The sequence below is a fragment of the Microtus pennsylvanicus genome, chromosome 1 (assembly GCF_037038515.1).
Source record: "Microtus pennsylvanicus isolate mMicPen1 chromosome 1, mMicPen1.hap1, whole genome shotgun sequence".
Taxonomy (NCBI): Eukaryota; Metazoa; Chordata; class Mammalia; order Rodentia; family Cricetidae; genus Microtus; species Microtus pennsylvanicus.
The window spans coordinates 125,310,969-125,455,147 of NC_134579.1; the positions used below are offsets into that span (position 1 = coordinate 125,310,969).

General features: G+C 51.4%; 1 protein-coding gene across 5 annotated transcripts; it reads right to left on the minus strand.

Annotated features, from left to right (window-relative positions):
- Positions 1-18,447: 18,447 nt before the first annotated feature.
- Wscd2 (WSC domain containing 2) lies at positions 18,448-114,258 on the minus strand. Of its 5 annotated transcripts, none has more exons than XM_075983316.1 (10): positions 113,882-114,258; positions 66,515-66,741; positions 64,573-65,487; positions 55,631-55,745; positions 52,065-52,249; positions 40,802-40,923; positions 38,802-38,976; positions 35,088-35,252; positions 30,599-30,799; positions 18,448-20,301 (listed from the first exon to the last, which is right to left on the minus strand). In XM_075983316.1, exons 3-10 carry the CDS (start codon positions 64,970-64,972, stop codon positions 19,949-19,951), a joined length of 1,716 nt encoding a protein of 571 aa, XP_075839431.1. In that variant the 5' UTR covers positions 64,973-65,487; positions 66,515-66,741; positions 113,882-114,258; the 3' UTR covers positions 18,448-19,948. The 5 variants fall into 5 exon arrangements, with proteins under 5 accessions (XP_075839431.1, XP_075839423.1, XP_075839395.1 ...); XM_075983308.1 differs by lacking the exon at positions 66,515-66,741 and adding an exon at positions 95,249-95,431; XM_075983280.1 differs by lacking the exon at positions 66,515-66,741.
- Positions 114,259-144,179: the final 29,921 nt, after the last annotated feature.

Consider the following 144,179-nt stretch of genomic DNA (forward strand, 5'->3'; position numbering starts at 1 on the left):
AAAGGGGAGAGAGGTCTCCTCCCTAGACGTTTTCAGTCACACTCGGGTTTTCTGCTATTCACAGGGAACTCCACAGATTTCTAGAAACCTGGGGATGGGCGGTGGCTGGCAAAGATGGACGGAAAAGGTGGAGTGGTGTGGCGGGTTCTTAATGCAGGTGGAATGGGATTAACGCTGCCTGGAATCTGGGCTCCTGCTGCCGCTCCTGGGCTTCTTGCCTGAGGGTGTCTGAGAGGTAAGAGTGCTTGCTGGCATGCTCAGCCCCAGGTTCCATGCCTAGCACACACAAACAGGGGTGGTCATGCATGCCTTCAATCCTAGAGCTTGGGATGTGATCAGGGTCGTTCTTGGTTACATAGAGAGTCTTGGGCTTGCCCAGCCTGGGTTATGAGAGACCCTATCACAAAAACAAAAACAAAACAAAACAAAAAAATAACCAGAAAAAAAACAGAACAAAAATCGCACTACACTAAGGCCCCTTGGTCAGCCCTTTCGGGGTCCCCAGCATGTTCCTCCAGTCCTCACCTCCCTTCCCTTGATCTGTTCCATTCCACCAGAGTCTGCTTCTAGCAGTTGTCTGTAATTAGATTGAGTAGAATGGAATCACAGATGCCTTTTGGTTCAGGGGCTGTAGAGACTTCTGGGTAATTTGTTTGTTTTTTAACAAACCAAAATAAAGAACTGATATGCACAAACAAGCCCATTTTAATGGGATTAAGGAAAGGGTTTGGACTTTAAAGCACAAAGGGTCCGAAGAAGGAAGGGCTGCTGGAGACTCCGGCCTTTCCGCATGCAGCTCGCTCCCATCCTCCTGCACCCAGCCCCAGCTTCCTGCTGAGCACATTATAGGCTGTGTTCCCTCGGAGTCTTGGAAGGATGTGAGCTAGCAGTTTCCCTCAAACATCTCCTTCCCCAGTTGCTTCGTTCTCTCCCACTTGATAAATGGCTCAACCATTGGCTTTGAACTCAGACTGAAGGTCTGTGTCCCGGCCCCACCTCCTTCCAGCTCTCAAAAAATCTACTCCAGCCGCTGTACTTCAGGGCCCTTTGTGGTGGAAGGAGGTGACAGTGGCTTCCATCCAGTAGGGTCTGTGTGGGAATGCCTGTTGCCCACCGCTGTGGCAAATCAACCCCTTCACAGGTTCGCCACAGCGGTGGCTTTAGGACAATGGAGGGAGGGCAGAAGCCAAATGCTAGCTGGAGGGAGACCCAGTGAACTGAAGAGGCTGTGTGTGACCTACACTCTCTTTCATGGCAGGAGAGGTGTCAGTTCAGCCTCCAGCCTGAGGGACTAGGGATGGAATTTTGGAGTTGATGGTGTTAATCCCAAAGATGGGAGGAAAAAAAAAACAGATCATCGTGGCCAATTTTTTTCCCAAGACAGGGTTTCGTTGTAGTTTTAGAGCCTGTCCTGGAACTAGCTCTTGTAGACCAGGCTGGCCTCGAACCCACAGAGATCCGCCTGCCTCTGCCTCCCAAGTGCTGGGGTTAAAGGCATGCGCCACCACCGCCCGGCTTCAGTGCAAGCTTTTTTATTCGTGTATATGGGCTGCCTCCCCCTAAAATGGGGTTGGAGAGGTCGACATTGGGTGTGAGGAAGACAAGGTTTTTATAGCTCAGGGGTAGGGGGTTTCCGAATGGGGGAATGGGCGGGGTTACAGGAGCAGAACATAACAGGTAGTCAAAACAAGGTCATCACAGAAGGTAGTCATAGGGGCTCATGTAACCTTTTCAAAGGTAGGTTTGCAAAATGGGTATAAGCAACTTGATGAATAAAAGACACGGTGGCCGTTCCTGTAACAGGCAGCACAGAACCATTTGTAGTTAAGGTTCTAAGTGGGGATAGCCCAATCCTCAGGAAATAGATATAATCATAAACAGGACTGAACCTAGTTTGTCTTTACTACAAGATGGCTTTAAACCTGAGATGGAAGCCGGGCGGTGGTGGCGCACGCCTTTAATCCCAGCACTTGGGAGGCAGAGGCAGGCGGATCTCTGTGAGTTCGAGACCAGCCTGGTCTACAAGAGCTAGTTCCAGGACAGGCTCCAAAACCACAGAGAAACCCTGTCTCGAAAAATCAAAAAACAAAAACAAAAACAAATAAACCTGAGATGGAGGCAGGCTGGTTCTTCAATGGGATGGGCCTTGGAGTTTGAATAGGAGGGGCACAGCTGCTCCTCCTTAAGTATAATCCAAAGAGGTCCTCCTTCTTCCTTTCCCTATCCCTCCCTTCCTTCCCCCCTCCCTCTCCCCCCTCCCTCCCTCCCTCCTTCCCTCTCCCCCCTCCCTCCTTTCCTCTTTCTTTCCTTTCCAGTGCCAGGATCAAACTCAGAGCTACACCAGCACTTCACCACTGAGTCCCAACCCCCTCACATTTCTTTTCTTTTAAGATTTATTTATTTATTTTGTATATAGTATTCTGTCTGCATGTATGCCTACAGACCAGAAGAGGGCACCAGATTTCATTACAGATGGTTGTGAGCCACCATGTGGTTGCTAGGAATTGAACTCAGGACCTCTGGAAGAACAATCTTAACCTCTGAGCCATCTCTCCAGCCACCCTCATGTTTTTTCAACACAGGAGGACAGTGGTGATTGTTTTAGAGCCCAGGAAGGCCTTGAGTTCACTATGTAGCAAAGGCTCCTTCCCCCACTTTTCAGACACCGGGATTACAGGGTGTGCTACCATAGCTGGCAGTGACCCCTCTTGTCCCTGAACCTCCCTGCCTAGAACTACAGATAGTGGCGAACCCTATACACATCATGCTTCCCCTTCCGTATGCAGACACACCTAGGACAGCATTTGTAGATTGACAGGAAGAGATCAACAGCAGAACAAACAGGACAGCAACGACAATGCACTGTGACTCTGCTCATCATCTCTGTCTCTCTCAAGTCAAGGCACTCTTGTTTTCAGAGTGAACCCTTGGGTGAGGTGTGATGGTGACATGGACCCCAGACTCTGGTCAGGGTCTGGAGCAGGGTCTGAGACGGAGTCCACTGTCACCTCCTAGGAGACACTGACAGGGCTGATGCAAGGCCACACCTTGAGGAGGTAGAAGCTGGTGAGCCGGTGGGTGGGGATGAGCTCATGGCGGGTGTGGGTTTCGTCACAGCGTGTGAATGAGAGGACGGTCTGCAGGAGTCGGCTCTCTCCTCCTGCCTGTGGCTGAGAACTGAACTCGGGTTGTCAGGCTTGGCAGCAAGCACCTTTACCTACCAAGCCATGTTGTTGACCTGGGCTGACTTGAGCCCAGGCATCCTCCCTCTTTTCTGTGCCCTGTTCACAAACCCCCAGCAGGATCTGCAGCAGGTGGTTGTCACATGGCCAGTGTGATAGAAACAGCATGGGGGGGGCATTGTTCTGTTTTTCAGTTTCCAAGGGTTCAGCTTTTGTTGTTTGACCACATGTGTCTGGGCAGAGCAACAGGGAGATGGGAGCATGTGGAAGAGGAGGCTGTACTATTCACGGTGAGCAGAAAACGGGGTCGGGGGGGAGAAGAAAGGAGAGAGAGGAGAGAAAGAGGAGAAAGAAAGGAGAGAGAAAAGAGTGTAGAGAGAGAAGAGTGGAAGGGAGGAAGGAGAGATAGTAGAGAAGAAGGGAGGGAGGCAGAGAGAGAGACAGAGAGAGGATCAGGGACAAGATGCCCCAAAGTCCCCAGGGACCTTCAACAGGTCCCACCTCCAGAGGGTTTCCAGAGCCTCCAAAAGTGTCATTCCTGGGGTGGGTGGCGGGGCTAAGCATCCAACAAGGAAACCTCAGGTTGATTTCTTTTCTTTTCTTTTTTTTTGTTGTTTAAGAGAATGGCTTCTTTCTTTCTTTCTTTTAATATTTAATTATTTATTATGAATACAATATTCTGTTTGCATATATGCCTGCTAGAAGAGGACACCAGATCTCATTACAGATGGTTGTGAGCCACCATGTGGTTGATGGGAATCGAACTCGGGTCCTTTGGAAGAGCACGCGATGCTCTTAACCACTGAGCCATCTCTCCAGACCCCTCAGGTTGATTTCACACTGGACAATAGCACAGGGCACTCTCGGGATGGAGTTGGGGTGGTGAGTTTGTTCTCCTGTAAAATGTATGCTATGCATCTCTCTCTCTCTCTCTCTCTCTGAGGCAGTCTCACTATGTGGCCAGGGCTGGCCCACAGAGATCCACCTGCTCAGCCTCCTGAATGCTGGGATTAGAGACCCACACAGCCTCGTGCAGCTCCTGAGGTTTTATTCTAACGCAGGTGGTGACAGGGTCTTTTCCCCATTTCCTGGAATCCCACCTCACAGTGTTTTGTGATTGGCTAGGTTTTTTAAAAAAAGATTTATTTTATGTTGCTCTGTGCTTTGCCTGCATGTGTGTGCACCACGTGCCTGCAGTGATGAGGCCAGAAGAGGGGAGCAGATCCTCTGAATCCAGAATTACAGATGGCTGTGAGCCACCACATGGGGGCTGGGAACTGAGCCTGGGTTCTCTGCAAGAACAGCAAATGCTCTGAACCACTCAGTCATCTCTCCATCCCCATTATTGGCTAGTTTTAAAAGAATAGGCACAAAGGAAGTGGAAAAAGTGGGTGTGGCCAGCTGCTCTGGGCCATGAAGTTCTGGGGGGTTCAGGGAGGAGGGACTTTGCTTGAAGAAGAGTTTGGCCCAGGAGGAAGTATGAAAAGATATACATTAAAGTTTTACAGGTGGGGAGACATGTGAAATATTAGCCACGACTGCCGGCTACCTCCCGCAGAAACAGAAATAAAACATCCCTTACACGTGGGCAGGAGCATCACTTGTCACCTGAGATAAGGGAGTGGAAAGTTAACGCTCATGGTGGAGGAGCCAGGCTCTGTGAATGGTTCTGTTGATGGGAAAGTCTAGAAAAGACAAGAACATGTAAGCGGGTTTCTCCAGCCAACTCTCCTGCTTGGCCAGAAGTCCAAAGCCCAGGGGCTGCCCTATCCTGGCTGGAACTTCTAGGACCCAGAGCTAAAGAAACCCTTTAACTGTATAAATTAACCAGCCCAGGTGCTTACTGTAGCAACATGAAGCCAACTAAGGCATGCTGTGTGTAAAATACCTTTCAAAACAGCTGGCAGAAAAGGTAACCCAGGGTGGAGGCAGCAGTCCCACAGAGGCTGCGGCCACCAGTGCTGCAGAGGGTCAGGTCCCACAGAGGCTGCGGCCACCAGTGCTCCGGAGGGTCAGGTCCCACAGAGGCTGCGGCCACCAGTGCTCCGGAGGGTCAGGTCCCACAGCAGCCACAGCCACCAGTGCTCCGGAGGGTCAGGTCCCACAGAGGCTGCGGCCACCAGTGCTCCGGAGGGTCAGGTCCCACAGAGGCTGCGGCCACCAGTGCTCCGGAGGGTCAGGTCCCACAGAGGCTGCGGCCACCAGTGCTGCAGAGGGTCAGGTCCCACAGTGGACATGGCCACCAGTGCTCCGGAGGGTCAGGTCCCACAGTGGCAGTGGCCACCAGTGCTCCGGAGGGTCAGGTCCCACAGAGGCTGCGGCCACCAGTGCTCCGGAGGGTCAGGTCCCACAGAGGCTGCGGCCACCAGTGCTCCGGAGGGTCAGGTCCCACAGAGGCTGCGGCCACCAGTGCTGCAGAGGGTCAGGTCCCACAGAGGCCGTGGCCACCAGTGCTCCGGAGGGTCAGGTCCCACAGAGGCCGTGGCCACCAGTGCTCCGGAGGGTCAGGTCCCACAGTGGCCGTGGCCACCAGTGCTCCGGAGGGTCAGGTCCCACAGAGGCAGTGGCCACCAGTGCTCCGGAGGGTCAGGTCCCACAGTGGCCGTGGCCACCAGTGCTCCGGAGGGTCAGGTCCCACAGAGGCTGCGGCCACCAGTGCTCCGGAGGGTCAGGTCCCACAGCAGCCACAGCCACCAGTGCTCCGGAGGGTCAGGTCCCACAGCAGCCACAGCCACCAGTGCTCCGGAGGGTCAGGTCCCTTAGTGCCTCTCACTTTCCAGGCATGGGGTGGGGGTCACATTCCTAAGGCTGAGCCAAAGGAACTGACGACAAAGTGACTTTGGAGTCCATTTTCTTCCCCAAGGACCCTACTTCACCCCCTTTCAAGCCCCAAGACCATCAGACTTACCTTCTAAGGACTTGAGAATCGGGTTAATGACTGAAAGTTCTAACACCTGAGGGCCTGGCTTCTCTTTGGGAATTAGCTAATAATTACAGAATCCCGTGCATTTAATTAGGCAGAAAACAGCCCCTGATAACAATAATTAGCATTTAAATGTCGCTCTTTAACATCAACTTGCATTAAAGGCGTGTTTATTAATTAGACACTTTCCATAGCCCACAGAGACAAGGGGTGGGCTGGTTATTGCTCTAGGCTGGCCTAGGAAGGCCAGGCAGTGGGTGTGGGTTTCCCTGAGTCAGGCTTCTCCAGCCTCTGGGTCACTTAGAGACTTGCAGAGAAGGGAGTGAGGAGAAGGGGTGAGGTGGGGCTGATGGTGTAGGGGAAGCAGGTGTGACCAGCCTCTTCCCTCTCTTCAGTGCCTCAGCCATTGTCTGGTTTTGTGACTCCAGGTCTACGCATAAGCCCTTCTTTGTCCATGAATCCACAGGATCCTTAGGGGCTCACCTAGTTCAGCATGATGGATTTGCAGAGAGAGTACTGAGCTCAGGAGATGTCAGGGCCTTGTGACATTTCTGAACCACAGCAACCCTGATGAGAGTGGGAGAAATGAATTGAGGGTGAAGGAAGACAGATGGAAAAATATGGGTTCATCTCCCACAGGACTTGAGCAGGGAGTGGTTTGAATGAGAAATGTCCCTCATAATCTCAGGCATTTGAAGCCTCGCTTCCCAGGAGGTGGTACCATTTGGGGAGTTTTAGGTGATGCAGTCCTGCCAAAGGAAGTAGTCATGAGGTGGGGGTGGGGTCACTAGATGGAGGGGGCAGGTATGGTGGGTTTTTTCTTCTTTTTGTCAACTAGACAAAAATATAATAGAAAAACCAGGGAAAGAATCTTAATAAGGAAATGCTTACCATCAGTTCTGCCTGTAGGCAAGTCTTTAGGGTATTTTCTTAATTAGTGATTGATGGGGAGGGCTCAGCCTATGGGGGGTGGAGCCAACCCTGGGTTGGTGGTCCTGGGTTCTATAAGAAAGCAGGCTGAGTAAGCCATGAGGAGCAAGCCAGTGAATAGCACTGTAATGGTCTGTCCTGTCCCTTTAAGAGAAAAGCCCCGCCACTCTCCCATTCCACAAGTGGATCTTCTGTTTCCAGCCTGTGAGTGCTTTCTTCTTTTCCTCCTCTCTCACAAAGAGGTAGCTTCTCCTCTCCCCTCCTCCCTGTTTGTCTTTTTTTTCTCTCTCTCTCTGCCTCTCTCTCCTCATCCCCCTTCTCCCCTTCCTCTCTTTCCCCTCCATAACCCACTAAATAAATATCCACTTTCTCTGCACGGCATGCCTATCAGTCTCTGTCTCCCACCTGCAGTGGTTCCTCATGGGACGAGGGCTCTCACCGGCCACACAGCTCCCTGCCTGGGACCCGCCACTCCTTGTGGCACATTGCCTGCTGTGGCCCCTGCCCCTTGAGAACCTGCAGTGTTTTATTTTTACCATTTCAAGCACCCCTCCTTGGCTTGTGCATCAGTTCCTGCTTCCAGGTTCCTGCCCTGTTTGAGCTCCTGTCCTGACTTCCTTCAATGAGGGACTATAATGTAAAAGAGCAAGCCAAATAAACCCTCCCTCCCCAACTTGATTTGATCATGGCCTTGTGTCACAGCAATAGAATGTCAGAGACCAACTTCAACAAGGATACTACTTGGATACAAGGGTTGGTGCATGGGGACTAGAAAATAAGTAAAGAGAACAAAGATGCAAGTAAAAATAATAAAAGAGAAAGAGGATAGTACTGGGAGGAAGTTCCAGTGAACACTGAAATCACCCATGTGTAATTTCCATTTGCTTAAATACCCCAATCCCCCAAAAGTAGGAGTAAGATAAAAAAAAACTGCATTAACACGATACAAGGAAATGAAAAGATCACTTGAAGATTGTGGGCTACATTCTTAGTTAAACATTCTGTTGCTAGAACAAGATAAGTCATGCTCACATCCTAGACCAAAACATTCTGTAGGCAAACCACTCCCTGGGTGGAATCCAGTGCTATCTCCTTAAAGGAGTAAAAACTTAGTTGGGTCCTGAGACTTTTGTTTGAGGTAGAAACATATCTACGTCTCTATTCCTGAAATACTAGGTCTGCATATTAGCCACGCTTGTTGACAATGACCTTGAAAAGAACTCTGATCTAAATCAAGGTGGACCTTTGAGGTAGCAACCCACAGAAACCTTGAAGGAACGGAAGTAAGTTCCAACTCTCTGACCTTTGGTCAGGGTGGAGTGGATCTACCTCCATGGGTCATCTTAATGTCCAAAACCACTAAGTAACCACACCCTAGATCAGGGTATGTAGCCACAGTTGTTAGCAACAACTTTGAGCAAGCTGAAACTCTCTGACCTTCAGACAAGGTGGAAGTAGACTACGTTTTCGGGCCTCCGCGATAGAAACCCTAACTAAGACACACTCTTCCCCTACTCAGACCTGATTATTCATCTTTGAGATGAATCCTGATTTAAGAATCTGAGTAGGGAGCTGGAGTCTGATGAGGTTATAATGACCCCTCAACCCTTGAATCGCTAATGAGTAGTTATAGCTGCTCTGGTTAAGATGGTGATGCCCAGTGGACAGTGTCTGCCACACTGACTAGGGGCAGGGACTTCAGTGTGACCATGACAAAGAACAGGATACTTGTAACGATGGTTTGAAAAAATCATTCAACAGCTGCAACCCTCAGAAGCCAACAATGGAAAATCCAGCAAATGTGGGAAATCCAGGCTTGCATGCCACCATGTGCAAAACACCTGGCTCCATAGCATGTGGAAAGGGGCAGAAGATAGCCCATTCAGAGGGGAAGAAGCCGTCCAGTCCTTCATCCATCCAGTCATCCTCCCACCCATTCATCCATCCATCCATGACTCATTCACACTCTCGTCCATCCATCTCAGGCATTCTTCATTTGCTTGTTCACTCTCTTCTCGGCCATTTTCTGGTCCATCTGTGCATTCATTGCCACCATTCTGCCCACTCCTCACCAGGGAGCTTCATTTGCCCAGTGCACCCTACAAATGTGTCCAGCCCCGTATTAGTCACTTTTCTGCCACTGGCATAAACACTGTGACCAAGGAAACTTACAGATGAGCGTTATTTGGGCTTATGGTTCCGGAGGGATAAGAGGCCATTGTTGCATGGAAGCATGGCAGCAGGGGGCAGACACGGCAGCCAGAGCAGGAAGCCAAGAGATCACATCCTCAACCACAAAGCATAAAGCAGACCAACCAAGCTGGACGTGACTCAGGTTTTTAATCTCAAAGCCTATCATCTCAGGTTTCTATTGCTGTGATAAACACCACGACCAAAAGCAACTAGGGAAGGAAAGGGTTAATCCAGCATACGGTTCCACATCACAGTTTATCATCAAAGGAAATCAGGATAGGAATGCAAGCAGGGCAGGAACTGGAGGCAGAAGCAGAAGTCATGAAAGGGTACTGCTTACTGGCTTCTTCCCCGTGACTTGCTCAGTCTGCTTTCTAATAGAATCAAGGACCACCATCCACAAAGGGCTGGGCTCTCCCCATAAATCACTAATTAAGAAAATGCTTTGGATCTTTTGGAGGTATTTTCTTAACAGAGGCTTCCTCCTTTCAGATAATTCTAGATTGTGTCAAGTTGACATAAAAACTAGCTAGGACAGATAGGAAATAAATTTTAAATTTGTAAGATAGAGTTTTATACAAGCCCACTAGATGCCAGGCCCTTCATCTGAGATTTGAGATTCTCAAATATCTCCTGGGTGGAGAGCTCTATAATAGAGGCAATGGTCAACACTGAAAACAGGGTCCTACTGCTTTAACTTGGAGAATCTAATTTCCTAATTCAGGCCCCAAGGGATGGATTTATTCATTTTTGATTTACTGAGACAGAGTGTCATGTAGCTCAGGCTAACCTTGAGACCACAACAGATCAGGATGACCTTTAACTCCTGATCCTCCTACCTCCATCTCCTGGATCCTGGGATTACAGATGTGCACCACCACACCTGGATTATGTGGTGTTGAGGATGGACTGACACTCCACCACCTGAGCTACATCTTCAGTCCCTTAGTGGATTGAAGGACCACAAATTTTTCTTGAAAAGACAACTCATGGCTTTGACTCAACGCCTCCTTCTCAGTCTCTTCCACATATGCTAGTTGGGTGTTTGTGGTTTTACACTCTTCCTTTTTTACACTCCACCCTAAATTAGTCCTGTACCCTCATTTATCATCAGGAAAAGGACCACACCTTCCTTTTTCTCTGGCACATTCTTTTCTATGGACTATGGGGTGGGGTGTGGGTAGTTCCAACAGGAGAAAATGTTGCAGAAAACCTATGAATCCAAAAATTCTTTCTTGCCTGGCAGTTGTCATGGGAACCTGTAAGTGATCTGTGCAGCTAAGAACTGGGGGGCATCTGCATGGCCACCCCTGAGCCACTGCACCCAGAGTGTCTTGTGTCCATTTCACTTCACCCGTATGTTCTGTACACTGTGGTGAGGAGTGACGGTCCTTGCCTCTACCCACTAACATGCCAGCAAAACTGCAGCTGTGGAAGAACCCAACAGCGCCTCCAGCATTGCTAAACACCTGTGTAGGAAGTTGGGGTTTCATTGTGTGAATCCGGGAACCGCAGCTTTGAGAGGCTTCTTATTTCTCAATCTGAGTCCTAGGGTAACCTCGGAAAGCCCAGCTGTGTGCCCCACTTCTCCTTCTCTCCTCCTTGGTAGAAAGTCACCCTCAGTTGGCAGAAAGTCACCCTCAGCACCCCTCCTCCCCAGTGTCTTGCTGGACCCATGGCTTCCTTCTTCCTCCTGACCTCATGTCTACCCCATGCCTACCATCCAACACATGATTACATAAGTAAGTTCTCAGGTCAGATGTCTTAGTATCCTGTTGCCTTGAAGAGACACCACAACCAAGGCAACTTGTATGAGAGAAAGCATTTAGCCGGGAGTGATGTGGGATGCCCCTCTGTATGCTGTGAATATATTTTTATTACCATTGGTTAATAAAGAAGCTGCTTTGGTCTATGGCAGGGCAGAATATAGCTAGGTGAGAAAGTCAAATTGAATACAGGGAGGAAGAAGCCACTGGAAAGCAAGATATATCGTAACAAGCCATGAGCCTCATGGTAAAATATAGACTAATAGAAATGGGGTGATTTAAGTTGTAAGAGCTAGTTAATAATAAGCCTTAGCTAATAGGCCAAACAGTTTGTAATTAATATTAAGCCTCAGAGTGGTTATTTGGGAACTGATGGGTGGTAGAGAAACATCCAGTTAAACAGGAGCTTGCTTACAGTTTCAGAGGGTCAGTTCATGACCATCATGGCAGGCATGGTAGCAGGCAAAGAGCTACATCCACAACATAAAGGGACACTGGGACTGGCTTGGGATTTTGAAACCTCAAAGCCCACCCCAAGTAACACACTTCTTCCAACAAAGCCACACCTCCTCATCCTTCTAATCTTTTAAAATGGTGTCATGCTCCCATGACTAAGCATTCAAATAGATGAGCCTATGGGGGCTGTTCTCATTCTAACCACCACACCAGACTTCCTGGGTTCAAAGTCCTCTCCCACCTTCTTTAAGCTGTGCAACCTTGGCCAAACTACCTTCCCTCTCTTAGCCTTCATATCCTGAAATAAAATGGGGAGGATAAGAGTTCCTTCCTTACAGGGACCTGGGAGTGATTTTGAGATGCTAGCATCTGTCAGCGCACAATTGGTGCTTAGTAACCAGCAGTTACCATCACCATGGGAACCATTATTTCCCATTGTTCCCCTTCTCTGGCCAGCACCCAGAAGATGGATCTTTCCATCCCTGAACCTCAAATGCTTGAGCCCTGTGGGTGCCGGATGTGACAGGATGGGCACATTGTTCTCCATCAGGTGAGTGCTTGTCGCTGCCTGAATCAGGAGATATCTGTAAACGAAGGGGGAAGACTGGAGAGTTCACAGCTTGAGGAGGTATGTGACACATGCATGTACATGCACATACACATATACAGTCATATGTAATGTATGAGCACACATGAGCATACGTCGGTGTGAACACACATAGGCAAACACACATATACACATTATCAACACAAAAACACAGCTCTCACCTGAAAAAAAGAGAGAGTTTATTCTGGAGATAGAGTGACTGTGGCTGGGAACACAGGTTTAGGTCTTCCCAAATTCCATGTCCCAACTAGTAAGCCATTTCATGAAGTTTTTATAGGAACAGAAAAACTCAGCCACAGATGAAGACCTGGTGGATGAAACTTGGCTGAAGGCCTTGGTTATGTTTTGATGATACTCAGCTTCCAGGTTGGTGGGAGCTGGGGGGAGGAGGTCTGCTGAGTTAAAACATCTCAGGCTTTACCTGTTAGTCATAGCATGTTAGGGCCAACACAGGCAGTTAAGGAACGGCTATTCAGTGAGCTGGAGGTAGCCCAAAGTGAACTGATCAGGCTCTGGACCTGCAACATTCCCAGCTCCCCACAGAGATGCCATTCTGGTGAGTCAACTGGCCTTTGACAACACAGCTTTAGTCTCGTGCACAACACACACAAACACATGCTTTGGGTTCTAACATGACTACATACTGTCATATCCAAAGGCAAGATCAGGGTGGCTGAGGAGAAGCTGATTGTGGTCTGTGTGGTCAGGTTGTCTGGGAGAAGAAGCCTAAATAGAGTCCTATAGACAGTTAGCCATCAGCCACTTCCTGGGAGGAGTGGGAGGTGCCCCCTACGTACATCTGTTCTGTAGTACTGACCAGTTCCCATGTGACATCACTACTTGTGCACAGCTGGCTCTTGGGGACCAGGATAAGGGCTACACTACACAGTTAGCTTTCGGAGTTCAGGTGTGGGGGGTGGTGAGAGCAAAAGAGATCTCAGTGTTTATGGGAGACAGATCCCAGGCAGCAAGGGCTATCTTAGGCCTGCAGTGGGATGGATCCCAGGCAGTAAGGGCTATCTATCTCAGGCCTGTCCTGGTTGCCTACTGTGGCTTCTCTCAGGAGTTTTACTGGAACACCACTCCTTCAGGAATCCCTGGGCACCTACTCTGTGCTGGGCGCCAAGTGGGGTGACGGCCATAGTCATCAGTGCCACGCCCTTGGGATGATGTGTGAGTGTTCTTTCATATGTGACATAGGCAATCTTGGAGGACTTCCATACTGCCCCCACCATCAGCTCTCACTACTGTGGTCCTTATAGCAGGAAGCTCCCAACCTTGGGCCCAATCTGTGGGAAAATAAGGTTCAGAAGATCTGAGATCAGTGGTCATGTCGTGTTCAGGAAGCCTGGGTGGCCATAATGACGGGATGAGTGCCCACCTCAGGCCTCACCAGAGACTTATCCCTCCAGCCCTTCACTTGGGGACTCATGAAGGTCACCAGCCAGGCTCTGCTCTGCCACTCTGCCATTCTTCATTCCCTGCAGTCTAGAAGCCCATGCCTCCTAATGCTCCAAGTCATTTGCATCAATGAGCCGCCTCCCTCAGGGTCTGCCCATTTCAATCAGACACAGTGCTGCTGGTCTGCTGGAGTATTGTGACCACTTCTGAGATGAAAGCCAAGGTGGGGGTGGGGAAATGCCTCACCATTCCCTCCTCCTCAGGCATCTCCCCTGAATGCTGGCAGATAACAGGCTCACATCTGAAGGAAGCGCTAAACTGGCAAAGAGGAATAGATAGATGCGCTGCTGTGTGCACCTCACCCTGCGTGCCGTGCTTTTTGGAAAGAGGTGGACATGTTTGTTTCCACTAACAGATCTGTGCCCTTCATCCCCATGCCTCCTATATCCCTGACTCTTGAACACCAGCCTAGAAGGGGGATCCAGTCTGTCTTTCTAGAATGGAATACCTCTGGACAGATGTGTTCTTTGGAGACCGTCCTTTACAGCTAAGCAGTCTGTAATGCATTCGGGCATGTAAAACAACTTGGGAGCAATGATTTAAGGCTCCTCAGCCCTCCGTCCCTCCTTTCCCCTCTCTGCTCTCTCTCTGCCCTTTCCCTCTGCAGCTTCCAAACAGGACTCTGATGGTTTCTGGTTCCAACCCAAGCATTGTCACCAACTTCTGTGCCCCAAAGTGAACAACTTCTTTGAGCATCTCATGCCTTGGCCACACTCTGGGTGGTTCCCACCTCTGTGTTTCTCCTTGGAGGAGGATGGAATGGGAGATCTCTGCATCCTTCTTTATGCTCTCCTACCCCTATCCCTGCTAAGAGAAACAGGAAACCATAGGAAACTTTCCCACCCTCACCCGATCCCCCTATGCTCCCTTCAGTCACAGGATCCCCCTGATGTGAGGGGCTGCTGAGCCTGGGAGCTCCAGACCCCGTCTGCCCTTTTTGTCTTTTCTACCTATTTGCCCTTCAGGCGCTTACCCCAACCCTCTCCACTTTGTCTCTCTTATCCCTCACCCTTTCCAAAGCATCCAACAATGATCTGGTGCTGGAGCACTGTCCCCTCCTGGAGGGACCACAGCAGAGATCACACCGAGGCACTCAGCCTGACATTTGTTCTCTCTTTCCTTCTCTCACGCATTTCCTCCCTTCTTCTTTCTTCCTTTATTCTATTATTGTAATAGCAGAGTTAAGGACAGGGCAGTGCAGCCCCAGCCTGCAGACTCTGTTGCTAAGGAAACCACTTCCTTGGTTACCAGCCTTGGTACATTTGTCTCATGATGCCTGAATCCCACAAAGCCACCCCCACTCTGCAGGATGAGGAGATGGGGTGGGAAAGAGGGAGGAAGGAAGGAGAGAGAAGTTGAGAGCTCCAAGGTCAAGGGGTAGAGATGGAGAGACACTTGTAACAACAATGCAGAGACCAAGTGGATGGTGAGGACAGAGAAAGGCAGAGGGACAGTCGGGGGCAGGCAGAGAAGGAAGAGGCACCCTAGGCAGCTGGCGGAAATCAGACCGCAAGGAGGGAAACCATGGCTGTAAGAAAAACAGTAAGGAGGAGGAGGGATGAGAGGAAAGAAAACAAAAGAGAGACATAAGGGAAGAAGGGCTGAGCCTGAGCCAGGGCAGCTTTGGAGGACCTGCCCGTTCCCTGGCTCTCTTCTTCCCTCCCACGCTGGATGTGGCCACCTTCATGGCGCCTGGGAAAACCTGGAATTGATTCCAAGAATCAGCCTTATTCTACTTGAGTCTGGGAGCCACTGTGAGAAGACAGCAGGATCCAGCTTGGATGCCCCCTGCCCTCCCTGTACTGGGGACCACTGGGATCCGTAGCTATTTTTCATGTTGCTTTCCATAGTGAGAGCCTTGGCTCTGAAATTAATCTCTGTGTTGGGGCTCAGCAGTGTCTGCGGCTCACAGGGGTCACCAGAGACCTTACCATCCTCTTCCCCAAATGCTTTCTGATACTTGAAATGACTGCTGGGTACCTGGTAAGAAGTGAACTCTATAGGGATGGAGGCTTTTAAATCCTCTTTCAGACTCTAAAACAGGGAGCAGGGTGTGCCACACCGACAGTGCATGCTTAGGAAGTATGTGCAGGGTGTCTCACACCGACAGTGCATGCTTAGGAAGTATGTGCAGGGTGTGTCACACAGACAGTGCATGCTTAGGAAGTATGTTCAGGGTGTCTCACACCGACAGTGCATGCTTAGGAAGTATGTACAGGGTGTGTCACACCGACAGTGCATGCTTAGGAAGGATGTGCAGGGTGTGTCACACAGACAGTGCATGCTTAGGAAGTATGTTCAGGGTGTCTCACACCGACAGTGCATGCTTAGGAAGTATGTACAGGGTGTGTCACACCGACAGTGCATGCTTAGGAAGGATGTGCAGGGTGTGTCACACAGACAGTGCATGCTTAGGAAGTATGTGCAGGGTGTCTCACACCGACAGTGCATGCTTAGGAAGTATGTGCAGGGTGTGTCACACAGACAGTGCATGCTTAGGAAGTATGTGCAGGGTGTCTCACACCGACAGTGCATGCTTAGGAAGTATGTGCAGAGTGTCTCACACTGACAGTGCATGCTTAAGAAGTATGTGCAGGGTGTCTCACACCGACAGTGCATGCTTAGGAAGTATGTGCAGGGTGTGTCACACAGACAGTGCATGCTTAGGAAGTATGTGCAGAGTGTCTCACACTGACAGTGCATGCTTAGGAAGTATGTGCAAGGTGTCTCACACCGACAGTGCATGCTTAGGAAGTATGTGCAGGGTGTGTCACACAGACAGTGCATGCTTAGGAAGTATGTGCAGAGTGTCTCACACTGACAGTGCATGCTTAGGAAGTATGTGCAAGGTGTCTCACACCGACAGTGTGTGCTTAGGAAGTATGTGCAGGGTGTCTCACACCGACAGTACATGCTTAGGAAGTATGTGCAGGGTGTGCCACACAGACAGTGTGTGCTTAGGAAGTATGTGCAGGGCGTCTCACACTGACAGTACATGCTTAGGAAGTATGTGCAGGGTGTCTCACACTGACAGTGCATGCTTAGGAAGTATGTGCAGGGTGTCTCACACCGACAGTGCATGCTTAGGAAGTGTGTGCAGGGTGTCTCACACTGACAGTACATGCTTAGGAAGTATGTTCAGAGTGTCTCACACCGACAGTGCATGCTTAGGAAGTATGTGCAGGGTGTCTCACACTGACAGTGCATGCTTAGGAAGGATGTGCAGGGTGTCTCACACAGACAGTGCATGCTTAGGAAGTATGTGCAGGGTGTGCCACACCGACAGTGCATGCTTAGGAAGGATGTGCAGGGTGTCTCACACTGACAGTGCATGCTTAGGAAGTATGTGCAGGGTGTCTCACACCGACAGTGCATGCTTAGGAAGGATGTGCAGGGTGTGCCACACCGACAGTGTGTGCTTAGGAAGTATGTGCAGGGTGTCTCACACCGACAGTGCATGCTTAGGAAGGATGTACAGGGTGTGCCACACCGACAGTGCATGCTTAGGAAGTATGTGTAGGGTGTTTCACACTGACAGTACATACTTAGGAAGTATGTGTGGGTGATGATCACAGAAGCTACTTTAGTTCCTCCTAAGTCTGAAATAGAAAGATTTGAATGCAAATGGCCACAGGCTGGGCAGATGTTGGCAAGTGCTTTAGCCTAGCTTCACCCCTGGTCGTGGCTGGACCATCAGGGAAGAGTGGAAGATGGATGCAGCATGTTCCGTGTGATCCTGAGACAAGAATCCAGGCCAGCTAGATGCTACATGGCTTCCCTCACTGGGAGTGGGTGGGCACAAGCGGCCTCAGGGACATAGAGAGACTTAGGTTCAAAACAGTTCATTGGTTCTGGCCACTAGGACTAGTCAAGCCTTGATGTAATATCACATCAGGGCACACACGGCCAAGGCTAAGACTCCTCCCAAGCCAAGACTCTGACTTAGTCAGCACCAGAGTCAGTCAGGACACAGATTAAGGACCAGTCAAGAGACATCAATTGCATCTGTTTGGGGCAGGTCAGGGATCAGCCTGGGAACATGGTCAGAATGGTCAAAGAACCAGAAGTAGGGTTCAGTATGCATAAACCCAGTCTTGGGACTCAGTCAATGTGGAGTTAGGATGAGTATGGTTAGTCTAAGACTGATCATGGACCAGCATGTGTCTAGAATCATATAAACTGTATCAGGATTTAGCTGCAATCCAGGTACAAGGGTCTAGGTTTGGGTGACCCAGGTTCAAGGGTCTATGTAGATGGAAATTTCTGTCCTGTCCCATCCCAGATAACACATGTTCAAGGGTCTAGGTTTGAGTGAGCTGGGCTCAAGGGTCTAGGAACGGATACATCTGTGACAGGTAAGAGTTGGCTTACAATTGAGATCTGAGTCAGCCCAGGCCCACATGAACTTATTCACCCAGCATGGCTCTCAGGAGCAGCATTCCCTTCCCCATGACTCTACCACTCAAGTCCTTCTTCTTGCTCCTGTGTCTTTGAGTGGGGGCTGGGACTTTGAGTGGGGTGAAGCCCCCCACTGCCAACAAGGCAACATTAAAAGCCCTTTCTCCCTCTGGCTGGGAAAGTCTCTGGTCACAGCCCTCCCCAGAGAAGCTGCAGTCTGCTGTGAGAAGCCAGGGTAGAGGTCTGGGGACTGAATGGGCCAACCACAGTATTCTCGGCATCAGAGAAGCTTCCCTGTGTCTCTTTGTTGTCACTGGCTCCCCTAGTGAAGAGACATGTACAGCAGCCACACGGGGCCTCTGTCACTCACATATACAGAAGAGACCTCTTAAGAACACGTCTTCCACATCTGTGCACAAGCACAGAGAATTTCACACCTCAGCCCTTTCTTGGACATTCTCCTCTCTCTCTCACACACACCCAAGAAAACGTCTCATCTGTGAGCGCAGCGTCTACAACAGGGCCACATGGTAGAATTAGCAACAAAACTCTTTAATGATTGCGTTGACCTGAGGAATCTTTGAACAGAAAGTTCATGACCAGAGGTGGCCACTAGCAAGGAACTGGTCCAGGTTCTGGAGCCAGAGAGAATGACCTCCAAACTGGAGGGGAGAGGTGGTCATCTGCTACCCAGTAAAAGAAAACTAGAAATGAGCCTGGAGGGAAGAAACACCATACAAAATACATTCAGAGCCCTCTGGCCGAGCCCTGGGGTGGTCCAAAGCCTCCAGATGAGGGCACTGGAGAAGGGAATCAGGTAGAGTCTCTGGCCCTTCCTTTTTGCGTGGCCAGTATCCAAGGGGCAGAATGTCTTGGTCATATTCCTCTTAAAAAAATATATCTCTTTTCATGAACCTTCTCCTGGGTTCCTTGGCTAGCTGGGAATGAGTGTTTGCCCCCAAAGCTGCAGGGGGGGGGGCTGCTCCAGACAGAAGAGCAAGGGGGCTGTGACTATGGCTTTTGTGTCTGTGCAGTGGAAATGATGAAGGTGTGGGCTGGAGGGGAAGCCGCAGGGATTCAAGGTGGGGAGACAGGATCCTGGATGCATGCGCTTGAAAACATGACCAGTGACCTAAGTCAGAAATCCTTTGGTTTGGTGTCTCAGCGTCGAGAGCGGTGGTGCTGTGGAAATGGAGGGCCATCCATTACCCCATTTCTAAGGAGTCCCCAGTAGGGACTGGCCCTGTTGGGCTATATGCAAGGGAAGGGAGACTGATGTCTTGGCAGGTAGGGGGCTATTTTGAGTGTGGCGCCTTCTGAGTTGGAGCACTTTTGTGCTCCCCTGGGTAGTAAAGGACTCCCCAGTTAAGGGACTCAGGGGGGCAGTGTAAGATAGACATGTTGGATCCCACCCTGAAAATATGGGTCACTGGGGCTCTGTATTGGGCACATGGCCAACTGCTGGGTTGGTTTTTGGTACCTAAGGGACTTTGGAAGAAGGATCAAGAATCCCAAAGTCACTCCCAATCCCAAGACATAGTGTGGGCAGAAAGGACAGTTTCAGTCCTGGTGGAACGGTACCCAGCTTGGATCTCACATGTGGGGGCAGCTCCCATGGTGGTGCCAAAGCACTGGTCTTCCTACCTCAGAAGTCAGACTTCTAAGGCCATGGAGACACATACCAGACACCTGTCTGTCACACAGAGGATCAGAAAGCCGGTGCTTGCTTAGGGAAAAAGACAGGGGCCCTCACAGTCAGCTGCAGGGTCACTGCATATAACCGTCCATCAGCTGTCACATTCAGAACCTCCCAACCACTGCCGTCTCCATGATAAACATTTCCCTTTTCTCCCCAACATCAGGGATATGGACTCCCCAAACCAGGCAGTCAGGGGAAGGTGCCTGGTTGTCTCCTCCCCAGGCATTGGAGGGGCCTCTCTGATGGCAGGCAGAAGCCCGGGGTTGTCTTCATGCCAGAGGGAAGTCAGCTCTTGGAGCCACGGGGGTTGCTCGGTCCCTCCCTGGCTATCCATCATCTTGGGCCGTAGGCATCGGGCACCCCTGTGAGGTTGCGACTGCGCAGTGCTGTGTCTACCATCCTGATGTAGGCGGCGATGGTCCTGCGCATCTCGGCCGTGTACGGGTCATACTCCAGCTTGCGGAGCCCGGAGCGCTTGAAGTTGCCGTCCTTCTGGCTCTCCACGCACAGCAACCGGTCTTCCCTGACCACCACACCCAGCAGGCTGACCATTCGGCCCAGCTGGGCAAAGAGGTCCTGCTTGAGATCCTCGAAGTGCACCACTAGTACTGTCTTGCCAAATTTGAGCCAGTCCAGCGTGTGTGTGGCCCACCATGGGGCATAGTTCCTCACGAACTCAGGCCACTCTGCAGAGACAGCAAGGGGTCAGCAGATGACATACCTCCCAGACATCTGAACCCACCTGGAGCGGCATTCCAATTGTATTTTAATAAATAAAACTTGCCTGAAGATCAGAAAAGTAAAATAGCCACTCTGGCCAGCCTTACAGACCAGGCAGTGGTGACACACCTTTAATCCCAGTAGCCACACTAGTTTGCCATAGAAACCAGGTGGTAGTGGTGCACTCCCTTAATCCCACAACTAGAGAGATTATAAAACAGGAGGAGACAGCTCTTAGTCTCAGTCTCATTCTGAGGTTTCCTGGAGGCAGGATCGCCATTTTCGGACTGAAGTCAAGATAAGCGCCAGTGGCTGGCTGCTTTGCTTTTCTGGTCTTCAAGTTAAACCCCAATATTGTCTCTCAGTTCTTATTGATCATGCTACACCTACCTGTGATCTCTGGGGTCACACACACTTGACTGGAGCCTGGTTCACTGACCAGACACAGTCAGCCAACATGTAAGTGATGCTACCACTATGTGGCGGTGCAGAGATAAGACATGCAGAATTATACAGGAAGGTCTGGGGAGTAGGCCCTTGCCTGCCTAGAATGCTGCAGGCCCCAGGTTTGATCTCAGGAACCAGAGCTCTTAGAAAGAGCTGCGTCTCCAGACCCTGATTGATTAGAACAGCAGCACCATGGAGAGGTGGGATGTGTAGGAGCAAATTACCTTCCCTTGGACTAGTTCTAGCTCCTTGGAACCGTTCCTTGCCCACTCCTGCATCAGAACTAACTCCCCTGACCAGTAGACAGAAACCCTTTGGAATCCATTAACTTAGCAGATCACTAGTTTCCTGCAATTCAGAAACTAAGACCGCCATCAGATAGCTTCTTGGTCTACAGCAAGGTCTTGCTGTACCCACCTCTCTGACAGACCCACCAATGCATTTAAACTTGCCTTGATTCAGGCTGTATCTGTCCTATAAAACTATAAAAACTTTATGAAATTGCTTCCATGTTGGAACATGGAATTTGGGGTAACCTAAATCTGTGTTTCTGAGCAATGGTCACTCAAAATGACTCCAGAATAAACGAGCTCATATTTCCTTTAAGATGAGAGCTGTAGTTTTTTGTGTCAACAGATATGGTGACATGCGGCGTTCTAAAAATGGTTCACTTTTCACAGAGGAACTGCCTGAATGGAAGCCAGGTACCTGCATGCATCCCATGAGCCCTGGCCATCTGGTGTGATTTCCTCAGGTGGGTCGTTGGTGAGCTCTTTCCTTGGTCGGCCCTGAGCTGGTTAAAGGACCATATCTCAATAGCATCTCTTTAGTCTGCTTTCAGAATATTTGCTTTGCGGTTATCTGTCTGTTTGTTTGAAAGCATTTTGTTCTAATATTTGGTTTGGTTTGCTTGCTTGCATTCAGAATTCTAAAGGCAATTTAGATTCTGCTATTTGGCTCCTTTTCAGTATTTTATCTGCTTCTGGGACTTTGAAGGCATTTTAGTTTCTGTTTTGTTGTGGTTTTTCTTGTCCTTGAAATGTTTTCATTTATATCACTTGACCTTTGCTTCCTGACATGTGACCTTTGCTTTCTGATGCTCCTCAAATGCTTAATTCTGCTTTTTTTCTGTTACTTCTCCTGTGACCTTGTCAAACCTTTAGCTTAGGAGTTTTATGATAGGGACACTGAAGGGAAGAGGCACTTGTTCGCCCCACCCCAAACCACGCCACAGAGTTGAGGCATCAGGGGGAATGCCTCTCTGTGTGCAACGGCCTCAAGGGAACTCAGCAAACGTGCCTATTCTGGGTCAGAAGACATTTCACTGGCTCGTCCGTCTGCCCGGAAAGACACCGGTTTGTTCACCTAGAGTCTTGAGTGCCCTCACGCTTATGTAACATGTAAGGAAGACCCAGTAGGAGAAGTTGGTTTCAGGGTAAAAGCTGAGAAAGCCTTTGCCAAAAGCAGCACACAAAACTGACCAAAACCACATAGTCTCTAGCTAGTACAGATGGGTAACTTCTCAGAATAGAAAAAAGAAAGAGAATATATATATATATATATATATAAAAAGGCGGCAATGAGGTTTCCACAGAGGGGAAACTGCCTGGAGGTAAATGGCCATCTGCCTCTCCAGCAGCTCTAGGAGTGATAATTGCTGACTAACTTGCAAGTGTTTGGAAAAAACACACTAAAGATAACCCAAACAGTTACCTCCAGAGTAGGAGGCAATAAAAGCAAAGTCCTAGGCAAAAATCACAAATAGGCAGCCGGCTTTAACTGAGATGTAAAATGATCTCCCAAAACTGATCAAATAGGCAATTCACAACAAACAGCTCTTAAGCCAGAGGAGTTAAAGTAGATGCTAAAATAAAAAATTAATAAAACCTTTTGGGAGGTTTATGTCAAAGGTCAATTCTGAGATAGCTCTCCCCTCCTCCCTCTTCCCCCACCCCTCCCCTCTTTTCCCTCTTCCTCCCTTTTCCCCTTTTTCTCTGGTCTGCTCATCGTGGCCTCCTACCTTACCTTCTCTTTTAGCAGCTTCTTTCCCTTTAACTCCCACGCTTATATCAACGTATCTTAACCAGCTCTAAAAGTCCTTTTGGCCTTAAAACCCCAAATCTCAGCTTGGACTGAGCTTAGGGGACCACGTCAGACTATTAAAGATAACCAAATGCATCTGTCTGTGTCCCCTCTCCAGCATTCCTGGGGACTTATCCTGAGCCCCATCTTCAAGCATCTTGGGGAGTTTCCCTGTTTGCTATCTTGACCTGTCAATCCTCCTAAACATGGGGTTCTGCGTCCCTCTTATCTAACAAGAAACTCTCTAAATGTTTAAGTGCCACCGACACCAACGGTAGACATTTCCCAGAGCCACCAGCTCTGCTACTGGGTCACATGTGGCTTTTTCAGGAGAATTTCATCATCAAAACTGATCCCCGGAGTAACCAGTCTGTTAGAAATCGCTCTCAAGAGACACGTGTCTCAGTTGACTGTCACTATTGAAACCATGGAACCTCAGGACATAGGAGTTCCCCAGGAATCTCATGTTGGGAGTGGGAAGGGCACCAGCTGGAGGGGGACCTTGTCTCCCTGATTTCAAACAGTTCTAGCAACTTTTCAAATCCCTCAGAGAGACTGAAGCCTGATGACGTCACCACCTCCACCAGGTCTGATTAGTCTTGCATAGCCTCAGCCCTCTATACACTGACCTCACTCCAGGTCCCGAGACAAACTTGCAGGTTTGATGGATCTTATTGTCTCCCTTCCCAGTGTTGATCACATGACTAAATCTCCTTTTTGTCCATTCCACTTTTCATTTGGCTCTTTTAATGGTCCCAAATCTGTTTTTTTTTTTTGGGAGGGGGCAACTAACATGAGTTTTTAGATTAAAAAAAATTAAATCTGCTTTTAAGAACAAGATGTGATCTCCTGATCCTTAACCCAGTCTGGTTTACAACATGGACCCTAACCCTTGAGGGTGGAAAGTAACTATATGATGCTCCTTCTCTAGGATGTTTTTCCCAGTTAACAACTGCAACCCTCGACACACTAAACTCTAGCCCATAGACTAACAGGCTAACTCACACCTGTGCTTTCGTAGGTCTCCTTCACATGTGTTTGTATGTGCACCAACATTTCAAGGGTGTTTTTGAGCAGCGCTGCCTCTTTGAATTGTCCTTTTAAAAACTTACTTTGAGGTTTGCATAGACATCTTAGAGTTTATAGATCATCTTAATGAGTTATACCATAGTTCAGAATGTAACAGAATTATTCAACTCTGTTTCTAATTAAAAAGAAAAATAAAATCATGAATGCTGAGCTCTGTCCCAGTCTTTACGCCTTATACTTTTGGTGACTAAAAAAAAGGAAAGGCTTTTGCCAGCAATGACAACAGAAACCTCACACACATAAAAGCAAAACACTTTAAAGTACCTGATATAGAAACTTTATTCTTTAACAGACACTTAATTTAAGTTTGCTTTGAAAGACCCCCACCTAGCAGCATTAAGATAGCAGCAGCAATAACGCTATTTTACAAGGCTTGAATTTTTGAGCAACATAACTGAAAGCTAGGACAGGGGAGTTCAATTTAGAGGTAAGGGCATTGGTCAACTTAGGGGCAAGGGCGGTTGAGCCAGACAAGATATCTATGGTCGACCATCTGGACTGCCAGCAGAGGACTTGGGGTCCAGAAGAACAGTTTGTACCCTAGATGGGCCGAGTCAGCATGCATATCTGATTTCTTGGAAACCACAGAACTATACTCAGTTTGAACCCGAGCCTTATTCAAATTGCCCAATCAGAACCCTGTAACTATGCTTCTCGCTTCTGTAACCCGCGCTTCTGCTTCCCTACGCTATAAAAAACCCACTGCTCCAACCTGAAGGCGCACTAGTCCTCCGAGTGACTAAGACGCCCCAGGTACCTGTGTATCTGAATAAACCTTTTGCTGTTTGCATCCGCACGAGTGGTCTCGCTGTTCCTTGGGAGGGTCTCCCCAGACTGAAAGGCAGCCCACCTTGGGGGTCTTTCAGCTTAAGTAAACCAAAGCTAATCTACTTTACCTGTATCAATGACTATTGAATATTTAATATACCATATTTTGTTTTATATTACAGCCTCCTGAACTTACTTTAAAAATTACCTCATTAAAGTTTTTCTAAGATAGGCGTGGTGGCGCACACCTTTAATCCCAGCACCAGAGAAAGGCAGATCTCTGAGTTCGAGGTCAGCCTGGTCTACAGAGTGAGTTCCAGGACAGCCAAGACCTCATAGAGAAACTCTGTCTCAAAAAAACCAAAGAAAAAATTCTTTTCTAAATTTTGTAATAACAATAATAATAAGATCAAAATATGTTGCAAAAGGATTATTTGAAATGGATATGGTTATAATGAGGCTAAAATAACACTGAAGTTATAAAACTTAGAGGTCAATCAGTGCCCTGAGATAAAACTGATGCTTAATTCTCTACAATGCTTTCATTATTGATTTTGTTTACCCCTCTCTCCAAAAAAAAAAAAACTACTTAAAACAACACAATCCTTTGTTTATTTAGCCTTCGACTTAAATGGACATTTAAAACCTGTGATTAAATGTTTTCCCACTGAAGAAAGCTTTTGTGTTTTGAATAGTTAGTCATTGCTTTAATCATTAAAAAGAAATCTGTTTATAGTCTTATACCTATCTAGAATATACTTACCAAATTCAGTAATGGTTGTAAAACTTTGAAAAGGACAAATATTTAAATCTGTTTACACAGTTTGGTCTACTAACTAATGAGCAACATGGAGTATTATAAGTTTTTTAAGTAGGGTAACTAAATTCAAAGTTAGTCACAGACTCTTCCTCAAAGGGTAAAGACAACCAGACAGTTTCATCAACTGAAAGGAAAGAGACAACATAGCAAAGACTCCATTCTGTGTCCAGGTCCTTGTGACTCACCCCTGGAGACTATACTCTGCAAATTATATAACAGTTATATAAAATAGATTTTGTTTTGTTTTGTTTTTTTGAGACAGGGTTTCTCTGTATGGAACTCACTCTGTAGATTAGGCTGGCCTTGAACTCAGAGATCCACCTGCCTCTGCCTCCTGAGCATTTGGGTTAAAGGTGTGCGCCACCATACCTGGCTTTATAAAATAGATTTATATTATATAAGATTTATGTAAATATAGTCATACCATAGGGATATAATTTCCACCAATATAGTAATATAAAGGTGCATTGCTAGATGGTAATTGTGTTTTCACCATGTTGACATAGGCAGGAGTTAGCTCTACTCAGTTCTCACAGGTCCGTGTCATGGTGGTCATCATTTAACAGAAGAGGAAACCGAGGCAGAGAGTGGGTGAGCCAAGGTCACTCAATGAGCCGCAGAGCAGGACTTGGGAGACGTGGCTGCAGAATGTGGGTCTTTTGCTACCATTAAACAATGACAGCCTGCTCACAGGGAGTGGTGGCTGTATACAGGGAGTGGGGGCTGTGCACAGGGAGTGGCGGGCTGTGCACAGGGAGTGGCGGGCTGTGTACAGGGAGTGGGGGCAGTGCACAGGGAGTGGGGGCTGTGCACAGGGAGTGGTGGGCTGTGTACAGAGTGTGACCAGAGCCCAGGGCAGTGGGGGATGGCTGAGGAGGTGGGGTGGGGTGGGGACAGACTGTCAGCACCCTGACCTAGCCCTGCAGCTGTGCAATAAGCATGTCTACTCTCCTCCTTGCTGTGGCTCAAGAAGTCATCCTGCGGGGCTGGAGAGATGGCTCAGTGGTTAAGAGCATTGCCTGCTCTTCCAAAGGTCCTGAGTTCAATTCCCGGCAACCACATGGTGGCTCACAACCATCTGTAAAGAGGCCTGGTGCCCTCTTCCGGCCTGCAGGCATACACACAGACAGAATATTGTATACATAATAAATAAATAAAATAAATATTAAAAAAAAAGAAGTCATCCTGCTGGCTCCCAGGGCTCAGGCCTCCTTTGGGCTCTGCAGGCCCAATTTTTCCTCCTGACCACACAGTGAGTCATTACTGTGTGGTCACCCTGCTTACGCATCTGTCTCCACCACCCACTGAGCCCGTGGGGATGGTTTGAACAGGATTGTTAATCTTGATTGTGTGGTCTCTCTACTCTTTATTTAAGCTGTCACGAACTGTCTCTTTAGGGGGCTCATCAGCTATCTTGCCATGGCATAGAAAGTCATGGGAGGGCGCCTATGAGGTTGCCTGTCTTGAGAGGCAGGTTACACAGAGCACTGCAGGCAGGTTACACGGAGCACTCCAGGCAGGCTACATGGAGCACTCCTTGGGTAGTTGTAGAGCAAGCAAATGAGAAGAGCTGCTGAGGCTCGGGTGGGAGGGAAGTCAGGAGACTGCCCAAGAAGAGCACTGGGATGCTGGGATCAGCATCAGCCCCAACTCAGCTGGAAAACACCAAGGAGGCACTGAAGGCTCAATGGTTGATAGCACAGCACCCCCTCCAGTATGGGCAGCACATGACAGACCAGTGCGTCTCTCAAGCTAGGTGGGGGACCTTAAAATCCTCCTAGATGCTCTGAAAGGAAAAGACTATAGTGCATCTGTCACCAGGAAGGAGGCTAAGACTCAGACAAGTGAAGTGACTTGGTCAAGGTCACGCAGCAGGGAAATACCATCCAATCCAGCCCGCCTCACTCTGGCCCAGATCCTCTCCAGACATCAGCAGCCTAATCCTGGCTTCCTCCCACAGCCTGGTACCCAGCAGGAGCTGGGGGTAACCGCTGCTGAACTAAATTGAAATTCCAACTGCTAAATTGCTCTGTGATAAAAGGCTGCTTTTCTTGACGGAAGCTGTCCTGAGATGCCTCTCTTCCGGTCCCCTCCTGGAACCCCATGGCTACTTGGGAAATATTTATGCTGGTGACAGGTTATTTTTTATTCCTAAAATAGATTATTCACAAGGCAGCTGACTAATTGGGCCCGTACTGTTATAATGGGCTAGGACCAGATGTATCTGGATGATTGGGAAACTTTAAGTATGCATGGGGGCTCCTTCCCTTAGCCTCTTTCCCACTCTGGAGTCACCTCCCAGCATCCTTAGTGACTCAGGAGAGCTACTGCAGGAGAAACCCAGGTGAGGCTGGCCTTTGTCATCTAGCGCCCACAGGTCTAGACTTCAGGTGTGGCTCCATGTGACCATCTTGAAGCCATTTGCCTATGTGTCTTCCGATCACACCACCTGCACTATGCCGAGGAAGCTGCCTCTCTGTCGGCTGTGTCCATCTTTCACCTCGGCTGCTGGCTAAGACACAGCTGTCCACGGATGACTTTCCAGCCAGGTGGCTGGGCTGGGAACCCTGCTCTTCTCCATCCACACTGGGTGACCTTGGAAATGCTGCTTGCTCTCTCCTTGAGCGGCATCCCTAACCTCTCAGGCTAATAAGCTTTGCAAAGGTCCCGACAAGGTACTAGGTGCAGAAGAGTAAATGCTACCTATGACCATCCTTGCTGATGTCAGCACTTAGCTTTTCTTGAGACAACCCCCAAGTGCCCCATCCTGCTGGTCCGACTTTCCCTCCCAAGGCTTAGCAGCACCCTAAGCTGTTCTGAGCTCTTCCATATCAGATGTTTGCCCACACTCTCCAACCCTTCACCTCTCAAAGCCCCCAAATGACTCCTCTGCAAAGAAGAATAGAAATGGAAACAAAAGCCCTCCCTAGCTCAGGGCTCCTGGTAACTGATTAGCACCCACAAATCCGGAAACAAAGGCACCCCGGGGAGCCAAGACCACACAGATGTGCCTGGCTGCACACTGCGCAGAGGTCTCCTGCTTCATCTTCTGCTGTCAGGAGAGAGCAAGCCCTGATGAGTGGCTGCTCGGTGCCAGTTCCCCACGGAATCGTTAAACACAGGATCTGTTTCATTACACAGATCCAGGACAATTCACCTTGTGTAATCATATCACAGAAAATTTTGCCTTGGTCCTTCTCCAGAGGGGCTGTAAAATTAACGTTATGGAACCAAAGTTTGGGGGTGGGGAGGCTTATCTCCATCTAATTAGGAGGGGGCAGTGCTATGGTGATTGGATGCACACAGCGGCTGAGGGGCCTCCTCTCCCAGATAACCCTCCCACCTTACATCAAGGGTGTCCCAAAGCAGTTCTTAAAGCTTGTGAGAACACTGGAGCCCCTGAGAAATCTGCTTGGACACAGACTCTGAAGTATCCAAGGTGCATTGGTGCCATTGGTCCCGGCCACCCCTGAACAGGAAGGGTTTAAGGCAGTGGCACTTAAGTTGGCGTGTGTATCAGGAAGGTCCCCAGAGGCTGGTAAAAATGCAGCGTTTCTGGGTGGGCAGCTCTGGGGTGGAGTCTGGTAACTGGCCTTGCTAATGAGTCCCCCAGTTGTCCTGGAACATAGGGTGTCAAAAAAGAGGGCTGGGTAGGTGGAGCTTGGGGGCTCTTGACCTGAGGAGTTGATGGGGCTAGTCTGTCCCCAGCAGGAGGTGAGTCTGGACCAATCCCCCACGTACCCTCTGTTGGTTCAGCCCTGACTCAGCACTGACCTAAAGGGCCCAGATGTCCAAAGAAGAAAACAGAGCAGATGAGGCGGCTGCTGGGGGAGTAAATGTCTCTGGACGTGGAGGCTGGCATGTGCGTGTGTGTGTGTGTGTGTGTGTGTGTGTGTGTGTGTGTGTGTAAATCAATGCCTGGGTTGGAATCCCAGCTCAGCAGCACCCAGCGTGCTAACCAATCTCCGTTTACCCTGCTACGGGAACCATAGGGGTGGCTCAGTGATGAGTTGGGGGTTACACTCCCCAACTCCCCTCTTCTCTCAGATCCCAGGAAGTCCAGGAAGAGGAGAGCTGGGCAGCTTGGTCACTGGGCATCCCAGTGACCTTAGTGGTCTCTACCTCTCTGGGCCTCACTTAGTGGTCACCACTCTGGGCCTCACTTTTCTCAGGGTCCTCAGGGCAGATGCTGGGTCCATGTTCCAGCCTCGGTCTGTTTGCTGGCACAAGCCTCTCACACAGCTGGGGAAGAACTGTCAAACCTGCTTTACCTTGGGCCCTGCTCTCCACCCAGTGGGGTGACACTAACAAGCCTCCAAGCCCTCTGAACCTTGTGGGTTGGAGCTGCTGGGTGGCTTCACACAGCTGTAGGGTCTAACCGCCATGGAGGGAGGGGCTGGACACAGGCCATGTGGTACCCAGGGAAGGACCCACAAACTTGTGGCCATCAGTGCCATCTAGATTTCACCAGCAGTGTCTCTACCACCATGATGAGAACCATAGCTGGTGAGTAGAGAAAGGATACCTTCTAGATCCTTGCACCCCACTATTTTCTCATCTCCCTAAGTCCAGAAAATTAGAGCTATTCAAGAAAGTGTAAGGGCTGGGAGTCCCCTTACAAAGGAGTTCCTCTGCAAAGTCTGAATCCTTAGCTCCTGGGCTACATAGCTGGTATTTTGGGTGTGGCCCCATGGAGCCTTAGCAACCAGTGCTGCTCTGCACAAGCTAAACTCTGCACAAGCTAAACTCTGCACAAGCTAAACTCTGCACAAGCTAAACTCTGCACAAGCTAAACTCTGAAGAGTTTCCTGCAGAGCACCCTGCACCCCACACCGCCCCAGGCCTGGCTTGTCACCCCATGCTGGCCACCCTGCACCCCACACTGCCCCAGGCCTGGATTGTCACCCCATGCTGGCCACCCTGTACCCCACACTGCCCCAGGCCTGGATTGTCACCCCATGCTGGCCACCCTGTACCCCACACCACCCCAGGCCTGGATTGTCACCCCATGTTGGCCACCCTGTACCCCACACCGCCCCAGGCCCTCCCTCCGGTACCTTTGCCTTTCCAGTGGGCATGGGCAGCAAATCCTATGTGGCCTCCATACTTGCGGTTGAACTCAGCCATGAGGGCCTTGTAGGGGTTTCGGATGAGCAGAATAGCTGCATCAAAGGCTTCAATCTCCTTCTGGCCACTCTCATGGGTCTTGATGCAGATGGTCCGCCCACTGCGCCAGTGGTCTCGCTCCCCTTTGAACCCTGTCCCCAACCCCAGGCAAGAAGTCAGAAGCTGGTGAGAGGGGAGGCAGGAAGCACATACCACTCCTTCCACACCCCCTCTCAGCATTCCTCACTCTCTTGACTCAGGGATTCCTTCCTGTGTATTCTGAGCACCCACGGTACTGAACATCATGATAGAAGCTGAGCACAGCCTTACGGCTTCTGAGAGCGGCGTCTGTTAACCCAGGCTGCAAGAACTGAAAGTCACAGCCACTGTCAGTCAATGCAGCAGGACAGGAGCAGGCCTGGGAGGGATCAAACTGGGTGGTTCTGTTTTGGACCTGGGCTACACCTTCACCTTCTGAGGTACAGACATGGCCCCAGCCTTCTGGGTAGAGATGCTTAATTAGAGAACTGAAGGTTGAAGAGGAACCGGCTAGCCCAAGACAAGAAAGGTTAGGGACCATAGATATCAAAGACCTGGGGTGACTGAGAGGGAACATTGTAAGGTGGTGGCGGAGAACAGGGAGCTAGAGAGGGCCGTGGGAGTCCTGATGCATTCAGAGGCACCAAACCGAGGCTCCCAAACCTGTGTGTCCTTACCCCTCAGGACTCCCACACTCTGAGCTGAGGCACTGGGGACAAGGTCAAGTGTGGCCTTCATGCTATTTCTAAGACAGCGAGTGACCCCGACACTACGTCACAGTCTCTGGGCCTCAGTTTCTCCATCTGCACCTTCTTTACACAGCCTTTGTGAGAAACTGGCGAGGCACACAGCTCGAGGACTCTGTTCGACTGAACGAGCCAAAACAGATCCTCCTTTATACTGTTTTTGTTAGGATTTCTGTCACAGAAACTAACAGAAGCCACAGAAAGTCCTGGGCTAAGAGGTCCCGGGACCTAGCAGGCTGTGGGGTACGGCGTCTTCCTGCTCAGCCTATGTCTAAAAGCTTACATACAGCTTTTAAAGTGGATGGAGGTAAGGTCTGGCATGTCACCTGATCCTGTTCTAGGGGTCCAGAGAGTCGTGGCCGCCCTCTTAGGGCCTCTGGGCAGAAGAGACGGGAATGGGCTGCCCTTTCCCGAGTCATGCTGTACCCTTGGGCTGCTTGGGCTGAGTCCTGGGATTAGACCAGCCTTGCAAATTTGGGATGGCTCATACCTGTGACAAGATAAACAGTTTTGGGGGTTCTCTGTGGCACAGTATCCTGAAGGCACAGAGGGTGAGGCTTGGGAGAGAGAACAGGAAGTTCACCACACACACCCCGGCTAAATGCCATGGCACACGTCCCGTTGATGGGATGCTGTACAGCCCACCTGTATTTCATTCTGTGGCGTCCCACCTGTGGCTTCATTCTGTTTTCACTGAAATCCATTTTATTACAGGCCCAGCAATGGGCAGATGCAGGTGGCATACAAGAACCCACACGCTCTCAGAGGAGAAAATGTCCTCAGAAACATGGCATTCCAGATGTAATGGCAATCCCCATGCCCAGGAGCTGAAGCTGATGGACTCGCATTGCCACAAGATGCCATGAAGCCATCCTGGTTATAGTGTGGACCCCATCTCCAGAACCAAACCCAACAAAATATAAGGGAAACTTCCTAATTCCCTATACAAGGCATCGTGATGTCATTAACAGGGACAGTATAGAAAGTCACCTCCCTGTCTTGGGAGACCTGAGATGCTGTCTCTTTGATGCCATGATGGCATCAATTGAGCTTCATATTTGTGGAGACTAAAAATAAATACAAACAAACAAAACACAAGCAAGATGAGCCAGGATCGTCTAGAAATACTTACAGTCCCTTGGGGAGCTGGCCTGTGGTCGGGGTGGGGTTGGGTGGAATGAATTCTAGAAAGAAGCTTCAGAAAGACAATGGACTAGGCTAGGCGTTCCTGAGGAATGTTGCTCAATTGACAGAGTCACAGGGAATTGCTGAATTCCACCACCAGAAGCCCCCCTTCTGCACCCCTCTTTTCTACAGGACCCGGTACCACTATTACACAAATGTGGCATATTTAAATATCACTTTCCAGAGTCAACACAGGGATCTACTTATTTGGGGAGCATGTGACCCTCGGGCTCTAAGGAGCCACCAGGAAATTGTTTTAAGACATGGGCTCAGAGCTGCAGGAAAAAACCCTGTACACACACACACACACACAAAAACACATATGCACAAACACATACATACACAAACACACATACACATACATACACACATATATACATATACACAATGTTTTCTCTTGTCTCTCTCTCACACTTTACACTATCAAAATTACAGATTGTGTGTGCCTTGCATCACAGTGTCCCTAAGGTCCCCTCCTGGCACTACCTGGTCATGTAAGAACATGACCAGAAAATCTCTGATGCCAACTCCCCACGTTCCAGATGAAGAGCCCAAGGCTCAGGAGTGTGAGGCTCTGAGCCCAGGCCCTGTTTAGAAAGTGTTGTGAACTTTCAGACTGATGGCCCCTTTGCTCTCTGACGCCAGGAGGGAGTTGGTGGAGGAACAGTACCGGGTGTCTAAGCAGCTGCTTCCCTTCCCTCCTTCAAACCTCTGAGGGAAAACAGAACTTCAGAATCCATCTTAACATGCCTTAGCAAAGTGGGGTTCACTTAACTTGACACAGGAGGTGAAACCACGTTAGATCTCTGACCTCAATGATCCTACAGACACCCTTCTCTGAGGGTGGAGCCTACCTGAGACGGTCTGACCTGTCCCCAGCCACCAGCACATAAAGGCAACACAACACAGGTTCTGCTGAGGGTCTGAGTTCAAATCCTGACAGTCACTCACTCACACATAGTAGGAGCTAAGTAGCTGAGTACAGAAACCCAAATCAAATACAGAGAACTGGGATCCAAAGGTCCAGGCTCTGTGTGCTCTTTTGTGTTTGTCAACAACACAACTTGGAGACATTCATGGAGAGGGAACCCCAGCTCAGGAATTCCCTCCATCAGATTGGACTGTGGGGCATTGTCTTGATTAATACTTTATGTGAGAAGGCCCAGCCCACTGTGGGTTCTATAAGAAAACAGGCTGAGCAAGCCATGAGGAACAAGCCAGTAAGCAGCACCCTCCATGGCCTCTGCATCGGCTCCTGTCTCCAGGATTCTGCCCTGCCTGAGCTCCTGTCCTGACTTCCTGCACTGGCAGACCATATGACCTGGGGTTGGGAGATGAAATAAACTCAGTCCTCTCTGCATTGGCTTTGGACAGTGTTTATCAGTCAATTGAGCCCTCCAGCACCCCCACTGGCTCCAACCTTCCACCCCACCCTCCTCACCTCTTCACTCTCTGCTTCTTATCCTGGGAGATACTGCTGCCTAGCTTTCCTTAGCCATGCCTGGCACCCAAGCCATAAGAGCAGAGCTTATTTCCCGTGTGCCGGGCTTGTTACATGCATCAACGTGTTCACTTTTATCTCACGATCACGAGGCACAAACTGTTAGCTGTAGTAGGCGCATGATAACAGGACCAGAGAGCTGCAGCAGTGTGCCCAAGGGCACACAGCCAGGAAGTGCTCCTCCACTAAAACAGACACAAAGCCTCAACCGAGGGCTGTGCACACATAGACATAAAACCCATATAGAGAAGGGCATTTCATGTCCAGTGCCACCCATGATTTCTAGTCCCCCAGGGAGAAGCCCGAGAGTGACATGGACACGAGAATGAAATCAGGAAACAGCTGGGCACATTTGAAAAAAATGGTGACTCTGGGGCCAGTTATTTCCCACTTTGTCAGCCTCCGCTTTCACGTCTGGAGTCAGGTCACAGGGTATCCGGGGGTGGCTGAACTCCCCTGAGACTCCTGCCCACAGTTGGTGCTCCCTAAATGCATCTGGAAAACCATACAAAGGGAAACCCATTTCTAATATAATGGTGCCCAGTAAAACACAGTGAACAACATCAAAGCAAAGCATGGTATCCAGCAAATTCTGTGGGTGAGGAGCCTGGCAAACAGCTGGCACTCAATAAGTGCCCTGATGTAAACACAGTTATTATACTTCTACTGATAGCACAGAGCTGTTGGTTACTCAGTATCTGTGGTAAGCTCTGCAGCAGGTGCTTAAGAAATGGTTGTGGCAACCTAAGTGGAGGAGAGTTAACCAGCACAGTAACTAACAGTACTTAGTAATTAATAATTAACTAAAAGTACTTAATAGATGCCAACTAGTCAGCAGGCTCAGGACATACCGCATGTGTGCGTCAGATATAAAAGGGAGGATCGCCAGAGCACACAGCGGGCCTTGATGGACAAGCCCCTGCATGCTGAGTGGTGCAGGGTGTCCCCCTCACCTTCCACCCCTCTCACCTTTGTTGTACAGAGAGCCATCGAAGTAGTAACTGCCGGTGTAGAAGCCGGTGGCCAGCTCAATGAGATGGCGGGCCCACGTGTTGCCGGCGCCCGGGAAGCTGGCGAGTGCGATGAGCTTCTTAGACTTGGCTGGGAGGAATCTTCTGTCCATGCACCGATTGTCTGCCGGAGGACAGACAGACGGGTCAGCACAGTACACCCCGGAGACATGGTTATACACGGAAGAGGAGGGGCACTCTATGTGCTGTGTCCAACAGGAGGATAAGCCTCCTCTCCATTCTCAGCCGTCCCCCCAGCTAGAAAGTGTCTCACAGTGAATCGGCTGCCGAGGTGCAACTTGACCTTCAACTTGATGGGGCTGAGAGCCCTGCCCACAGGGACCCAACCCACCCACTGCAGTTTTTACCTAGCCAGAAGGTTCTCTGGTCTCTTTTGTGCTTAGAGGGTCAAGGGTCATCAAGTGATCATGGGCCACCACACTTAAAAGGTGCCTCTCCTTCTATGGAAATGGGACTTAGAAGAAATCCCAATCAATTGTTGCATTGTAATTAATGTTTCCCACTGGGGACCACACTTCCTTCGGAGTGACAGGGGACAAGGGGCGGAGAGAAGTGTAACTCAGTAAAATAGTACTAGAGGGCAAACGGGAGCCTCTGGCTATGCCCTAGGCAATAATTTACTTCTTTTCATAACAAAAGCTTAGCTGTGGGGGAGGGACACAGAACCTATCCCTTAATTTCCCACTAAACAGAATTCTCCACACAAACCTTCCTGGGAGGTCATGGGCTGGCTTTGCCGTTAGGGCTGTTTTTTCAGTGTTAAAATTTATTTTGTTTCATTGGTTCTGAAGCCCCATAAACCAAGGCTGCAGGCTGTGTTTTCTTGACTCTGGGAAGGGCAGACCCAATTGTCCAGCCTTTACACTGGGTTTCACCTCCCTGGAGCACACTATCCTCACTTCTGACCGCTCAGAGAGGAGTGTCAGCATGCCTGTGAGAAGCCGCGGTTAGGGGTGAAGTCTGAGATCCTGATCACCGGGCTTTGAACCCCATCTCTGCCCTGCTCCAGCTGTGTGGCTCTGGCCACACTGCTCGACCTCTCTGCATTCAGTCACCCATTTGTAAGGTGGTCACCACAGCAAGCATGCCATGGGGGCACTGGAGGGTTCACGGGCTAAGGTGGTGAAGAGGGTTCACGGAGCTGAGCACACAGGTGCTGTTAGTTCCCACCAGGACCACAGGACTTATCGTACAGAAGAACCACGGTGGACCAAAATCTGGGTAGTTTACAAAATCTCTGGTGCACACCTCTCCTCAGGGTGGAGGATCTGCTCGAGAGCCTTGGGCAGTCTGGGGTGGTTTGCTGGGATAAGAGCAGAGATGTTATCTGCTGTAGAAGAGCCATCAGCAACCAGCAGGGCCTCAGCAAAGTCACTCACAGTCACAGTGCAGATAGTCTGTGTAAGACTCTGTCCTCCAGGCCAGGGCCATGCAGCTCTACCCAGACGCCCGATGCATCCCAGAAACCAGCACACTCCTTCACCTTCACTGGACTGTAAACGAGCGGTGGGATTGCCTGCTAGGGACCACCAGACGCTTGACCAGGATCGTTATGCAAATCACAAACAGGAATCTGCCACTTCCCTCTAGGGTGCTGGCATGCGAGAGCACAGACTGTCTTGCATGCACTTTTGCTGTGGACACACTTATGCAGTGTCCAGGAGCTTGTCTGTCTATGCATTGTTGCTAGGAGGTAATCTGCCTGGAGATGTACCATTTGCTCTCCAGACTCCAGATGGCTTGGGGATGTTCTTTCCATTGTGAGTTGAGGATTCTAGCATGGTCTTTGGAGTCATCTCTGAAGGCACATTGCTCTCATATGTAGGATTATGGCCAATTCCCTAACCCTCTACTATCTGTAAAATGGGGACAGCTCTGCTCATTGGCTAATTATGGCCTTTACATCACAGGGTGGGCTGAGGCTTAGCCTGAGGCTGGTGCACAGTGGATGGCCAGAGTATCCATGCTGGTATATATCCAGGGGTTTCCTTAGGTTTTGTTCCAGCATGAGTACCCAACCCCACACCCACTTCTCTCTGAGATGCCCCAGCCAGGAATAAAGGTTTATAATCTGTCTGCAGCAAGTCCCTCAGCTAGTCTGATGCTCACTTTCCCAGGGAAGGAGGAATGACCATTGATCCCACCTCACAGGACAGCTGTGGGGAGGAAAGTATATATGAAGGCCTTAGCACTGAGCCTGGAGTAGAGTAAGGCCCAAGAAACTCATTATGCCATCTCATCACCAATTTAATCATCACCCTCATCACTATCGTATTGTCATCACCATAATCAAACCATATCATGATCACCACCATCATCACCGTCACTACCATCACCACCACCATCATTATCATCATTATCCCAGCTTGCTTCTCTGTTGCTGTAACATGAAACCGACCAACGGAAAGGGTCTGTTTGGCTAACATGTCCCAGTTACAGCCATTCACTGAGAGAAGTGAAGGCAGGCACTCGGCAGGAGAAGAGGCAGGAACTGTGGAGGAAAGCTGTTTACTGACTAGCTTTCCACGGCTTGCTCAGTTTGCTTTTCTATACAATCCACGGTCATCTGCCTAGGGTGTGGTACCACCCACAGTGGGCTAGAGCCTCTCACCTCAGTTATTAACAAAGAGAACGCCCCACAGACTTGCCTATACGCAATCTGATGGGGACAATTTCTCAGTTGAGATTCCCCTTTCCCAGATGTATATAGGTTTATGCCAAGTTGACAAAAACTAACAAGCCCAAGTGCATCTTCATCACCATTATCATCAACACCACATTATGACCATCATCACCATTATCATCACCATCATCGTCACTATCATCAACAACAAATCATGACCATCATCAACACCATTATCACTACCTTCATCAACACCAAATCGTAACTGCAATCACCATTATCATTATATCATCATCAACACCGCATCATGACCGTCGTCATCACCGTCATCATCACTATCATCAACACCTCAAGAAGACTGTCATTACAATCATCATCACAATCTTCATCAACACCGCATCATGGCCATCATTGCCATCACTGTCATCATCACTATCATCATCAATACCACAACAATACTGTCATCACAGTCTTCATCAACACCCCATCGTGACCATCATCACCACCATCACTTTCATCTTACCATTCTAGCCACTGTCACATCACTACACTTGGCACCCCACACAGGTGGTAGAGAGAGACAAACAGTCAGTGAGGGCTCTACTGGCAAAGAAGGGAAGAGAGGGAAAGGATGATCGAGACACAATGATAGAATCCCAGAACTGAAAAGGACCTTGGAGGCCAACCATCTACAGCTTCATTTTCCAAATGAAGAAACTGAGGCTGAGACAGTTGGTGTGAGCTGTTCAAGATCACTGCTGGGTCTGTATTGGAGGAGAGGAGACCCAGGGCTCTCTTTCCACTCACTCACTCTCACTGCCTCTAAGGGTCCCCAGTGATGAGGGGCAGACATAGGGTCATCAGAACTTCCTCTCAGACACTTCCTTTGTCTTCTACCCAGGAGCCCTAGGCCTAGGCAACGTCACCAGTCCAGTCCTCTGTTCTCTTCTTCCCACGCTGCAGGCTTTAGGAAACAGACCGGCCAGGACACCTCTGGGAAGGAGGGTCTGTCGAGGCAGGCTGGCTTACCTTGGACCTGTGTCTGGTACACAATGAAGTAGCTGGGGTTCCCACAGCTCTCAAACTCTTCAGCACTGCACTTCTGTGCACACAGCTGCTCATCCTCCCGGTCATGAAGAGGGAATCGTGTCGTAGGAAACCCGCAGTGGCAAGCGGTGCCAGCGAGAGCTGCCAGGGGGTACTCCTGGGCATGAGAAGAGAGGGTGAGTCACCTGGTCCTTTTACGGCCCAACCATCCTCCTCCCCAGACATCAGCAGCTACCCTCCCTGGCAGACTGCCTCCATTCCAGTACTTGTGTTGATTAACTGTTTATCTCATTCCTTATTTGAAATAAGACTTCAGGATAAACCTGGTAACCGTAACCAGGAAGATCAGTGGAGAAGCGGGTTCCCACACATTCCCACGCAGCAAAGGGAGACCCATAGACTATACCAGCTCTTCCCATCTGTTGACTCCATGGTGAGGTTTAAAAAACATTCCAGAAAAGTACTATCTCGTCAATGAACACCTGGACCTTTCCTTTCCCTCAGCGATCACCATAGCAACTCCTTACACAGCATTAGTACCAAATTAGGGCTTAGAAGTCACCTAGAGCTGAGGATGTGCAGGGCCTCTGCAGAACCTTGACAGTTCAGTAAGACGCAGGCAAGGCAGGGCGTGCTGGAACTCAAACCCAGGACACTAAATGGCTAGTGTTGGTAAATGCTGCCCGGGTTCTGCTGTGAGTGAGCCTGGGGTCAATGCCATCTTTTCTGGCAAAAGGGATTCACTGGGAGCTGTGGTAGAGAGAGTCAGCACTACACAGACACTTTCCCTGGGAGCCTGGGAGAGAGTCAAGGACACATGCCTTTGTTGATCTTGCCCCTGTCTTTTGTGTGACTGTCACACAGTTCACATCTTGGGAAATGTTGTAAATCATCCATTGATCATGTGTCCATGTGCATACCATAGTGTGCATGCGGAGGGCAGAGGGCAGCATGCAGAAACCAGGTCTCTCCTTCTGCCGTGTGGGTCCTGGGAATCAAACCCAGGTCTTCAAACTTGGTGGCAAGTCTTTACCCACTGAGACATCATGTTTGATGTGGGATTCCCCTCTGTATGCTAGGAATATGTTTTATTGTCATTGGTTAATAAAGAAGCTGCTTTCAGCCAGGTGGAAAATCCAAACAGACATAGATGTAGAGAAAGAGTAGATAGAGCGTCAGGGAGATGCCATGTAGCTGCCTAAGGAGAAAGACGCCTGCCAGAGCCCGCTGGAACCTTGCTGGTAAAACATGAGCCCCATGGTAAAATATAAAATAATAGAAGTGGGTTATATTAAAATGTAAGAGCTAGCTAGAAATATGCTTAAACTATTAGCCAGACAGTATTGCAATTAATATAATTTTTGTGTGATTATTCAGGTCTGGATAAACGACAAACGAGCAGCTCTGCCTACACTTGTTGGCCCAAATCTGTGTGCTTTTAAACCAAAAGGATATAGGTGTGCACACCCAAAGAAGCCTTGGGTTGTCTCCTTGGACCCTAGGCTAATTCTGTCCGGTTGGCTCCCAAACCAGATGCAGACCAGATTTCCCCGTGGTCACAGGTTCAGGAAGACTCAGGAGAGAAAAGCACACAGCACATACCGTGAGCTCTGCTCCCACGGTGCTCGCTTTCTCAGATAGTTTACAGGAACTCCTTAGACGCAGAGAGAAAGGCGGCATGCACCTGGGTGCCACCGGGCCACCACTGATGTCACTACCTACCTAGGAGTGTTTATTGTGCCTCCTCAGGCCTCCTCAATCTCACACTCCCTCACCACTAGATGCAAGGAGGCAACTCCTGCCTCTCTGTGTGACTCTACCGCCTTGAATCCATGAACTAATGTATTCCTGTCTCATCACAGCCACGACCTGTGACCTCATCTGTTGCGAGTGACTGTGACTGATCCAGCCCATATCCTGCTCCTTGGACTTCCTGACACCCTGTCCTTGCATCCCGAATGCCGCAAACAGCCCTAGCTTACCTTCTCTGTGCAGAGGTCCACACACCTGTCTACAGACATGTTTGGCATGGCGACTGTCACAGGCAAGGCCAGGGAGAGGTTGTTCGGTCGGCGGAAGCAGCCCCTGAATACAGCACTTCCATCTGAAGAGGCAGATAGAGCTGTCAGACCTAGGGACAGCTAATTTTGATCATCAACCTGATCATGTCTGGAACCAATTAAAGCCCAGGAAGCATGAGAGGGATTTTCTTGATTGGATCACTTGAGTTGAGAAGATCCACCCTGAATCTGGACCACACCTTTAGGGGCAGCCCCATAAAAGGACAAGGAAGAAAGCTGCTGCCTTTGGCCTACTTGCTCTCATTCTTACTGGCAAGTTCATCTGTCTTGTCCCTGAGACATTCCCTCGCTGATATTAGAATCCACATCTTCAGGATCGGATCCCAGTGTAGACTGAAGACCAGCAGCTTTCTAGAATTTCCTGGGGCTGGACTGGGGCTGTTAACAATTAGACTCAAGGACTGAACAGCTACCAGACCCTTAGCCTTTCTATCAGAAGACAGCAATTGTTGGACTGTTCAGACCACAGCCTGTATGTAAGTCATTCCAATAAATTCCCTTCTGGAAGGAAAATCTAGAGAAAGCAGAATCTGCCTGAGGTCACACAGCAAGTCAAAACAGACAGGAAAAGCACCGGCTTACTCCTGGTGAACTGAGCTCAGAATTTCAGGGGGCGCTCCTTTGCCCTGGCATTTGTGTCAAGAGGTGGTCGAGATGGGTTTACCTTACCCCTTTTCTTTTTTGGCCCCCCTGTGCCTCATGTGGTGCTGCCCCACTCAAGGAACAGACACATGGCATGCAGGGTTTTTCACATTCTCATAAGGGCCAGCACTGCAGGACGCAGGGATCAAAGCATCTGGCAGCATCCTGGGTACCACCCTTCCTCTCAGCTCCAGGGTCCCTCTTCCTCCCCTGTGCTGGGCTTTAGGGGAAAGTCCCCGACCTCAGACATCTCTGCTGACCCAGAACGGACTCAGATTGGCTGCAAGAGTTGCTATAGTGGCAAGAGATGGGAGGGGACTCTTTTTAAGATGCTTAACCTGGAAACACCCAGTGGCATAGTAGAAGACTGGGAGCCCACTGCTGTGTCCCCAAGAGGAGTCGCCCCTGAAGAAAACATCTGGAACCATGGTCTTTGGCTGGCTTTGGGGAAGCAGAGCCTGGGGTAAGAGTACAGTGGAAAGCTCTGGATTGGGAAATGTGGAACTCTGATGGGTTCAGGAAGGGGGTGAGTGCATCTCTCTTTCTCTAATAAAAGCTTTTCTTCTCTATTCCTTTCCGGAATGAATATGTATTTTATGTAAGTAAGAAAAGCAGGATGTGGCCCCTGTGATCTGTTGCAAGGCTCATGGAGCTTATTTCAAAATCTATCGGCCTTGGTTTGAGTCTCAGATCTTGCTTTCTTGCAGTGCTGGAACCAACTCAAGTTCCTAGTACAGTCTAGGCTTGCTCTCCCACTGAGTTACACCCCAGCTCTTTACTGCTCAGATCTTGACTTGAATGTTTTTTCCAGAATCAATCATGACAAAGAACCGAACTCTTGAGCACAGGATCAGGGACTGATGGCACTTACACTTACTGAGCACCGTAGAAGTACCAGCATGTTCCAGTCTCCTGAAAATTTTGCAAGGGGCCTAGGGGTGTGGCTTGGTTGGTAGAGGCTTGCCTAGCACGTACAAAACCCTGGTTCCATCCCCAGTACCACATAAACCAGGCATAGGGACAAAAGACTGTAATCCTAGCACTTGGGAACTGGAGGCAGGAAGGTCAGAATTCAAGGTCAGCCTTGGCTACCTAGTGAATTTGAGGCCAGCCTGGGCTATGGAACGAAACAAACTCCAAAAGTCTGCAAGAGTCAAACTCACTGAGAAAGTTCGATGAGAAACTAAGAAGCAACTGTTGTAGAGGTGCCCCACTCTTCCCAGCTGCTCTCAGAGCAAAGGAAGCGCGGAGGGCACAGGCCTCCAGCTCGGCGGATCTGAGAGTTGTAGGGCAGATCCACATCCTGGTGCATACACACCTTAGATTCATGGGCTGGCAAGGGAAGGAGAATTTCTTCCATGCAGGAGATGCCAGCGTTCAGGAATAGCATGTCTAAATTTTAGGTCTCAAATATACCCTCATGGTCATTTCTACCATCCGACACCTGCGGCCTGAGCTCACGGTGGCACTGGCCCACAGCACAGGCATTGCACAGGCTTCCAGGGTAATTCTTTTTTTTTTTTTTTTTTTTTTTGGTTTTTCGAGACAGGGTTTCTCTGTGGCTTTAGAACCTGTCCTGGAACTAGCTCTGTAGACCAGGCTGGTCTCGAACTCACAGAGATCCGCCTGCCTCTGCCTCCCGAGTGCTGGGATTAAAGGCCTGCGCCACCACCGCCCGGCTCCAGGGTAATTCTTATGTCACGCCAGGGTGTGTGCTGTCCTGCGCTGTCTCAGGTTTCTATCTGGGACAGGAGGGGCTGGAGGCAGCAGCACTGGGAAGAATGCAGCTCATTCTGTGCAGTCTCTCCAGGCCTCAGTTTCCCTGCATGGACATGGGGAGCAGAGACTGGACTACCTTATCAAGAGAGCACTTGGGAAAGTATGGATTCACCTTTGATTAGCACAACATCTTGAGGCTTCACCAGCACTGAGCCCTGTACAGCACCTCTCTCTAGCACCCAAAAAAGACACCAATGCCCCACAGAGAAACGCCAGAGTTGCCCATCCAGCTGCATGGGTGGGTACAGAGGAGGAAGCCCCCTTAGACCACCTGGGGGCTGGTGAAAGAAGCTCACCTATTTGCCAAGCAGGGGAGGGAAGGGAAGGGAGCGTGGTGTCTGAGCGTAAGGTTTAGAGAATAAGGCAGGAAGCCTACACAATAACCCATATGATCTCTGTTGGCCAGAGAGCTCTTTTAGCTGGATGCCAGCTCAGGTCATGGGGCAGTGAGGCGCTGGCTTGGTATTTGTCTCCTTCCTGCTCCGACAGTTCTCACTGAGGCTGTGCTGACCTGGGCTTGGGTATCTTGGAGCCTGTCTCTCTTCATAGTAGCCGTATGAACTGTAGCTGTAGCCGAGCCGTTCTGTGTCCCTTCCTATCACCCTGATGGTGCCTAAGACCCTCAGAAAGGACAGAGTTGAGTCAGAAGGGGTGAAAAGTGTTGAGGTACATGGGAAGGAATGTGTCTGTCTACATCCAAGGGGATGAGGGGATGGGAATGAGGGCACAAAGGGCCTGACCTCACCAAGTGTGTGTGTGGACAGTGGGAAGGTGTGGGTGGGATGTGTGTATGTGAGATTGTCCATGATGGATCTACCTGTTTGGGCACACAGATTCCAGACTTGGAGAGGCAGGTGGGACCCTGTGGGCTTCTTCAGGGGCAGTCCTGGGCTCTGGGAGTGGGTATGTGTCTATCTGCCCTGCTGGATAGCCATTTAGCCATGGCAGGGATCCCTTCACCTAGCTCAGGACAAGGCTGACCTAAGTTAACCTGCCACTCTGGGCTGACCCACAGAATACACGGGGGTCCAGTATTTCCCAAGGGTCCTTTGAGCAGCCAGGTCTGAATCTAAGAGGCAATGTACTTTGCAGAGGGGGAGCAGGAGAGGCGGGCCTTGGCCAGAGTCCAGTCCACATGGGGAAGTCTCTTCCCAGAAAGGTAAGTGCTTCTGGGGCTGGAGAGATGGCTCAGAGGTTAAGGACACTGACTGTTCTTCCAGAGGTCCTGAGTTCAATTCCCAGCAACCACATGGTGGCTCACAACCTTCTAAAATGAGATCTGGTGCCCTCTTCTGGCATGCAGGCATACATGGAGGCAGAACACTGTATTGTATACATCGTAAATAAAGTCTTAAAAAAAACATTTTTTTTTTTTAAAATGGTAAGCACTTCCCTGACTTCCCACAGCCTGAATGTTCTCAGGGCCTAGATTAGGAATGATATGGAGGAGCCTTGTAATCTGCGGCAGGTCCTCCTCTGTACCTGCTGCCCTGAGAAAAGCGGGAGAGAAGCATAGAGTCTCAGCCTGGGCATCAGGAGTCCAGACTGCAAAGGGCAGGGAGAGAATGAGGACTTTGCAGCCAGTGCCACTGAGAGGAGTCTACTTTGTCCTGTAAGCAGCTGCTCATGAGTGGAGCCAGGGAGAAGGGCTGAACAGGAAGCCCTGACTTCAGATAAGGTGAGGATTGCTGAGCCGCAAAGCAACAGAGACAGCAGCTTGGGGAACAGGTCCAGAGGGCAGCAGGGTGGGAGTCAGCTCCAGCAGCAGCAGTGTCTCAGGTGTAGGATGCTCCTGTTGAGCCCCTGGGGAAGACTGCAGAGCCACAGGGCTCCTGAAGCCCAGGAGAAGATGGAGGAGGCTTCTAAGTCAGCAAGGAAAGGGTCCTGGGAGCCCAGTGGAGGCCATTTCTGTCTTTAAGTGATTGTCCACTACAGCCTGGTCAACTGGACACTGAGCATGCTAATGGTGGCTGGACTCTGGTCTCCTCACTGCCTTCCTTCTCCCTTCTTTTCTATGGGTCACAAGAATGTCTGCTTACTGTCTCTTAGATTTGAAAATAAAACTGAGGTGGCCAGTGGCTTCCTTTGGCCTCTGTGGCATAAAGATATTTGGATTTCCACAGGACTAGATGATGTTTTCATGCTGGAGAATCTCTGGAGTCAGGGCAAAGTCGACTTCTCTGGGTTAGTGAATTTAGAGGATCACCTTCACGTTTCACTGAGCCTCAGTTTTCCTCATCTGTGAAAGGGGTTGTCCTTTATTTCACTTGTACACACAGAGGCTTGGGACTAAGCAGCAGCTACTGTCCGTATTCCTTTAATATGCACACCCACCCCAGGACAGGATGAGGGTGGCCAGACACTATGCTCTAGTGTCTAGAAGAAACTTCCTTTGGAGCCACCCTCAGCCAGACATGGGTTGGAGTCGGGGAATCAATACTCCAGCCTTCTGTTCCTCTGAAGGCTGATGGGGGTTCCCGAGAGCTCCAGCGGGCCTAGGGGACTCTTCATGGGTGACTGGCTCCTTAAGACTCTTCATGGGCTGCTTCTGGTCTTGCTACTCCGTTCCCTAGCAGAGGCACCATGGCACCAGCCTCCAGTCACCTTGTATCCGGGGAAACAGTGTAAGGGCTCAAGGAAGAATCCTTTCTAGAGGCCAGGGTCAGAGCCTTTCAGAGGCCACAGGTCGAGTTACACTTCCCTTTCACGTTCCACCATAGCCCTTACCATAGCAACCATAATGACTGTAACAGCGACTTCCATGTGCATCATGATGTCACGCGTATTTCATGCAGAGTCTCATTTGTCTTCACAGCAACCTGTGAGGCCATGCGAACTATGACCCTGTTCTACAGGCCGAGAGCCCAAGACATAGAAGGACCCGTCTCCAGGTCCCTCAGCCATCCTAGAAGGACCTGTCTTTAGGTCCCTCAGCCATCGGGAACAGAACTGGCCTGTACCCCAGTCTTTCTGCAGTCACCGGTGCTTTCTAACTTCTGAGTCTCCATGTGAGCTTTGCCCAACGCTAAGGTGGGGCTCTGGAGACCACACCAGCCATGCTTATTTCTAGGATTCTTCTCAGGCTCCATAGCAGGATCCTGAGGAGGTTGCAGAAGCCTGTGCTCCACACTTTGACAATGTCAGCTCTTATTGGCAGTCTATCAGGGACACTCACGACCCCCATTGGCTTGAACTTTTTACTAGAAAGAGTTGAGCAGAGCGACGGCACACTGCATGCTTTGGGGGCAGGTGCATGAAACCCAGCCACTTCAATGTTTTGGCGTGTCACAAAAAATGAGGTAAATGTTACCAGGCACCAGCTCAGAGGCAGCCCTGGAGGAATACTCCTTGGCTGGAAAGGGGCTACCACCCCCCGGGTTATTAGGCCAAGTTCATGGTATTAAAGATGCAGCTAGCGGATGATGCTAGCCAGAAGCTATTCTCAGCCAATGAGCTTCCTACAGTCAGAGAGGCACTGAATACACAAAGAACCTCCCTGTCTAAGAAGGGTTCAAGGTGGCTATTTTTATACATCACCAGAAGATCCTGTGGGTGTTGGAAATCCAAGTAGCTTGAACTAGGCAGCTCTCAGAGCAAACCCGCGGACTCTGTTAAAAGCAGCGCCACCATGCTGATACTGTCTAGACTCTCACTTGCTTTGTGGCCCCAGTGATGGTTGGGATTGTCCTTAACTTACAGACAACTCTCAGAGGTTCAGAATGGATCTGTAGGCTGGCCAGAGTCAGTGTAGCAAAGAAATAAAAATTGGAGTGGAAAAATTCACACCACTCCCTGTGTATGCCTGCCTGCCTTCATGAATTTTGCTTAGAGAAGCTCCGGCCAAGTCCACCTGTTACGATCAGTGCTGTCTCCTACTAGTGCCATATGTTAGCTTCTGGCAGAGACAGAGCTGGCAAGGTCTGTCCAAAGAGACAAGTTTCCTGGACAAGCTGGAGATAGGAGTATCAGGAAGGAAGTACCAGTGAGCAGAAACCAGAATACAAAAACCTCACAGAATTCTCCTTCAGACTCTCAAAGATGGGAGTCTCCAGAGCTAACATGGACAGAATTCACTACCCAAGCTAGCAGGTATTTGCGGGATTCTTCAGGGTTATTGTGAATTTCATAATGACTCATTAAGAAGGGGAAGGGGAGGAAAGGTGAGAGTAGAAACCTTAGTGGGGTGGAAGAGGGGAGGGGGAGAGGAGCAAGGTGGACGAAAGGACTGAGCCCAGGGAAAGCTGGGTGACAGTCACGGGTTTGAATTGCACCAGAGGGCGGTCAGCACCGTGGACAGCCACACACAAGGCACCCTGGGAACTCCCCTGGCTCAGCACAACTCTCAGCATCTTCTCCACAGGAACCCAGCATCTTTCAGGCAAACGTTTGCAGCCCCTTGTGACCTCCTAATTAATCACAACGTCTCCGACCACCAGCTGGTCCGTCCCTCGGGGAGAGAGCTGAACTCGATGGCACGTTTAGCAAACTGGTGAGACAAATGCAACCTCACCAAGAAGATAATCCATTTCTAGGTTCTTTGACATCGAGCCTGTGTGAAGGCAGAATGGCAGGGCATCTGTAGGGATCGACCTGACCCACCTCTGACATCTATAGGGATCGACCTGGCCCACCTCTGAATATCCTCACTGCTTGCTGCAGGAACAAGCGACCCCCTCACAGGCCCATCCGTGTGATGCTCAGGGAATAAATGCCCCGTGGGATCTTGAATGGAAGTGTTCTGTGTGTTTTCTCAAGAGACTCTGCAAATGGAGTCTTGTTTCTGCCCTCTCCATTTCCTGGAAAGGTCACTCGCTTCTTCACCTATGTAACCTGTGCTATTGGTCATGAGCCAGTGACTCGGACGACACACCTATCTTAGTTGTTTATGGCTAAAGCAGATCCCAGGTATGAGAGTCAAGGGTGCTTTGGAGTCGGGGCAAAGGCAACAGAGCCAGGAGACAGGAAACGGGTCAGGGGTGAGGGATCAAGGGACAAAGAAGTTAGGCAAAACTGAAACCTTATAGAAGCGATGTTCCAAATGGGAGTCAGAAACCCATTCCAGGCATTCGCAGTCTGTGGATGGCACCATGGCATTGGAAAGACATGCTGGTCACGCCTCCCAGTGTGCCTCCAGGCCTATTCAGGTCTAGACCTCTTTGCCAAGATTTCCCCCATGTTCCTTGGTAATGTGTCTCAGATCTGGGTGCTCTTTCCTTCTTTACTAGAGAAAGCTTTATCCACCATTTGAGGATCCCCACCAAATGTGCTGCCTTCTATGATGTCTGCCAGTGTGTCCCATGGAGTCATTTTTGTTCTTTGTATATCAGTTTCCACGGCGTACAATGGAGACAGATGAGGAAGATTATTCCAACGAGACATTAGCTGAATCTGGACTGTTGCTTCTGGCTGAATGCTGGTTTCTGGCTCACCTAGACTCTCCCCAGAAGAGGATTCCACTCAAGTGTCCCCTTGGCTCCTTCAGGCTGCCTCTGCTTACTCCCAACTGGCATCCAACTGCTACCCCAGGATTGTGGCTTCCCTGGAAGAGAGGCTACACCTCCCACGCTGCAGCTACATGAAAGTGCACAGTGCCCTGCTTTTCCATATGCCACACTGCTGACTGCTGAGTGGGAGCCTAGAAGGCATCCTGGCTGGACATCTGGTCAACCTCCTGTCTTGTTGCCCACACCACCTTCACTCTAGTCTCAAGGGAAGCAGCCTCGAGGCTTGGGCTTTCCTTTAGTTCTCTGGCGGATGGCTTCATTCCTTGCGTACCACCCTCTGGTAAGCAGAGGGTGTACAACTCTTCTCTGGGTAGAAATGACCCCGTCTCCTTTTAGACACGATACGACAGGCAGTACGATGCCACACTCAGGGCACTTTTACTATCACAGAGATGGGCAGGCTGAGTAGGGAGGATGCTTTCCTGCCAGCCAGTCCTCCCTCCATGTGTAAAGACCACTTCACATAAGAGATCCCCACCACCTATGTGTGTTATACATCTCATCCAATTGAGAAGCTTTTGGTTTAAGTGTTAGACCAGAGGATTGAGGGTCGTGGTGTCCCAGATTATCTAGTTAGCAAGACACACAACCTAAATCTTTCGCACCCATCCCAGGAGCATCCACAAGTAGCAGCAGCAGCAGCAGCATCCTCTCTAAGCGACTGTAACACTCTGAGGCCGTCTATTCAGATGGTCAACATATTTCCATTTTAATGACTTGATATCAGTACAAATGAAGTCAGTCATGAGGATGAGAAATCTGCCACTTTCTTAGAACCTTGTTGCGCCAATGGTCAGACCCAAGCCCACTGCACAGGTTTTTCTCCAGCTGAGATTTCCTCCCTCCGCACTCAGGCAGCTGGATCTTCAGACATGGACCAAATGGGGTAAGCATGCATTTGCAAACTGGTGACAAGCACAACCCTGTTAGCAGGAGGCCACCAAAGCTCAGGAACTCAAGCCCTGAACGTATCACCCAGTGACAGACTGTTACAGAGACAGCCTCAGAGAAGACACCCTGTCCCCACAGCCAACCAGGAACAAAGCTCCTGCCAAACTCAGCTATGCATTCCTGCCTCAGTGTACCAAGGATGGGGACTATGGACCAACAGCCTGGAACAGCCTGAGGGCATCTTAGGGATGTAGAACCCAGCTGTGTCTGGTAGTTCAGACCTGCCGTTCTAGCTACACTGGAGACTGAGACAGCGGCTTCACAGGTTCAAGGCTGCCGGGGCTTCGGACTGTTTAAGGATGAAGATAGGGGTGTAGAGAAGAGTTATCTAGCATGTCTGGGTTCCATGCCCTGCCACTGCAAAAGCCAAAATCCAAACCAAACGAGGTCATGGTTCTCCATCATCTCAGGCATCTAAAGACTTAGTTCCCCAGCTAGTGCTGTTTGGGGGAGGTTCTGGGGAGGTATGGCCTTGCTTGAGGAAGTATGTCACTAGGGGTGAACTTTGAGAGGTTTTTTTTTGTTGTTGTTTCTGTTTGTTTATTTTTGAGATAGGGTCCCAGTCTGCAGCCCTGGTTATTCTGGAACTTACTCTGTAGACCAGGCTGGCCTCAAACTCAGAGGCCTGCCTCTGCCTTCTGAGTACGAGATTAAAGGAGTGTGCCACCACACCCAGCCCTGGACTTCGAGATTCAAAGCCTGGTGCTATCTCTGTTTGCTCTCTGCTTCATGCCTGTGGCTGAGATGTGACTGTTCAGCCTTCTGCTCCTGGCTCCATGCTCTTCTCTTTCTAGAACCACAAGCACAAATAGACTCTTCCTTCCCCATGCTGCCTCGGCCATAGTGTTTTACCACAGCAGGAGAAAAGTGACAAGTAGTCTGAAGTGGAGCCTGGCTGACAAGCCCCAGGAGCCTGTGCCTGGCTAGTTTTATGTGTCAACTCGACTCAGGCTCAAGTCAGTTTGGAAGAGAAAATGCCCCTGCCACGTTGGTCTGCCTGTACTGTACTTTCGTTGATGACTGACGTGGGAGGGGCCCAGCCCTGGGTTGATGGTTCCGGGTGGTATAAGAAGACTGGGTGAGAAAGCCATGAGGACTAAGCCAATAAGCCGTGTTCCTTCATGGCCTCTGCTTCAGTTCCTGCCTTGAGAAGAGCCTGACAGTCTGGATGATGGTCTGTGAGGTGGAAGTGAGATTAACCCTCTTCTCCCCAAGTCGGTTTTATCGTAGGGTCTAGCACAGCAATAGAAACCCTGACGAAGGCGAAGCCCTTGTGGTTTTTCTTCCTGCCTGTGTGGGCCTTGGCAAAAGTCCTTCAATGCATAAAGCCTCATCTCCTCTCTGTGGATAGCAATGGTTGCCAGTGGCAACTCCTGGGAAAGGCTATGGGAAGAGACCTGGAGTCAAGCCTGACCTGAGCTTAGCACCTGGTTACCAGTGGACTCTTGACAAGCAGGTAAGAACTGGAACTCAACACCCCCTGCTTAGGAAGGGGCTGTGGGACAGCGGCTGCAGCAAAGACATCTCCTGCCTCTCCCACCACCTGCTCTCCTTGGTTGCAAACTACCAAGCTGGGAACATTGGCAAGCTCAGGGGAACTCTGAGAAGTCAGCGGAGCTAAAGAAAGTCCCCCACTGCTCAGAGTTGTGGCATTGCAATGGGTTTCTGGTCTCAAATGGAAGCAAGTAAAAGCAATGCCTCAGGCTTGCCCATCCTCCCTCCTTCCCCTTCCTTCTTCCACTTCTTTTTATTTTGTGGTCCTGGAGATTGAACCCAGGGCCTTGTTCACGACAGGCAAATGTTCTACCACTGAGCTACATCACCAACACCCTCCCACCCCTTCAACTTGTTTTGAGACTGGTTCTCACTATGTAGCCCAGGCTGGCCTCAAACTCTCTCTGTAGCCCAGGCTGGTCTTGACTTGGAATCATCTCCCACCAGCCTCCCCAGCAGCAGGGATGTCAGGCCTGTGCCACGAGGTCCGGCTTTCCTTGGGCCTACTTCCAAGGCTACTGTGAAGATGGCATGAAGTGCTCGGGAAAGGACAAAGGCTTTGTGCTCTATCTCAGAAGAGACAGGCCAAGATCAGGTTCAGCCCCAGGGCAGAGGAGAGCAGGGACACAGGAATGTTGAGTGGCTGGAGTGGACACCGGGGTGGGAGGGGAAGCCTATGGTGGCTTTGGGGTGATGGGGCGTCATAGACGGCGCAGGGCAGACATTAAAGATGAGAGCAGTGGGCAGTGGAGGGCTAGTGTGCCCCAGCAGAGGGGAGGGGAGGACTCACGTACACCTGCGGGCAGACTCCTGGGCCAGCTGTAAGCGGTAGACCGAGAGGCGGTTGACCCCACCACACACGCTTCCTCGCTCGCCCTTGCAGTCCATATCACACTCAGCTTCGCTCACGTTGGCTGCCTGGATCTTGTGGCCACAGTAGCACTCGGCGCCGAACTCCAGCCCAGCATACAGGTAACCCCTGGGGGAGGCAGGTGTCAGGCAGGACCACATGGCCAGGGAGACCCCAGGGGACGGGAGACACCCTAGGTAACAGGACCCAGGAGACTTTGGGGTACAGGGGATGGACAGAGTCTCCACGAGGCATGGAGACCAAGGAGTGAGAGCACGAGACCTCAGAAAGGGGACAAAGGGGCTGGAGAGGCGGAGAGCTTGGAGGAGGAATGGGGAGTCATAACTACTACAAAGGGAAGGACAACCTGTTGGGAGTCACAGAGGGTGGGGAGTCAGTGGGCCTGAGGCACCTGGAGGGGGGAAGGAATTCAGAGACCCCCTTGGGGACAGGGAGAACATCTTGGGGATACCCACCAGCCCTCATCACTGCCTGCCGTGCTGTATCCCCATAACACTTCCCATGTCCATATTAACACACTTAGACATAACACATAATTATAACACTCTATACACACACAGATTCACTTATACATATACATTCACAGATACTCATACACATTCACTCATATACACATATTAACGCATTCATATACAAGTACAAATTCACACAATCACTCATGTGCACACATGTATTCACTCAAACATTCTCTCTCTCTGTCTCTCTCTCTCTCTCTGTCTCTCTCTCTCTCTCTCTCTCTCTCACACACACACACACACACACACACCACACCACACCCCTCCTCCAGTCCTCTCTCAGCACTTCAGGCCCCAACCTCTGCCTTCCACGTAACATCACCCAAGGAGACACCTACATTGCCAAGTCCCCTGAGAAGCACTGGGGAAGGGGAGGAGGCAGGGTGCTTGCACCCTTTTGGCAGGCTATAAAGCCAAGCTCACACTCCTAGCCAAGAAAAAAATTTCTTCCCCGAAAACAAAGCAAAACAAAATTCCAGGAGTTCTGAGGAGATGCTATTTGTTTCCTTGCCGAGAATTCATCCCTAAAAAGGGCACTCAAGTGGACGCCAGTCTAAACACAGTCTAGGGAGGCTGTGGGCTCTGGCTGAGGACTCAGGGAAGGGGATGGGGAGGTCTTGTCAGCCCCCTGACCACCATGCTCCCAGAGACAGTCTCCAGAGCCATGGGGGTTCCTCAGAGAGAGACCTGCAAAAACCTCAAAGGAACTGTCAGTGGCTATGGCTGCCTCCTACTCAGTGCTGGCGGATGGGCAGAGCCACCAGATCTGTGCCTGCACAGATCCCGGTGACTAGGTGGTGTTGGCCTTTCCCCTCTGCCTACTTTCTGGGAGGCAAGAACAGCAGACATGACTGAGCATCTTGGAACCTTACTTGCCTCCATGTCCCTGTCGCTCTGAGCCTGCTTCTCAGACATCCCCGGGCCCCTCACCTACAGCGGAACCCACAGACAGAAGCAACATTCCCAAGGAAAGTATGTTACTGATTCTGAAACAAGGGATAGCCTGTAACTCAGAGCCAGAAGGGATGAAGGTTGAGGAGGAGGGGCATGGTTCTAGAGAGGACTCAATGGCTTCCAGTAGGTGAAGGGGCTTGTATTGCCAGTTGGCCCCCTGGCTTGGAAGAGCTGGGAGTTCACAGGGCGTCTGTACACTGCTCTTTTAGAGAGGTGCAGTTTAAAGCCACGCATGATGGCACAGGCCTGCAATCCCAGCCACTCGGAGCCGGAGACAAGAGATTGAGAAGACTTGCGACCACACAAGGACTATTTCTTAGAAATGGTCAGGTGTCATGACTACGCTCACGAAAGTAACCAGCTGACCGTGCACACCATACCACACAGCTAGCTGACCATACACACCACACCTCACACATCTCCTCCCCAGCACAGTTCACACAGCTGACCATACACACCACACCTCACACATCTCCTCCCCAGTGCAGTTCACACAGCTGACCGTGCACACCACACCTCACACATCTCCTCCCCTGCACAGTTCACACAGCTGACCGTGCACACCACACCTCACACATCTCCTCCCCTGCACAGTTCACACAGCTGACCATACACACCACACCTCACACATCTCCTCCCCTGCACAGTTCACACAGCTGACCGTGCACACCACACCTCACACATCTCCTCCCCTGCACAGTTCACACAGCTGACCATACACACCACACCTCACACATCTCCTCCCCAGCACAGTTCACACAGCTGACCATACACACCACACCTCACACACCTCCTCCCCTGCACAGTTCACACAGCTGACCATACACACCACACCTCACACATCTCCTCCCCTGCACAGTTCACACAGCTGACTGTGCACACCACACCTCACACATCTCCTCCCCTGCACAGTTCACACAGCTGACCGTGCACACCACACCTCACACACCTCCTCCCCAGTGCAGTTCACACAGCTGACCATACACACCACACCTCACACATCTCCTCCCCTGCACAGTTCACACAGCTGACCATACACACCACACCTCACACATCTCCTCCCCTGCACAGTTCACACAGCTGACCGTACACAACACACCTCACACATCTCCTCCCCTGCACAGTTCACGCAGCTGACCATACACACCACACCTCACACATCTCCTCCCCTGCACAGTTCACACAGCTGACCATACACACCACACCTCACACATCTCCTCCCCAGTGCAGTTCACACAGCTGACCATACACACCACACCTCACACATCTCCTCCCTAGTGCAGTTCACACAGCTGACCATACACACCACACCTCACACATCTCCTCCCCTGCACAGTTCACACAGCTGACCATACACACCACACCTCACACATCTCCTCCCCTGCACAGTTCACACAGCTGACCGTACACAACACACCTCACACATCTCCTCCCCTGCACAGTTCACACAGCTGACCATACACACCACACCTCACACATCTCCTCCCCTGCACAGTTCACACAGCTGACCATACACACCACACCTCACACATCTCCTCCCCTGCACAGTTCACACAGCTGACCATACACATCACACCTCACACATCTCCCCTGCACAGTTCACACAGCTGACCATACACACCACACCTCACACACCTCCGCCCCATTGCAGTTCACACAGCTGACTTGCACACCACACCTTACACACCTCCTCCCCAGCATAGTTCACACAGCTGCAGTCATACTCCCACAGACCACATTCACATGAATCTTTGTGTATGCACAAGTATGTGAACACATATGCACACACACATGCACAAACATGTATATATACGTTTTAGATGTGTGTAGACACATGCTTATGTGGACACATATGCATGCACATTAATCATGATTGCAATCCTTTGTTTCTACAGCCCTTGTCCACCCTCTGCCAGTCTTTCCACAAGGCCAAGGACACCATGGAGGGAACCCTGGGTAGAAAGAGTTGGAATGGACATATCTGGGAACATGGTAGAGGTGGTGGGGTGGAGGTCACTACCGTTCAGCACAGTTGTCCTGGCAACGGAAGACTGTCATCTTTTTGTAGTCAAAAAACGATACTCCTCGCAGGGCCCGACTCTGGGTGTTGTCCAGGTAGCAGCCGATGTACTTGGCTATGGGGAAAGAAGAAGAAAGGAGATGAAGCTGGGGGTCTGCAGGAGGCCCTTCCCTGTGTGGCTTTGCCAAGTGTATATGTAATGCCTGATTCTGTCCTCAGGGTACAAACAGGAGATGGGAAATGCCAGACCCTGGCCGATGAGGGCAGTGGGCCCCAGTGGGTGAGGCTGCAGGCCCTGATGACCAGGGCACAGGAAGGACTCCCTTTCTTGGGCCACAGCCAAGTCCAGCAGTCTCCTGGTGACATTGGCCACCGGGGCCACATCCCTATCCTAGAAGGAGCTTGACTCACCCAGGATAAGGCCTGTTTTAGCAGCTGTGGAAGGTCTGGAAGGCACGCTCCTTTCTGTGCGCAGCCTCAAGGGTCTCGCTGCACTTGGACGGTTTGAGGTTCAGCCCACATTTCACTCTGTAATTCCCCAGTTCTGATCTACGGGGCTTAGGTGGGGTGACCTTCCCAAAGCCTTGCTTTCCTTGATTTGGGGCTGAAACTACAACCAGCTGGAGTGGAATGACTCACAAATGTTCCTACTGTCCTGTCCTGTATGTACTAGGCGCAATGTTCTGCGGAGCAGGATGAGAAACTGGCCGCTCACTGGGCAGGGCACACTTTACAGTTTATATCCATGGTGGAGCTGGGTAGATGCTTCCACCTGCGAATCACTTCAGATGATTGCTAAGAACCATCCGGTTATTAACTGTGAACACATGGCTTTTCTTTATGTCAACCAGGAACTCACATACAAAGATGGTACTTTACAGTTTGTGCAAACTCTCGCCTCACTTTTCTTAACACCTGGACTCAAGCTACAGTAAGTGCTTTTCATGCACAACCCACTGAGTCCTCACCAAGACTCTGCGAGAATAGCATCTCTGTTCTGCAGTCCAGAGAGGACGTCATCTGCTCAGGGTAACACAGCATGTATAAACGAAGCCAGAGTTGGGCACGCACAGCCTGGCTCCAGATCCTGCTTCTGGATGGTTGGGACGTGCCTGCATTCTGGGAGACCTGGCATTTCGCCCTTACAGAGGCTTGGAGAGGAGAGACTGAATGCTGGACAAAGATTCACATGCGGGTCTCTGGGACCCACACCGGCTCTTCCTGCCCTTTCCCTTGGGGAGAAAAGGATCCATCTGGGTCCCAGGGAGTGACCAGGAAAACCTCAATGTCATTTGACACTTCTCTGCCTAGGGGACTGCCCAGGTTAAACAAGCAGCAATCCCTGCTTGTACTGAGGGGCTGGGCTTGCGGAAGACAGTCCTTCACCATACGTGGCTGTTGTCAGTCTCCGTCCTGGCAACTTGGACTTCCTTCACAAGAACAGTCTGACTTCAAAGGGAGTATTGCTGCCCCAGCATGTCCCCTCCCTGCATCCTGTGAGCCCATCACTAGTGACAACTCTGGAGGGTCCCACTGGCCTTTGTTCTTTTTGAACATACTAAATGCCTCCCGTCTCAGACAGAACCTCAGTTGACAGGGTGCCACAGGCCCAGGACAGGGTCAGCCACATGCTTCATTTGGGCCTTTGCTTGTTTATTTCTGTTTCAGGTAAAACCCAGGCCTGACACATAGTCGATCAGCACTCTACCATGGAAACACGATCTCAGCCTTCCTAACATTTGAAACTCTAAATTTACAGGCTCCTTAGGAACCCATTTTTTTTAAAAGTGTGTGTGTGTGCACGGATGCCTGCAAAGTCAGAAGGGGGCTTGAATCCCCTGGAATTACAGGAGGTTGTGAGTTGCCTGATGCAGGCGCTGGGAACACTACTCATGTCCTATACATGGGCAGTGTACGCTCTTAACTGCAGAGCTACCTCTCCAATCCCACTGGGATCCATTTTATAGACAGAGAGTCAATCATTAGGACACTAACATCCTCTTGCCTCTGCCTCCCAACTGGTTCCCTAACCCAGTTAGGGCTGGTAGCCCTGCCCATCTACTGGCCTGCTGGAGTCATGCCCCGAATTCTTACAGATTAAAGCTGGCAGTCTCCTGCCTTCCCTGGCTCATGATGCTGGCATTCTGTAAGACCAAAGATGACAACAACTGGTATCAAGTTCAGTCTGTGCAGGGGAGCAATAAATGGGGGTGTATGTAGAACAATGGGGAGGTGGGAGAGAGAATAAGGAAGGAGAGGGAGGAGAGAATTAAGAAGTGTTGCAGCCTAGGTATCAGAGCCCTTCTGCAGCCCAGCGGCGTGGGAGGCAGGAGGACACTCCCCAGAACCTGATGCTGAAGCTCATTGACTTGCTGAAAGACCACAAGAAAGGTCTCAGACTAAACCCCAGTTCAGATTCATCTCCTCCAAAGCTGCCATGTCTGGCAATGCTACCCTGAGGCAAGATCCTGGGGGTTTCTCCATCCTGCTCACACACCAGGGTGGGGGACTAGACAGTCAGGGTAGGATCATATGTCCTTCTCCCCCCCGAATCGGGACTTTTAGTTTGAAATGGAATGCTCACTGTGGCAGACTCCTTTCTCAGTTGGTATGGTGTGGTGTGGGGGATGGAACTCGGGGGTCTAAATGGACTACTGGATGCTGCGTGACTCTACCCTGGCCTCCCCAGGCTAGCATTAAACTGAGATGTCCTCTACTTGTTGAAGGGACACTTGAAGGCCTGTTTCCTCATCTGTCAACAGAATGGAGACACAAAGTCCTCTGTGCTTTAAACACAGGCCTGTCACCACTGCCCTGTGAAGTCAGTGTCAGGATACACAGCTGAGTTACTTTTCCTACCTCCCCTGACCAGGAGTCCCCTCCCTGGCAGCCTATCTGGTCCCGATCCCTGGACTATCACAGTGCTGCCAAGGTTGAGCTCAGTCTCGTGAATGACAACCCCGGAACCTCCCTCAGCCTTTCCCAGGACCTGTGCTCACATCTCGCAGTGGTGGCAGAACCTCTCAGAGACAGGGGAGTTCAGGTACGTAAAACAGGGACACAATGTCATAGGCCACATGAAGGGGGATTAATGGCTGAGCTCACACAATCCACAGCATCTCCAGCACCCCAAAGACTGCTGAAATACTAAGGAGCCGGGCTGGCACCATGTCCAGCCTGGAATCTGGTGTGCGGCCTCTCACTGCGCTGAATCCCCTCTCCACACATTTTCTTCTGCTCTCATTAATTAATGGAATTTCCCCCTCTCTGACAGAGGCCGTCTGATGCTTTCTTTTGTACTGTTGGGAACACACCTCTGAGATTCCCGCTGTGCAGAGTCAGTCAGATCTGGGAGTGCGGTGCCTATCCACAGAACTGGGCTCTAGCAAGTAGGATCAGACATTCTACCTGGGGTGCCTTGAGGTGACCCGTGTCTTACACACAGCCCCTGCCCAAGAGTGACACCAGAGTCTTAAGCCCAACACCTCAGAATATTGCTTTGTGACAGATGGCCACACTGCCCCAGATCAGGTGATAAGGTCAACTGGAGGAGGGAGGCTCCAAACCAACAGAGCTGATGATCATGTGACCAAATGAGATGAAAAGAGGACACTGGAGAGAGCGTGTGGCCCCTACAAATGGAATAAACGGATGAGTGGAGATAAGTGTGCATATATTTACATGAACAGTATGTATTGTTGGATTGTATGTTCACAGGTATACGTGCGTGTGTATGTGTATTTGTGTGTAGGGTGAGCATTCATGCATGTGTGTATTGTGCATCTATGTGCACACGTGTATGGAATGAACACTTCCATACACATGTACACATCATGTGTGTATATTTGTGTGTTGGGTGAACACTCATGCATGTGTGTGCGTGCACATGTGTGAGGTGGATATTTCCATACGCATGTGCACACTGTAGCTGGAATCAGGTGCTGCTCCTCAGGTGTCTTCTGCCTTGCTTTTGAGACAGGGTCCCTCACTGGCCAGGAACTCACCTAGTAGGCCAGTCAGTGAGACCCAGGGACCTACCTGTCTCTCCTCCCCAGTGCTCAGATTGAGTACTACAAGCCCAGCTTTTCTTACATGAGCTCTGATCCTCTGGTTCTCTGTGTGAAATGGGACTCAATAATTTCTACACGCAGTGATGTGCAATCACTTGGGCAGACTGTCTGCTGCAGTTATTGCTTCTGCATCTTCCACCAGAGGAGATGAGGAGTGGGCTCCCCTGCTACTCCTGAACAGGGTCACACAACCCTCCCCATGTCCCTCCTTCACACTCCCTGCTATCTCAGGGAAATTTTGAAATCTAGCTGGGTCTCGCTCCCTGGCTCTCCCTGAGCAGCTGTGTGACCCAGGCAACTCACATGACTTCTGTGCAGTTCCCTCCCTCAAGGGCAGTCCCCGGGGTGTTGGGATATTATTGTAAGGTGTGTGACGTATGTTTATGCTGCATTTGTTTAACTCTGTGAAGCTGGATTCTTTGCCTGCCTACAACACCTGATGATCCTACTAAAGAGCTGAATGGCCAGTAGCAAGGCAGGAGCAAGGACAGGTAGGGCTGGCAGGCCGAGAGGCTACGAGAGAAAAGGGGAGGAGGACATCAGGAGCCAGCCACACAGCCAGCCTCAGAGAAAGAAGGAAAGGAAGAGATACAGAAGAAAAGGAAAAAGCCTGGAGGCAAAAGGTAGTCGGGATAATTTAAGTTAAGAAAAGCTGGCAGGAAACAAGCCAAGCTAAGGCCGACTAACTAACTAAGAATAAGCCTCTTGTATAATTTATTTGAGAGCTGGGTGCTGGGCCCCTCAAAAAGCCAAAAGAATAAAAGAGAGAGCACAACACTGGGGCAACTTACGGATCCACATCTGTGGGTTTCGGTTTACACACTTACTCAGCCTGTTTTGCTCCTGTGCTCCTTCCTCCTTGGTTGGAGGGAGTCATGAAGTACTCCATGACCTTTGTGGGGTTGGAAGCCATACGTGATGCATGCACACTGCCTTGGGCAGTGCCTGGCTCTCAGCACCCTCCATTTGACTCACAGCCATCTGAGGTTGGATGCTTTGTCACCTGCTCAAGGCTGTGCAGCACAGCTTGTAGCATAGGGATCTGAACCCTGGTCTGGGAGCTCAATGCTCAGGCTTTCACAAGGCTGGCATGGGCGACAGACTCAGGAACTGACCAGTACCGACTACACCCGGGGGTCTGACGTCATCTCCACCCAGCCGCAGTTCTTCCCCTCCCCCTCTTGGCCCCATGGACTCAGAAGCTCAGGTCTTGCATGCCCACATACAGCAGGGATGCTCAGGAGGGAGCCATGCTTCAGTGCCAGATCAGAGAAGACTTCGATCTTGGTGGTGCTGGACCCCAAATCAGTCCGTCAAGAGATGGGCTGCATCTGTACTGTTCTAAAGACACTGCCTGCTGAGAGTCCAGAGTTTGGGGTTACTTTTCTGTACCCTTTCCCTTCTTCCTTTGCATTTCATAAATACGTATAAGCTCAATGTGCTGGGCTGTGCCTAGGACTCAGAAGCTCTCATGCTTTGGAAGTCAATCACCCTTGTTTCAAACTTCAATTATCCTGCAAACAGCCGGTGTAACCAGTGGAAGCCACTGCTCTCTGAATTCAGTCTTATCATGTATAAAACGGACTAAAAGGGCTTCTAAGTCATGAAGTGGTGCTAGTTAAATAAAGCAATGGATCAGTCCAACATGGTCCAGTCCACAGGGCAGCTACTAAGTGACATATTATCACAAACCACAGGGTGTGGCAGGGACGTGCATAGACCATCCCATTTTTGTGAGGGCCCACAGTTCCATCCTAATGGTCAGAGTTCAGGCCCATTCTTGCTCCTCAAGGACGAACAACAAAATGTTGACCAAAGGTGTGGCTACTGGACGCCTTACTCTTCAAAGGCCAGTCAACAGGACGTTTTGAATTAGGGCATGGTTACCAGGTGTTCTGAGACGTAAGGAGGTAATTATGCTTGCCTGCCCTTTGTATCATGGAGTCTTGTGTCCTCCCCCTTTTGTTTGCGTTATGTAAAGGCTGTGAATAAAAACTCAGGGATTTTGGCTTTTGGCCACAGTATCCACTGGACGCCCTCCCGACTCTATCTGTTGACTCTTATGTATTTCTTCCCTCAATCCACACTTCTGTCCTATGGAACATACAGACCCGGACACATTCTAAGCCAGGAGCAGGAAACAGTGCTGAGCATGGCTCGGCAGCTCAAAATGGCATTGTTAGTGTTGGCAGCCATAATGGCCATCTATTAGTATCTCAGTATGCCACAGTGGTGGGGTCCAGCATCCCTTGTGAGCCAACACATGTATGAAATGCGGTGTTTGCACTGAACTCCCTCACGAGTTCTACAGCTCTCTCTAAAAGACTTTAGGCCCTAACGCAGTGCGAAAACTGAAAATTCAAGGGGGGGATCCTGTGTATGTTCCTTACAGATGCATTTTTCTCCTGTGATTTTTGTTTGTGGTTGGCTGAAACCCAAGGTATGAAGTGTCAGCCATGGGGAGCTGACTGTATTCATTCTCACAGCCCACAGGGACATCCACGCCCAGATCCACTGTCACAGCTGTTCTTGCATGGTACGGAGAAGAAAAAAGCATCTGATTAGACTCGGAAGGGACAGTGTTCTGGAGGTAGACAAAGCTCCCCTGGCAGAGGGAGAACCACACGTTCATTTACCCATCCAGTCACTCACTGGTCCCGCCTGGAGCCACAAGCGTCCACCTGGCGCTGTCCCAGGTGCTGACGGGTTGAGCTGGCCAAGGAGTGCAAAGACCCAGTTGTACAAGGAAGGTGCCTTTGGATGGTGATGCACCGGGCAGCAGAGTAAAGCTAAGGAGTATGATTGTGACCGGACAAGGAGCAGAACTAGTTAGGACACTCTGGGAGTGGCTACAGGAGGGGGGAGGAGCTGAGTAGTGACTACAAGGAAAGGAACTAAGCCTTATACAGGGAGAAAGGGCAGAGACCCTGGGGCAAAGACAGCAAGGAGAATGAGTGCGCAGGAGGGAATCTGAAAGCTTAAGGAGCAGGAAGGCGAGGACTAGGAGCTTTCATAAGATCGGGAGGTATTTGGAGTGGTCAGAGATGGAGCTTGAGTGGAGAATATGGAAAACAGAGTGATTTCTCTAAAAGACCAATCTCTCATGCCTTGCCATGCTAAGACATGGCCGCCCCTCGAGTAGATCCTGGAGGTACTTCCTGAACACTGATTGCTAACTGCCAGTTCTGTCCCAGCTGGGTTGCCTGACCCACGTCCCACTGGTTCTCAGGACTTCTTAGAAGTGAGCCACTGTTAGGTCCATGTGTCAGGTGTGGAAGCTGAGGCACGGAAGGTCAAGCCATTGCTTAGACCACACAGATGGCTAAGGTGGGGTTGAAATCCTAGGCCAAGGCACCCAGGCCACTCTGTGAGCTCTGGGCTTTCTCACAGTGTCGGAAGGTAGAATCTTCTGGAGAACTCCAGAGCCAGGTTCAGGGTGGGACTGGGGCAAGAGCACCTGTCCTTAAAATGGGTCCCTTGGTGAACCCTGTGCCTTTTGGGGTGGAGAGGGGCTTCCTACAGTGGCACACACGGGCTTGTGGTACCAATCCTCTCATTCCATTCTCACTGGGTTCCCTGTACATCCTCCCATATTAATCTCATGAGTTGTGGCTATGACTGGTTTCCCTAGCTTGCGGTCATGTGACATCTGCCAGTGGAGTGTGGGACACCTGTAGTAGCTGCCAAAGGAGTGGGGGTACCTTCAGAGAAAGCCAAGAGTCTGGGCAGATGTTTAAAATCCGGATTATACTGGAACTGGCTGTGCAGTCCTGAGCCAGCATCTTTACCTTTCAAACCTTGGTTTCCACATCCAGTTCTTGTTTGTTTTTAGTTAAGTGCTTGTGTGGTGGTGGCTTTGTGCCAGAGGCATGGGATCCTCCTGGAGCTGGAGGCACAGGTAGGTGTGAACCACCCAACATGGGTGCTGGGAATGAAACCCAGGTCCTCTGCAAGAGCAGCATGGGATTGTGCCTAGCTGCTGAGCCATCTCGGCAGTCCCATCTGCTGTGAGGCTGGGTCTCTAGCCTAGTCTGGCCACCAATTCCCTGAGTAGCTAAGAATGACCTTGATCTCCCAAGCCTCCTCCTTCTGCCTCCCTAGTTTTGGGATTATAGATGTGCCCTGGAGGTCACATGCTACAGAAGCTACTAACTGAGCTATACTCTCAGACTTCCACATCTGCTCAACCGGCACAAGTTCATCTGTACCCTGTTCAGTCCTGTGAAATGTACCGGTAATCAAAATCCTTTTGGCTGTAAAAGGCAGAGAAAATGCAACAAGGCAATGGAATTTACCCGGGGCAGTGTTAGTGCCCGGAGCTCCACTGCCCTGACAGAGCTCAGCAGATGGAGAACTCTTTGGCATGGCCATTGCTTTGCTTTGCCAAGTAGCTACCTTCAATCTTGGGCTCCTGGTGTCCTTTTTTTCCCCCTTTGAGAAAGAGTCTCAGTACATAGCCCAGGCTGGCCTACGCCTCCTCCCATCTCAGCCTCCCCAGCGCAGGGATGAAGATATTCGCCACCCTGCCCAGCTGTCTCACTGTCTTTAAGACAGGCAGAGTAGCTGGTTAGTACCCTGGAGATGCTTCTGCACGTGTCAAGTGCTCACCACAGATCCCAGGACACTCAGTGCTCTGGAAACACAGATGCTGGAGTTTATGTGTTTAACAAGCAGGGATAAAGGGAACAGGGGTTCCAAACTGAGGCAAGCAGGGGTTCGAATGGAACTTGCGGACGAGGAGCTCATTACGGACGACAGAGCGGATTTCCTGCCTACTGTACCTGGAACACCTTAAGCAGTAGCCAGTCGCTATTTCTGCTATTGTGATCTGTATCCTGTACTTTTTCTCCATCAGTACCCCCAGGCTCTTACCTTTCTCCTCTTCTTTTTCCTTCTCCTTCTCCCGGACAACCCTCCCCTTGAGGGCTCGGCTCCAGGCTCCTCCGTAGTCGCTCAGCTTGGCTTTCTCGCCGGTCTCCTTGCCTTTGAATGAGGGTCCGTACCTGCGTGCGATGCTGGAGGCCTCTCCCGTGTCCCGGAAGCCTCGGCCCAGGTGCAAGTCACCCAGGAAGGGTAGCTCGGCTCCTTCTGCCGGGCTCCCCGCTGCAGGGCTGGCCTGATCCTGGGGCACAGCAGGCTGGCCCACGAAGCCCGCGTGCAGGAACACGAGGCTACCAGCGGTCAGGTAGAGAGCCAGTAGGGTAAAGAAGCGCACGGGTTTCCTGCGGAAATACCGGAAACAACGCTGGAACTTGAACCAGAGCTTGGCCATAGCCGGATCATTCCGGACTGGCTCAGGGCTGGCTGGGCTGATGGCTGGGAAGGGGCGAGGAGGGCGTGGCTTCCCCGGACACCGTAGTTTGCAACTCCAAGGGCGTGGTACTCTGAGCTCTCTCCTGCGTTGGAGGCGCGCAGTAGCTAGAAACCAGGCTGGGCTAAGGCCAGAGGAGAGGAGGCCAGAGGTTCTGAGTCCCAAGCTCAAGGTGAACTGCTTGGGGTCAAGAAAGGGGACCTACAAGACGCGGTCTCCTTTCCCCACATCTTGTTCCTCACCCCAGAGTATGGCTAATGAACTCTGGTGAGGAGGAAGGAAGAGGAGTCCAGTACTGCAGGTCACTCTGGCCCCTTCTCAGCCCCTTCTGGGCTGTTGAGCCTGATTAGTTCACTAAGGGCGTTGACAGTGGCCTCTCCTCCGGCTTCGATGGGCGACCAAGATGTGTGCCACCTTCTGGGCACTCGTGCTGGAAGGCCTCCATCTGGTCAAGCTTCAGGGTTCTGGGCTACCACCTGCAAAACAGCAGTGACACGGGCATGAGGGTCCCACACCAAAACCCAGAATGCAAAGAGGTTCTGAACAACATCAAAAGAGTATGAAGAGCCCCAGAGAGGGCTGGAAGCCAGCGACGGCGGAAGGAAGCACTCTGTGAGGGGTTGCATGGGCTTCGGGGTTCCAGAGCCCTCCCTGCCTTCGTTTTCTGACGCAGGGGAATTGGAATGCTTTAGTTTTAATGGCAATTGAAGCTTGGGGGAAATCTTGACCTCAGACAACCACAAGTTCTTCTTATACATTATTTGTACACATCTGTCCCCCAGAATCCACAGGACCTTGGTCCCAGGGAGGCTCAAGTATCTTGGGTACAAAGGTAGGGTTTTATAGGCTCTGCCCACACCCTCCTATATGTTTCAAATCATGTCACATGTCCTAACACACCTAAGAACTTCAGTGCTCTAGAGTTGTTACAGAGTTCTTAAAATAATGGCAAAGGAGAGCTTTTCTATACATTCAGTATGGACACTGTGTGTGTGCATGAGTGTGTGTGTGTGTGTGTGTGTGTGTTGATTGTGTAGCATTTGTGTGTGGAGAGGTTGATACTGGCCAGTTTCTCCAGCCACTCCCCTACCCCACTGTGTTTTGAGACAGGGTTTTGTCAATACTGAAAGCTGATTTGGCAACACCACTTGGCCAGCGACCATGCTGAGGATCTGAACTCAGGTCCCTACATTTATGTGGCCAATTCTTTACCAACAAAGCCGTCTCCCCAGGCCTGGGCCTATTTCCCATTTGTTCTCTACCCATGGTTGGTTGAATCTGTAGAATCTGCCAACAGGGCAGCCCCAGCTGCTTGCCCCTCCCTTTCTAAACAAGCTTCGAATATATTTGTCAAACAAACATGGATTTGTGGGTTCCTTTGAGTCTAAAGAAACCTCAGAGACTTTCTGAGCCCAAATTCATTCATATCACTGCCCTTCTCCAGGAAGATTTGGGGAGACCAACTGTGTCCCAGCTGCAGGGGAGATGTGGAGGTAAACACACCTTTTTAGGGTGTGCGCTCTGATGCAGGAACCAAATCCACCGGCCATCATCGCCTGAGGCAGAAATGGGAAGAGAAGGGAGCAGGCTTAGGTAGCAACACATCCCTGTGATTGGTATTTGCTGAGGGCCTCCAGGTGGCCAGCTCAGTGCCGAGCCTCCTCTGTAGATAGGCTCATCTGTTCTCTTCTGTCTTACAGGTGACAGCTTCAGAGATGAGTTGGGTAGCACTGAAATTTGAAACCACACATTTTTTTGCTTCTTTGTTTTAGACAGGGTTTTATGTGGTTAGCCCTGAACTCCCCATTCTTCCTGCTTCTGCTTCCCAAGTGCTGGGATTACAGGTAGTGCCATCTTGCTTGGCCAAACCACAGCTCTTGGCCTTTTGGATTAGGTCTCTTCCCACGTACTCTAGACACTGCCTGGCAATTTAGAGGTAGCCACAAAGCAAAAGCCCACCTCTTTTCAGCTACTGCAGCAACTTCGAGAAGGAGGAAGTTAGGAATTTTAATTCCCCCGGGAACCAATGAAAAGTTCTGACTTTCTAACTAGCATCTCTGTTGTCACAGGTGGCCCTGGAGGGTGCTCCTGGGTACCTTATTTTGGACAGTACATCAGATGGAATAACAGGATGTAGCTAACTGTTGGGCAATGCTGTTTCATATTACCACCAGCAGGGGGCGACAGGATGCTCTCAGCCAGCGCAAGGGGTATCCAACCATTGGTCACCAGCAGAAGCGTGACTCTGGGATAGGCCCTTGAGCCACACAGCAGCATGGAAGCTCTGCCGCCCCACTCATTCAGAAACTCAGTGCTTACTGCACTGACCACCTCCTAGGCACGCAAAACGCAAAAATCCATGCACTTGTGACATCAAACATCCATCCGTCTGTCCATCCATCACCCTCAACCATCTACCCACCCGTTAATTTATCCACCCATCCATCCATGTCTGCATTCATCTGTCAGTCTGTCATCTTCCCTCAGCCCACCCACCCTTCATCCCTGCACCCATCCTTCCATCCAACTCCCCACTCAGCCAGGCACTTCCTGTCCTTGCATTCACAGAAAACAGGGCCAGGGAGATGGCTCAGCCCGGAAAGGCAGTTGCCGCCAAACCTGAAGTTCAGTACCAGGACTCCGCATCATGGAAAGAGAGAACTGATTTCTAGAAGTTGTCCACTGACCCTCACATGCACGCTTCGGCAAGATCCTACGCACATGTGCACACTCACACAGCACACTCACACAGCACACTTACACACACGCACACTCACACAGCACACTTACACACATGCACACTCACACAGCACACTCACACACATGCACACTCACACAGCACACTCACACAGCACACTTACACACATGCACACTCACACAGCACACTCACACAGCACACTCACACAGCACACTCACACAGCACACTCACACAGCACACTTACACACATGCACACTCACACAGCACACTTACACACATGCACACTCACACAGCACACTCACACAGCACACTTACACACATGCACACTCACACAGCACACTTACACACATGCACACTCACACAGCACACTCACACAGCACACTCACACAGCACACTTACACACATGCACACTCACACAGCACACTTACACACATGCACACTCACACAGCACACTCACACAGCACACTCACACAGCACACTCACACAGCACACTCACACAGCACACTCACACAGCACACTCACACAGCACACTTACACACATGCACACTCACACAGCACACTTACACACATGCACACTCACACAGCACACTTACACACATGCACACTCACACAGCACACTCACACAGCACACTCACACAGCACACTCACACAGCACACTCACACAGCACACTTACACACATGCACACTCACACAGCACACTCACACAGCACACTCACACAGCACACTCACACAGCACACTCACACAGCACACTCACACAGCACACTTACACACATGCACACTCACACAGCACACTTACACACATGCACACTCACACAGCACACTCACACAGCACACTCACACAGCACACTTACACACATGCACACTCACACAGCACACTCACACAGCACACTCACACAGCACACTCACACAGCACACTCACACAGCACACTTACACACATGCACACTCACACAGCACACTTACACACATGCACACTCACACAGCACACTCACACAGCACACTTACACACATGCACACTCACACAGCACACTTACACACATGCACACTCACACAGCACACTCACACAGCACACTCACACAGCACACTCACACAGCACACTCACACAGCACACTTACACACATGCACACTCACACAGCACACTTACACACATGCACACTCACACAGCACACTCACACACATGCACACTCACACAGCACACTCACACAGCACACTCACACAGCACACTCACACAGCACACTCACACAGCACACTTACACACATGCACACTCACACAGCACACTTACACACATGCACACTCACACAGCACACTTACACACATGCACACTCACACAGCACACTCACACAGCACACTCACACAGCACACTTACACACATGCACACTCACACAGCACACTCACACAGCACACTCACACAGCACACTTACACACATGCACACTCACACAGCACACTTACACACATGCACACTCACACAGCACACTCACACAGCACACTCACACAGCACACTCACACAGCACACTCACACAGCACACTTACACACATGCACACTCACACAGCACACTTACACACACGCACACTCACACAGCACACTCACACAGCACACTTACACACATGCACACTCACACAGCACACTCACACAGCACACTTACACACATGCACACTCACACAGCACACTTACACACATGCACACTCACACAGCACACTTACACACATGCACACTCACACAGCACACTCACACAGCACACTCACACAGCACACTCACACAGCACACTCACACAGCACACTCACACAGCACACTTACACACATGCACACTCACACAGCACACTTACACACATGCACACTCACACAGCACACTTAGACACATGCACACTCACACAGCACACTCACACAGCACACTCACACACATGCACTCACACAGCACACTCACACAGCACACTCACACAGCACACTCACACACATGCACACTCACACATGCACACTCACACAGCACACTTACACACATGCACACTCACACAGCACACTTACACACATGCACACTCACACAGCACACTTAGACACATGCACACTCACACAGCACACTCACACAGCACACTCACACACATGCACACTCACACAGCACACTTAGACACATGCACACTCACATAGTACACTTACACACTCACACACAGTAGCACACACATACACAGTACAATTACACACATGCACATGCACTCACACACTACACTTACACATATGCACATGCACACACACTCACACACTCTGACTTAATACTCCCAACAATTCTGTGAAGCTCTGTGTTGTCTTACAGACCTGAGAACTGAGTGTCAGAGAGGGTAATTAACTTGTCTGAGACCACACAGTTGGTAAATGGAAGGTGGACTATGAGGGCCCTAGGACTTCAGGACCTGGGCATCTACCTGCCTCTTGCTTTGGAATGATTAGACCAAGTACGTGGACAGAGACAAGCCCTTGCATGGAGGTCCCAGATTTGGGTTTAAAATGTCAGGAGATTTGAGAACCCTGCTGACCCTGGAGTATGAGAACCTACAGCAGTGGAGGGTCTATTTTTATTTTTAATTTTGGTATTTCTCTGTAGCTTTGGAACCTGTTCTGGAACTAGCTCTTATAGACCAGGCTGGCCTCAAACTCATAGAGATCCACCTGCCTCTGCCTCCTGAGTGCTGGGATTAAAGGTGTCCACCACCGCCCAGTGCAGTGGAGGGTCTAAAACTGCCTGGGGAGAGAGATCAAACAGGGCTCCTCAGGGAGCTGTCAAAGCCAGTCTAGGAAAAGTAAATAACTCCCTGGAAAAAGCACAACAGAGGAAGGAAGAGCCAGGCCAGGAGGCAGAAAAAGTGTGTGTGTGGGGGGGGGGGAGCCAGACCACAAGGGTCCCCAGTGCCACGGCCCTGCTAATGGCACAGAACTCACTGAGGTTTCATGATTACTACATTTTAGTCTCTTAATTTTTTGAAGTAGTGTCTCCAGGTAGCCCAGGCTGCCTCAAATTCACCATGTAGCTAAACATGGACTTGAACTCCTGATCTTCCTGCCTTTGCCTCTCAAGTGCTGGGATTGGAGGTATGCACCAAACACCTGGCTTAACTCAGGGCTGCCTGCATGCTAGGCAGGCACTCTGCCGACCCTGCTGTGTCCTGAGCTCACTCCACACTTTAGGAAGCTCACCTTGAAGCCAGTGTGAAGACACTGTCTGTGGGAGCCTATGCACTTCACACTCATGTGCCACAAGAGGAAGTTAGGAGTCACTCAGTGCTTCCACAAATCCCCTCATTCAGCTGTGTAGATCACAGCCTTTTAGATCCACGTGTGGGCCCTAGACATGGCTCACCTGGATTCATGTTGACTGGACAGAGACAACTGTTCCCACAGCCTTGGGTTACCCAACTCTCTGCTCCCTGCTTCCGTTGTTAGAGGATTAAAGAAACTGAACACTCAAGGCTGCGCCACTGCCTCCTCCAGGCTCCTGTGAGCGCCTGGGAAGCTATTTCCCACCTCAGTGAGGGACAGGCTGCTGGTCCCTGCAGCCATTCCCTCGCTGAGGATGTTTCTGCAGCCCCTCGGTTGTTTCCTCTGTGCTTTTTACACTGCCACAATCTTTCCCTGAAGTGGTTGCCAAGTGGGCGTTTGGCAACACTGAACTCCTTACAGCGGGCAGGAGAGAAGGAGAAAGGCACGGTGGGGCAGGGGACAGAAGGAAGAGGGACAGAGAGCAAGGGCTATGACACCCACCTTCAGCAGGAACAGGAAAATGTGAACTTCCTGCTCACACCCTCCTGCCAGGATTAGGAGGGAGAGCACCCACACACTATGCCTTAGCCTGGCACCTGGTGTCCAGAAGGCCCCCAGGAAACCGTGGTGAGGAAAGTAGGGACTGGCACCATACCATGGACTGATGTGCTCAAGTAATAGCTCTGTGTGTGTGCGTGTGTGCATGTGTGTGTATGTGTGTGCGCGCACACGTGTGTGTGTGTGTGTGTGTGTGTAAATTTGGGTCTCTGAGGGGCAGTATATTGTATTATTTGTCACTGGGTGAGTCTGGGTAGAGAAGCCTGAGTCACAGTATCCTGTCCTCAGAGGAACCTAAACACTTCTGCCTCCTGGAGCTGCCAGCCCTCCCCCAGTCAGCGGCTCTCTCTAAGACTTTGTCTCTCATTCCCTCTTCCTCCCTCGCACAGACAGAAACCGCACTCCAAGGCAGACAGAAGAATTAGCGAGCCATCATTTGCTGAACACACACTATTCTAGGTGCAGGGCTGGAAGGACTTACAAGGGCCTTACACATTCTCTCCTCACAGCCTTTGAGGCTCCCAAGTCCACGGTGTGCGTCCACGGTGTGCATCCACGGCCCTGCATTGGCTTACACAAACCCTCTCCTCCTTCTCAATTCGCACCACGGACTCTGTTGCCCTTGGCACTTAAGGTGTCTAAACCTCCCTGGTGAGTCAATCACAGAGAAATGGTGCATGGGACTGGGGCTGGCACCCACTGAGGGCAGGCTCTCATGCTACCCCAACCCCCACCCGCCTCTTCATTGCAGGAGACCTCTGGGGTCTCAGCATCCTCATCTTCCAGGGACAGGAAGCCTTTGAGTGATTGAATGGAGATTATTTTTTAACAATAGAAGCAACATAGGGGTTGAGTGGCCAAGTAAGCACTGGGTGCTGGCTGGGGTAGGATGCTCTGCAGAAAAGGAAACCAAGGGGCAGCCTGCCCTGTAGCTCCTTCCTCTAGGAGCGGAGAGTTTCCACACTCCCGAGGGGCTCAGCAAGGATACTCTGTAGCCTGGGAAGGGCCTGGGCCTCCCTTCCCTACCCCAGAGCTTGACTGGGGGTCAGAGGAGTTGTGGGGTTGGTTAGAAAACAGGGACCAACTAAACCTATGACCAAGTTTGTCCAAGAAACGGCTGTTGAGAAAGAAACCTGACTGGTGAAAGCCGACTGGCTCCTCTGGGCCATCTCTGTCTTCATATCCAACCTCCAGACAGCACAGACCACCAGGAGATGAAAGGCTCACGGAGGAGAGGAGTGGAGGAGCGTGCCTCCCAGGGAGTGTCTCCATCCAGTCTGGACTTTGTCTCACAGACCCATCCTGTGCATGCCCCCTGGCCTCATCTCATTTCGCTTTTAGAATTTAACCTGCTATTATACTGTGTGTGCACATGCACGTGCATACGTGCACATGTGCACAGTGCCTGTGGAGGTCAGAGATCAGCGTTCTCAGTTCTCGCCTTCCACTGTGGGTTCCAGGGCTGAGCCTGGGCTGGGCAGAAAGTGCTGAGCCATCTGACTTGCTCTGGGTTTTTTTTTTTGTTTTGTTTTGTTTTTTTATTTTGAGAAAAGGTCTCATGTAGCCCAAGCTAACCCCGAACTCCCTATGCACCCGAGGATAGCTGTGGACTCCTGACCCTCCCACTTCTGTTTCCTGGGTACTGGGTTACAGGCTTGTCCCATCATGCCCAGCTTTGTCCCATCTTTCCCATAACACTGTGTAGCACTGGGACAGAGGTATGGAGAAACAGGGAATCCTGGCTCTCTTCATCGTTTATCCAAAACTCCAAATAAATACACTTCCCTTCACCAGATTCTGTTTCACAGCTGCTTTAGAAACCAGGGAAACTGAGGCAGCAGCCTAAAGCTAACATTCTTTTCCATCTGATCCAGCCACCGTTACTGGGGGAACCTGGGAGGCCCTGTTTAAGGGCCATCCACTACCAGGGAAGCCGGGTCTCTTTTGGATTCTTAGTCTTATTAATAAAATAATTTTAAAACAGGCTCCAAAGGAAGCCCGAGGACAAGTGTGGTGTCTGAGAGAAGAGCAGGGGGCAGGGGAGCTGGGAAGCTGCCTGGAGGAGGGAGATAGGAAGGAGAAAGGGAGAGAGCCCTGTCCTTCTGTCCTTGTAAGCTAGCGTCCAAGAAAGCCACAGGTCCAGTACCCTCTACCCACGCTGTCAATGCCAGTGTGGGTCAGATCTCCTGTACCCCTCCCCACGCTGTCAGTGCCAGTGGGGTTCAGATTCCCTGTACCCCTCCCCATGCTGTCAGTCCAATGGGGTTCAGGCCTGTGGCCAATTGCATATGCTTCCTTCATAGGGTCAGAGGCCCTATGAGAACAGGCATGACATGGCAGAAGAGGGATGGAGACAGCTTCAGAGAAAGCGTGGGAAAGCCCACCATGTCTGGGAATGAGGCCCAGGCTTTTGGGCTAGTATCGATAGAAAAAGGAAACAGAAAAGTCAGCTTTTCTGAGTTAGGTGCCCATCGCAGAAGTTCTGCATCTGCAAGATCCCTTCCACGAGGCCTGCGGGGAGAGAAAAGTATATGACATCATTAGGGCATAATTACTCCTCCCCTCTATGGCTCAAAGTTCATGGGGGAGGGGTCTATTCCCAATGACCTCCTAGCCTGTTAACTACCTAATGCTCTGGTCTCCTCAGGACTCACCCACAGGAGTTGAAATCCCATGGACCGCCAGACGAACATGCTGTCTGGCAATGACAAGGTGTAGATGCCTCATGCTACCCAGTGAAGAAGCCAATCTGAGAAGAAGGCACACTGTGAAAGTCCAACCATGAGACAGTCTGGGAGAGACAGCAATAGGAAGGGTGTTGGCCTGCAGCTTGGTGTGTGTGTGTGTGTCCTGATGGAGTGCAGGACTTTTGGGGTGATGACTCAATCCCACTGATATTGCAATGGTACCTGTATGTCATGTTATGTCCAGAGCCATAGACCACGTGACACTGAGCATAGCCGTGAAGCCTGTGACACAGAGTAGCCTCTGACCCTATGAAGGAAGAATATGCAAATGGCCACAGGCCTGAACCCCATTGTCACTGACAGAGTGGGGAGGGGGTGCAGGGGGCCTGAACCCCATTGGCACTGACAGCGTGGGGGAGGGGGTGCAGGGGGTCTGAACCCCATTGTCACTGACAGAGTGGGGAGGGGGTACAGGGGGGCTGAACCCCATTGGCACTGACAGAGTGGGGAGAGGGTGCAGGGGTCTGAACCCCATTGTCACTGACAGAGTGGGGAGGGGGTGCAGGGGGCCTGAACCCCATTGTCACTGACAGAGTGGGGAGGGGATGCAGGGGGCCTGAACCCCATTGTCACTGACAGAGTGGGGAGAGGGTGCAGGGGGCCTGAACCCCATTGGCACTGACAGCGTGGGGGAGGGGGTCTGAACCCAATTGGTGTTGACAGTGTGGGCAGGGAGTACAGGAGATCTGAGTCCCATTGGCTCTGACAGCGTGGGCAGGAGATACTTTGCCTTCTGACTAACTGCTACCTCGACAAATACAACAAATCTGTACTCCAAGCTAAGCACACGTTTCCAACAGCTAGGAGAGCAGACTGGAGTGTTCTAACACGAGGAAATGACACACGTCTCAGGCAATAGATGGGCTGGTCCCTCCGATCACCTCATCACACAGCTCACACATGCACCGACACATCACATCACACAGCTCACACATGCACCGACACATCACACAGCTCACATATGCACCGACACATCACACAGCTCACACACGCACCGACACATCACATCACACAGCTCACACATGCACCGACACATCACACAGCTCACACATGCACCGACACATCACATCACACAGCTCACACATGCACCGACACATCACACAGCTCACACATGCACCGACACATCACATCACACAGCTCACACATGCACCGAAACATCACACAGCTCACACATGCACCGACACATCACACAGCTCACACATGCACCGACACATCACATCACACAGCTCACACATGCACCGACACATCACACAGCTCACACATGCACCGACGCATCACACAGCTCACACATGCACCAACACATCACATCACACAGCTCACACATGCACCGACACATCACATCACACAGCTCACACACGCACCAACAAATCACACAGCTCACACATGCACCGACACATCACATCACACAGCTCACACATGCACTGACACATCACACAGCTCACACATGCACCGACAGATCACACAGCTCACACATGCACCGACACATCACACAGCTCACACACGCACCGACAAATCACACAGCTCACACATGCACCGACACATCACATCACACAGCTCACACATGCACCGACACATCACACAGCTCACACACGCACCGACACATCACACAGCTCACACACACACCGACAGATCACATCACACAGCTCACACATGCACCGACACATCACACAGCTCACACATGCACTGACACATCACATCACACAGCTCACACACGCACCGACAAATCACACAGCTCACACATGCACCGACACATCACACAGCTCACACATGCACCGACACATCACACAGCTCACACATGCACCGACACATCACATCACACAGCTCACACATGCACTGACACATCACACAGCTCACACATGCACCGACACATCACACAGCTCACACATGCACCGACACATCACATCACACAGCTCACACATGCACCGACACATCACATCACACAGCTCACACATGCACCGACACATCACATCACACAGCTCACACATGCACCGACACATCACATCACACAGCTCACACATGCACCAACACATCACACAGCTCACACATGCACCGACACATCACACAGCTCACACATGCACTGACACATCACACAGCTCACACACGCACCGACACATCACATCACACAGCTCACACATGCACCGACACATCACATCACACAGCTCACACATGCACTGACACATCACACAGCTCACACACGCACCGACACATCACATCACACAGCTCACACATGCACCGACACATCACATCACACAGCTCACACATGCACTGACACATCACACAGCTCACACACGCACCGACAAATCACACAGCTCACACATGCACTGACACATCACACAGCTCACACATGCACTGACACATCACACAGCTCACACATGCACCGACACATCACACAGCTCACACATGCACCGACACATCACACAGCTCACACATGCACCGACACATCACACAGCTCACACATGCACCGACACATCACATCACACAGCTCACACATGCACTGACACATCACACAGCTCACACACGCACCGACACATCACATCACACAGCTCACACATGCACCGACACATCACACAGCTCACACATGCACCGACGCATCACATCACACAGCTCACACATGCAGACACATCACACAGCTCACACACGCACTGACACATCACATCACACAGCTCACACATGCACTGACACATCACACAGCTCACACACGCACTGACACATCACATCACACAGCTCACACATGCACTGACACATCACACAGCTCACACATGCACTGACACATCACCTTGCGTCCTATAACACACAGCATTATTTCAGCTGCAATTAAAGTGTTTGTAATGGTTCATGTGTTTGTGTCCAGGAAAGGATGGTCACTTGCCAACTCTGTGCTGGGCAAAGTAAGAGAAGCTAAAGAGAGAGAGGGGGGTGGAGAGAACAAGGTTGGAAGCAGTGTCCTGTGCAGTGGTTCTGATGACCTGGCTGAGGTCCCCAGCTGTGGTCCTTGCTGCCATCAGCAGCCCAGATCATTCCCTTCCCCGAGAGAGACTGTGAGAGAGACTGTAACGTGGGGGCCCTGGGTCCCTATCATTAAGCCATCTGGAGTCATCGCTCTCCTGCAGGCGCTGCTGTGTCGCGGGTCAATTAGTGCTCATTTGCATAGCCATCCTTAATAGGCTGCTAATTGTCAGGGGGATAATGGATGGTTCTGTTCTGGGGCAGAATGTTTATCCAGGGGCCAGACCCATGGGGGGTGGCAGAGCAGGGAGAAATGGGAAGGAGGGGACCTGAGACGCCCAGGAGGGAAAGTGGAGCCAGCTCTGCCTGCTTGGAGGTGGCCCCATCATCTGGAGTCTGGTGAGATGCAGGTGTGCTTCTCCGGTCTGCTCTAAGCACAAGCACCACGGGGAAGGGACCTCTGGGAAGGTTTGTAAGCTGAGACCTCCAGAGAAGGTCCCCAGCAGGTGGACACCATGCAGCATGTCTGAATGGATGCTAGAACAGGAGTGGGTCAATCTTGCAGGGGCTGTACCTCAATCTGTCCCCTAACCTGTGGACGACTCTGCCTGCTTCCTAGGGTAGACCCCACAGGGTGGAGGAGGGAGGCCTAAGGTTCCTCCTGGGGCAGCACTGGTCAAGTCTTCGCTGCCCTGCTAGGAGACAGGATGCACACTCCCTTCTTGGCAGGGCTGAGACCTGTGGCCACAAAGCCCGGCATTCAGTGTGGCCTTTTGAAGAACACCTCTACTGGCCGTGTCAGCCAAGACAGCTGGCAGGGACGCTCTGAAGAGGGGTTTAAGGGCCATCAAGGGACATGACATCACTCTGCTTCGAGAGCTCACACCATCCTATCGTCAGCATCTTCCCTGGAGTACGGAACATGGACCACCCAGAAGGGGAAACTGAGGCTTAGGGAATCAAAGTGAAAGGACCTCTGTCCTATGAGATGCCAGACACAGGCTGAGCCAGGACAGGTGTTCAGCGATGCCAGCTCTTGGTATTGCCGTCTCAGAGACCAGGGCACTCTTAGGATCCAGCTAGGACAGGCAGATGATTGGAGGACTCAGAGAAAGTGGCCCAAAGTCACACGCCTGGCCAGTCCCAAGCTAGCTCCAGAAACTGCCACCCTGTGTCCACGTAGCTCGTGGTCAGCTCCTTCTAGCCACAGCACCAGCAAACTGCCACTTGCTGCCACACCCGGTTAGACTCTAATTTGGGAGCAGTGGCTACTTCCATTAGAAACCCTTCCCCGGAGAGGAATTTTCCACCCAAGATCATCTCTAGCCCAGTCCTGTGCCCCTGCCAGGGAGTGTGTACTGGGGGAGGCGTCTCTGATCCCCCAGGAGCTCCTTAAGGCCAGGTCCTCTTTCCTCAGACTCAGAGGCAATCTTACAACCCATATGCACTAGAGGGAGGGCTACCTGATCCCCAGGTCAGATAGGGAAACTAAGGCTGGGGGTGGGGCTCTGTGTCACTCCGTGCCTCTTCTAAGGCCCAGGCCTCTTGTTGGCCTTAAGCCTTACACTCCCAGAAAGGAAGCATAGCAAACTCTACCCCTGCCTCCCAGCAGATCCACTGCAGACTGGACCTTAATCTTCCCATCATAGACTCTTCTGGGGACTCCATGATAGAAGAGAAAGCCAACCCACGTGATGGAGGCAGAGCCAATGAACAGCAAGGTGACTCTTAGACTCAGGTTTGTGCTACTTCAGAACCTTCTGCCCACTGCTGACCTGGGGCCTCCAGTCTGAGGGAAGAGCACCATGAGCAGAATCCCTCAGACTCAGGAAGCCTTTCTCCTTTGTGTGTTCAGAGCTCACACCGGGAATGAGGAATTCCTGGAAGGAGCAGAGGTCCCTGGCCCTTGGCATCTTCACCATGGCCTTCAGTGGCTGGAAAGAGGGTTCTGGGATACCTAGTGGAAAGGTGTCTCCTCTACTTCTCCATGACAACCACAGGCTCCTCTATCAGTCACCTGGACGTCATCATAGGAGACAGTGTCTGAGCCCCTCATGACACACTCCATGCCTGTCCTTACCCCACTCCAGCACAGATTCTATCCTGTATTGTCCCTCCTCATTCCCAGGCCAGACAGGGGTCCTGAACCCCACTTTGCAGATGAGGATCAGCAACAGCTGACATTTGCCTCAGAAACCTGGTTAGTGCTGGGAGCTTCTAGCTAGATTTCATGGCTCTTGGGAGTCGAAAGTGAACGCACAGCTGGAGCCTGGAGCCCCCAGGCCAGATTCGTGCTCCTCTGAGGCCACTGGTACTGACCTGAGCTATTCCCAGCATCATGGCATGGTCACCCACACACCCCGGCCTGCACCCAACAGCGTTGTTCCACAGGGTGCATCTGTAGGCACAGTTTCTGACCGGCCCTGGGGAACAAGCCCGTAGCGTTGGCCACTCAATGCTCACAGCTCTTAGATCGGATTCCACCTCAGGTTTTACCCAGCCTTCCATCACTGAGTCTATCTTAGGGTTCGATGCTAGAGTCCCCATTTGTAGGACCTTGTACTAAGGTGGTCAGGGTCTACCAACTGGCACCAACTGGCAATGGACTCTCTGAATGGGACATTTATATTCTGGTTCCTTCTGTGAGGAGGTAGAAGCTCCCCGGGAGACAGTCATACCTCAGTGCCTTCCAGGGACTGGGGAGAAAGACACACCCATGAATTATATATTTCCAGTCATCTCCAAATTGCTTAGCAATTACAGAACACCACAGGCAGCCACAGGGGGCAGAAGCCTCTCTGAGGGCTGAGATGCAGCTGGACAGAAAGGACCTCACCAGCTGGGCTGGGTTAGGAGGAAATTTATGGCTGTTTTTCTTTTCCACACCAAGCTGTGCTTTGAAAAATACAGGAGAGTTATGTGAGGGCTCTTAAAAATGATTTGATTTTATTTATTAAGGATGTATGTGTCACAGCACACACTCGGAGGTGGAGGTCGCAGGGCACCTTGAGAGGGTTGGTTCTCTCCTTCCATCAGGTGGGCTCTGGAGATCAAAATCAAGTCTTCGGGTTGGATATCAAGTGCCCTTGTCAGCCATTGCGTGAGATTTGTTGCCAGTTAGAATTGGGTTTGAATCTCAACTCGGACAGCACAAAGAACTCGGAGGCTGTTTAAGGTATTAGCGCTGCAGCTGCTCATGCATGTGACACGGGATGGGAATACAGGTCTCACCCCACCAGGCTGGCTCTTGAGAGGGTTAGCTGACCTAACAGGTGCAGATGCTTAGCAGGGGCCAGGCTCCTTGAGCTGCTAGGTACTTGGATACCATGTCTGAATTGCAGGAGGTAGTCCAGACAGCTACGGCAGAAAGGCAAGACAACGGGGAGAGTCCTTGTCTCTCTGAGCCTCCATTTTCCAAGTTTGATAGCCCATGGCCACTCCATAGCCCGTTAGCCTGTGGGTATAGACAGCATAGGGCTGGGGCAGAGGTGAGAGCTGGAGGAGACTCCTGCTTGTCTCTCAGTTTATTTGACGTAAAAAAAAGCCATCCATTTCCAGCCCCGCATTAATAAGCTGCCGCTGAACACGTTTTAAATTTAAATTTAGACAAACATCCCCCCTCATAAACGCTCACCACCCACACACCCCCAAGAATAAATCCACCCGGTGAAGGGGAGATATCTGTGTGGTTACAGCCCAGGGGGTGAGGGAACAGGGAGAACGGGGTGTGCAGAGGCACCTGGGGACAGGAAGTGCCTCTCTGTCTTTGGTGGTGGCATTAAATGTTCCTGCCAGGAGAACTGGGCAGGGAGTCCCATCCATCCAGTCCAGCAGGGCTGGGCCGATGGAGGGCAAGGTCGATGGGTGAAGGCCACTTGGGGAGCTGACTCCCTGCTGCCGGCCTCCCTGAGATGTTTTCTGTCTGCGAAGGTAGTGTTCTCAGATCCACAACCTGCAGTCACCCTGGCTCAGGGCAGAAAAGCCTCGCCTGGTTCAGTGCTCTCTTGTGGCTTCTTGTAATGTTTATTGAGAGAAGGGGTGGGTATTGTCCTCTCAGGCTGTCTCCTGTGAAACACCAGTGGCTACAAATGGTGCTGAGGGCGGGTGGAGAGTCGCACAGGACACGAAAAGCCTCAGGCTGCAGCCTCTAACCTCTTTTCTTCCTGTCCCACCTTCAAGGTCGCGCTATAGCTGTGTGGCCTTGGCTAGGTAGCTTGCCCTCTCTGCCCTTCTGGTTCTTTCTTAGCAAAATCAACCAACCAATCAACCAAGCAAACACAAAAACTGAAAAACAACCAAACAATCAAAAAAAAAAAAACCCTACCGTATATAGTCTAGCTCTTACCTACTGTCTCCCTCTAACAGCCAAACTATAGCTCGCTCTTCATTCAATCAACAGACCCTCAGGACCAACTCACAGCAGGGACTGGAGGTTACCAGCAGGGAGGGTTCATCATACGTCATCCCATGGACAGAACACCTGCCTCACATCTGGGGAGAGTTCACTGTCTGCTCAGAGACATCCTCATCCTCCCACCCCTCTCTGGGTCAGTAGCAGCATGCGCAGGCGTGTCCTCTCAGCACTGAACTGAGTCATCCCAGAGCTCAAGAGGGTGTGACCCCTGGTGCCAGGAAGCTGGTGGCTTTGTAGTTTCAGATTTGGGGTGTATGTTGGTTTAGTCTCACCTCACTTCAGCTTTCAGAGTCTCAAAGCAGACAACTTCCAAAATTTGAGATGAATCTGTAAGGCAGGTAGTGTCCCCGTCACATGGGTGAGAAACTGAGGCTCCCAAAGGTCATGTAGCTCGTCAGTGCAGAGTCAAGACTTCCGCCTGGGCCCCTGTGTGTGTGTGTGTGTGTGTGTGTGTGTGTGTGAGAGAGAGAGAGAGAGAGAGAGAGAGAGAGAGAGAGAGAGAGAAAGGGAAAGAGATAGAGAGAGGGGGGGAGAGAGAGAGAGAAGGAGAGAGATCCTCTCTCTATTAGCACCCAATCTCCTGTTTCCATAGGAATGGCACCTCAGAGGTAAGCCCTGCCCCAGCTCTGTCGGTGGTGGTGGTGGTGGTGGTGGTGGTGGTGGTGGTGGTGTGTGTGTGTAGGGAGCTTACCTTTTTTTTTTTTTAGACAGGGTCTCACTATATAACCCAGGCTGGCTTTGAACTCTGATCCTGCTGCCGCCTCAACCTTGTAAGTGTTGGGGTCACAGGTGTGCTACCTGGCTAATGTAGCCTTTTGAACCAATCTAATGATGTTCCCTCAGAATCTTCAGGAAGGGTGAAAAGTGGGCATTCTCAAGTCACAGCAAGCCTCTGGGATGCCACTGAGAGCATGGCCGCTGCATGTCCCACACTGTGCGTCCAGCAGCGCATCCCTACGGGAATGCGTTCACGGTCTGAGACCCTGGAGAACCAGGGCTGAGATGGAGCTGGGTGCTCCAGGGCACGTGTCCTTGCCCACTGTTCTCACCAGGTTCTGCTGAGAGACACTAGGATGGCAGATGCAGCAGCCAGCATTTTAACTAAAGCCAAGACAGAAAACATTAGAGCGGCTGAAACAGACAGCAAACTCAGTGGAGTGGGTAGGACTCCCAGTCACCATGGTGGAGACGAAGAAGGGAACAGATCCCCTTGGAGGACAGGAAGGCTGTGCCTTACATGTTAGACAAGTCTACTTCCTGTGATATCAACTATCTCCCTCCTTGCTTGTTAACCTGAGAGAAGTGATGCTTACAGCAAAACCCCATTTCAGAGGCTGAGAGCAGTTCTTACCCTGCCCCCACAGACCCTCCCACCTCAGGCAAGTGGACCCAAGGTGGTGAGTCCATGCCTCAGGGGAGCACTACTCAGCCCTTGAAGAAACTGTGGCTACACAGAGCAGCCAAGCCTGGTGAGTCATACAGGCTGTTGTGACCCAGAAGGAAAGAAACTGGAGTCTGAGGGTTGTAGGATCCCATTTCTGTGGCATTCTGGAAAAGGTGCTTGCCAGGGCCCAGAGTGGCACAGTCAGAGGGACACTGAATTCGTGTGTTTCTTGATTCTGGAGCAGGATGCTGAGTTGCATGGATTTGTCAAAGCTCGCAGAACTGCAGACTAAACTGGGGGTGGGATGTTACCGCAGGCAAATTATACTTGATGGAAAAAAAAACCTTAATGCAATAACAAGCCAGCTGCCTCCCCAAGGAAACAGGGTTAACATCTGCTTTCTCACTTATCTGGGCCCCTGAGAGGTTCACCTGGAGGACTGGGGTGCTCCCGGGAGCACCCGGATTCCCACGTGACCCCAGCTCTTGCCTCCTCTTTCTCCTGGAGCTGCAATGCTCAGGGTTGTTTTGCTGCAAGCGGGGCCCAGTCGCTGAGCTGTTTCTCGGCAGGCAGCCGCCACCCCCTGCCGTGTTTACACGAAAACACATTTGCACAGAGTTTTGTTTCTACAGTTTGCTTCAGCAGCCAGGATCCTGTGAAGCCTGGGGCAGCCTGCTTATCCAGCTGGAAGCAGCCGGTGGGGGAGGCTGCTGCAGAGGGACAGCCCAGGTAAGCCCTTGCTGGGAGTTCAGGGATCCTGGGCTTCTGCTCAGAGGGCTCAAGAACTAGAGGCGCTTATGTGGTGTGTGTGCACACACGGGTATTCTCAGCCCTCACAGGGCGTTGACAGGGAGGGTCTGGGATGTCCTATACCTTGCATGCAGGATGTACAGCAAGCACTTGCCCTCTGCCTTCAAGGAGCCTCTCCCCGCCTAGTCAGGAGGACCCAGGTTCAGTAGATATAATCAGTGTCTTCCCCAGAAGGGTCTCCCATTATGAATCATGCATGACTCTCACCTTGAGGCTCCTGTGAGCTCAGCTCAGCTTCAGTTCCCCCTCCACCCCAGGACAACCACCACTGTACGCCTGGCTCCACATGTGAGAGGCTGTGACTTATCTCGGTTGTTAATAGACAGGATCTGGTGCCCTTGGATGAGACCAACTGGGCACCACTCTAGGTTGCGTTCAATGAGGTGGGAAGACCGTGCCACGGTGGAACCACCCTGTGGGGTCCTGGGTCACAGAAACAGAAGAAAGCCAACTGCACGCCAGCGTTCATCTCTCTCTGCTTCGTGAGAGATGGATGCTGTTTCATGGAGTGGTAGCCCTGGGAGAATATCTATATTCTTCCATCTCCAAGTCCAGAAGCGCCGTGGATATTAATCATTGGCTTCCACGTGTGCCTGCTGCTCAGACTAGCACATTCCCTGGGTGACATCTCACTAACACCCCCTCTCACCCGGCTTTACCTGGCCTCCCTGTGGTGGTTCCAGTTGCCCCTGCTGAGGCTTGGCTGGGCTGACTAAATCCAGTTTGTTTGGGGCCTTCTGGGTTTGTGTCAAGCTGGGTTTGCGTGAACCCAGCTTGGGGTCAGAGAGCCCTGTGGGTCAGAACAGTCCCATAGAGATGCTATGTTGGGGAGGCCCCAGCTCAGCCATGCCCAGCTTGGGGCTGGCCTCCTATGTGTGAGATCATGCCGGACTATCAGCAGGAATATCAAAGCAGGGTCTCTAAAGGTCAGTGTGTCTCCTGAACGCCTGCACAGTCAGACATGGACGAAACATGCAGCCCAGAGCTGCTGCTTTGTCTCCATTTCACAGACAGGTACACTGAGGTTCTAGGAAGCAAAACTGCTTGTTGAATATCTTGCCAGCAGCAACGATGGATTCAGTGAGCATAGACCTTGTTCACAAGTTCTTGTAGAGATGACGTGGTCAGCAGAAATCAAATCACATAGAACAGTGCGGGGCAGAAGACGTTTCTCCTCATCACTGCGAAGACCATTGTTATTGCCACCACCGTCAAATCACACCATCATCGTTGACATCATCATAACTACCACACTGTTACCATTGGCATCATCACCATCATCCGTCATCATTGCCATCACTGTCAGCATCGCCACCGTCATCGCCATTGTCATTACCATCATTTCATCAGCGTCACTGTCACATCATCGTTGACATCATCACCTCTGTCAACACAATCCCATTATCGTCTATGTCATCATTGTGAACTGTCGCTATCAACACCACTGTCAGCATCATTATCTACATCATCATCGTCATGGTCAACAGCATCAGTGTCAACATCATCACTACTGCCATCGCTGTCACTGTCAATAGTATTGTTACTGTCAACACCATCACCATCATTGTCTATCTCCCACAGTCATTGTCAACCGCCACTGTTATTATCATGGTAACATCATTACTGTTGCTGTCGTCACTGTCAACATGATCACTGACATTACATCACCCCTCATCCTGTCTGTTGTCCTTGTCATCATCAGCACCACCATCTTCTGCCTCCTGTGTGACCCAATCTTAACTGCTTGCCAGCACTACGCAAAACACTGTGTCTGACCCAGTCACTAACACACACGGAGCAAAGGCCAGGTAGAAAGGTGGTTCTGTGTGGAAGTCATGCAGACGCCCATGCACCCCCACCCAGCATGCTTTCTTTGGATGGAGAAAACAGTACACAGCACAGAGAATGCCCCGGGGACAAGGAAACACGCTGCCCCACCAGCTCTATGGAGTTTAGTTTTCCCTTCCTGGCACAGGGATGCTGTGTCCTTAGCTTCTTGGGCTCCCTTTGGAGAAATTTCCAACTCAAACAACCTCTCTTAGGTCTGAAATGTGCCCCCACTGAAGCATCTTGTTTGCCGTGCTCTAGCGATCCAGATAGCAATTGCAATCGGCTCCATGGAGCTCCCTGGCAACTTCCTCAGTCACTCACCTGGTCCTGGTCCTTCTCATTATAAAGCCCCTCAGGTCAGCCACGGGATGCTGGCAATGGGGGTTCACTGCAGATGTTTGTGTGTGAGGGATTTACCTGCACCCCAAGGCTTGGGGATGGGAGAACTGGAGAGAGAACCGCTCCGGGTTTGCACAGTGATCTGAGTGACACTGGAGTCACACACAGCTCAGAGAGCTGCTTCACCCCAGTTCACACTGTCTATTAAACTTCACCTTTCTGCTGGGGTCCATGCTCATTGGCTCTGAGGACACCAGCCAGTGTGGAGCTGCCCCCTTGTTCAGCTAGTTGTATTGAGGGCACAGGCTGGCACTGGGCTGATGGAGAGACCAAACTCTAGCTCCGAGTCTTTGTTGTTGTTATTTCTTTTGATACGAGGTTTTGCTCTGTAATCCAGCAATCCTCTTGCCTCATCCTGCCAGGATTACTGCCGTTCACCACTGCACCGGCGGCCCATCTTTCCCGCACAGCGATGCCTGGCTTTGCCATTTGTTACATTGCCTGGATTTCTTTCTTTGCTGAGCATAGCCCCTTGTCAATCAATTACATGGTTAGCTAACACAGACCGCCCAAGATGGATTCTGGTCCTGTTATCCCATTGGGCAGACAAGGAAAGAGAGGCTCAGACAGGGGGTGACTGCCCAGAGTCGCTCAAGGAGCACATGGAGAATCTAGATGGCTCCAGAGTTTGGGATGCTGAACCTCACGAAGGGAGTTCCCCGCCATCCTGGGGGTGGGAAGTCAGGCTGAGACCTGAGAGGCGCACAGATGTGGAGCAGGCCAAGATGAGCGAGCGGGAGCCCATGCAGAGGTGGTGACTATGAAGGGGACTTTCATGTCATTGGGTTCGAGCTCAGCAGCACGGAGAGAGGTCTCAGCCAGGGCTGCTGTCTCCAAGACCATGTCTCCACATCTCTCTGCTCATCCCTCACCCCTTTACCTCAGGAGCCTGGTGCTGTAACCAGCGAAGCTAAACCAGGGCTCTGCCAGAACCCGAAATAGCTACAGCTTCCAGGTGAAATTAGTGCAGACCACTGTCTGCCCCATTCATCACACTGACTTCTGCCTTGTTATTTTCGGACAACATGGCACTGGGGATGAGAGGTGTGTGTGTGTGTGTGTGTGTGTGTGTGTATGTGGTATGTCTTTCTATCTGTGTGAGTGTGCGTGCGTATATGCATGCACGTGTGTGTGTATGTACTTCTGTGTCTCTCTCTGTGTGTGTATATGCACATGCGTGTGGTATGAGTATGTCTGTATGTGTGTATGAGTATGGTGTATGTGAATGTGTGTGTTGCTGGGTTTTTGCCAGAACTTCAGATTGAAGCCCCCCCACAACATCCCCTCCTTTTGCCCCTCTTTGCTCCCAGAGTTTTTAGCAAGCTGAGCTTAAGCAGATTCACCAGACACTCAGGTCAAGGAAACTGGCCCGGCCTGGCCTGAGCCAATCAGCCTGGCCCATCTCCCCTGTCCACCACAGCCATTAGAGACTTGGGCTGGAGAGGAGTTCCCAACTTCTTGTGGATTTGGGCCTGGGAAAGGTGAGCCTAGGCTCTGTGAGCCTAAGGGAAGTGGGGTGCAATGTGAGACACTGAGATCTGATGGGCTTATTTGAGCTTGGGTCAAGTCACAGCTGAAGCAAGATCACAGTAGATCTTGTTGTCCACGAGTCAAAATCAATGATTCTCTTTTTAGAAAGCCACCCCCAGGGCTCTTTCAGCATACAGAGCCTGCCTGAGTGAGGGGAGCTACAGATGGGCCTCCCAGGGTTCTGAACTCACTGGGTCTGGGCCCTGAGTAGCACCCAGGGCATGGAAGACAGTGGGATCTGAGGACTTATTCTGGACAAAGATTTAGGATGGTCACATACCCAAGAGGTGACGTCAGATCCACAGGGCACTGGGTCACCTCATGGCTTCCTCAAGAGAACTATCACAGCAAACTATGCTTGGCCGTTACCTACCTGGCCATCAGGTTTGTGAGTCACCTCGGGTTTAATAGCCCTGTCTGCAAGCAAGTTACAAGGTGTGTGAGTGTCACCAACACCAGTCTTGCTTTAGCCTTGGCAGGATCCCAAGGGCAGTAAACACTCCTGGGCATGGCTTTGGCTGAGGCTGTCCTGGGAGGGGCCTTGGCCGACAGACCGCTGCTACTCTGCCTGACCAAGAGTTTAGCCCTCCTTCTGCATCCACCCCTTGACACTGGAGTCATGGAATGACACCTCACAAATATGTCAAGGAAGAGCCGCCCTGTGGGTGTCTTCAAGGCAGGTGCCAAGACAACCCTGTCATATAAACATGGGGGCCAAGGTTCAGAGGGGTAAATCTGCCTGTCCAATGTGCTGGAGCTAGGCAAGCATTCAAATACAGCCCCTACACAGTCAAACATTTCAGGAGGACAATAGAAAGTTCAGACGTCACCTGGTCAGGGCTGATGCCAGTGTGAATGAACCTCTGTTCACAAAGCAAGAAAAGGATTCGCTTTGAATCTCCTCAGTTAATTAGGAGGAGAGTCGTGACTACAGACCTTTAACACTGCCCCCCAACCCCGCCTCAGCCTCAGACCCACAGTCCTCAAACTTTGCTGGAGCCAATGCACCCTGCTGCCTTTGAATATATACAGTGATTGGCCTCTTTAGGGAAAGGCATATTGGTTTCATATTAACTTCCAAATAAACAACTGTTTGGTTAAAAACAGTGTAAATCAATGGAAAGAGAAATAAACAACCGTGGGAAAAGCATGAAGGTGGTGTGCCCACAGCTTCCACCTGGGAAGCTGTGCCACCCCATCCCATGCCCAGCAGAACCCAAAACTACTGTCTCATCGACCCAGCAAAGGACGGTGCAACACAGACCGTGGAGCTGGTGTGGTATGGGGACCCACGGTGTGAGCCTGTTCCACCTCGACTGGAGGTCAGAGTCTGAGCTTGTTTTTGCTCTCTCAAAGTTGTTGAGCACAGATGTGACGACGAACGAGGAATTTGGACCTAGGGTGTGGTAAATTAGTATTGGGTATAGAGGTGGATCCACTCCACCTGGACCCAAGGTCGGAAATTTCAAGTCTATTCCCTATGTCACGTTGACGAAGTCTGTTGCCTCCCCCCTCCCCTTTTGGAGTGAAGTACAGAAGTGTGTGGAAAATAAACAAGGTGGACTCAGTATTCACAGAATGTCCCTCCCAGCGCTCTTCTGTGTTTCTGTCTCTTATTTCTCTTCTATCTCTGTTCCTTTTGATTAATAATTCTAATCCTCACGCTCCTGCCCTGGAACAGAAGAGTTTTGTCGAAGCTGGTCTTCGACAGTGTGGCAAGAAGACTGCCCTCTTCTCCCTCACGCTGTCCCAGGCTCCATGTTAAGGCCCACACTGTGCCTGTCTGCTACGGCCGACAGCAAAAACCACAAACCAGGCGAGAGGTTTGCAGTCTATCACCACTGAGCCCTGACAGTGGGGCTGGTCCCTCTGAGGGCATGAGGAAGGGGCCGTGCCAGGTCTGCCCTGACTGTGCAAGTAGAACCAGACGCCTGGTAGCCGTACCTCTCCCCTCACGCCTGTCTTCATCTCTGCACACTGGCTTCCTGTGTCTGTTTGCCCATCACCTTTAATTTTTAATTGACAGCTTCATACATGTATATAACAAACTTAGTCATTCTCGTGCCCCGTTTCCTCTCTTCCCACTGCTTCTCCCATGGACCCTTTTTCTCCAAACATGTCTATCCCACTTCCTGTGCCTTCTTTTTGGGTGAGTCCCACAGACTTGAAGCAGGGACGCTTGCATAGGTGTGGGTAGAGGTTACTTACTGGACTGGGGGAAATTCCCAGTGGTCACACTTCTTCCCCAGCAACCATGAACTGTCAATTGTCCCTCAGGAAAGGGTGGGGTCTGGTGTACTGGGTGGTTTTGTGTGTCAGCTTGACAAACGCTAGAGTCATCAGAGAGGAAGGAACCTCAGTTGAGCAAATGCCTCCATGAGATCCAGCTGTAGGGCATTTTCTTAGTTACTAGTGAGGGAGGCCCAGCCCACGGTGGGTGGAGCTATCCTGGGCTGGTGGTCCTGAGTTCTATAGGAACGCAGACGGAGCAAGCCAGGGAAAGCAAAGTCCGTGAGCTGATGAGCCTCTGCATCAGCTCCTGCCTCCGGTGTTTTGCTGGAGCAATGGAAACTCCCACTAAGACAGGACCCAAGAGCACTTCCCATCCGTGGTGAAACGTGTACACGGGGCAGGGATGCTGCGATGACCACACGGCAGGGAGTCTGAGTTAGAGTCTCTGTCACGCCCGAGACACACAAGTCACTGCACATCTCCCAAACTCTGGCCTTACAACGCCTTTTCCTGGTGTCCCCCCAGTCTTGGAGGGAGGGACGCAGCTGTCCCATTGAAGTTCTCTAGCATTGTTTATTCTTGGCACTTTGGCCAGCTTTGGGTTTTCGCAATAACCTCTACTGGCTGCGGAAAGAAACTTCTGTGATGAAGGCTGGACATTGCATTAACCTCAGATGGTGACAGGAGCCCCTCTATATCTATCTATCTATCTATCTATCTATCTATCTATCTATCTATCTATCTATCTACTATCTATCTATCTATCTATCTATCTATCTATCTATCTATCCACCCACCCATTCCATCCATCATCTGTCTGTCCGTCCGTCCGTCCATCCATCCATCCGTCCATCCATCTATAATGTGCATGTGTGGTCAGAAGACAACTGTGGGAGTCACTACTGCCCTTTCCTTCCACCATGTGGTTCGGGGGAGGAGATGATACCGGTGCCTTCACTTGCTGAGCCATTTCACCAGCCCCTTCTTCCTACAAGTGCACCGTCATTTTGTGTCAGGCCCAATGTCCTGTGTCCCAATGCCATAGTAATGATTTCTCTAACAGCCGCTTCCAAACAAGGGCGGGTTCTGAGGGTCCTGGGTTTAGAGCTTGAGTATAATAACCACACCCAGGTCAGTCAGTTTACTGTTGCCTTGACAACTTAGAGGAAAGAGGTTTGCTTTGGCTCAGGATTTCAGAAGTTTTAGTCCATGGCTACTTGGTCCCATCATTTCTGGGCTGTGGTGAGCAGGATAGCATGGCAGAGCAAGCTGATCACCTCATGGTGATAAGGAAAGGGAGGAAGGAGGCGAGAATAGGAAGAAGCAAGACCAAAGGGGAGGGAGAAGCAGGCAGAGGGGGAGGAGGTGAGGACAGATATCCCCTTCAAGGGCAGACCCTCAGTGGCTTCCTTCTCCCTGGCAGCCCATTCATCCAGTCCCCCCCCCCCAACCATTGATTCAGCTATGAGCTCATCCACAGATGACATGACGGCCAGGTCATAGCCCTCACAACCCAGTCAGTTGTGAGCACTGCCACACTGGGGACTAAACCTCAGCTTGTACGCTTTCAGGGACAGGAACACTCCCGATCCAAACTGTCACAAGCCCTAAATGCACTGTGACATCTGTTTTACAGTGGGCCTGGAAAGTAGGCTGGAATTTATGCTATGTAACAGGTGAATAAGCTTCAGAGAGGCGAGGACTCCATCCAAAGACGCACACACAGTGTGTGTCACGGTTGCACCAAGGTCCGTACCAGGCTTCGCAATTCCCAACTCTGCCTAACTGCCTGCACCCTGTACGCGCTGTCCCCCATCTTCCTGAGTTACCCTTTCTACTTTACAAATAGGAAAACTGAGGCTCAGAGAAGTGACAGGTTGCTGAGGCTGCATAGCAGTTCAGGCTGAGCTGAGGGGCCTCCAGGCATCTCTCAGGGATGGCCTCTCAGTCTGTACCAGGCACACCAGCAGCTACTGCACACCATGATGGGACAAGTCACCAGGGAAACCAGCAGCTACTGCACACCGTGATGGGACAAGTCACCAGGGAAACCAGCAGCTACTGCACACCGTGATGGGACAAGTCACCAGGGAAACCAGCAGCTACTGCACACCATGATGGGACAAATCACCAGGGAAACCAGCAGCTACTGCACACCGTAATGGGACAAGTCACCAGGGAAACCAGCAGCTACTGCACACCATGATGGGACAAGTCACCAGGGAAACCAGCAGCTACTGCACACCGTGATAGGACAAATCACCAGGGAAACCAGCAGCTACTGCACACCGTGATGGGACAAGTCACCAGGGAAACCAGCAGCTACTGCACACCGTGATAGGACAAATCACCAGGGAAACCAGCAGCTACTGCACACCGTGATGGGACAAGTCACCAGGGAAACCAGCAGCTACTGCACACCGTGATGGGACAAGTCACCAGGGAAACCAGCAGCTACTGCACACCGTGATAGGACAAATCACCAGGGAAACCAGCAGCTACTGCACACCGTGATGGGACAAGTCACCAGGGAAACCAGCAGCTACTGCACACCATGATGGGACAAATCACCAGGGAAACCAGCAGCTACTGCACACCATGATGGGACAAGTCACCAGGCACACCAGCAGCTACTGCACACCGTGATGGGACAAATCACCAGGGAAACCAGCAGCTACTGCACACCGTGATAGGACAAATCACCAGGGAAACCAGCAGCTACTGCACACCGTGATGGGACAAATCACCAGGGAAACCAGCAGCTACTGCACACCGTGATGGGACAAGTCACCAGGGAAACCAGCAGCTACTGCACACCGTGATGGGACAAGTCACCAGGGAAACCAGCAGCTACTGCACACCGTGATGGGACAAGTCACCAGGGAAACCAGCAGCTACTGCACACCGTGATGGGACAAGTCACCAGGCACACCAGCAGCTACTGCACACCGTGATGGGACAAATCACCAGGGAAACCAGCAGCTACTGCACACTATGACATGAAGAGTCACATTCACCACCCCAGGTGTAGTTTCATGGTGGTTTGACTTACAGGTGCAGACTGAAGAAGGTGTGACAGGACCTTCATGAGAGCTATGCATCATTAGTGGGGATCTCTCCCCCAGGCTGTAGCTCTCTGTATTACACGTTTCTCGTCTGCCACTGGGCACCGGCAGCGAGATGTCACTCCAGCCTGCCCCATGATGTTGAGAGGGGACCCACAGGTTATGCGGAGGCAGGCATCTGAGCTGATTCTAATGTGGGCATATGCCGAGATTAATCAGGATGTGGCCCCATCTTAAGCTGCGGAGTGTTATAACTGCCTTGCATTATAAACCAAATCATTTATCACATTCATATCGCATCACGCTATGCCATGTGACACTGGTCTAAGCACATATCAGATCATGCTACATGTCAGTCATACCATACCACATATATGTCTTATGTCATGTCATACATAACCCTGGAGGGCAGGGATTTAGAGGCAACTCTGTCCTTCTGGCCACTGGAATCCTGCTCACCCCAGTCCAGCAACCTGTTTCCATCCTCACAAGACACCCCCATCATGACTTACTTTCAGCTTGGGTCTCAGAAGCAGCTCACACCCAAACAGAAGCCTTGGAAGGCCAAGCGTGTACCCCAGACCGGCCAAACTCCTATGTGAAGTGTGAAGTTGTAAGGAGGGAACCTCAGCTCTTACACCGCTGGGTCTGACTGGGCAAATGTCTTTATCTGAGCATAGGAGAAAGCCCAGACTCCCTGCCAGTAACACGCCCAGGGATGCCCAGCCCCTGGACTTTGTTTCTAGCCGTGGCAATTGTTTGCTGGGAAATGTCACCAGGGAGAAAAGCCAGCACCTTCAACAGCCCTCTCCCACAGCTGCCTTCCCAGCAAGGGTGCTTCAGGGACCCCTGGGCTTGGAGATGGAGTCCTTCCTGTGCAGGACCAATCCCTTCTGCTCACATGATCTGAGAAGGGGGGAGCCTTGTGGCCCAGTGTTTGCCGAGTGCTTACTCCCCTGTAGGCTAGGGAGGCAGAGACCTATAACAGAAACCTGTCCATGGGGCAGTGCCGGGCAGAGGCAGCTGCAGGTCTGGGGAGCTGGAGCTTAGCCATTCCCACCCATAGAATGGAGATAGGCATGGAGTCTTCCCCAGCAGGGGCGTGGATACTACCAGGCTCAGGCTCAGCACAGAGTCAAGCACCCAGAGAGCCAGCATGACGCAGGGGCTTCAGGAGGCTGGAGGAGTCCAGAGAAGAGAGCATAGTGGGAAAAACACCATGGATGGTGCAAGGGTGGGGACCACATCCAGTCCCAGACACAGCAGAGGGGGCCATGGCTAGAGCCTGGGGTGGTGTCTCCCAGCAGAAAGCAGAGGAGGCTGGGTCAGGGCAGCTTGCGGTAACGGTCCCAGCATCTAGGACACACACACACGCATGCGCATACACACACACACACACACACACACACACACACACACACACACACACACAAATGCAAGGCAGGAATGAGAATGATGGTTGGTGCCTTGTATCCTGGGGGCAGGGTGCGGCCTGTCTGCTCCTTGCTGTGGCTTCAGCACTTGGCTCACAGATGTGCGGTAACTATGTGGGTTACTGAATGAGGGGGAGAAAATACCTGCTTTCAGGACTGAGCAGCGAGGAGACCGGCTGCTGCCTTTGTGTTCTGGCCCTGAGCCTCCCACTCACTACCCTGTAGCACTAGGCCCCCTAAGCCGCAATTTAATCTCTGGGTGTCCTGTTCTCTGCCTCACGCCAGGAAGGGGGTCAGTGGGGTGAGTTGCAGTGTTAGCATAAATTATTGACCCAGAGCCACTGGAGGGTTTGTGGGGCAGGCAGAACAGTGATGGTCAGAGAACACAGGGGAGCCCAGGACAGCGCCAGGGCTGGGTGGTTGAATGGCCTCAGAGGAGTCACTCTTGAACTCCAGGGGATTAATTTCTACCAGTTGCCTCCATATCTGTTAGTCTTTGTAATTTCAGGCAGGTGGCCAGACTTTCTGACATTTAGGCAGAAACCAGAATGACCTTCAAATAAAGACTGCGGGGTGGTCATGGGTGGGGGAGGGGCATGGCCAGAACCTCAGTCTCAAATCCCTGGGGAGGGAGAGGCGCAACAGTAACTGGACAGGCAGGGAGAGGGGGAGAGCCACTACCCTGCTGGGGAGCAGTCCCACCCCAGGGTCGTCTGGGACCTCAGACTGTGCTCAGGGATCCTGTTCCTCTGAGCTGGTTTATGCCATGGTTCAGTTTTTAAATCTAAGCAGCTAAATTAATTAACTTTAAAATTTTTGATCTTTTTTTGAGATAGCCCAGGCTGGCCTCGAACTAGTGATCCTTCTGTGTCTGTTTCTGGAGTATAGACATAATATAGTCATATACCCAGCTAATTAATTGTTTAAAAATCCAGAAAAGACATACCATGTAGATGGCAGAAATCCCAGTGGCGGCCAGGGGTTCAGAAGGGAATGGATGAGTAGCAGAGATACAAAGAGATCCTGGGAGCAGTCAGCCCTGGAGGGTGCCTCCGTGGTGGTCATTATACAATTGTCACCAGTGCAGACTCCACAAGGAGAGCAGGCCCTCGGCCAAGCCGTGCTGCGTCTGAGTAACGAGAACGTGGACCCTGGAGCTGCTGTGGCCGGCTGATGGCAGGACCTGCAGACCAGCAGGAACTCTACTTTCTGCTCACTTTTTTTTTTTTTTTAGACAGAAAACATCCCCCTAACTCAAGTCCAGCCCAGCACACTGTGAGCAGGAGGGAGCCGCCCTCAGCCTATTGCTGTGACAAATACCATGACCAAAAGCAAACTGGGGACGACAGGACTTGTTTGGCGTTCTAGATCACAGTCATACTCTATCACTGAAGGAAGCCAGAACAGGAACTCAAGTAGGGCAGGAACTTGGAAGCAGGAGTTGATGCAGAGACCATGGAGAGGTGCTGCTTACTGGCTTGCTCAGTCTACCTTCTTATAGAACCCAGGGCCACCAGCCCAGGGATGGCCCCGCCCACAGTGGGCCCTTGCACATCAATCATTCATCGTCAACCAATGAGAGATGCCCCACAGACTTCCCTGCAGAGTCAATCTGCTGAGGCATTTTCTTTACTGAGGCTCCTCTTCCCAGATGACCCTAGTTTTTCTCACACTGACATGAACCAACCAGGATACCTCCCTCTTCTCCAGTTGTTAACTGTGCTCAGAGCTCAGTGGTGGGCTTCTGAGGGTAATACTGCCAGGAGGAGGTTGGATGTGAGGAGGTCAGGGGTGGGAGAGACAAGCAGAAAGCATGGGTTTTCAAACAACCCCCTGCAATGCCTGAAGGGACATCTGACGCTTGGTGCCCCCACAAACACCAGCTGTCTCAAGCCTGTCCCATGTAGAGAGGACAGAGATGGGGGCTGTGCTGCAATGGCAAACAGGGGGGGTACCCCGGGGACAGGTGTGTTTGCTAGGGACACTTCTCGGTCCCTGTGGGCAGAGAAATGAAGTGTCTAGCGTTCTGTGGGGACATGTTATGTTTGACTTAAGGGGTTCAGGAAATCTGGGGTCTCTGGGACAGCTGATTTGGGGGTTGAGATGGATTCCACACACCTTCCACACCCATGCCTGTCCACCTCCGTGCAATTCTGCAGCCTGCCTAACCCTATTCTTCAGAACATTGGCTCCCGCACACAGAGACCGGGCCGGATTCCAGCCCATTCTTCAAAAGGCTGCTCCCTATATATCCCGCCACCACGCGCCATTCCTGAAAGTACAGGGTTCAGCTCACAGGGAGTTAACAGACTGAAGATGGGACTGTGTCCCTGCTTTCCCAAGCCTCCTCAGGAGCACTGGCAGCTGCTCTTGGCTGGCCAGGCTGGGCCTTCACTGTCACCCACAGGACCCTGCAGATGTGCTGTTTCCAGTGAGCTGTGGTTACGAAGAACGTGGGAAGGGAGGTGTCCCCCCCAACTTCCCAGCCCAGCCCCCTCCTCTCTGGGACAAGTCAACATGTCTGGCTTCATTTTCTTCCCATCTGATTCTACCACACGACACAAAACCAAATTAAAAAAGGCTATTTTCTGCTCACATGAAATTTTTAGTTCTGGCAAGCATTCGGGAAAACACTCCCAACACAGCATCTGAGCAGTTGAGCTGCTACAGGAATTCTGCTGGGACAGAACGGAGCATATGTGTGGGGACCACTTCACAGGGTGTCCCTGACAGTTCCTCACACCTCCAGAGGGGCCTTCTCGGCCAGTGGGGGTGGGGCACCGATATCAGCAATGAAAGCTCCTCTAACCGTGAAAGACGGCATGGCTTCAGGCTTTGCATGTCATGTATCGTCTATTTAAACATAGCCATACACTCCCAGTCAGTGTTAGTATCCACATTATACACAGAAGACAACTAAGGCTCAGAGAGGTGAGGCGACCTGCTCAGGGTCACACAGCGTGTAAATGGTAGGACTGAGATTCTAACCCAGTTCTGTCAGGCTCACAGAGTCCTCCGGGGTGCTCATCGCTAAGAGGGCTGGAGCTTTTGCTGAACACGGATCTCTTAGATTATCCTGGGAATCATGCAGCCCTTTCTTTGGTCAATCAGTCATTCACCAAGCAGATCATAACTAAATGCTTGCTGTAAGACTGGCATGAGGTTACAAGGCTGAATAAAAGCCAGCTTCCTCCTAAGAGCTTTCCTGAGCATGCTGGTGGCTATGCCCGCAGGGACAGGAATTCTCAGGAACATCCCAAATCAACACTGCAACCCTGTTTCCCACGATTCATCATCACTCAGGAGGAGACCGAGTGAAACAGGACTTGATTCACTTTTTACAAAGCGTGAAATCTGGGGACACCCTGGAAGACAGATCAAGGCGAGCCAAGAGAGCGGCTCTACACTGAAAGCTGTCTCCCTCCTGGAGCTTCCAAGGTCTCTTATACTTTCAGACACTCCCAGGGTCTCCTCCCAGAACCCTGACATGTCACCTGACAAGACTGCATGTGATGGGGAGGTTGGTCTGGGTCACTCCCGTGCATGGTGGTATCACAAGGGAAAGAGAGCCCAGGACGCCAGAGTGTCAGGGCTAGCTGAGACCTGGGTGCACAAGGAAAGGGCGGCGGGCCCAGGGATGTGGGCAACTTCTAGAAGCTGGCTGGAGAAGGGCGGGTTCTCTTAGCGTCGCCAGCACTTGGTGTGACCCAGGTCTTGACTCTAGCCATGCAAGGTTCCATCTTGGCCTTGGGGCTCTCACTGTGAGAGTGTTTGAGGGCAGAAGGTGTGAATATTACCGAGAGGGCCACACCTGCCCACACTCTCTGGGGACACTCAGGGCTATGCCCTGGGACACTCCTGCCTTCAGCCTTCCTCTCAGGCTGCTGACTGGCCTGCCTTTCATGTCCAGGCTGCACAGGGATGAGGAAAGCCTCCAGCAGGACACAGACCCATCAACTGTGGCCAGTCTTCCTGGGCTCTCGCTTGTCCTCTGCACCGCTGACTGCTCCAGGGTGACCTGGGACGACCATGCCAACACTCAGTAACGTGTGCAAGATCAAGAGCAGGAGGGGGGCAGAACCGTTGCTGCCTCAGTTTCTCCTGGAGTGCTGTTTTGTTTTGTTTTGTTTTGTTTTGTTTTTTCGAGACAGGGTTTCTTTGTGGTTTTGGAGCCTGTCCTGGAACTAGCTCTTGTAGACCAGGCTGGTCTCGAACTCACAGAGATCCGCCTGCCTCTGCCTCCCGAGTGCTGGGATTAAAGGCGTGCGCCACCATCGCCCGGCTCCTGGAGTGCTGTTAGAGGTGCCCAGGGACTGGTGGATTGTGGCCACACAGGGCGCAGCTCAGGTTTTCGACTTGCTGACCCACACTGAGACGGAGCTTCTCAGTGCAAATGCTGAAGGCACACTTCTCTTGAACGGGCAGCGGAGCCAGCTCTGCTCTGTTTCTGACCCTTGGGATAACTGGGTGAACACTAGCCCAGTATGAGGAAACTGAGGCACGGGAATTAAGTCGCTTGTCAGAGGCACTCACTAGTGGGGTCTCCTTGCGAACTGTTGAATGTCGCGCAGGCTGTGACATGGTTAAGGTCTGTGAGGAACCCCCTTACACAGACCATGGTGTCTCTCAGCACACCTAGATGCCCCCATCTCACACCTCCAGTCAGCTCTTCCCAGGGCCATGCATGGTGGCAGCCTTTTTCCGTCAGGGTTGGGTTTCCATGGTGAGCCTGGCTAATCCTTTGGTGTCCTCTTTGCCTTGGGGCAGACTCTATCAGCCACTCTTACTCACTGGCCTGTTCTGCACATGCTCTGCCCAGGCGCATTCTGCAGCAGGGGTGACTGCCAGGCCTCAGGCACTGGCCACATGGTGGCTTTCTGTTGACTCCCAGATCCTCGCTGGAGCCTGCGGAGCTTGGCACTCGAGTGCCTGTGTTCCCACGCCAGAAGCACACCAGGCCCTTGTTCTCCCGCTTCTCCTCCCTGCCCTGCTCAGGTTGGAGCCTTGCCTGGAGCCAAACAGGGCTCCAACTTCGCTGTTTCTTGGCCAAGTTCCTATCGGCTGGCCACGGGGAAACCGAGTCAAGGGGCCATTTGCTGAAGCGCTCTGAAACTGGAGCTGTCCGGGTCCAGTCTACCAGTCTGTCTCCCTAGAAAGGGAGCTTGTGGGGTCTGCTTTCTGTTTCTCCTCTCTCCAGTTCCTCAGTTTCCTCCGAGGTCCCAGGGGAGGAGAAGCTGTGCTAAAAGCCTCATTGTAAAGAACCAAAGCATCCCTGTGCCTTGAGACAGACCAGAGGGCAGTTACGTCAGCCAGGGGGCCAGGGCCTTCTTATCAAGCACCGTTTTCCTTTGGTATAAGCGAGGGCTGGAGGAAGGGAGGAGGGAGGGCAGGGATTTGCTGGAAAGAACTGGTTGAACCTCAGGGGAGGCAAACCCAATCTCGAAAAAGAGGAGTGTTATCTCGCCAAAGAGAACAATTAATTGGCCATTCCCCTGTGGAGGAGCTTTTCTTGTCTAAAAGCTGAGAGAGAGAGAGAGAGAGAGAGAGAGAGAGAGAGAGAGAGAGAGAGAGAGACAGAGACAGAGACAGAGAGACAGAGAGAGAGAGACAGAGAGAGAGAGACAGACAGAGAGACAGACAGAGAGAGAGAGAAACAGAGAGAGAGACAGACAGAGAGACAGACAGAGAGAGACAGAGACACAGAGAGAGACAGAGAGAAAGACAGAGAGAGAGACACAGAGAGACAGAGACACGTACACAGAGAGAGAGAGACAGAGAAAGAGAAAGAGGGAGGCAAACAGTAACTTCCAGGGAGCCATCCCACTGAGCCTCCTGCTGGTGTGCTCAGGAGCTCTGTGGTGTACAAGTGTCAGGGCAGGACTGCAGGGAGGGAGCAGCACGGGGAGCGGCAGGCTACATCGGCACCCAACTTTGATCCCAAGAGGCTTTGCACCTTGGATGAATCTCCTCTCTTGGCCTTAGTTTCCCCAAATGGAAAGCGATGGGGCGGCGGCGGGTGTGTGTGCGTCCAGATGTTCTCAGCGTGCCCACCTCTGCTGCACATGCTACAGAATAAACCACTCTCCCTCTGTCCTTTCTTCCCAGAGGACTGAGGGCCCGACCCTGGCTGGCACTGCTTCCTGGAAGTGGAAGGCGATTGCTGGAAGCCAGCAGCTCTAGAGAGGGTAAGGGTAGGGAAGAGCTAGGCAGGTGAGCAACACTGGGTGGACAGACAGACTCTGGGTGCCCTGAGAGTGTGGAGGGCCGCCGCCGCTGCCTGGGATGGTGAAGCAGGTAATGGAAACTAAGGAGAAACTGGATCACGGGAAGGGATGTGTGGCACAGCCTGGTCACTCTGAGTCTTTCCAGTGGTGACTAACCCAGGTGGGCCTCTCATCCATGGCTTCCCAAGGTCTTTCTCATCTGGGGACACTCAGCTCCAGAGACCATCCAGGGAAGGGTCCATGGATCCAGGCTGTGTCTACCAAGGACCCAGGACTCTCTAGCTTGGTCCCTCAGTACTGACACAGGCTACTGTCTGTTGGTCTATCCACCTGTCTGTCCATCAGGACCTGGACTTGTGCCTCAGTTTCCTGCCACTGAACTTGACTCTTCACTTTATGGCTGAGCAGCAGCTCCCTTAACTCATTATTGCAGCTGTACAGACTCCCTCAGCCTTCCCAAGCCTTGCAACCTGTGGCAGCCTCTGCAACTTGTATACCATGCACATCCATTCTGTAGCCCCCCTCCGTGCAATGCATGCATCCATTCACACACATATATGTGCATACATCCATACTACACACGTGTTCACACACACATATGCCCATACACGTTCACACAAATATGTACACACATACGTGTACATATACATATATACACATACACACCATATGTGTTCACATATGCACATGCAGTAACACGCGAACATACACATTTACTGTGCCCTGTGAGAGCTAATATTAGTAGTTAAGACTGCAATAAAAGAGCCTGTTCGTCTGTTTTGGGCACTTATAGCATAGAGAGTGGGCTCAGGTTGCCATGGGTCTCCTCACAAGAGGTAGAGCCTCCTGGTTCATGGGAGCTGGAGTTAAAATCTCAGTTCCACAAGTGCTAATTGCACTTAGAGCCTGGTGCGGAAAGGGCAGAGGAAGAGCAAGAGAGATGGAGAGGTGGAGGAGGAAGGAAAAGAGAGTGGGGGGGGTGGTTAGGAAGGGTCCGCTTCTCTTCCCTCAGGCTGCTGGGGCTGTGGTGTGCAAGGATATGTTTTAATGAGTATCTACCATGTGCTGGCACCCCCATGCTGTGGGGAGAAAACTGAGGCCCCTTTGGGCACACAGCTCAAAAGAGGCTTTCTCAGCCTCTGCAGCTTCATCCCGGGAAATCAGGGAGAGCATTAATAATCCCAGACAGCAAACCAACTGCTTCGACTCAGCTGAGTCTCTACACAAAGCTGGATACTTCTAAAGGTGCCTGAGGCCACCATGATCCTGCTCTCAGAACAATGGAGGGTTTCTGGGGCTCTTCAGGGCACTGGGGAGGGGGGTCCCCATTCCCACACTGGCAAGACCCTCTTCGCAGGAGGAGGTAGAGCTGACTTTGCAGTGTGGAGGCTGGTGTTCGGCACCTGATACACATACGTGCACACACACACACACACACACACACACACACACACGTGTCTAAGTACATAGACAGCAGAGGGCAGTGACCAGTCCAGGGTGCCTCGGGGCAGCTGTGAAGTCCAGACTGAGCGCCCAGATTGAGGGCTCTCCTCACTGCCCTGAGTCCTTGCTGAGAACACACCTGGTCCCTGTGACACGCTGCCAGTGGCAGGCTGTGCACTTGGAGCTGTGTGCCTGAGGCAGGGGAGGCCTGTGTGTGCTGGGCCTCCTTTCATCTATAAAGTTCTCAGCTTGCCTGTCAGTCACTTCAATATGACTGGTGCTGAGGAGGCCTTGACTCTCCCCTGGGGTTCTCCCCTCCCTGACCATCTGCCAGTGTCTGTGGCTTAGGAAACCGCAGAGGGCCACTCCCTCGCTGGAGATCCTCCCCCACCCCCAGTCCCCTAGGCTTTGGTTGGTCCTGAGCGACTGACCGTGATTGAGAATGTGGCTGTAATTTGAGAACCACTAAAAGTGATTCAATGATGTGGTTCTGGGGGTGCTGATAGGACCCAGTGCCAGAAGCAAAGAGCTGGGCTGAGAGGGAAGTCCACAGAAGAAAACAAACCAAAGGACCAGTAACTGTGAGAGATGAGGAAGGGGGTGGCGCTCTCAAGCTCCTGGATCCAATCAAGCCTGAAGCTCTGGATTAAAACTCACACAAGCGGATACGTTCCCCTTTCTGCCCGAGAGTAAAAAGAATGTAATGTTTAAATCGAGATTTTTATCTCTTAGCATTCCAAGAATGCAGCACTGGTGAACACTACCGTTATTTCCACACTGCATGGGAGGGGGGTGAGGTGGGCTGGAAGCTGAGAACTGGGCCTGCCCTCCCCCACTTCCTCCGAGTCTAGAACCCGCAGCTTCTGGGGGCTGTCCCCTGCCTCCAGGAGCTGAGACACGGTGCCCTTAGGACCTGTGTGTGTTCAGAGTTCACTAGGCCATGCACTGTGCCAGGGTGGGCAGAAAGGGGGCTGCTCAGAAATGGGATTCATAATTATTATTTCAATCCGTTCCCATGCCATAAGGAGAAGAATCAAAGCTTAGCTGCACTTCTACACCGCTGTTATTAATTCTATCAAAACACAGCTGGGGGTTGCTTTTGGGAAGGGTGGGGCTCTCCTTTAATAAAAAGAAAATCTCGTTAATAGAAGTTAAGACAGCCCACAGGTCTCCAGCAGCAAGGGGATAATGGCGGGCAGGCGTTTAAGTGACTAACAACAGCTTAGGAAACTCCTTGGACTCTTTTTCCTGTTTCCCCCACCCCAAGGCCAAGGCCACGACAGGAGAAGAAGCCACTGCCGTACCCTGGCTCCCTGGGGAATTTCTGCAGACTCCCCTCATACAGGGCAGCTTCTTTCCGGCTGCTCTGGCCAGTATCATGAACTCATCTCATCCCCTTTAATCAAATCCTTCAGAAGCTGTCCCTCTGCCAGATGACAGAGAGCAGAGCCCCCCCCCCCCGAGGGTCCCTGAGGACTGTGCTGCTCTGCTGGGGTATCAACTGCCCCCTCACAAAGCTCTTACAGCCTATGCCCATGGGCGAGTCGCCTGGACCTCAGGGCCTTTGCAGCTGCCGTCCCCACTATCTGGCGACAGCCTCAGTCCCCACCTCCCTTTTCTCTGGAAAGCCGCCTGCCCATCACATACTCCTGGCTGAGCATGCTCTCCACTTTGGAGTGTATGCTCCCAGACTCCTTCCAAGTTATGTAGGACTCTGGCGTGTTTACCTTCCACGTCTCACACTGCAACACAAATTTGTGGGGTCTTCCTGGGCTCTGCTGGAGCCCACGGCCCCCACTCCAGACACCTGGAGATGCTCTTCCCTGTAGTGTGTGAGATCTTATCGCAATAGAACACAGCAAGGGAGTGACTGGAGGTTGGAGTGCCTGCCCTGCCTCCAGGGCCTTGACCATTGAGGTATCTCTTGGCCTCTAGACCTCCAGTTTGTTTGTGATGAATACCCAGGAGGCTGTGATGTGGCAGGGACTCAGAGCCCCTGCCCACATACCTGAGGCCTTGGACTCCTCTCAGAACAGCTACAGAAAGGCCAACAGCAACAACAGACAAAATCGAGTAACGTGTCATCATCGTGGAGTCTAAGGGTTTGTTTCGGGATGTTAAACGCACACCCATAGTCTGTTGTTGCCTGGGTCGAAATTTCATCATGTGTGCATACATGAGCGTGTGCCTGCTTGTGTGCCTGCATGCATGCGTGTGTGATCTTGTCAACAATCCCACTTTATTTAGGCTTTCTGTCATCACAAATACCGTGAGCAGTTGATCTGTGTGCTCACTCTGGCTGGACCACCCACAGAAGGGGTCTTGGCCAAACAGGACAGGACAGTGGAGTTCTCAGAATCTGGAAAAAGTTCCTGAAGGAGAGGACCCAGGCTGGGAGCTGTCAGGTGTCATACAGTCGTTGCTTCTGGATCGGCCCTGAGCTCAGACTCTTCCCGAGGACACAGGAGTAGCAAACTTCCTTCTCCACCATCAGCCACAGACGGCTCTCAACATAACAGAAAATGCTCAGTTAGCATGTCATGTGTACAGTAAGCAAGTCTGTGCCTGAGGAGTCCCCCAGGGGCATCACGTGGAATTGATGGGGACAATGTCCACAGCGTCAGGAGTTCTGGAATAGGGCTTGAGTGATGGAGGAGGGTCATTTGTCTATGTGTTAATTTTATTGGTTAATAAAGAAACTGCCTTGGCTTTTGATAGGACAGCAGCTTAGATAGGTGGAGTAGACCAAACAGAATGCTGGGAGAAATAAGCAGAGTCAGATAGATGCTATGGAGCCAGCCACCAGGTCAGACATGCTGAATCTTTCCCGGTAAGCCACCACCTCGTGATGCTACACAGATTATTAGAAATGGGTTAATCAAGATGTGAGAGTTAGCCAGTAAGAGGCTAGAGCTAATGGGCCAGGTAGTGTTTAAAAGAATACAATTTGTGTGTTGTTATTTCGGGTGTAAAGCTAGCTGTGCAGGAGCTGGGCGGAATGAAAAGCAGGCCGGAATGAAAAGCAGGCCTACCTGCTCCTTTCACTACAAATGATGATCTTTTTGTTGTTGTTTTTCAAGACAGGATTTCTCTGTAGCTTTGGAACCTGTCCTGAAATTCACTCTGTAGACCAGGCTGGCCTCAAATTCACAGAGATCCACCTGCCTCTGCCTCCCGAGTGCTGGGATTAAAGGCGTGTGCCAACATTGCCCAGCTGGGCTTGAGGCTCTTGATGGCAAGCTTAGCTTAGGCCACACAGCCAGGCACTGTCCTCACAGGGATCCTCACATGGAGGAGACATGAAATTTAGACGGAGATTGGAAATGGATGTGGGACCATATAGGGCAGTGAGACTCGGGATGTGGGTGGACCGTGCTTGGGAGCTCCTAGAGGGTGACAGCCTCCTGGCTTGTTTATAACTTTGGCCTGTAGAATAGGAGACTAAATCAGTATTGTATAAGCTGATACACCTGCGGTCACCTGTCACAAAGCTGCAGGAAAACATGCTTGCAAAAGTCGGAGGAAACCTTGCAGATAAGGCCATGGAAGGCCCAGGTTCTAGTACCAGATCATAGGCATTAACTCTGCAAGCCCATAGACAATTCCAAGTCCCAGTGTCCCCATGCTTTGGGATTCCGGGGCTGAGTGGCCCCTCCTGTGAGCCCTGGAGGACCTTCGGTCCCTTTCCCTCTGCTCTGCTCAAGTTCAAACCTAAAGGTACGTTGGCCTCGAAGAGCAGAGCCTTCAAGTAGATACTGAGGGCTGCCCGGGTAGTTATTTACTCCCGGGGCACTCAGAAGGAAGCCACAGCTTAGCCTTGAGCCAGGTCCCTAAAGCAGGGGACAGGCAGAGCTGACATGAATGTCAGGGGCAAACAAGGACAAATGCCAGCCCCTCTCAGCCTCAGGAGGATGACTAGGAGCAGTCCCCAAAGCCACAGTCCCTTCCTTTCCTGTTCTCTGTACCCTCTGCTGCCCTGTGCAGGGAATGGGCTGAAATGCTAGGCCCTAGTGACAGGGGTACACTTCCCGAGCTCCTGGGACAGCTCCGGGGACACAGCCCGAGCTCTGCTCTCAATACTGAACCCTCACTCAGCAGTCTGGGCAAATCTGATCATTGTCATCTCTGTTTTACAAAACAGAGTAGCGTCATCCCAGGCACTCATAGCCAGGCATGGGTCCTGGGAGACTCCCCTCCCCACCTTGCTCTCTCAGCTGACATCCTCTAACCAAGAGGGGACATTGCTTAGCAACACAAGCTCATCATCCCCATTTTACAGATGGGGAAACTGAGGTATGGGATGGTGACCATGGTGTATATAGTGACCGGCCTTGTCAAAGTTTCTCTTCCACTTGATGAACATGGATGCTGAGCCTCAGAGGGATTGATTCAATGGCCCAAGGCCACACAACCGAGAGATGAGCCCAGGGTATGTGACTCTTCCTTGCGTCTCTGCTGTGACACAAGGGGGAGGTGGTGAGCACATGGAGACATGCATCTCATTTTCTCCCTCTTCATAACACGGCAACAGGCTGAACCAGGTCCGAGGCCACAGCCAATTGGGAAGATCCGTTCTTTCACCCGGAGCCTGGTGTCTTTTTCCTGGCTGCTTAGGTTTCTACTCACCATGATCCACACAAATCTCTGCTATTTTAAACCAGCTATGTCCTGTCTGGGCATCTGGCTAGAAGCTCTATGTGGGTTTTTGAAACAAGCCAAGCATTGTGCTGGAGGTTTGTGAGACTTACTAAGTGTCCCTATGGCCCCAGGAGAAGGCACATGCCATTGTCCCACTTAGAAGAGACAAGACTAAGGTACAGGGTTCAGACATTGGCCAGCTAGCGAGAGGTGGCAGGGCTCTGGGACCCTGGGTACAGTTAGGCAAATGTCACTGACCTAACGTGGTGGGAAGCAAAGCATCACATTCTGACAAGTCTCCCTGGGTGTCAGATCCCACAGCAGCTTAATTCCATCCCTGCAGACTCCTTGCCCTTCGCTCTGACTGCTAAACAGGGCTTGTCTGTGCCTGGGGCGGACACCCTGGCCACCAAGCCTGTCCTGTAATAACAAGTTAAGAACAAGCTGTGGAGGGTCCTTTGTTCCCCGCCAGAGGCCTCTCCAGCGCCGTGCCTCTTTTTTCCTGCATCTTATTTCTTCAAAGTCCTCAGCCACCCATGTCCCAGGGCTGCCGGCTGTCATGCCCAGCTGGACCTCCTCCACCATCCCACACGCTCCTCATTCGTTCCTCTAGACATGGTCATCTTGAGAACCAGGTCACCAAGCTTATTAGAGACAGTGGGTAAAGAAAGGAAGCAGACACTGAACAGCAGCACACGGAGGCTCTGTCCCCACACCGTGCTGGCAGTGACATGGGACAGTGTCCCTGTTCTAGGTGTGGTTGAATATCCAGGACAAATGGGGACACATGAAAGAGTGAAGAGGAGGAGTCTGCTCTGAGTGACACAGTTGTGTGTATGTGTGTGCACACATGGTGTGTGCATGTGTGTAGTGTGCATGTGTGTATGCATGTGTGCATGTGTTTACTATTATTGTTGTTATTATTATTACTTGTACTTGTACTGTACTATGTACAGACAGACATAAAAAATACAGAGCCAGGTCACTATTTTGCAAAAAGCCACACTGGATGGGGCATTGAGGTTACATTAACAAAGTGGAGGCCACGGAGGGGCAACTGGAGAATCCCATCGGTTTTGAATGTCTCGCTGCACCAGCTCCTGGAGCTAAGGCCTCCTCCCATGAACCTGCAAGGCTGGAGCCTGGTGTGCTCAGCCCAGCGCTCGCCCTGCCTTTGTTGCTGCTTTTTTTCTGTCCTCGGGGCCCCTGTGTGCTTTGCTGCCACCCGTGACTCCTCAGCCACCAGCTTCGCTGACAGCTGGAGGGACACAGGTCAGGCCAAGTTATTTCTCTATCACTAGCCCACCTACACACACAACAGGAGGGCAACACGCTTCTTATGGGCTTCTTAAATGCTTGTCATCTCCACCTGTTAAAAACAGGGTCTTCACAGTGGAGGACACGAGACATAGACTCTGAGGTCAGGCATATCTAGGCCTAAGCCTCAGCTCTGCCACTTACTGGCTGTGTGACCATGAGCAAGGGGATGAAGCTCTCTGAGCCTTACTGTCCTGTAGGAAAAGTGGAGAAAGGGGATTTTGGCACCAGGCACTGTCAACCCCTTCCTCAGAGGCAATGGTGACCAGGGCATCTCCATCCTGATGTACAAGTGTTCTAGTCCTCCCAGGCTTCCAGGAGAGGGGAGTTCAGAGCTATACTGAGAAGAAAGGGAGTTGAGACCCTGTGAAGGCAGATTGTAGGATTATTCCTGGGTATCTGTACAACTCTTCCCTTCCATTTTCCAGATGGGAAGACCAAGGCCCACACAGAGGAAGGGGTCTGCGCAGAGAGGCTGTATCTGTTCCTACAAAGCTGAATGGAGCTTCCCCACCTTCACTTCCCACTCAGAAACTCTCTTTTTATCCCCCACTCACAGGACCACACCCACTCACAGGGCCACGCCCCACTCACGGGACCACAACCCACTCACAGGGCCACGCCCCACTCACAGGACCACGCCCCACTCACGGGACCATACCAAGCTTGGGGAGGAATCAGAGCACGATACAGTACCCAACAAGTGAGCTAGCAACGTGGACATTTAAACATGGAAGCTTCTGGATGGGGTGCCCCATTGCCCTAGGTTTCCAGGTGCACTTGTTGGAGTCAGGGCTGGTGCGGACACAGATGTGCTCCCAGAAGTCTGCATCACAGCCACTGTCCCCCACTGTCCACATGGTCTTGAGAAGCCCCACCCCACCTCTAACTAATAAGAGTGGCCAGTCTTTCCTGCCCTCTGAGTAACTCACCAGTACAGGGCAGGAACCTCAGAGGCCACCTGATCCATGGTGGTCCAGCCAAGTTCATTAATGCCAGACTCATCTCCTCTCCCTGGCCACAGTTTGGGGAGCTGGAGGAGTTTGGGCAGGGCTGGGGGTCAGTGATAATTTTTTTTCTAGCAGAGTTCGAACAGTAAACACTACGGACCGTGAAACTCACATGCTTTCTGCCCTGCCTAGCACTGCTCAGAACTCCCATGGAGTTCACATGAGCGGACCTAGCTGTGTGCTAATAAAGCTTTATTTACAAAAAAGAACATGAGCCTGATTTACCAGTTTCCTGTTCTTCTGGGTCTTGCTGAGCAGAGTCTGGCTCCTCCTCTGGGGTTGGGCAGAGGAGAAGGGAGCTTTTCCAGACTTAGCATGGGAAGTCCTGATCCAGGAAGACTCTGAGCAGAACACAGGGTTACCCTCCCCAGACAGTTCTGCTCTGTGCCATCCGGCTGTCTGCTGTATAAAGGGGAGGGAGGACTGTCATTTACTGTGGTGTGAACTGTGCTGGGTGCTCGCAGCGGGCTTAGTGAACATGTCCTCCATCACAAAACATAAACAGTGTTGGGAGACCAGGGCTCCTTCTGGAAGGGGTGGAGACTGGACATCCCTGCCTCAGGTATCTCAGGTTCCTCCAGAGCCCAGACCCTTCTACCTCTCCAGACCATGAGCTCCTTGAAGACATCACTGTGACGTCTGTGACCAACACAGAACACGTCACCCAGGAGAGCCCAGCAAACACTGGGATCAGCAAATACTGACACCAAATAGGTGGATAAATATGTGTGTGTGATTGATTGCTGGGTAGATGGTGAGTGCATATGTCAGTGGATGGACGGATAGGTAAACAGACGGACAGATAGATGGATGGGTTGTAGGAGGGTCGGGGGATAGGGAGATGGGCTAACTGATGAATGATAGGGAAATTTCTCCCACATTTGTACAAACATTGGCTTGTTCTGTGCCTTGACCTGTTCCCATCAATACATCTTCAGGCGAGCTAATCAAAAAAGGTCTCATGAGCTCTGACTTGTATTATGCCAGACTTGCCTTCTGGCACTGGGGAGGCAATATGATATCATATTTAAAATGTACCGTCTGACATCAGGTGGCCTCTGTGAATTCCCAGGAAGGCCTTTTTCTGAGCTGTGTGACCCAGATAAATCCACACACCTCTCTGAGCTTCACAAAAGATTTTAAGAGAAACTGTTTCACAGGGCTCCCACGAGTGACAGGTGACATTTGTGTCAAGTATGTGGTGTGTGCTGAGAAAATGCTAGTGTCATTGTGTTGGACTGAGCGGAGAGCAGGTGGGGCTGGGATGGCCACCACGAGCAACGCACTGGGTGGTTCTACACAGAACACCAGGGTCAGACAGGGTCAGGAAGGCAAACATACTTAGTGGCCACCGTTGTCACTCAGCTAGACCACAGTGATGGCGCATATCAAACAAGCCCCCGTGGCTTCTCCAGCTCACCTGTTTGTGACCAGACCGAACTCTGCTCCTCCCTGAGGCAGCACCAGGTTTGGGAGGCAGCAGTCACGCAAGACAAGCCCTGTCAGCCAGGTTCACACACACACACACACACACACACACACACACACGCCACACGCATTGGCATTTCTGCCTCTTCTAATGCGCAGTGACAGACATGGGGTCGAACCCAACCATGGGGTCAAGAGTGCAAACACTGTCTGCCCCTTGAGTGAGACAAGCAGCAAATGAGGTCTCAGGGCCAAGGCTGTCGATGCAGAGGGGGCTGGAGACACACATTCACATGTATGTCTGTGTACACACGGCTATCCCACAGCCCTGCACCAGCCAGGCTGGGGAAGGGCCTGTGCCCTCCTAGTTGGCATCTCACTTTCACCCCACTCCATGCCAAGAGGATCCTGAGCAGATGTTCTTTCAGTCTCCGGGACCAAAGATCCAGCTCATGTTTCACCCCAGTTCCCACCTTCCAAACATCTGGACCTGCTCGGGGGAGCCATTAATCTCCAGCAATTTCTTTCCTCACTTGATTTGTTTATTTAAGGGAAACAAGTTGCTCCTAATTAGAAGCGCTGTGGAGATGCTCGGCACATCGGGGCTGCCTGCTTTCAGATGTTCTGCCTGGATGCATACCTGTGCTCTCAGCATCTGGGGGTGTGCAGCAACTGTCCTCGGTGGGGACTTCTGGCGAGAGAGACTCAGGCGTGTGGGTGATGAGGGAGGCTGGGAAGGCACCATGCTCCGGGGCGCCTGCGACACACATGTCCACATATCCACAGCCACCCAGTCACACACAAGGCACATACAGAAGCCACACAGTCGCACACAGGCAAAGACTACAATGACATACAAGATGTTGCAACCTGATACTCTGGGTACATTCAGCGCAGGAGATGAATGTAGAAGTTAGGCACTTCAGAGAACACAGGCACATTCAAGTAGACACTGTAGATGCACACACGCACACACATGATACAACTAAGGATGCAATGTTCCACACATTCATGTGTATGTCTGTGTACACACATGTGCACGGTTACAAGGAGGCACACACTGATACAAACGCACATATGTGCAGGGACATGATACTCACACGCCAAAATTCATATGCAGAGGCTTGCGGAGATGTAAATGCAGAGATGCCCACAACCCAGAGAGGGTCGAGCCAGTGTGTCAGGCTGTGCTTCTAAACATGTACAGACAGGCCCGAGAGCCACATGTGTGTCCCCAAGTGCACAGTACACTCACCTCCTGTTCCTCATGCACACCTACAGGTAGTTGTTCTCTCAGAGGCACGCACACACAGCATGCACATCCCTAAACCCATGGGCACACATGTTCATTAGGTGTCAAGTTCACCCTGGCTGTTCAGACACGTGCACGCACACGTGCTTGGTGCACTCATGACTAAATAGGCACGCAACTGCAGCGACTACACATGTGTTCCTTCACACACATGCCCCCCCCCCCAGTCCACCAGGAGGGCAAACTATTCATTTCCCAGCGTCCTGAAATTCTACCGCACCAACTCTACCAGCGCTCGGTGGATCTATCTCCAAGCTGCACCCCCCACGCCCATCCATGCAGGACACGTTCTGCTTTTCCACCCACAGCGTCAGCAAGAACCCAGAGCCGACCCTGGGAGGCTTCGCAACCAGTCAGACTGCCCCTCTCCCGGCAGTCTCTGGCTTTGCCCCACCCCCACCGGAGATCCAGCAGGCACGCTTCTCGCAGCGTTGGTTGTTCCTGCCGGGAACAGCAGCTTGCCATGCCCAGCCCCGAGGCAGACTGGATGCCTGACCCGGAACAGACAGAACGTCCCTGCCCTGGGTCCCTAGACAGCTGCAAAGTTGAAGCCATGGAGACAGCTTACCTCCATCTCCCGTTGTCATGACGACGCAGCAGCTGGGTGCATCCAGCCCTCCCAGACTGCCCTGGGCTCCCCACTGGGAGCAGCTGGTCCAGCAGCGGTTTTAAAAGGAAGCAAGAAGGGGCGAAGGGGCAGGGACTGCAGGTATCCTGCGATTGGAGACTCAGGATACTCCGAGTTCTAGGAAAGCCTCCGTGGGGGAACGGTTCCCAGGATCCCTGCACAAGACCTCCAAACAGGCATCCCCATTGCTTCCTTACTCGGTCAGATTGAGACGAGTGCTCCCGGCATCATCCCAGTCAGTGCTCCTGGCACCTTCTGAAGTAGGAACTATAAACTCTTACTTTTCAGTGGAGCAGTGGCCAGGGGCCACCCAGATCTCCTTTGAGACCTGGGTTCCTAAACACTAACATGCACTGCCCCCCCTCCACATGTGTACACGCTCACGCACATACATATGCCCCGAAATTTTGAAAATCCCACCTGTCACATTGCTCAGGGTCACAAAGTGGCCTGAATGGGGATCTCTGAGGATACATGGTCTTCATTCTTAAGAGAAACAGCAGCTGAGCTCAGAAAGGCCTAGTGGTTTGCCCTAAGTCACACAGCAAGTCAAAGACAGGTTTGAAGCTACCTCCGAAATCAGAGCAGGGTTTTCCTCAAGATTTCTGGCACAGACTCCCGTTGGAGTGCCTGCCCTTGGGCAGCCTGGGAAGTCGGCTTCAGAATCCGAAGCTAAGGCAGGACGTCCTTAAAACCTTAAGTAACGGTTCAAGAACCCCTAGCAATGGGGCTCTCCAAAGGCCAACACCCAGCCCCAGCAGGAGGTTCATCCACCGCCAAGGGATCATTTCCAAACACAGCTCATGGCCAGAAGAGTGCCCAGATCAACCAGTATGCCAGTGACTCCAGCCCCAGGCAGGAATGGAGGACAGTGGTGTTCTCTATCAGAGTGTGGACTCAGGGCTGGCCTCTTGGAAGTGTGCGTTCTCTAGGGAGAAAGGTGTGTGGCCACATTCAGAGCGGTGCTCTGGTTTGGGACAGCTTCAGGGACCTGAAGTGGCCAGCCGCCAGCTGGGCAGGAGGTTACCAGCAACCCGGCCATGGGTCCCCTCTCATTAAGGAGTGTTGGCAGCTCCCTCTGTTAGATTTCTTTTATTCTTTCTTTCTCTCCCTAAAGGAGCAGCCCCTCTAGAGCTCCAAGGAGTGGGGTGTGCCCCTTGGGAGCCTCAGAAGGAGTCAAGGGGCTCCTGGAAGGGCATTTAGGCCTGGTGGGTTTTGGATAGGGTAAGTGGCTGTCTCCCTCTACACACCCCTCAGGACCCACAGAAGCCAGTCTGCAAAGTGGGCTTCGCGTAGCCCTCGCTGCGGGGGGCCCTGGCTTCCGCTTGGTTCCCCAGTGCGGGCGCCACCCCAAGGCCGGCTCATAGGTACCGCTAGCCCCTTCTCCCCAGGCTGGGAACTGGCCCGGCAGCGGGGTGCGCGAGTCTAATCCAAGGCCCCACGCTGCTCCAGTAGCCTCACGACCCCAGGGATGTCCCCAAGCGCGTCCGCGGCCAGAGGAAAGTTTGTCATCTCCCCGGAGCCTCCTGTCACCTCTCCGCAGCGCGGGGTTCGCTGGGGACCCGTGGCTGCTGCTTACCTGGGGATGCGCCGAGGTCTCCGAGCCCAGAGGGGCGCAGCGCGGGGTACGGAGCTCAGATCGCGAAAGGGCCGGGGCTGGGGCTGTGTGAGGCTGAGCCCGGGCAGGAGGCTGGGGCTGCGCGGGCGCCCGCACTCCCGGCCCTGCTGGAGCAGTCTGCAGCCCGAGCTCCCGCGCCCGCCGCCTCCCCGCAGCCCGGCCCGGCTGCCCGCGCTTAACTCCTTGCGTCCCGGCCACCCGCCGCGCCCGCCGCAGGCCTGGGCTCCAAGCTGAGCATTGCGCTGAGCCCTGCTCCTGGGCTGCGGACGAATGCACCGAGGTGGCAAAGGGCTGGGCCTGGCGGGAGCGTGGTACGCGCTGGCCGCCGCTGTTCAGTGCCTTGGCACCGTGCCCGCCCGGCAGGCAGCTAAAAGAAATCCAACAATGGGTAGTTTTGTTGATGGGTGTTCAGTGCGTTGTTTTAACGGGCCCTGAGTTTCAGCTGTGTGGCCTCTGGGCTATCGTATTCCCTCTCTGAGCTTGTGTGACCCTGGACCAATGGCCCAGCTCCTGAATGATTCCTGCTGAGACCCCTGAGGGACCTCCTCAGACAAGAGTGGAACATAGGGGCTTCTGGGATGCCATCAGCTCAGTTTGCAGATCTAGTGTGGCTCCAGGTTAGGTCCAAACATGACTAGAAAAATTTAGGTGTAAATATTTTTATTTTATTCATTAATTTATTTTGGATTTCAAGACAGGGTTTCCCTATGAAGCCCTGGCTGTCCTGTAACTCTTGATGTAGAGCAGGCTAGCCTTGAACTCAGAGATTCACCTGTCTCTTCTTCCCGAGTGCAGGGATTAAAGGTATGAGCACTACACCTGGCTTAGGTGTAATATATTATTGTGTGTATTGCCTGCGTGTGCACATGCCCGTGAACTTGTGTGATGGTGTCTGTATGAGGTCAGAGAACCACCCGGGGTGTTGGTCCTCCGCTTCTCCTCACTCTCCTGGGATTCTCCCATCTTCCATCTCATATCTTAGCTGGACCACTGGGTTACAGATGTAAGCTATTGCTTCCGGGGATTTGAACTCAGACCCTCACACTTACACAGCAAATGCATTACCCGCTTAGCCATCTCCCCAGCCCAAGACCTTGTCTTGTGTATTTGAATGCCAGTTGTGGAGCTAAACTAGAGCCTCCTCAGAGGAAAGGGAAGCCAGGCGTGACTGGGAGAGCGAGTTTGAGCCTCGTGGAGAGCTTCAAGTGAAAAGTGAGATGCCAACTTACCAAGGCAAGTGTGAAATATCACAGCCTCCCCCCTCGTCATTGCCTGGAATACAAGTGTCTTGGGCATTTTGCATTTGTCATTTGCTAATACTTACTGTCTAGTTGCTGGGACAAAACACCCAGTGAAGGAATCTGAAGGGCAAGCGTCTATTTGAGTGTGTGAGCTGAGGGCACCGTGAGTCTGTGTCAGGGAGCAGAGGCCAATGCAGGTATTCAGCAATCTTTCTTTTTACTTCTGTCTGGAGTCTAGCCCATGGAATGGGACCAATTACATTCAGGGTTTTAAGTCAACTTGACACAAGCTAGAGTCTTCAGAGAGGAGGCAGCCTTAATTGAGAAAAATGTCTCTATAAGATCAGGCCATAAGCAAGCCTATAGGGCGTTTTCTTAATTCGTGATTGATGGTTGAGGGCCCAGCCTATCCCTGGGTTCTTGGATCTTTAAGAAAGTGGACTGAGCAAGTCATGGGGAACAAGCTAGTAAACAACACTCCTCCGTGGCCTCTGCATCAGCTCCTCCCTCCAGGTTCCTTCCCTGTATCGGTTCTTTCAGTGATGGACAGTGATGTGGAAGTGGAAGCCCCTTCCTCCCCAAGTTGCTCTTGGTAATGGTGTCTCGTCACAGCAATAGTAACCCTGACTAGGATACTCAGTTAACACGCTCTGAAAGAACCCTCACGGGCACAGCCAGAAGCTGCGTGAGGGTGATGGTCTTCCAGCACCATTCTTGTGTCTCGGGGCAGTCAGGACTCCCACAAGAGTGTCTTAGCCCCACTGCTAGTCTTCACATGTAAGAAGTGATTGGCTATGCAGAATGAGCAGCGGCTGTATCTGTGGAGTTTAAAGACCACAGACCCAGGAAGGAGTGGAGTCCAGTTTTCTGGACTCCATTGCTGAGGGCATGCTGTGCTCTAGCCTCGTCCCAAGTGTGATCTGGCCATGTGGCTCCTTCCATAGGCTTCTTCGAGAGTTCAGGGTTTGCTGCTTCGAGCCAGAGTCTGCTGTAGGAATAAAGACCCAAGCAAGACGGCAGCCTCTGAAATGGATCAGAAAGATCAAATGGTGATGTCAGAGAGTTTCTCATGCAAGATCAGACGACACCCCCGAGCCACGCTCACAGAACGAGTCGCGGCCCATGCGTCACTGTCATTCGAAGCACAGCCTCTAGAAATAGAATTTGCTCTAATTTTGGGTGTAGCCAAGGCAAATGGAAAGAATGTGCGAGAATGGAGAGGGCCATGTCCAGCAGTGAGTAACTCCCTTTGATGGCATTGTAGTGGAAGGAGGGGCCTGTCCTGGTGGCAGAGGACTGTGGAGTCAGCTACACTCAGGACAGAGCTCAGGTCCTGCCACTCGCCAGCTAGGCAGCCTTGGGGAAGTTAATGACCCTCTCTGGGCTTCCGCGTCCTACAAATAGTGATAATAATTCCCAGCTCGCAAGGACTGTGTGCGTGGCGTCTTTGTGCAGTTTGCCGCTGACTGTGCTCACACGAGGCACACTGTGACCTGCGATCAGAGTGATGTCGGTGGCGGCTGACAGCCCTGGCAAGGGAGAGAGAGCACTGCCCTGGAATGCGAGCACATTCAGAGTTCCCATGAGATGTTTCTGTTTTGTCTTGTTTGCAGGCGCAGAGCAAATAGTGTCCACGCCACTGTTGTGTATGAGAAAGTGAACGCAGTGCCAGTGTGGTGGGCACCCGTGATCCTCCCAGAGGTTGAGGCACGAGGATCTAAAGTTTGAGTTTGAGGCTAGTCGGGGCAACATAGCAAACTCAAACTGGGGGGTATATCCCAGAACACTGGTTAGGGATGCTTTATTTTTTGTTTATTTAATTTAATGTAAAGATCTTTTTGCATAATGTGTGAGGTGGGCCACAAGCCATGTGTGTCCTCACAGGTTCACGAGGCAGAGGGCAGCCTCAATCAGTTCTAGTCTCCCACCTTGTTTGAGACATGGTCTCTCCAAGCTAGCTGGTTAGTGACTGTCTGGGAAATTCTGGCTCCTCCTCCCAATAGGAGTGCTGGGCTTATAGCAGGGGTGGCAGAGCTGGGGTTTATACAGGTTCTGGGGATTAGGACGTAGGCTCAGGGCCTCAGTAAGTGTGTTATTCACTCAGCCATCTCTTCAACTCTATCTATCTATCTATCTATCTATCTATCTATCTATCTATCTATCTATCTATCTATCTATCAATTTTGGGTTACCAGATCTTATTATGTAGTCCTGGCTAACCCTAAACTTGTGATCCTCCTGCCTCAACCTTCAAAGTGCTAGGATTCACCACACCTGACGTTGACTTTAGGAGAGTCTGTGTGTCTCAAACACATTTAAACTATCATGAAAGAGACTATGAACCATCCCTCTTTTATTTTGGTTGTAGCTATCCCAGGCTGGCCTAAATATGTAGTTGAGGGGTGACCTTGAAGTATCAGTCCCTGACCCCGACCCGCCTTCACCTCTTGAGCTCTGGAATGACAAGAACGCCCCAGGGTGCGAGGAATCAAATCCTGAGCCTTGTCTGCGTAGCCTAGTGCTCGGTTAGCACTGTCTTGACTGAGCCACACCCCACCTCCAGAGCTGGTCCCAGATCTGACAGCAGTATGGATTGGGTGTGGCTTGTCTCCCGTTTGCTCAGGTGTTTGAATGCTTGGTTCCTAGCTGGCCTGGACCTGAAGGTGGCCTGGACCTTCAGGTGAAGCACGGGTGAAGGAGATGAGGGTCCTGAGGCCTTACTTCCTGTTTGGTCTCCTTGCTTGCTGGCTCTGGATACAATGTAACCTGCAGCTCCTCCTGCTGACACGCCTTTCCTACTCTGATGGGGGGCATCCCATCCCTCTAACCTGTGAGCTAAAACAAACCCCCAAGGCGTCTTCTCAGGTGTCTAGACAGCAGTGTGAAAAGCAATTAATTAATTAATATGTTTAACACACATGGTTCTGTCTTAAAACAGGAACACAGTAGGATCCATTATAGCCACACATCACTGGAACGCCATACAGCAGCGATCACAAACTGTGGCTGTCCGGAGTAAACAGGCGAATGTCACAAATACAATATCCAACAAAAGGAGGCAGACCCACTTTGGTTCCTGGCTTTACCGCCGTTTCTGTATGGAGTTCAGAAGCCTTAGAACTGGGGCAGGGGTCATATTTGCGTAGGACGCTGTTAGATACTGAGGTAAAACAGGGACTTGGTGGCTGTGACCCAGGTCCTGGCTGGTTTTGTAGGTGTGTTCTTCGAGAAAGGTCTGAACCTGTACTATTCCTACTGTCTCCATTAAAAATGGTTTATAAGTGTAAAAAATTTGCAAGTTCCAGTATTTTAAACTTTATTGGTTACAGAGGCTTAATCGCCACCCTGGATAGACCAACAAATGGGGATCTGGCATGGAAGGCCCAGCACTGGCCGTAAACTCACATGCTACAGGCTCCTTTCCAGCTACCTGAGAGGGGGATTGTGTTTGGGGCACCAGGGCAGGTGGGGACAAGAGCCAGGACTGGGACATGTGATCTAGAGAGACAGTCTGGCTGCCCAAATTATCTGATTTGGCAGATTCCCGGGATCAAATGACCCAGATAATGGCACTGGCCACTGTGAAACCACACACCATAGCCAGAATATCTGTAAGGGAGACCTTTTGGCTAGGGCCACGCTGTGGGCAAGAACAAGGCCAGGGCCCCCGGGTCTAATTTCAGCAGGAGGATCATGGGAGTCTAAGCACAGAGGGCTTCCTCGGCCCAGAGCTCCACCGCCCCACTCTGCCCCGCATTGCACTGATGCCCTGTGTCCCGGCAAGGTGCACAGCCAGTTCCCCCGCTCAGAACCATGAACTTGCCTCTTCTAGTTCACTCCCATCACTCCACAGCCCTGGGATAGCAAGGAGGGAAACCGAGGCCTACAATGCTCAAATGAGTTGTCATCAGGAAGTCGCATCATTTGGTTTTGAACTGGTTCACACAGCTGCGCCCTCAGCCCCCACAAGGGGCTTTTCTCCTTCCCACCCTCCACTGTGTCTGCCTGCAGGAGGTGTCTGGGGGAAGCTACAGGGAAAAGCAGCCCAGGAAGGAGGAGTTCAGGCTGTCAGTCTGGTCAGGAATGAGGAGCAGAGAGGAAGGATGCGGGGTGAGGGTGGGGAGGAAGGAACAAAGGAAGGAAAGAGGAAGGGAGTAAGGCAGGAGAAAGGAAAGAGGGAGTGCAGAGGGTTCTGGAAGGACCCCGGTGCCAAAGGAGCTGCAAGGCAGACTGCCCAATGGGTAGAGTCTTGGGTCGGGGGTTGGTTCACATCTCTCTGCATCCCCAGAGCAGGAGTTTCCAGAGGGTAAGCAGAGTATTCGTTTGTTGGTTGCGGGGGGAGCATCTCTTGGGTATCTGTTATGCTTAGCCTGTGTGGCTGTTTTCTCCGCTGGTCTCTAGACTGCACCAGGGAGGGGAGTCCTGTCCCCAAAGCATTCTGGCTTAAGTAGGTGCTCAGATAGCCCATGCTGCTGACCAACCTGCGTCTGTTGACCGGCACACCTTTCCTGAAGGCATCTGTCTTTCCTAGACAGTGTATTTTGATGCTACAAATGAAGGTTCAGATGTTAGATCCAGGTTCAAGTTTTAGACTCAGGTCTACTTTACTTTTTAGGAAAGTTGCCTCACACTCTGGACTCGGTTTCCCCATGAAAAAAGCGGACATTTGTTGCCTGCTGTAAATGAGACGGGTTATAACCACTGTGAAGCACCTGCATACCCCTTACCGAGAGCAGAGAGGGTCAGCCTCAGAGACTGATCCTTGCAGCCTGCCCTGGAAGGTGGGTCCACCCCTGTTCTTCTTAGCTGATGTTCTCCAGAGGATTTCCACATTGTTAGGGACCCAAACTGCAGCCACAGTCACGTGACCATGAGGCTCTCAGATCTGTTAATTTAATTGCACCTTGCAAATAGAGATACTGGCGGCCCTGTGGGTGAACTGACTTCCCCAAAGCCACGGAACACGAGGATAACAGGCTTGGGATGTCCTGATTCTTCATGGGAATTTCCCATAGGGCCTTGTGGCTGATGAGCCAGGCTAATGGGTGAACCCCAGAGGCACCTTAACAAGGTCCACATTCTCTCCAGAGAGACACTGGGCTGACCTCCTTCTGGCATTTTCCAATTTGGATGCACCAATCTCTTAGGAGGAAAGAGAACCGTGGGGGCATGGGCTACAGGGCTTTTACCTCGGACTTGGCTGAGTCAATGTGGTCAGTCACAGCGCTGCTGCCATCTCTACTGCCCTCACTGGTCAGCCCTCCTCCTTGTAAATGCTCTTGGGAACCACCGCTAGTTAACAGAGGCAGTATTTGCTGAGCTCTGGCTCCATGGCCATCTTATGTCTACCCATCAGGAGTCATCATGTCTGCTTTGCCTCTCAGTATTACTGCTATTGGGCAAGGAACAAATACCCACCCTTTTTCCAGATGGGAAAACTGAAGCCCAGATAAAGTCGGGGTGCCTGCCTGCCTGCATAGATGTCAGTCACAGGGCTGGAACTTGAAGCCAACCAGGGCCGAGCTGTGGCAGGAGCCAGAGAGGGGGTGCACTGGTACTCTAAAAGGGCTTGAGACGTCCCCCACCTTTGAAGAAAACATTTGGGGCTACATCTTGTCCTTGTTGAGGCTCCCCCAGATGCCTTTTGGTACCCACAGCTGAGCCCAGATGCTTTCCCTGTACACAGGGCCTTCTGTGTCTGGCCTCACGTCTCCTTCCCGCTCTTCTGCTGCAGTCACCTCCTGCCCTTTGCCTTCCTTCCACCTCCCTACCCAGCATGTGCCTGCCTAGCCTGCCCTTTCAGATTGTGCCCTGAATTGGGATGCTTTCATTTTTGTAATACCCCCTTCCCAATAACATGAGCGATCAGAAGAAACCGGTGTGTCCAGCAGAATCTCCTTCCTTGCCAGGCAACTTAATAGCCATTGCATAGTCTCAGTACAAAGTTACCGCTGGGCTGGAGTGAACCCCCAGATTCTCAGCCCTGAGTGTGCAGTCATGTCCTCGAGCCCTATTGGGTGAGCCTTAGAACTCCCGTAGCCCTGGCCACACCGTTCATCCTGGAATTGTTCAGTTAGTTGGGGAACAACTCTTGATTGGGGAAGCAGGTATGTTTCTGGTAATCCTGGTAATCCTGGACAGTTGTGTAGTGGCTGAAGTCCTCCTCCAATTGTATCACATGGCAGCGTCATCTACAAATGTTTACTAAGGCCCCAGTGTGGACAGCTCTCTGCTGAGCCACAAGGACACTGCTAAGAGCTATGCTTATGACACTTTGCCAGCATGGAGCTGGGCTGTCTGGTACAGTAGCCACTAGGCACCCACAGCTTATTTAAAATAAAATTAAGTGGCATTTAAAAACCTGAAGCAAGAAAACAAATCATTCTATTAGAAATAGACAAGGAGTTTTGAAAAAGATGTTCATTCAACCAATTTGTATGAGAAAGTGTGGGGACCATTAATCAGCAGGGGTAAATACCACATTGTAGTCTCTCTCTCTCGCTCTCTCTCTCTCTCTCTCTCTCTCTCACAAACACACACACACACACACACACACACACACACACACACACACACACACATCGGGATGGGTGTCATCAAAGCAAACAGCAAGTGTTGGAAGGGGCAGAGAACCTCACAGCAAATGTGGAACGGCACAGCCATTATGAACACAGAGCTGCACCCAGCAGCCACGCTTCTGTGGAATATTCCAGGAACTTCAGTCTGTTTCAGGGATAGTGTACTTCCATGGCCATCACAGGAAAACCAAGGTGTGGACTCAACTTGAGCGTCCATCGACGGGGAGCAGATAAAATAAACAGGGTAACACGCGCACTTGTTAGAAAGAATACCCCCGTGGTCTGCTCTGACACAGATGGACCAGAAGGGTGTCGTGTGAGCCAGCCACAGGACGTCATGAAGGAACGGAATCATGGTAGGGATGACTCTGAGGCAGAGAGTGAGCTAACAGGCCAGGCCAGGCTGGGCAGTGAGACAGGGGAGTGGCCAAGGGAAGGAAGGCTCACCATCGTGAGGACAGGGAAGTCCACCTGTGTGTGATGCTGTGGTTAATTACAACATACCTTTGTTCCAGAGTTTCAACTTTTCTTTCTTTCTATTCATATGTGTTAGCAAGTGTCCCTCCTGGGCTGTATCCTCAGCTTTCTCTCCCCTCCTGGCTGCCCTCCTCTCTCTCTGTGTGTGTGTGTGTGTGTGTGTGTGTGTGTGTGTGTGTGTGTGTGTGTATGTGTGTGGGTAACTTGAAGCCAGAGGTTGGCATCAGGCTTCTTCCTTAGCCACTCTCTGCCTTATTTTTGGAAGGTGGGGGGAATTGAGCCTCTCACTGAACCTGGGGCTCACAGATCCTGTCAGGTTGACTGGCCAGAGGACGCCAAGGATTCTCCTGTCCCTGCCCTTCCCATAGCTGGGATTCTCGGTGTGTGCCACCATGGCGCTTCCTTTATTTATTTTAATGTGGCTGCTGGGGACCTGAATTCTGTCCTTGTCGCGTTTATGTGACAAGTCATCTCTCCAGCCCCATGTGAGGCCAGCCTGGCTGCCCTTGAGCCCCCTGCCCCCTGCTCTGGCTGGCCTAGGTGTTGATGGTCTTGTGTCAACTCTCTTAGCTAGAGATGGAATCAGGGGCCTTGTGCACACTGAGCCTCCCCGACCCCACACCACAGAAGTGGAGGAGGTTGATATGCCACGCCTGGGGCTGGGTTGAGGCGTCTATGGGCCACTGATGTAGGTGCTGGGATCCAAACTCCAGGGCTCTGAGCACCGCTCGCTGCTGAACCATCACTCCAGCCCCAGTGTGCGCACTTTGATTTACACACTTTTAATAGCCAACAGTGCCTCACAACGTTGGCAGAGACGAAGCACGTTGCTTCGAAACCTCAGAGTATCTTTACTACTTCTTATTTTCTCCAAGGGAAACTCAGCCCCTTGTGGAAATCACGCCAAAGCCAGTTGAAGCCCACGTAGAACCCAGACCCTATATATGTATGCACTGTAGTCACGCATATATACAATATAAATATACATAGCACTTTATGTGTATGACTTTCTGTTCCTTGTTTATGTCAAAGGCTCGGCAGGCCTCCTGATGGCAAGTCCTTAGCCTGAGCCTCCACAAAACAAAGCATGGTGGCTGAGGTCTGACACTCTTGAGCTTCTCTGGAAGCCGGTGTGGTGGTGTACACTGTTAGCCCCAGCATGTGGGAGGCTGAGGCAGGTTAGGCCTTACTAAGGATTTGGGGTTAGGCTGGTTTACGTAGTAAGATCCAGGCCAGCCATCGCTACGTGGAGAGACCCTGTCTCAAACAAAATAAAATAAAAATAAAGTACAGGCTGAGGTGATGACGTACAAGAACCTCCAGCACCTACATGAAGAAGCTGGTTGTTGTGCTGCGAGTTTGTAATTGCATCCCTAGATGAAGGATCCCTAGGTTCATGGCGGCCAGTCTGGAAATTTGTAAACCCAGGTCCCAGTGAGACCCCTTCTCAGAAACAAAACGGTGATAGAATCTGAGAGGCAGCAGTGAGTTTGATGATCTACACACACACACACACACACACACACACACGCGCGCGCGCGCGTGCACACACACAGGCACACATACACATACATATAGACCACAAACACAGACACATACAGAGACACAGACACACACATAGACACAGACACACACACATAGACACATGCACAGGCGGAGACACATACGCACACACGTAGACATACAGACACACACACGCACATGTAGACATACACACATACCTCATCTCACACCACGTGTCTACTAATTGGAGTCTCAACCATAACCAGGGAAAGGCGCCCCATCTCCACATTTAAATTGCAGATTTTGACCTTTCTGCTTGAAATCCTCTCCAACATCCTGTTCAGTCGTTCCGGGCTTTGGCACTCAATAATCCTTCACATTATTTTCCTTATTTTTTCTCTCCCATGACAGTTAAGTGTCTCGTTCCACAATCCCCAACCTCACGTGAAATATGTTAACCGAGGTGTGTGTGCCCAGAGCAGGTGCAAAAGCTGGGAGTCGGGTCCTCTCAGCACAGTGTGTGTGTGTGTGTGTGTGTGTGTGTGTATGTGTGTGTGTGTGTGTGTGTGTGTGTGAGAGAGAGAGAGAGAGAGAGAGAGAGAGAGAGATCACACGCACAGTACACAGAGAGCAAAGGACTTTGCTAAAGGATGGAGAGCTCCTTGGGCCCACAAGTCTTCCCTGTTTATGGACCGGTCACACCCCACAACCTTAGTGAGCATGAGTGACCAGGACAGACACAGAGGAGAGTGACCAGGACAGGCACAGAGGAGAGTGACCAGGACAGGCACAGAGGAGAGTGACCAGGACAGACACAGAGGAGAGTGACCAGGACAGACACAGAGAGTGACCAGGACAGACACAGAGAGTGACCAGGACAGACACAGAGAGTGACCAGGACAGACACAGAGGAGAGTGACCAGGACAGGCACAGAGGAGAGTGACCAGGACAGACACAGAGGAGAGTGACCAGGACAGACACAGAGGAGAGTGACCAGGACAGACACAGAGAGTGACCAGGACAGACACAGAGAGTGACCAGGACAGGCACAGAGAGTGACCAGGACAGACACAGAGAGTGACCAGGACAGACACAGAGAGTGACCAGGACAGACACAGAGAGTGACCAGGACAGACACAGAGGAGAGTGACCAGGACAGGCACAGAGGAGAGTGACCAGGACAGACACAGAGGAGAGTGACCAGGACAGACACAGAGGAGAGTGACCAGGACAGACACAGAGAGTGACCAGGACAGACACAGAGAGTGACCAGGACAGGCACAGAGAGTGACCAGGACAGACACAGAGAGTGACCAGGACAGACACAGAGAGTGACCAGGACAGGCACAGAGAGTGACCAGGACAGGCACAGAGAGTGACCAGGACAGGCACAGAGAGTGACCAGGACAGGCACAGAGAGTGACCAGGACAGACACAGAGAGTGACCAGGACAGACACAGAGGAGAGTGACCAGGACAGATACAGACAGTGACCAGGACAGACACAGAGAGTGACCAGGACAGACACAGAGAGTGACCAGGACAGACACAGAGAGTGACCAGGACAGACACAGAGAGTGACCAGGACAGGCACAGAGAGTGACCAGGACAGGCACAGAGAGTGACCAGGACAGGCACAGAGAGTGACCAGGACAGGCACAGAGAGTGACCAGGACAGACACAGAGAGTGACCAGGACAGACACAGAGGAGAGTGACCAGGACAGATACAGACAGTGACCAGGACAGACACAGAGAGTGACCAGGACAGACACAGAGAGTGACCAGGACAGACACAGAGAGTGACCAGGACAGACACAGAGAGTGACCAGGACAGACACAGAGGAGAGTGACCAGGACAGACACAGAGGAGAGTGACCAGGACAGACACAGAGAGTGACCAGGACAGGCACAGAGAGTGACCAGGACAGGCACAGAGAGTGACCAGGACAGACACAGAGAGTGACCAGGACAGGCACAGAGAGTGACCAGGACAGACACAGAGAGTGACCAGGACAGACACAGAGAGTGACCAGGACAGACACAGAGAGTGACCAGGACAGACACAGAGAGTGACCAGGACAGACACAGAGAGTGACCAGGACAGACAGAGAGGAGAGTGACCAGGACAGGCACAGAGGAGAGTGACCAGGACAGACACAGAGAGTGACCAGGACAGGCACAGAGGAGAGTGACCAGGACAGGCACACAGAGAGTGACCAGGACAGACACAGAGAGTGACCAGGACAGACACAGAGAGTGACCAGGACAGACACAGAGAGTGACCAGGACAGACACAGAGAGTGACCAGGACAGACACAGAGAGTGACCAGGACAGACACAGAGAGTGACCAGGACAGACAGAGAGAGTGACCAGGACAGACACAGAGAGTGACCAGGACAGACACAGAGAGTGACCAGGACAGACACAGAGAGTGACCAGGACAGACACAGAGAGTGACCAGGACAGACACAGAGGAGAGTGACCAGGACAGACACAGAGAGTGACCAGGACAGACACAGAGGAGAGTGACCAGGACAGACACAGAGAGTGACCAGGACAGACACAGAGAGTGACCAGGACAGACAGAGAGTGACCAGGACAGACAGAGAGTGACCAGGACAGACAGAGAGTGACCAGGACAGACACAGAGAGTGACCAGGACAGACACAGAGAGTGACCAGGACAGACACAGAGAGTGACCAGGACAGACACAGAGAGTGACCAGGACAGGCACAGAGAGGGTCGAGGGAGGTGAAAGGTTCCTACATGCAGAGCTTGGGATCATGACTGCTCCGCGTGACTCAGGCTCCCTGGTATGAGGCCTGGGCTGATGTGTTGGGTGGCCCCACACTGTGATAAAGTACACACGTTTCCCCGGAGAAACTCTCAAAAGTGAAGGTACCCAGCCTGCCTAGGAGGTGTTGCAGGCTAATATTGCAGAATCGCCATTGTGTGGAGCCTGAGGGCCGCCTGGTGCCCCGCTGCTTCGGTCGCCTTCCTTTGGAAGATTTTTTTTTAATATTTATTTATTTATTATGTATACAATATTCTGTCTGTGTGTATTCCTACAGGCTAGAAGAGGGCACCAGACCTCATTACAGATGGTTGTGAGCCACCATGTGGTTGCTGGGAATTGAACTCAGGACCTTTGGAAGAGCAGGCAATGCTCTTAACCGCTGAGCCATCTCTCCAGCCCCCGGAAGATTTTTTTTTTAACACGATGTGTTTGCCTGCATGAATGTCTGTGCACTGTGTGTATGCCTGGTGCCACAGAGGTCCTCTGGATGGATTCACGGGGGTTGTGAGCCACCACGTGGGTGCAGGGAACCAAACCTGTGCTCTCCAGAAGAGCAACAAGTGCTCTTAACCACTGAGCCATCTCTCTAGCCCCATTTTAAAGATTTTTTTTGAGACAAGTTTTCACTCTGTAGCTCGTTAGCTTAAACTCACTGCACAGCCCAGACTGGTCTCAGAGCCACAGCAATCAGCCCTCCTTCAAGGCACAGTTGTGTGCAGCGACGTCCATGTGGCTCCCGTTCCACAGACGAGAGGCCAGAGTTCTTGACCACGTGGGTAGTAAGGAGCAGATTGAGGTCCCCCCCCCCGCCCCCCGCAGGATCCTCCTGACTTGACTGTAATGTCCTAAACCACCTGGACTACAGAAAGATGTCGTCTGTTTCTCTTAGCTCCTGAGAGTCATACTGTGCAAGGCTTACGGTTGCAGTTTATCAGACACTACCAATTTGTCCTAAGAAATGGATTTATGCAGTCAGCCCCACAGAGATCTCACTGTATAGGGCTTATGGTCAGCTGGGCAAACCTACGCAGCTCGTTAGAGACACCCAAGCAGGGCTCCAGCCACTAGTCTAAGCTGTCGTCATTCTGCTGCCTGCCTCCCTGACAAAGCTGGGATGTGAAGGTTAAGGTTGAGTATTATTTGTGTCTTGCTCTTCTACAATCTTCTAATACTTCAGCGAGGCTGGGTCTGGAGGACCTTTGGAGCAACTCTCACCCACCCTGGGGCCAGAGTCCAAGGGAGGCGAGCATTCCTGTGGGAAGAGAGAAATGTGAGCAGGCCACAGGGTGCCAGTCTGAGGGACCTCGGGGTCCTGAGGGTCCTGCTGCAGGCCTGGTGGGTTGAGCGACCCCCAGGACTCCCGACCACCACCCTGGCAAGAGTACCCAGGAATTCCAGTGAAGGGGCCCCTAGGACGCACCCCACATTCTCTACATTCCCCACCACCTCAGGCGGAAAGAATTTCCAGCCAGACTTGGCAGCGGGGGACCCTGTGGTCTGGACCCTGTCTGTAGGAGCTGTCAGGAGCCCTGGCTGTCCAAAGGACCTTTTCTTCTCCTAACACGCTGCTAAGAATAACCAAGCTGCCTCCACACCCACTGAGGCTGCAGTCGCTTGGAACTCGTCCCGCTAACCCCGCTTTGGGAGGCGAGACAGGGAGCCTTGTGCTCTGGGCTCCGAGCTGCTCCTCCACGAGACCCCCCTCACTGCCCACCAGCAGATGCTACCGCCTCCCACCTCCAGGTCTTTCTGCTTTCAAAATGCTTGCTGCCCAGTGCACCATCCCACTTACCTACATGCTTTGTTTGCTGGCTACCCCACCCAGCAGATATCAGCCCCGGAGGCCAAGGCTTCTATCCGAACTTTATTCTCAACTCATGAGACAGTGCTTGGAAGGAGGTAACTGCTCAAACAATGTCTCGGGCTGGTAAGATGGCTCAATGGGTAAAGGTGCTTGCTGCCAAGGCTGACCAGTTGGGTTCCTTGGATTGTGCGTAAAACTGAAAGGCGAGAACCAACTCCATGAAGGTGTCTTCTGATCTCTACATGTAAACTGTGGTGCAGGTGTGCACACACACACTCACAATAAATAAAATGACCTTAAATGAGGTCCTTATGAAATGGGCACTAACATAGAGAGATGTGGGAGGGTGACGGGGAGCCAAGCGCCTGGCGTGCGCGTGTGAAAGTGTCACAAGGCAGCCACTACTTTGCACATTGAAAATGGACAAGGAAAGAAACCACCTGATTCTGCAGCACCTAGACACCATTGCTGTTAGTGCCACCAACACTGGACACTTAGTGGGAAAGAGACCCCTGGTTTCCACCTTCACTGTGTGCCAGGGTCTGCTGATGTAATGAGGGATCAAAGAACTCACCTGAGCAGAGAGAGTGCTTGGTAGGTCCTCCTTCTAGATTGCTGCAGAGATGGACATTCAGGAAAACACTGCCCAGTCAAGAAGGGTGGATGTCTCAGTCAGCAATGGCTACGGTAGAGCTGCGTAACAAACACCCCTCGCCTCTAGTCTCATGGGGCTCTACTGAGTTGTTTCCTCATGTGGGGCTCCAGATGAAGAAGGAGGTTAGAGTCAACTAAGGTAGAAAAATGGCCTAGGACAAAAGTTCATTGGTGTTTAGAGAAGGTTTTTGTGGGGAACCCAGGGTCAGGCTGGGAGGGTGACCTCACTCTGAGAATGGATCTCTGTAGGTCAGATCAGGTAGGATTGAGTTCTGATCCTGCTTTCTCCATTAAATACAACTCATGGGGCACAATTGACATAAATTTGGCTGAGCCTCTGCGTCCTCTGTAGGTCTTGGTGAGAGCCGAGGTGGTGATGTAAAGTCCTTAGTCTCTGGAACGAGGTAATTGGTTGAGCTCTTTGTTACATACAGTGTATCAGTCAGCTACTGCTGCATGACAACCATCCCTGAACTTGCAGCCTCAGCCCTTTCAGTCACTGTGTGTTGACTGGTGACTTTTACAGACCAGGGGGAACCTCTTCAGTGTCTGGCCGTTGCTGGAGGTCACCCAGGTGGTTCTTTCCTCCTGGTGGGATGGAAGTGTGCATCAGCTGATCTAGGACAGCCTTAGCTGTACTCTTTTAGCAGGCTAACCTGGGCTAGCACTTTGTGACTGGCCAGTGTCACTAAAGACAACTCCAGTGTCCCCATTCCCTTGCCTCCAGAGCTAGGGATTGTTAGAGTTGCTTCCACCATCTTCAGTCAGCCAAAAATTATGTAACAAGGCTAGACCAGAGTCAAGGATTCTAGAGAGATGGACTTTATTTGTTAGGGCAGGAGATGCAGAGGCATGATGGGAGATGTGTACAGAGGGGGCAGAAGGCTGGAGCCATGTTTACATCTGTCACACATGGCTCTGGGGTCACGAGACTCTGGAGTGTGAGGGAATGTTCCCACGCTAGGCAGCCCAGAAGTCCTCTCTCAGCGTCTTTCTGCAGCTGCCTGCTCTGACAAGCCCCCTGCCTCAGCAACCTCAGCAGAGAAAGCTCTCCCTGTACCTCGAGGACAACAATGCAGATTTCAAAGCTCTGGTCTAGACCCTCCTCTGCGAGTCCTGAACGCAGGAACCTGGCTCGCCCTGACTGTCCTCAGTTGACACCCGGTAAGGCTACAGCTGTGCCCTCCAAACTGTCCAGAGAGTCCCACTCTGTGCATCTGAAGGCGTGGGAGCAGGCATGGGTGCTACTACTTGTGTGAGATTGGATTCTGAGGCCAAGTTCCTGGGTGGGAGCTCACAGCTCTTCCCCACTGCTAGACCAATGGGCCGCCACATTAGTTAATTTCTCTTGGTGGCTGTGACAAAGTGCCCTACACAAAGAACTTAAGAGGCAAAGGACTGTCTTAGCTCATGCCTTCCAGTTTCACAGGCTTCAGTCCTGGTAGCCTGGTCCCAGGCACGTGGGTATAACAAGGCAGCAGGTACTGGGAGAGCCTGGGAGAGCCTGCACCCCACTTCCTGGTGTGTAGCAGGGGCTGTGTAAGAAGAGGCCAGAGATAAAATGCTCCCAAGAGCATGCCTCCAGGTCCACCTCCTGTCATGCCAGCCTGTGGTCCATTAGCTCTGTCAGGCTGTCAATTTTAACCTCTCTAGAAGCAGCTCACAGACTCGCCCAGAAGTGGCGTTACTAAACCCCTGGACATTTCTAACCCAGTGAAGCTGATGAGCAATGCTGATCACCGAATCCATGTTACAGATAAGCTGACCAAAGCTCCAAGAGATTCAGTCCATGCCCAGGGGCATGGTACTGGGGAGTTTCTATAAGGGCAGATGCCAGAGAAGCTGATGGCAATGCATATCCGTCCTTGTCTCTATACAAAACTGTCCTGTGCAGGTGAGAAGACTCCACAGAGTCTCCTGACTGTGTCCAGAGGCCCAGGGACCTTTAAGTCAACTACTCCTTTCCTTGGGCACCTCCGTTTCTCCATTGTCACATTACACCCGCACCAGGCAAGGGTGCTGCACCCCAGTACAGACAGCGTGGGTCCACGTGAGATCCTGAGCCCTGAGACCTTTAGGAAGAATTCACGGGCAGGAGTCTCCTACTTTCTGTTGAACGCTGATGCTCAAGCCACTGTCCGCCTTGGTACAGAAGAGCCTACAGAGAACTGGAGCTCACAGTGAGCTAAGTGAACCTGGGAAAGTTTGACTGGACACAGCAGGACCTGGCAGACCACACTGGCCATAGAGTCCCTCTGGGAGGGGTTGCAGAGCTGTGTCACCACCATCTGATGGCAGCAGCTTTGGTCACTAAGCAGGTCTTCGGAAGAAGCTGGTGGGGTCTCCTAGAGGGAGACAGAGAGGTCACTAGCGGCCGAGTGCTGCGCTGCAGAGATTTCTGGGCCCCGGCAAGGAGCTGAGAGAAAGCAGGATGGCTGTGGTGTGGCCTGGGGATGGGGGGACTTCGAGGCGGGAGTCCCATGTGAAAACCCAGCCTCAAGAGGTGGGGCCCATCCAGGCCTGCTTCTGCAGCCCACTTGCTGCATTGCTATGTGCTGGATTGCAGCAGCAAGGACCCCAGAACCTTTTCTGTCTATGGCCCTTGTCCTTGGCGTTGGGTCTGTACCCCCGTGCCCCCCCTGTGCCCATTTCCCCCCTATGCCCCCTGTGCTCCCCTCCGTGCCCCTCCCCTGTGTATTAGGTACTTTCCCAGTTGTGGTGATAAACACCCAACAGAAGCCTCTTCAGGAAGGAAGGGTTGATTTGGGCTCACAGTCCCAGGGTGCGGTCTGCCATGGTGGGGAGCCCGTGGTGGTGGGAGCTTGAGTCGGTGGTCCCAACACATCTGCAGTCAGGAAACAGGAAGTGATGACTGCCAGTGTTCAGCTCTTATTTAGTCTGAGGCCCAAGAGCTGAGAACGGTACCTCCCACTTTTAGGGCGGGTCTTTCTTCCTCCCTGGGAACATCCTCACAGAATCACTAAGAGCCTTCTAGGTGACTGCAAATCCAGTCACAAAAGGTGAGTTGCCCTATTTTACCACATGTGGCTCGTGCTGGCGCTGAGATTTTAGCAAGAAGAGACTCAAATGGTGCCTGTGCCTTTGCCCACAGCACGAGACCATGCCCAGCCTGTTCAAGGATGATAGAAAGGTGGAGAACCCACAGCTGACTGGCTGAATCTAGAGGTTTAAGAAAACTCATCGAAGACTGGAAAAGTAGCGTGTCCGACCCCGCAGTCACACTGTCGCTCACTGCTGTATTCGGTGTTCCCCAAGGATGTCTGTTATACAGCGGCCTCATAGCCATGAGCAGCAGACACAACTTGGTACAGGCTCATGCTGGTCTATTTCAGCATCCAGAGACCCTGATACTAGCTCACATTTGGTGAGTCTGGTTCTGCCGGAAGGGGTATTCCTGGCAGGACTGTCCAGCAGAGCTGAGTCACAGGCACCACCTCGCTTACTTCTCTTATTCACTGAGATTCCCCACTGGCCTCAGCCTCCGAAGTGTGCGTGCACCTCCCCATTGCAGAGCCGCAGAGTCCCGTGATGCCCAGAGTTGCTCACTCACACAAGTGGGCTGCCCAGCACCCAAGATGCAAGACAGCCAGGCCGTGAGTGCCTCTTCACAGGGAAGTCTCACAGAATGATTGTAACTAACTCCAACGATGCACACACATCCAGATAACCACAGGACCACATCCCGGGGCTCAAAGTTTGTCAATAACAGAAAGAACTATCCGATGACACACCAGAAATTCCGCATTAAGCCGTTTAATCCTCTCAGGACAGTGCAGTCCGTGCCCTTATCATGAGATTAAAAAAAGAATAAAAACTTGTAAAAGAGTAAAAAAAAAATATTCCTCACTATAATAGAGCATGGCAGCCATACCTGAAATCCTAACACACTCAGAGGCTGAGGCAGGGGGATTTCCGTAAGTCAAGGCCAGCCTGGACTACAAAGTGAGATGCTGACTCAGTTACTGCATTAGGATAACACCCACACTCTTAGAGACCTCACACGTGCACAAGGAATGCCAAGTGGGAGAAAAGAAAGAAAAGAAAGACAACGGGGAATATTGGAATTTATGGATGAAATCCATGTGGCCAAGAAACAAACGGGGCAAGGGTTCGAATTTTCCAGCGTTAGAAAAGTGCCAATATTTCACCAATGAAATATTGTCCCTCCCAAACCTCCGGAATGAAATGGGTTACAGCGCCCCCTGCTGGACAGGGTCAGATGAAGGATCTGCTCCTGTCTGGTGGCAGGAAGTTGTCAGCCTGTCTCAGAGACCAGGGATGCCTGTCCCAAGATGCTTCTGTTAGCCTGGGAATAACAAAAAGCCTTCTCTGGGAGCTTCTGAGCGGATGCTGTCTACCCCACCCCCTCCTCTTTGAACTTTCCCCTTCTTCTTTTCTTTCTTCTTCCTACTCCCTTTCCTCTCTTCCTTCCCCTTCTCTTTCTTTCTCCCTCCTGGACCCCTCCCTTCTGCTATTTCCATATTCTTTTTTCTCTCCCTTTCACCTTCTCTTCTTTTACCTCCTGCTCCCCTCTCCTCCACATCCCCTCCTCCTCTTTCATCTGGCCCCTCCTCTTCCTCCTTGTCATCTTCTTCCTCTCCCTTCTCCTCCCTGTCTTCCGTTTTGGTAACAGGAACCTCTTCAAAGAAGTTTTTAGGGAAACCGCAGCCCCATGGAATGACAAAGCACTGTTGAGGTTGAAATTGGGGACAGGAACCTCTTCAAAGTTTTTAGGGAAACCGCAGCCCCATGGGTGACAAAGCACTGTTGAGGTTGAAGTCGGGGACAGGACGTTCCAGTCCTCTTTCCTTCCTGACATCTTCATCACGGAGTCAGTGACTCTCCCCTGACTCCACAGAAGGGACGGTTGGATAGCCCACAGAGTGCAGGCACTGGCTGAGGCACACAGCTCATGGTGACTGGTGTTGGCTTTCCTGCCATGTGACTCCTGCTGTGCAGTTCTCATCAGTGATAGGGACACCCAGAGTCCTCTACAGACCAGCGTCTGAGGACCGGCAATGTGTGTGCTTGCCAATGATGCACAGTGCCTAGCACAAGCTGACTGAGGGATTGAGATGTGACAAGATACGCCCCACCTCACGGCAGGAAGTGGCAGACACAGGATGGGAGACCCTGTCCCAGTGTACAGCAGTTATGCTTTCTACAGTACCATTGCCCCAAGCATTGTCAGCTTTGACCACCCTGTGTGGCGCCTGCCACTGTCACGCTTGTTTGTGGCCACCCCCTCCCTCCTTTCTTCGGGCATTGGGTCTCTACTCCTTCACCGTGGCTACTCAATGGCCATGACTGTCAGGGTATTCATTCTTAGGGTTCAGCTATGTGTCAGTTTTTGGGGAGGGAACTGGAGGCAGAAAATCCTGGGGTCATGAGAGAAAGCAAACCTATCCCATTGTGTGATCAGCTGGGCAGGGTGCCCACTGCTCTGATCTATAGTAATGGAGCTGACCTAAGTGATGCTGCGGGCTCAAGTAGAAGAAGCTGGGCACCCCAAGGCAGGAAACCTGTACCAGAGCAGCCTCTGGGTGTTGTCAGGGCAGCACAAATCCCCGCCTGGCCGTACCTTGCCTATCTTATCCACAGGCATCTTCTGGCCACATGACTCCCCACAATGGGGTCCCATCCACTTGAAGCTCCAAGCAAGGAGCGGCCTGTTCCTCTTTCTTAAGAGGTTTTAAATTACGTGTGTGTGGGGGTGGGGGGTAGGTGTGAATGGGTATGTGGGTGTGGGTGTTGTGGGTGCTGGAGTCACAAGCAGCTGTGGGCCTCCCATGTGGGATGTGAACCTGGTCCACTGTAAAAGCATAATGTTCTATTAACCAGTGGGCCTTCTCTCAAGCCCAGTGGTGTGGGCGGACCCAGACCAGAAGGACCTAGTCTCTGATGTCCCTACTGAATTGGGTCACATGCTTACTGTCAGCCAATCATCTGCAAGGGAAATAGCATTGCTGAGTCAGTCATCCGCAGGGCAGTGGCTGATGGGAAGTCATACGGACATGGAGAAAAGGAACTGAAGGAGGTGCGTGGAATGTCCTGCCCAGAGGGACCTCTGCTGTTTTCCACTTTGAATCTAGGACACTGGGGGCCTCAGGCCACTCACTGAAGACATTCAGCAGCTGGTGAGGGGGATGGCTCTCCCTCCATTCCTTCTTCAGGGCTCAATTCCACCAACCTTAGTGATCAAACGCAGTCATAAACCATGGTGGAGCAGGGAGAAATTAACTCATGATTTTCAAACTCTTTGGAAAGTTTTGGGCCAGGCTCAGGTGACCGGCTCCCTCGGGCTAGAATGATCCAGGCTCAGGTGACAGCTCCCCTGAGCTAGAGTGAAGCAGGCTCAGGTAACGGCTCTTTTGGGCTGGAGTGATCCAGGTTCAGGTGACAGCTTCCCTGGGCTGGAGTGATCCTGGCTCAGGTGACCGGCTCCTTTGGGTTAGAGGGATTTGATTGTGTTGTTACTGCCTGGAACCGGTGTGATAAAGCAATGGTTCTTGGTTGGAGACGAACCCCAGACCGCTAATTTAGTAATAATAATTGCAGATGCTCAGAACAAACCTGTCAGGTCTGTTTAGGTAGAGGGACAGACAGAAACGTCAGCCCAAACCTACAGAAAGGGGCAGTGCTGGTCACAGTTTCACTTCCAGCATGGAGGATGGATGGTAATTTCTTTCTCCTTGGAGCCGTGGTGAAGAAGGGACTCTGTGGCTGCCTCAGCCTGTCCAGACTTCACTGCACTAAGCAACGGCATTACCATGGCAACTTCCCTGCCACTGGGACCCTCTGTGCCTGGAGATATGCCATGGCAAAGAGGCCTCAGTTTCTCCATCTGTAAGGCAAGAGCTCAGATGAGGCGTGAAGGCAGCCTAGGGTGGGTCCTCGATAACTAACCAGCTGCAGAGCTGGGATATGAATGGTCGTCAGAGCTTGGCCCCCCATACCCTGTTCCACCAAGTGAGAACCATCAAGGAACCAGAGCTCTTTTCTCCAGACTGCTGCTCCGCCATGCCAGGCTGGACTATCCGTGCCTCTTCCTCTTGGCAGAGACTGGAGCCACTTGGCTCTAGAAATTCCTCAGCTGTGAGGAGCCCTCTCTGAGCATCTATTCCTCCTTCTCTCTCTCTCTCTCTCTCTCTCTCTCTCTCTCTCTCTCTCTCTCTCTCTCTCTCTCTCTCTCTCTGTTTATTGAGATGAAGTCTTGTTGTGAAGCACTGGTTAGGTTCAAACTCAAGGTAATCCTCCTGCCTGAGCCTTCCAAGCTAGAATTACCAGTGTATGTTGAGTTCTTTGTTTTCTATAACAGCCCCTCTCACTTTCTGACTTTCCCATAAGCCCTTAACTTCCCTGTCCTGGAGACTACGCCTTGTTCATTTTCTATCACTTACAGCTCAGCAGGCAGATGGGCGAGGGGCAGACAGTCTGTGTGGAAACTGTGCTTTTTACAGAGTGACGAGCACTGTCAGCCAGAAGAACGAAGGAGGGGCCCCTTAAGGTGTTTAAACTACCCTGTCAGTGTGCTTGTTGTTCTAGGCTGGCCCCTGGCACTGCAGGCCATGGGATACACTGTCTTGCTTTGGGTACTCTGAGTGCTATGAAGTGAGGGTCTTTGTCTTTCACTTGCAGGCAGGACATGGGGTACATAAACAACGAGTGTGGCTAGCTATGTTCCAATAAAGCTTTATTTACAACCTGGTCGAGCTGGATCATGGCTTGCTGACCTCTGTCTGGAGGAAATCAGAGACTGATGGATGGTCCAGTTTTCTTACCCAGGATCCCACTACTGTAACGTAGTTATTCAAGTTCTGGGAGGCTTTACTCGGAGGTGTCCGGAGCAGGTGTAAGAGGGGCGTTCTTGGCTACACACATTTACATCAAAGCCCAGGCTCTGGGTTCAGAGACAGAACACAGAGCCCATTTCACCATTGAGGTGGGACTTTGGGCAGAGTCCCACTGTCCAAGCTTCTGGTGCCGTGGCTGCAACAGCACCGGCCTTTTACAGGTTCATGGGGGAAGAGAAAACGACATCAAGTGTCAAAGCAGCCTTGGCATGGTTGCGGCGTTGCAGAGTGCCTAGGTTGTGGGAAGGAAAACTCAAGATTAAGACCCTTGGCTGTCTATTGATCTGTAGTGCCTGGGATTTCTCTGCAAGACCCTGTAAGGTGTTTAACCCTCAGGCCGGATAAGCCCAGGGATCGAACACTGGAGATTCTTTCAAGGGGACAAATGCACCTGAGTTATGACCCCAACATCTCCCATGTCACCCTGTACATGTGCAGGCGGGGGACAGCGGCCAGAGCTCCAGGATTCACTCGCGGCCCTGTGTTCTGTCCATTGCAGTGGACCCGTTGGGGAAGCCCAGTGAGTGAGCATTGTTATGATAATCCCGGGATGGGCGGAAGATTCAGTGCGAGGGGCGGGGAGGGGGGGGATGTGGGTGTGTGTGTGGGGGGGGAGTCTGGGTTCATCCTGGACAACATGTGGATTGACAGAGATCTGAGAAAGTAAAGGCCAATGGCCTCTGATCTGCCGGAAGTTCTCAGAGCCAGAGCTTTCCCACACTCCATGATCTCTTTAAAAAGGTTCATGAGGCCTTGGTTCCCCTGCACATTTATCTGGGACCAGGATAGCTTCAGCCAGAGCTGCTTCTCGTGGCCAGTTCCTGGGGTGGTTGTAACTATCTGTGTAGTTCAGGCTAATAGTGCGGTGTCAATGTATCCAGTCACTGGCGACCTGAAGCCACCCCAGGCTCTGCTAATGTGGGTGGCCAGGGTAAGAGACAAACCCTCAGCCTTAGCCTCCTCCATTCCACCTTCTGAACGTCACTAGGTCTTTGCTGTGCCAGGCATTGAGGACCCGGAGGCAAATGAGCTGGGAGAAGGTCATACTCAGGTGACAGGATGTCACTTTGTGGAAGTTCCGAGTCAGCAGGATGGGACTGGAATAAAGGCGATGAAACCCTAGGTAGGCTTCCTAGAGCTACAGTGAAGCACCATGATCAAAAAAGAAGTTGGGGAGGAAAGGGTTATTTGGCTTACACTTTGATATTCCTGTTCATTATTGGAGGAAGTCAGGACAGGAACTCAAACACGGCAGGATCCAAGAGGCAGGAGCTGATGCAGAGGCCATGGAGGGATGTTGCTTATTGGCTTGTTCCCATGGCTTGCTCAGCCTGCTTTCTTATAGAACCCAGGACCACCAGGAATGGACCACCCACAATGGGCTGGGCCCTCCCCATCAATCACCAGTTAAGAAAATGCCTTCTAGGCTTGCCTCCAGCCTGATCCAATGGAGGCATTTTCTCAGCTGAAGAAGTCTCTCCGATGACTCTGTCTTGGGTCAAGTTGACATTAAACTCTCCAGTACAGTAGGGTAGACTTGCTCAGGCTACCATCATGATGCAAGTTCTGATTGTCAACAGCTATATCATGAGGACAGGAGAGAGGATGACACTGTGGAGAAATCCTTACACCACCGCTGCTGGGGGCTGTGGACACAGACCCTGAATTTCCTGTAAACAACTTGTTATGCTTGCAGCTGCTCTGAGCAAAACAACTTGTTTCCTGTGTTTGTAGCTGCTCTGAGCAGGAGACCCTCAGGAGTTCCTGATGGCAGGGGAGTGGTTTCTGGTGGGTTTGGCTGGGGCGTGGCTATCAGTTAAGGATCCATATATGAGCGGCTCTGGTATCCAATAAAGGGGATTTTTGTTTCAAGGATGGCCCGTGTCTCTGTGTGTCTAAGTCTCCAGGCCCTTGCCCGGCTCGGAAGGGTCCTGTGGTGCAGGCTCCACACTACAGGTGCAGTACCGTAGTACACGTAGTAGTACGGATAGACGGTACACACCGCCACTCCTCTGCTGTGCGCTCCCATCTGAGCAGCCTAGAAAGGATGGATGCAAAGGCTAATTAAAACCTTTACACACAAAGCCAAGATTCGAACAACTGCTTAAGGTCCTGGAATAGGGGCCAGTTATGCAAGTGAGCGCCTGGCTTTCAGCTCCCATCTATGCTGCCTGGCGGAAGGAATCTGAGACACTCATGGGAAGAGCCAATGATGCAGGCAAACACAGCATCTATACGTGGTGATTGAGAGAACAGTACTACGGCCTGGAAAGGCTGCTCGAAGAGGGAAGCATATGAGAGTAGAGGGGAGGGAGGGAGGGACACGGTCAGCTCTGCCTTGGCTTAGACCCCAGGCAAATGCCCACACTGGCCTCTAGTTAGAACCCTAGACCTTACTTCTTGCTCCTGGAAAAAAATCGTTTTCATTGCTAGAGCCCCTGGAACTTAAGAACACCCGGCACAGCCTTGAGCTCAGGCTAGCAGCCTAGGGATGAAAGAGGACTGAAGCTGGTGGACAGTGGCCTTGTCACCAGTCCCTAGGGTTTTGCATCCTTGAATAAACCCGGATCCTCTTCTGTAGGTTTTCACACAGGATAAAAGGAAAGTCAGAATACAGGGGTTTTTTCCTCAGTCATTGAAAAAAGCTGCATGCATGTATATACATGTGTGTGTGCATATGATGAATATAAATACATACACATAGACACATACATACACATATACATATATGTACACATACATATACACATACATACATACATACACACATGTAGCAATGGGTGGAATCTGTAACTTGCATGCCCATCACACCTTTTGTTCAGCCAGGTGATTCTAATAATAATGTTACTGTATCTAATAATAATGATATAATGTTTTGTCTCTTTCAATGTAGCAAAGGGAGTTGGCCCCTCCCCGCCTTTGCAGTGCTGGTGATGGAAACCTGGTCTGGTTGGTGCATGCCAGGCAAGCGTTCTATCCCCTAAGGGACACCCTCAGTCCCAAAGAGAGGGCTTTATGTTCTTACCACAAGGCAAAAATGTGTAGTTTTACTGAGGACTTGGTAGCCAGGCTTCCTGGGGGTTCCTTCTGGTGTTGCCACGGTTTCTAGAGTTCCTAGGTTTCTGTGTCTGCTCCCTGTTTCCCCACCTCCTCCAGTTCTGGGCCATTCCTGTCCAGCAATCATCCACCTCTTCTCTATAAAGTCCCTGGATATAGAGGCTTAGAATGAGTTAAAATCTCTTGTAGGAATGATTTGTGCTGTGTTTTACGTCCATAATCCTCGCTGTTACTGCCTCTGTAAACACGCCTTGGACCTGGGTCACAGGCTGGAACTCAAACCCCTAAACAACCAAAAACCAAAACCAGATTCTTAAAAATGGTGCTGTATAGCTCACAAACTCCATAAATAACTGGAGATCAGAGCCCCGTCTCTTCAGAGCACTAGATTCCTGGGTCTACGAGCAGGACCCGGCAGGGTCAAATGGGATCTCCAACTCTCCCAATGCATCCTTGGTTTCTTAATGGTCCAACTCCTGCATCCCCCTCAGCCCACATGCCCAGCCCCAGGCACTAGCCGGCCAGTGGGGAGCTTGGCTAGCTGCCTGCCCAGTTCCCTTCCCAGGAGTGTGTGAATTCCTTCCTTCTTTCATCTTTGGAATGTGGCTAGTGACTGACCAGCTCCAGCTTCAGACTTCATCTTTGCATGCTGGGTAAGCTCAGACAAACAGCATCTCTCTGGACTTGCTTCACCACCCACCAGACAGGGGTGATGAGATCACATGACCAGAGACTGCTGAGTGTTCCAGGAGGCACACAAGATGTTGGCCTGTAGACAAATCCTCTCCTGTCCCAACGAGGCAGGCAAGCATAGGGTAGTTTATCAGTCAGCGATCCCTCACTTTCCTCCAGTAGCACACAACCTACTTCAAAGAGTGCAGAAAGACACTCCTCCCTTAGCGACCCCTGGTAACGCCCCTTTTTGTGGTCAAACACCTCCTGGATCTTGTCTGGGAACTGCAGGCAATGGGTTGGTCCAGCCTGGACTGGTTTTGGGTGAGTAAGATAGACTGTGTCCTCTGAGTGAACGTTCAGGGAGATTATCTCAGTCGCCACTTTATGACTGTGCATTGAGCAAGTCTATGATTAGAATTATACACATCATAGAAAAGGACATTCCCTACCTCATGCCTGTCAATCATAAGAGAGAACCACACCCTACTATACCACTTACCACTAACTCCTCTTCCCGGACTCATTAACGGAAGCCCCAAGCTGTAGCTGCTGCTCTTTGCCACACTAGCTCAAGGAGCCCACTGCTCCTTGTGTGTGGTCTGCTCTCTTTAAATATTTTATCGTTTAATTATTTGTGTTGGGGTGGGAATAGACACTAACTCTGTGTTGTAACTGGAAGTTTCTCTCCTGACGGTCAGTTCCTGAATAACCAGTCTGAGGTTAAATATTAATTACAAACCATTTGGTTCAGGCTTATTATTAACTAACTCTTACATCTTAAACTAACCCATTTTTTCAAATCCATGTATTGCCACGTGGCTGCAGCGTGATCTCACGTCTTGCTTCTCCAGCAGCTGCTGGTGTCTCTCTGACTCTTTTTCACCCTGTCTCTCTGTTTGGATTTCCTGATTGGCTCTATTCTGCCTGGCTATTGGCCAAATGGTAATAAAAACATATTCACAGCATACAGTAAGACATTCCACATTGCGCGCTCTCTCTCTTTCTCTCTCTGTGCATGCACATGCAGTATTTTTGGAGTCCAGGAAAGGTCATCAGATCCCCTGGGGCTGGAGTTATAGGTGGTCGAGAGCTCTCTGATATGGGTGCTGGGAACACCCATATGATATGGGTGCAAGAGCAGTCTGTGCTCTGAACCGGTGAGCCTTTTCTCCAGCCCCCTTAACTGTGTCCTTAAATCAAACAACTGGCGGCTCTTTGCCACTTTGTTTCCAATTCTTTGATTAAAGCACCAAGAACCTGGACACACTTAGTCCAGATAAGACCATCAGCAACACCACAATGTCACGTTTGGGTCCCTGAGCTTTTACAGTGTTCCCTGGTGCATGGTGGGGTGTTGGGTGCCAAGACATGGCCTGGAAGGAGATTCCTTAATGTGGATGTAGGAATTTTATTTACCGCAGCAGCCAATGGACGGGATCAGAGCATCTGGACGCTTCTTTCCTGGCTCCCAGGACTGGCGACCACTCCAGGTCGCAATTGCCTCCAGCCAAAGATCTGAATTGAAGAGTATCCACTTCAGTAGGGAAACAGTCTGTGGAGTCTGGAGGAAAGCCATCCTCTAGAGAAACCAGCGGGCTCCCATTATCCCCCTACTCAAGTAGATCAGACAGATCAAGTCCTCAGAAAGCCAGAAGCCCACAGAGGGCTGCCAGTCACAGGCAGGACTCACTTTATTACCAGGCAACAGGAGAGAGCTCAGAGCACAGAACACAGGTTTCCAGGGAGGTTTGGAGCCCCGAGGAATTCTGGGAACCTGAGCCAGAAGAAACACCCTGAAGGCAAAAGGGTGGGACCAGAATAAACCAAGAAGCTTCCCATCAGGCTGGTGCTCCACTTTTCAAATCAGACCCCCCCCCCGCCCCCAGCATTTCCTGACTACAAAGGCATTTTCTGCTCATTTGAATAGCCGCACAATTCTCTGCGGGCTGTTGTGTAGTTTGCGTCATCGTCTCCTTGGTTACACATTTGGGTTATTTTCGAGTTTTCGCCTTTATAAGTGACCTTGGGCTGAGTATTGTGTGTGTGTGTAATATTTGATTAACTTAACTCAGAATAAATTCCTAGAAGGGAAATTGGCCAGAACATGTACACTACAAAGGTTTAATGTGGGCATGAAGCCTTCCCCCTCCCTGGACCAGTGCGCATGCGCAGAAAAGCGTGAGCACTGTAGATGAACATCGTGCTGTGTCCTGAGAGGTCCGCTCCTCTGTGGATGCTGCTGTGGGATGGTTGTGCTGTCTCTCCACAGAAATAGAAAGGGGGCTAAGACAGAGACCCTGTGGGAAAGTTGTGGTCTTTTAAGGACTGGGCTTACGTCTGCAAAGTCTCATGAACCTCTTTGCATTCTGAAGGAGGCAAATGGGCATGCCCACCCCCCCCACCCCCCCCCCCGCCCCGCATCTCCCAGGTGAGAGCCTGGCCTTCGGGTGCACTTTTAGAAGCTGTTGTTTTAACACAGAGAGAAGCTCATGGGGCAAGTGCCCCCAAGGAGGCAAACCACGGGCCGGGACCTCGAGAGATTGCTCAGTGGCCCCAATCCCATCATTGGCCGCTCCTCAGAGTCGCAGCATTTTGGCTGTGGTTAAAGTGCAAACTGTACCTGGAAGGGATGACACAGAAAGCCATTAGCAGCCTGGATTAAAGCCAGGCCGCATCTGTGTCCAAATCCTATCCTCGGTACCCTTGGGTCGCCTTTTAATAATTTAAAAATATTGCCAGAAACTCATGTTTATTCTAGAAATTTAGAAAATGTGGAAAGGCAAAATAAAAATAAAAAATAAAGGCAAGGAACAATGACAGCTCTTTGAAATGTCGAGAGGGGGCCCTCCCAGTTCCCCGCAGTAAGAGAAGGGGGGCTTGGCAGTTTTGCCCAGGGTCTCTGGGGATCTGTTAGTCTCTACCCAACTCACCAGGGAGGGCTTTTTCCATTCCCCTGGCTGAGATTGGGGGTGGGGTGTGCAATGTGGACTTTGCCAATCAGCGTCATCGCCATGATTGGGTCACAGAGCAGTGCACGACCAACGCCAGACAATAAAAGCCTGACCCATTCCTAGTGCAGGGTCAGATGGCTAGGAGCGTGACTGTTTAGATTAGAAGGAGGATGCGATGGTTGTGTCTTCCTGCAATGGCTTAGAACTTAAATGGCCTCCAAAGGCTGCTGTGTTGAGAGGTTTGGTACCCAGAAGATGTTGTTACTCTGAGGTGTGGCCTCATCAGGAGGCAGGGTCTGGTAGAAGGCAGTGAGGTCATCAAGGGGATACAGGGACTCTGATCCCTTTTTATGAACCCCGATATGTTAACCTCTCCTAAATGTGGGACACCAAAGAGCAGAGGTAAGAACAAAAGCAACCACTCCAACGTCAGCCAGTCAATCAACCAACCCTGCCACCACCAGCATCGTGGACTCTGTGATGGGTCGGGCTGTTGCTGTGGTAACCACCATCGATATTCACAGTCACATTAGTGAGAAAACTGTCTTGTATTGGCAGGGAGGTGCTGATGGAGCCAGTCACGGTCTCCTTGATTTCCTGTGACATGCACAGCCTTGGTCCTAGGACTCACTATGGAGACGAGAAA

Coding starts and splice junctions, on each gene's coding strand:
- Wscd2 (XM_075983280.1), bottom strand. CDS start 64,972: ATGGCCAAGCTCTGGTTCAAGTTCCAGCGTTGTTTCCGGTATTTCCGC. Junction 30,800..35,087: donor TGGCTCTCTGTACAACAAAG/GTGAGAGGGGTG, acceptor GGTTGGGGACAG/GGTTCAAAGGGGAGCGAGAC. Junction 20,302..30,598: donor TGCCCACTGGAAAGGCAAAG/GTACCGGAGGGA, acceptor CTGTCTCTGCAG/AGTGGCCTGAGTTCGTGAGG.